Below are 120,045 nucleotides of genomic sequence, written 5' to 3' on the forward strand. Positions count from 1 at the left end.
TAATTGTAGATGCACAACATTATCAATGTGTATCATTTGACACACTGAGTAAATTTACTCAAATGATTTCAGAAAAAAATTTCATATTTATTTACAATATTGATGTGCTGTGTCAAAATATTATTCTAAGTTTTGCCATAATCAAAAAGGATTCATAGAGACATGTCAATCAAGTTCAAGGTTGACCTTGCATAAGACTACTATAAATAGTCTGAGTGTAGTATTGAAGTACAATAGTAAAAAATGTTCATGTTTGTAAACATTCATTGTAGTATTCAAGTGTGTAAAAAATTCAACAATATTTACATTGTTTTGAAAAAAAAATTCAGGTCAACAGTTCAAGTAGTTTACATCTCATTGTTTACATTGCTGTGCATGCTCAGTAGTAAAACAAAATATGTACACACAAAATAAACACATCTGGTATTTGTCATATTACAAGTTGACAATAAAATACAATGAGTAAATAGATGATCTGTTATTGATCATAAGCATAATAGGTCAATAGCAATTGAAGTGTCATGATGACCCAAGAGAAAAATGTAACAATAAAGTGTCATGACCTATTTGAAAAATGTGTAGAATGTTAAGTTGACTTAGTTGACTACTACTACTTGGTTCTAAATGATTTGTACTGGTTATTTACTCTATTAGAATGTCCTGGCTGATGTGTTTAATGTCATTATTTTCACTTGCTTCATTTTCATGTATTATGTATCTGGATAAAAAGTCAGCTATTACATTTTCATGTCCTGGAATGCTTTGTAAATCAAATTTGTAATCTGAGAGAATGAGTGTTCATCTGTTTATCCTGTCATTTTTTAGATCTTTTCTTTTTAGTGCCAGTTAATGGTTTATGATCACACTTAATGCTAAAAAATCTTCCTAACAAGTAATTCTTGAGTTTTACAACTGACCATACAATGGCTAATAATTCTTTTTCAATCACTGAGTATTTTCTTTCTGTTTCAGATAATGTTCTACTGATGTGTACTATTGGCTTAAAAAATGACTCCCTTTGCTGTAGTAGGCATGCCCCAATACCAGTGTTGGAGGCATCAGTGTATAGTGATAGTGTTGTTGTTGGGTCAATACTGGCTAATTCTAGTTTCTCATTAAATTTATCTTTTAAGTTGCTTAATGCTAGTCTACTTTTTTCATCCATACAAATTGTGTTTCCATGCTTCTTTTTAGTAAATTCAACAAGGGGTTCAATTATCTGTGCATACTTAGGAATGAACTTTCTATAAAAGTTGCAAAGTCCTAATAATGATCTCATGTCTTTCTTAGTCCTAGGTTCTTTTATGTGTTTAATCTTTGTTAGGTTTGTTTCAGTGGGTGTAATTTTGTCATTAGTAATGCAATATCCTAAGAATTGGATTTCAGGCTTGGCTAGGTTTAATTTCTTGGGGGCTAATGTCATGTTGTGTGTTCTTAGTCTTGAGAATATTTGCTCTAGTACATGAATGTGTTCCTGTTGTGAGTTAGTGAAAACACAAATGTCATCTACATAAGACAATACATTATTTATGCCTTCTAATAATTTTGACATGCATTTCTGAAATGTGGCAGTACTATTTATTAAGCCGAATGGCATGACATTCCAGACGTAGATACCTTCAAGGCCTGGCATAGTGCATTTGAATGCAGTATATTCCTTAGAGTCAGAGTCCATTTTAATCTGCCAAAAAACCTCTGTTTAAGTCCATTGTTGTGAATAGGGATGATTTACTTAAAGTTGTAATTATACTGTCAGTGTCTGGTAGGGGTTCTGGGTCTATGATTGTGCATTTGTTTATTTCTCTAAAATCACAGCAGATTCTTACGCCACTGTCTTTCTTTTTTACAATGACCATGGGTGATGCATATTTACATGTTTCAGATCTCTCTATCTTCCCATCTTTAATTAAGTTGGTCATTTCTGTCCTAACTAAGTCCTCGTATGCTTTAGGAATATTATAGGCTTTTGTTTTAGTTGGTAGTGCTTTGTTGAGTTTTATTGTATGTTCTATCAGATTGGTACATCCTAGCTTTTGTGTAATTACATCACTATATTTAACTGTCAAATTCTGTAACATATCATTTTCAATATTTGGACTACTGTTGTGTGTGGTGTTTATAGTGCTCACTGTATGTTCTTGTATGTTGTGTTTGGTTTCTACATCAGGTTCAATTATATCTGTGTCAGTTATTTGTCTCTTATCCAATTTAACAAGTTTATCAATATTGAGTTTGCATTCTCTACCATCTTTATCAATGATGTACACTTTGTTATTAATTCTCTCTATAACTTTAAATGGTCCCTCATTCTTATCCTTACTGTGTTTATTTTCTATCTTAACAAAAACTTGGTCACCTACATTTAGTGTTCTTAGTTTTCTATTTCTGTTTTTTATTTTCCTATGCCTTTCTAGATTTTTGTCCATGTTTATCTCTGCTAGTTTTATTCCTTGTCTAAGCTGTTGTTTGGTCTGAATTATCCAAGGATGGTACTGTTCTATGTTCTCTAAGTCTAACATGTTGTCGGCCCATAACTCTAACGGTCCTTTAGGTTTTCTGTTAAATACAAGCTCATAGGGGCTGAATTTGGTGGTTTCATGGATGCTAGTGTTGTACGCAAATATAGCATAACTAAGGGTCTGGTCCCAGGTACTCATTGAGTCTCTTTCTAGCTTATATATCATCTGTTTTACAGTTCTGTTCCATTTCTCTATGAACCCGATTTCCCTGTTGTGAGTAGATAGTGCTATGGACTAGGCGGATGTTAGTCATTTCTGCAAAGGCCTGGTTAAGGTGGGACTTAAAATTTGATGCATTGTCTGACAGTAACTTATTAGGGAATCCAAATTTAAGAAAAAGTGTTTTTAAACAATTACATATGTCAATGGCTTTTATATCTTTTAGAGGAAATGCTTCTGCCCATCTAGTGGACATGTCAATGACACCCAAAATATATTTATTCCCTTTACTGCTGGTAGTTAGGGGTCCCATTATGTCCATGGCTATTTTGTCCCAAAAATAGTGAGATTTATCTGATTTTTCTAGTGGGGCTCTAGTCACTGTTTTTTGTTTGGCACATTCTGTGCAACTGTTTACATAGTTCTTAATGTCTTTTCCCATCTTTGGCCAAAAAAAAATTGTTGGCTATTTTAGCATATGTCTTTTTCTTCCCTAAGTGTCCTGCTGTGGGATCATCATGTGCCATGTTTAATATTTTAGCTCTTAAAGTTTCAGGGATCAGGATTTGAAGTCTGGTACAGTTTTCTTTCCTGTTATATCTAATGGCTAAGTTGTTAATTTCTATATGGTGGTTGTTTAAATTTATCTTGTTATAATCTTTGCTTAAGAGGTCTTGTATTGTGGTGTCATTTTTCTGCATTGCTATTAGTTCCTCCCTAGTTATACCTATTTCATTAAGTAATACTGTGGGGCATTCTATTTCTGGTGTTATTTTTTTATGTGATCTGGCTTCAACTAATAATGCCTCATGTTTGAATAGGGAATACTTTTGTCTATCTTCCGCCCATTGCATAACTTCTTCTAGTGTTGGATCTTTTACACCTTCTACATTGCCTATTATTAGATCTTGTGCTGGGGTGTCCATGACTATTCTAGTTCTCCTGTAATCCAGGGGGATTCTATTAGAACTTTAGCGGTCTTACAAATATCAAATTTTTGTATGTTTGCATAGGTCACTTTTACTGTATTTTCTAGATACTGTCCTGGTTCAACTAAAGAGGCTTTAACTATGATTGCCGTGGCTCCACTGTCACGAATTGATCCCACTTCCTTAAAATTGACATAGGATGGAAAGACCTTTATTTTAGACTTGTTTGATTGCATATAAGCTACATTTTCCTCTCTATGGGTGTTGGTGTTATTGCCACTGTTGTTTCTATTTCCGCTATTGTAGTTGTTTGGGTGGTTGTTTGTGTGGTAGTTAAATTGTTCCCTTCTAGATTGTCTGTTGTTGCTATTATAGTTATTGTGTTGGTAGCTGTTTGTAAAATTTCTTCTTTCATTGGGACTTGCACTCTGGTGTGGTCTATTATTGTAATTATTGTTGTGATTGTAGCTGTTTGGATTGTAGAAATTAGTGTAGCTTCTGTACCTATAATTGTTACTCTAGTTTCTAGGAGCTTTACATTGGTTTTTCACGTGACCTCTTCTCCCACAATTAAAACAAGTCTTGGTGTTAGACCATTTGTATTTATTATTGCTGTTGTTGTTGGATGTTGTTGCTGTGGCTGCAAGTTGGTGTAGGTCTCTTTTGTCAATGGTGTGTCCAGGGTGACTGTCTTTAAATAAATTTAAGTTGGTTATCAGTTCAGTCTCTGTCTTGATCTTTTTTCTTTAAGGAAAGTGAATACCAAATCTGTCACGTTGTTGAGAACATTGTCAATAAGTAGCATGTCTAGGATTTGTGTCGGGTCCTTGATGTCACATTTTGCTAGCTCTAACCATTTTATCATATTCGTCCTCATATCAAATATTATTCTATTAAAGTCCCCATCTTTCTTTAATTTAGTGTCCCTAAACAGCTTGCGATAGAAGTCCGAATTTTTCCCGAAGTGCTCTAGTAATCTAGTCTTTACTGCCGCAGTCTTTCTTTTGGTCTACTGTTAATGTGGAAATGATGTTGAGGGGTTCTCCCGACAAATTTGCTAGTAGGTGTTTGGCCATGTCCTCATTGTTAAGATTGTAAGTGGAGGCAATATGCTCAAATTGGACCAAATAGTTTTCAGGTGTTTCATCTTTGGAATTAAATTTATGAAATTTAGAAATGAATGGCTTTGTTGTAGACTGCTGGGTTATAATGTTGGGATTTGTTTTGGCAGCTTCTAGTTTAGCTAACTCTACTTTGTCTTTGTTTATCTTTTTCCTCCCTTTCTTTCTTTTCAGCCTTTTTCTAATTCTTTTTTTATAAATTCCTTTTTCTCACCCCCTTCTAGTTCCATGACTTTCACTAGCTCTAAAATTTTGTCATAGGAAGACATGTTTAATGCTTTGTGTGCTCAAAATAGTTAATTAAGTGAGAAAAAATGTACTGTGTTACACTTATCAATACAATGTATGTCAATTATTTTACATGTGTGTATTATACAATAATAAAAAAATTCAATCAATGGTTATAATGTAATGAAAGAATTTAATGAGAATTGTCAAACAAATGTCTAGATCTAGATCAAGATTTACTCATGAGTTACTCAATTCAGTATTATAAAGTATTCAAATTCAATACTCATAAATATCAACATATGTTATACATGTCTGCTGTTGTGCCAGAGTAAAATAGTAAAAAAGAAAGAAAATATATGCACAGTATTTAGTGAAAAGGACAAACACAGAAACAATATAGAGAACAACACAGTCTGCTTTAAAGAAATTAATAAAAAGTAGAAGTGCGACAGGAGAAATACAGATATATGGATACAGGATTTTAAACAAACAACAATATAGATACAGATTAAGTACACTGACAGAAATACAAACAAGACTCAACAGCTAAATAAATATTTTCCCACTATATTCTATGACCTCCGTACCAACAAGGAGAGCCTCAAACGCACTGGGCCTTATAGAGGTTAAAGAACAAATAGGATAGACCCTAGAAGAACTTATCAAACAAGAAAGTTAACAAAGAAAAAAATGTGAGTAATTCTGTTAAATAATATCTCCTGACTATATCTAATAGTCACCAATACTTATACTTATATATCACTCAATATATTTATACAAAACTCATTTCAACTTACAAGGGCTTCTTATTGTAGATCTTCCATCTTCAAATAGTCAATAGTAATCCGATTGTTGAGTAATCCAGCGAAATAGTAACACTAATAATCCGTTGAAATAATAAGGTAGTATCCAATAGTCCAGCCACAAAATAAACCAATGAAATGAGGTAATATATCCAATGAGTTCAATAATCCAGTTCTATGCCATAAGATGGCTCGAATGCTCAAATTTACAATTAATACAAGTTCTGTCAAGTACTCCAAAATAATCCACAGTGGTTAGGAAGTTCACAAAAAGGTAATCCAAGATAATCACTTAATAGGGGCTTCTGTTAGTTCAAATTAATATAATCCAGTTCTTGGAAAGATAGAACTTGTACAGGTACTTGTATATTAGGCTATGTATTACTCCTAAGTAGCCCAAATAAATAACATCAAATCAGGATATCCATCAGTATGCTGAAAAAAAATATTGACCATAAGTAGAAGAGTGTCTCAACTGAGAGCAATCTTTCTACAAGACCTGAATGGTAGAGACCATGTTAATGTCTTCTGAGTGTGCCAATGATGAATAATGGTGAGCACTCGATGATGAAGCGGTGTATCTGTCATCAAACGATGTCTTGAGTGGTGTAGATCTTTCTTTCAAACAGGTAGATTTTGGAACAGGGTTGTCTTCTGCTCTTGTTTACACACAGGGTTGATGAATCTCAGCATGCAGATGTGGAATAGCTTTGGCTAAGCTATTTAGGTTACTTGAATGATTTGGTCTGCATGTAATGGCGTGACTGGTGTAGCCCCATTTTCTAAAAGATCAATAGCAAATATTCTTTTTTTATGCTTTGTTTAAGCCTGCTTAGCATACTTTATAAAAGTGCATAATTTGACTATAGTAAGTATTGCTTATAATATTAGCTTTTTCTTGCATCAAAGTAAATCAGAAATATTATTTTAAAATCAATTGTTGATTTAACATAATCATCAATTTAGTGGCTCAGAAAAGAAAAAATGTCTGAAAAAATGATTATAATTTTTAGAATAGTTGCGAATAAAAATGTAATAAGAATGCCTTTTAAAACTTGCAATCTATAGGGCAGATGATGTAAATGTCATCTGTTTCTGTGGCCTACAGTTATAAAGGTATCATGATATGGCCAGCACAATGATAAAACTTCTTTACTCTCCCCAACTAATGTCATTAAAATTGCACAGACTTGAGGCACTCTATGATCCTGAAATTCAAAAACAATCTTGACCAAGATTTGAACCCGAAAACTCTAGCTCAAAATAGCTGCACTTAACCACTTAGCAAGTCCTCCCCCCCCCCTTTAAAAAAATCAAATGTTCCATTATGAATCAGCACATCATCATTTGCAGAGAGAATTGCTGCCAATCTTTTGCCTATACAGGATATAGCTAGCTTAAGTACAATAGAGATAACTTTATTCAAGAATTTTTAACTTTGGCTGAATGTGCATTGTGACAAGCTAATTCAGGAACTGGCTTATACTGTAACATTTATTTAAATATTTTAGACTAAAATTACAACTATTATACATTAAAATAAAATGTTATTTCATTCACTATGCCATTATGTTATGGAGTGTTTACCCTGGCCCAGCATCCTCCTCCTTTTGCAGCATTACATGTACTGTAATCTTCAGGGGCCCAAAGACTTTTTCCAGTGATGTAAGCCTCCAGAGAATCATATGTCCTTGGATAATGGCAGCTGTGAACAGAATCACTTTTGCATTACACTTTCCAAAATGTACAAACTATTTTAATATATTAATATATGCCTTTATTCTAAAAACAACCTCATAATAATATACTTATTCTTTTAAAAGTTTCATAGAATTTATTACATGCTAGATATCCTTATATGTTCACCTAGATGTCTACAAGCTAGCAGAGCTGTTTGTTAGAAAGTTGATTAGATCTTTCCAAACTCAGAAAGCCACTTTCTAAACTTAATGAATAGTGAACAATAGATAAGTTACATCTAAAATAAAAATGCCAACAAAAGAGCTATTCAGGCTTTAGATGGGAACCCACAGGCACAAGGCACAGAGGAAGACCAAAAAGAACAGGACAACACAATCTTCATATCTTCTAGGTTACAGGCATTACTTCAAAAAAGAATATAATTATGTCTTATGCATTTCATGATCAATCTAGTCATGCACCTTAATAAGTAACTTCAACTCTACTAAGTCATTGGTTTTCCTGGCTGATTGAGGCATCCCATTCCCCTCTCCAATTTTCAGTAGGGAAAATTGAAAATAATTATGTGGTGTTGTCTTTTTATCTTTTTCTATCTCACCATCACTAGCTTTGGGAAGTAAAAAACGTAACCAACATACCCAATAGCATAAACAGATTTAGCTCATTTTTTTAAATCTTTTAAGATGTCATGAGCAATATCCCATCCTCCATCATGTGCTATAATTAAAATATTTTTAAAAGCCATTTAAATCCCAAGCCCGCGTGAAAAAGGAGGAGGGTTTGGCGTGGGGCTAGCGACCCCATCTTGTAAAACCACTATTGCTACAGAAACGGCAAACTCGACACACCAGGTGGGAGGAGGCTTCAGACATTGCCAGTGACAGATCTTTATGGAGACAGCTTGCCGCCCAATGCGCCGAACGGCGCGGGAGGACCTAAGTCTAAAGTAAGTTTAAATCTAATGCATTTCTCAAAGTCTGCAAATAGAGATATAACAAAGATGTCTGGTAAATGTTGTATGCAGGCCTTCTAACAGAACTAATAATTTCAAAAACAAAAATGATTTGGAAAATGTGACCCTAAATATACAATCTGTTGAATTTCAATAATCAATTTATTTATGAACCATCTGGTTTATTATATATTCAAAAAATATTTTGATAAGTTAAGTTATAGATGATTGTCCTTATGATCACTTGAGAAAAAATGTCAATATACATTAAAAGTCAGAATACTTTTTATATCATTTCTACAATGATTCACTATAGAATAAGTGATGCCTTGTGATGACAAGAAACTAATCTTTAACTCTTTGACAACTATCAGATACATCCAATATGATCTGGTAAAAACAAAGATCTTCACTTTTTCCAAAAATATACAAGTATTATTAGACAGTATGTCTTATAAAGATAGTATAGTATAAAATGTAGACAATTACCTTTATAATAAGTCCCAAGATAAGTTAGGAATGCAGTATTTCCCGTGGCTGTGCAGCCCCAGCTGAGACCTACATATTTATATAATCAACACTATAGCCTCTCTCATTCCATATCTGATGAAGATAAATTAAAATTAGTTGTTAGATTTATACAAAGTCCCTGTGGGGCTGAGGGGCATACACCAGTTAGTTACCTTTCAAGGGGGCTGGATTTAGAATTCCAGTAAGCACCATACATTTTCATAAATTTTCAATTTAGATTTGGCTTGAGCTATGTTGCAGAAAGGGTTAAGTAAGGGTTGGAAACAGCATGGAAATCTTCTCCCAAATACTGCCTCTCCCCACATGTTCCCCAAAGAGCTTAAACTGAGCACTGAGCAAGCTTTATGTTATGATAAACCAAAGAAAAATAATAAATAAATAAACATCTAAATTTCATTCAACAGAAAAGTAAAATTTAGACAGTCAACTGTTAATTAAGGCTAGTAGAAACTAGAACAAATATATTCGTTTTGTAGAGTTCATTTTCAAGAATGTTTTTTTTTTTTATGTTGCTATCTTGACTAAGGCTAACTCATTTGACACAGAGGGCATTTCAAACCCAAGCAAAGGGGCATAGCACTTGTAATACATATTAACATAAACTTTTTCATATAGAGTTAAATATAAATATCTTTATATTATGAACTAAACTGTGTATGTAATAGAGACCAACAAAAAAAAAAAAACAGTCTAGAGAAAACCAATACATAAGACCATAGAAAGTGTAGGGGCAGCTACGGAAACTTACCCCAAAGTAGTCTATTGTTAAATTATGCCTTCTTTTAGCTCCAGTAATCCATCCCTTCTTTGTCTACTCAATCAATCATATACACTCTGGACTATCGTTTAGTGGTCTCCATGATCCTAGGTTAGACCCCTGCCTGCTGCCACCCCACATCTTCTTGTGGGACGTTCAATCTAGAATGTAGTTGTTTTCAACTCTGAAGGAACATCTGAAACATGTAAAACATTTTTACAATAATCAGAATGGGTCACCACAATTTAGATCCTGCACACATAATAATTCCAGACTCATCATAGATAATCAGTAAGTCAAAGTTAATAAGTAAATACTGTTTGCATCAGTTTAATTTAACTGAAAAAACAACAACACATTATTACATTATAATAAATATGTCATAGAAAAAAGCAGTTTTAAAATCATAATCAAGAAATTACTATTTTTCTCAAATTTACCTTAATTATAAATAGTCTAAGATTTCATTCCCCTGAATCTCTGGATAGTTGACAAAGTAGTTTTGAAGTTGCCTAGGAAAACATTTTTTTTAGGAATTAGTTTCAAAAAGATCAAACTCATGCCTGTAATAAACTTCCTCAGTTACCAGTACTATAAAAAAAAATCCTGTTTGGTACCATGGGGTCAGTTTAAGCTTTATTAGTCTCATTGTAATTTTTTCATTTATGTTTTGAATTCTCTTAATTAAATAACATTAAATCTCTAAAATCAGTGGCCTGACTTTTAAACTTATCTGTTTGTTTCTAGTGTAACAGTGTAAGCTTACTTTATCAACTCTATGCAGTCTCATTTATTCTATTTTACATGTTGTTTTTTTTTATTTGCTTAGTTGTTGCTTTGATGTATTTTTTTTCTGCCTTTTTATTATGTTTTTCTTTTAATAGGCCTACATAGTAACATAGATCTCTATGGTAGATTCTTATAACTGAACACCGACTTTCGGGAACTAGGTCAATTTTATATTTTATTTTTTTATTTGGTGAAAGTTTAACTTAAAAAAAAACTGAAAGCAGATTCTTATTCTGCAACTAAAGGACTATAAAAATAGCTGTGTTCCTTTGTATTACCACCCATAGTCAAGATTTTATTTTAAAATAAATTAGGTCACTTCATGCTCCTATTTTGAACGCAGTTTTTGGGCTTTCTCCTTTAGTTGAACAGTGAGCACCGGTGTTGAACACCACAAATTAGATGTAATTGCTAATAAATTATATTGGTGTTACTTTAAAATTATTTAGATTGTAGTAAAAGAAGTAGATTCAATTTTGCAATATGTATTTATAGTCTATTTCCTCATATGCTCTCTCTCTTTATATATATATATATATATATATATATATATATATATATATATATATATCGTATATAGTTTATTTATTTAAATACCTATATAATCTTTGTGTAGAAACAGACAGAAATAAATTTATATAGATTATAGAGCTATAAATTAATTATATTAATTTAATAAACATGATATTTTCTACTAGGCTACTTGTATTTTCTCTCTGTCTTTCTTTTAACTCCCATCCAAGGACCCTCTTCTTGTTTCATAATTTGGATGTTCGTTTTGTGAAACCTTAACATCCCCTCCCTCCCATAGATGCTTATAATTCTTTTCATGACTCTCTCCCCCTTCCCTCCACTGCCTGTTGGATAGTTTGTGACACTACTCGCTGAGTGTATACCTCTCCTCACCGCCAGATTATCTTGCGTGATCACATGCAGTGGGCATGGTCTCTGGCTTCATATTAGCAGCCCACACTTTTTCTTTCATTCATAAGTTATATATTCTAGATATCTCTATCTAGGTCATGTTTATTCATTGAAAAAATCATAGATTTATTAATTCCAATAATATTTCTTAATACGATTTCGCTGTGTTCAAAAAGGAGAATGAGCTGAATTCATTATTATTTGTTTGGACACCCCCTTTATTAATTTTATTTAACAGCTAACGGTATAAATGTGATTGGAATGTCTTTCTAAAGATGTTTGGAAGCTTATTTTGATATGCCCATCAGCCTACGATCAAACAGGCTCATGATATAGCCTTCATCCCTTATATGGGTATGAATTGCCGGGGGAGGTTAAAACAACAGCTTAACATACATGGTTACCGAGAATCTAAATAACTGCCATCTGCTTTGGAAAAACAGAACAAAATTACCGGAACTTATCTAAAATTGGACATGCGCAGTCCCGAAACGTCATTTTTTAGCTCCAAACATAAAAACAAATGAATTACAAACAAAAAAAAGCGACCTGTTCAAAAAGGAGAATTCGATGGGGTGTTCAAACTATAAGAGCCTCCTCTCTATAGACTATAGATCTATATTTTGAACTTTCAAATTACAGCAGTTTTTTGTTTAGAAACCATAATGATATTATGCACATTACCAAATAAGTTAATTTAATTAGGTTTGGACAAAGATGTACATTAGATTTATACAGATCTAGAGTCTAGTAATCTTTAATTCATAACATGTTATGATGACTGGTAATCTGATTATAGACGAAGACGTCTAATTATAATTTATAATTATGACATGTCACATGGTGTAAAATAAAAATAATTAAAAATGATAAGATTCAACTTGGCAGAATTTAAGTCATTGCATGACTAGATGCATGACGCGTAGGACATAATATTCTTCTTTTTTTTTCAAAGTAACGTCTGTATTTATAAGATAAGAAGATTCAACAATCTAATTCTAATATATCTAGATATCTGTCTAGTCGTCTAGATCTAGATCTACTTACGGTAAAATCCGCGGCGTCCTTGTCCTATCTACCTTTTGTTGGCAGTGGCCAGGGAATGGTTGAGTGTGGTGACTTTATTATATATAGGCTAATCTTATCTTTTAAATTACAGACACGTCTTCAAGAAGACATGCTAATTACGTCAAATGCGTTTAATGTGTCAATCTTGTCATGCATGTTAATAAGTGGCTTAAACTCTAAGTTGGTTTTCCTGGCTGATCCAGACAACCCATTCCAGACTCTAATGGCACTAGGGAAGAACTTGTACTTGTAATCAAGGGCGGATTGGATGTCAAAATCGGTCCAGGCATTTCTAAACAGTACATTTCGTAAATTGTATATCATTTGATGGGTCTCCAATTATATGCCTATCTGTTCTCAAAATCATTGTTGTTTTTTTTTTAATGACGTATCGGTAAATATATGCATGCTCTATAATACTCTACATCTTTAAAAGAAATATAGGACTTATGTTGCTTTTGAATCGTCCTAAAGAATGAAGCCTACTAATAGCACTGTCTACGTATGTAGGTATATTACATTATTTTTTAACATGTGTGAGATTAAATGAGTATTACACTGTAGTCTGTAAAATATGTATTTAACTTGACGCTCATATAGCCCCTTATATAAGAGAATATTATAAAACCTTTAAAAATTTTATGCGTGCCATAGTGGCATCCATGAGACCATTTACGCCAGGCATGTCAAACTCATTAAGTATGGGCCACATAAAAAAACTTACTATGACCTGAGGGGCCGCAGCCAAAAATCAGTTGCAAAACAGCCTACTAGTTTTATGTAAATTATAAACAATAGAAAGGAAGTGGAGATGGATTGGTCAGACCCTTAGAAAAGATACCAGCAACAGCGCTAGGCAGGCCTTAGAGTGGAACCACAGGGAACAAGACGCAGAGGAAGACCAAAAAGAACATGGCGCATCAGTGTACTTGAAGAAGTAGTGAAGACCGGGAAGAGTTGGGAAACCATCAAAAAACTAGCAAGAGACCGTGGAGAGTGGCGTGTTTTTGTCGAGGCCCTATGTTCCATGAGGAACTCAAAGTAGTGATGATGATGATGATAATAAACAATACAATAGAATACATTATTTAATAGCATACCTGTCCCTATATAGTTAGCTAAATTTGTAGTAGCTTACTATTTGGTAATTATACATTATTATGATTACGCGTTATTTTCTTTGTCCTGATGCTTAACATTCTTTCTGGGATACAAGTTTATAAATGTCTGATTGAAGCTTGTTTGCCACTGACACTTTCATCACTGATGACAAATTTTATTTTGATCAGATAATCTCGAACGGGAAGGTGTTTTTGTAGCTTTCATTATGGAAAAGAACTGCTCACAGAGATCAGTGCTTCCAAACATAGCAAGAATTCGGGCTGCAAATTTCCGCAATTTAACTTTCTATACAGGTAAATAACTGTAAAAATTTTGGCACAGCCACTTCTATCTACTTCGCTTTCAACAAAGATCCAGACTGCTTTTTCATCAGCTCTAGTTGCACATTATAGCAGCATTTTCAGAAGCAAATAAAAATGGAGATACAAACAACGAAAATTCTTGCTCGTATGAAACGAAGTCAAGAAAACGGTCATTGAAAAGCATCTACTAATGATTCCGGGTGTAGGACATATTTACCAAATGTTGTAGCCGTATTTAATCTTTCTAGTTCCTGACACGTTGAGACGTGAACAAGATTTTCTATTCATATTTGATTTATCCATAGTCGTAATTTTTGCTTGAAAGCACTTGACATGATCTCACGCAGTAGGGACAATTTTGTCTTTACTTTAAAGTTTCAAATTCAAGTCTTGCAGGTGACCATTGAGATCAACTATAAATGCAAAAATCCTGAATCCATTCGTCAGTTTGGAAATGTTCAACATGTTCATAAACAATACATTTTCTTCACGCAGTGCAAAAAATCTCAGCTTTAACGACACATTCCTTCATAAACTCACATTCACTAATGATTTGCTATGGCTTGCAATTAAGTTTGACAAAATGTAGGTTGCTTTCACTGCAGACTCATTCTCGTTGTTCAGCTTAACAAATACTTGTTTCAATTCAAGTAACTTGTTATCTCTTATTTTCCAGCGTAATAGTCTAATATTATTTTGATAATTTTTGAGCTGGCCAAGCTGGCCGCATGCAAAGTGTTGCCGAACGCCGTGTTTGATATGCATGCTTTAGGCCCCTTTGAGTACCGGCCCACCGGGCATTTCCCCAAATGTCCATATAGCCAGTCCGCCCCTGCTTGTAATAATATAACATTATTATTGTTATAAAGGAGGCTGTTAGATTTATATGTGTATCTGTGTATGCTGTGTGTTTGTTTTCTTGTAGTCTCCCTTATTCTACTGTTCAGTGTTTTCACGTTCGAACAGATCGAGACAGCTGGGGGTCACTTACAAAGGCCGCGGCATACACATTTGAGACCAAAAGAAAATCTGCTGCCGAGGACAGACGCAGACGGCGAAAAGAAAATCTAATTCGACCACCTGAGGACAATGGTTATTCTTGCCCTGTGTGTGGCAGGGTATGTAGGTCACAGCTAGGGGTGCGCATCCATGGGGAATACTGCATTCCTCACTTATCTTCGAGGACAAGCCTTATTAGTGTGTTGACGTGTTTTTCTCAAGTATGTTAGGCCTATAATTGTGTATTACAGTCTCCTGTTAGTGTGTTGTTTTTTTCATCTTCTTGTTTTCATGTCAATAAAATTGAGTTGCATCTTAAACATCAGTGTTGAAATTAAATATTAGACTTAATTGATAGCCTAATATATTAGAGGCAATACAGTATTTTAGATAAATAGATAACTAATTACTAGCCGCAACAGGTCGATAGGATACCTCTAAAAGTCGCCTGCTGACAATGGTTGGAGGCGGCTTCAGAACGAGACAGTCGGAGGTTCACTTACAAAGGCCTCGGGATACACATTTGAGACCATAAGAAAATCTGCTGCTGAGGACTGTTGTAGACAGCGAAAAGAAAATCTAAATCGACCAGCGGCGGACAATGTTTATGCCTGCGCTAGATGTGGCAAAACATGTAGGTCGCAGCTGAGGAGGCGTAGCTACGGGAAATACTGCATTCCTCATTAATCTTCAGGATAGAAGACTCAAAAGTAAAGTAGCAATTATACATAAAACATTTTTTATCCATAATCTTCAAATACAAAATTTAATAAAATACTCAAAAAGAAACAAAGATAAAGGCATATTCTTCGTTCCGTATGCTAGGACAAATGCTCCTTCTTCCCTAGTGCTATTAGTGCTTGGAATGGGTAGCCTGAGCTAGCCAGGAAAAACCAGTACGTGGCTTGGAAGAGTTTAGGTCATTGTTTAATATGCATGACTAAATGCATGACGCGTGGGACGTAATCATCTTCTTTTTTTGAAGTAACGTCTGTATAATATATTTGGACTCGAAGACGAGCCTTATTATTATTGTTATAAAATAACTCAGTCCTCGGCAGTAGCCTAGATTTCTTTTTTTTTTTTGTCTCAATAGTGTATCTCGCAGCCTTTGTAACAAGTCTCGAAGTCTCGTTCTGAAGTCGCTTCTGCCAGGTGTTTTCTATGTCAGTTAAAGCTTGCTGGCTCTAAGCTGATCTTAAAATGGTTTCATGGGATTGGAGAAGGGGGGGTGGTGAACATATGTTAGGCCGACCTTTCTGCTCACCAAAAAAAAAAAGGATTGCCTTAAGCGTATGGCCGATTGACTGCAGAGGAAGACACAAGGGGATCATTAAAAACGCTATGAAATTACACTCAAGATTTCTATCCAAGAATGTGGAACTAATATCGGACTGGGAAAACGTAGCTTAAAATCGATTTCTTGTAGTCGGAATTGCCTTGCTGTGAAAGAAGGACAACAGCTGCAACAAGAAACGTAGAATAGAGCTAATTTAATAAGGTATATGCTTCCGTAGGCCATGACTAATTTAATGATCCAGATAAACTCGTCTTTTGCATCCATCTTAGTGAAGGCTACATTCAAAATGAGAATATACTTAAACTTTGCGAACACATTGAGATTTTATGTGTGTGAACTAAGAGGGATTCGTGCTCAGTACCAGTACATGAGATGATGTTTTATAGACATCTTTGATCACGAATGAGAAGCATTTTGTTAACCGGTACATGATGATGTTTTGTAGACATCTTTGATCATGAATGAGAAGCATTTTGTTAACCACAATAGATGAACAATGGTAATGCTGTGCTGAAAGTGGCAAAATATATAGGTCATAGCTGGTGCTGCGAAGCAACAGGAAATACTGTATTCCTCATCAATCTTCGGACTCGAAGACAAGCCTTATTACTATAGATCCTTAGTTTGATTCTTTCCCTTTAACAGGATGTTCTTCATTACGGAGAACTCATGATCCAACTCTACTAATAACATAATGAAACAGATTTGTTGTTTTCTTCTCCGAAATGTTAACATGGACATTAAGCTGAATGTACTTTTGAGTGTATTTTAAGTTTGGCTTAGTCAAATTGTAATTAAAAATATTATTGTATTTATTGTTCTTTTAATGGCTGTAAACTGTTTTAAGTTCATTACGACATCTTTCAATTTGTAGTCACTCACCATTGCCAAAAGGCATTACCATTCTCAATCTAGTCCATGCATTGGCTCATATAAAGGCTAAAAGCTATAGTGTGATATTCAGTTTTTTCAAAAAATAAAAATATTGTGTTGAATAAAAAGTTGCATTTTACAAATTTATGTGCAGAAATAAAAAAAAAAACATTTAGGAAAGAGTACCAAATCAGTTCTAGTAAAGAAATGGATTGCAAAAAGTGATCACTTATTCCAAGGAAGAGGTAATGAAAAACTGAAATAAAATTTTAAATTATCTTTAAATAGGAGAATCAAAGAAGAGCGAGTCCATGTTATGACTTTCATATATAGATTTATGGATTTCAAATTAACACTTTTCTTTAGAGTAAACTATTCTGGTATTCGATATATGTCCAAGCTTGTGCAAGTTGTGCCAGACTAAAGAAATGTTTGCTTTACATGTTTCAGATGTACCTTCAGGATAACATAATTCCACGTACAAACCTCCTGCAAGATGACGGGGATGTCATTGGGCAGACTGCCAGAGTATGAACTCTGGACCATTGAGAATTCTGATCGACAGTCCAGAAAATGGATATTCAGTTTGACAACAATTGACAACCTCAGCACAACTACTGTAACAATAACATTAAAGATGCAAATACGAACAACATTCACACACAAAACACAGACACACTCACAACCAGCGCTTTATGAATTAGACTTCTATGAACTTCTCGATGATGATAGATGATCTTGTAACACTCTGACCGACAGTGAGATGAAGGAGTTTTAAAATCTTTCTGTTTTAGTTCTAATGGAAAGGAGACAACCACTTCATTCAGATCTTATGTAACAGTGGTTTAATGGGTGAAGGTTATCTTTAAGAATAGTGAGTGTTTTGGAAAGGCATGTTTCATGGAAAAGCTCTTCTTGAGATGGTAGCAAACCGCTACATTACAACCAGGCAGCTATCCAATGTTTATGATGAAAGTTAATATAATTAAAATTGAGGCTTCCATAGAGTGGTTTCAAGAAAAAAAATATAAATGTTTTCTGGAACTTAAAAAAAAAAAAGAGTCAAGATAGGCTTACAGATGATCATGGTTTATAAGTGCGGAAACAAACAATTTAATTTAAGAATCTATATTTATGAACAAACTAAAACACAACAGATATGTAAGCATAAATAAATAAAAATGTTAGTTTAAAAACATCAACAGTGTAACAATTTCTTTTTATTTTTTTTACATTTGTAAAATAATATAGAAAATACAATAGACTTACATATAATAACCCACATACTGGACCAAACACAGTGGGGTTTCCTACATTTTGTGACTTTACCATCACAAATGTTGTAAAAATGTTTTACATGTTTCGGATGTTCCTTCAGAGTTGAAGATAATTACTTCCTAGTCCAAACCTCCTGTAGGACGACGGGGGATGGGAGCGGGCAGGGTTTGAACCCGGGACCATCGATAAATCTGAACGACAGTCCAGCGTGCAAACCGCACGACCAGGCAGCCATCCACAAAAGAGATACAAGACACTGATGGCAATCAAATCATTAAATAGAAACAATCTGATATAAACTTTTCACATGTAAATTATGAGTGAGTCAGGTGTGAATGTACTTTATTATTATACATGTCTATTGTATTTTAAAAAAAGTTTTTCATCCCTGCAGAAGTAAATCTTAATATTGTATAATAATAAGGCAAATTATAAGTAATTGTTTGCTAGACTATTAGTTATTAGACTCTCATTGTGGTTTAAAAAAAAAAAAAAAAAAAAAAAAAAAGATAATTTACAATTGTGTTCTGAAGGAAAAAATTCAATAATGTTATGAAGTTATGGAGGAAATTGATAACATTTTGAAGGAAATGATTTGAAATTTTGGACACTGTCCAACATACATCTTTTTTTTTTCTGTAAAGTTACTTCAGATATGGGTTTAAACATGTGCAGTTTTTCCTCAATGGTGAAGCAGTAATAGATTTAGAAAACACATCATCAGTATCAGATACAGATAAGCAGAAACATGATGCCATTAAAAAATTACACATTTTTATGAACTCAAATGTATAATCATTTTACAAAACAATTTACATTGTATGTTTTATAAATATTTCATCTAATAAATTTAAATGAGTTTAAAAATGTCCTCTAAGATTATGCAGACATCTTGTTTTCACATAAGAAAGACTGCAATCTAAATGGAAACAAACTGTTACCAAAAAATGAAAATCACTGATTACAATATACTGGTATACATGTTTATAAATAGATATCACATCCACCTTGATCCACTCTGGCAGCTACAAAAACTCCACTAGTAAAATTTATTTCCACAAAAATATAAGACCTGTAAAATAAAAGAATGTTTATTGTATTAATATCAAAAATAAAGTTAAGTAACTAAATATATTTAAAAAATCATTTTCTAGTGTGTGAAATGGACAGCTTACATGGCTAATCATGAAATCAGAAAGACTAATTTAACACACTGCAATGACTTAGTAAGGAAATTTAAGTTGTTTTAGTGAGTAACTTTTTATGTTAGAGATCTTTTAAATACAGAATGCTTAACTGTATATATTATATATCATCTGTTCCTTGACTTTTGTCATGGGGTTCACCTAACCAAATCCCTAAACTTAACCCAGTCATCATGCAGATAGAATATTATTTGATGTATATGCCTATAAACTAGGGGTGCACCGGATAGTTGCTCCGGCTCTGGCTTCTGCTGAATATTCTGCACTTTTTCACTATCCGGCTCCGGTTGGATATCACTACCGGATAGTAAAAGCTACACCTGTATTTCTATGAATATTGTTATGCGCCTCCGTGCTAAGTGTTTTCCAGATACGCCAAACGGAGGTAACACTTAAATATCGAAACAACACAGGCGAAAGGCAAACAATATAAAGGTAGTCGATGCTGATAAACGATGTCCAACAAGAAGTTTAAACTAAATCTCCATGTTAATAAAAATAAACCAATACTCATAAAGTGGACATGATTCAATAATGTCAGTTCTGAAATACATTAACTTTTTTGTTTCAAATAAAAAAATCTGTTTTTAAAACTAAAAACTATGAATATGCACCAAATATTTTTTTAGTACAAAGACAAGGCGTGTTAATCTAAATAGAAATAAGACTTTACATTATAAATTTGCATTACATACATAGCAACGATGTCATGCACATTTTAAAAGCTTGTCTTGACTTTTGAGTGGTCTAGTAAACATGTAATATTCCTTAACTACGCCACGCTGATAATCTGTCTAGATGTGCGGGTATATCTCCAGAGGTAGAGATGAGCAACCCCCACCTCTTTTTGTTTGTATAGTCCATAACATTGAGTTCACAGATAGGCAGCTTACCACATCAAGCCAGATGTCAACGTGTTGACACTTTCCAGAGGTCACATCTTATGAGGGAACTGAGTTTGTTTACTTGGAGAAGAATTTTTATTAGGGGCGGGACTACAAGCCAAATCTTTATAAGGTTAATCTGGTATGAGTTTGTTTATTATGAGATAGGTTGTCAATCAAGGGTCTGGACCACATGCCACACCTTTTATACTTTTGGGCGGGACAATAAGTTTGTTTACTTTAAGTCTCAATTAGGAGGCTGGACTACAAGCCAAACAGACACTGACCAGGGGTATCTTTTAAGGGAGGGCTCAAGAGACTCAACATGCTCAACTTCTTATTTGTTTAATCCATGACAATGTATTGATAGACATTGACCATTCTTAAGCCAGAATGGATTAACGCAGATTGTTGAGAAATATTGACACTGTCTAGAGGTAACTAGATGATGAGACTAAGTTTGTTTACTTGGAGAGAAATGTCATTTAGGGCGCTGAACAAACGTTCGTTGCACAATAAAATAAAACAAATATGTTTTTGTTTTTTTGGTTTTCCTAATTCTCTTAGATCTATATAACAGTAGATCTAAACATAGATATCAATAAAAGGCCTACAGACTACAATTAAATCTATGTTTCGCAACATTTAACGCTCTGGCTATGAGTAGGTATAATAGATGTTCCTGCTGTTAATAAAATATCGTTTGCCGCAAATGGATTAATAAATATATGACCTACAACGCTTCAGATTCCAACTATTAACTAACAGCTATCAGTATTATGCCCTTGAATCCAGAAGCAGTCTTTGGACTTAAAATTACAAGTCTGATGACCAGTTGTTGGTCAGAAATTCTTGAACACATACATCCAACCACCATACAAGCCAGATGAGAGATTTACATTAGTAACTAGTTAAATATTTACTAACATATTTTACATTGACCCTCCAACACACAGCCTTTATAGTTGGTGGCCTTGTACATACATACAGACACGCTCATGCTACACAGATTAATTTTTGTTTATACTGTTAATCTTTTATAAATCAATCAGTAACAGAGTTTAAAACAATAAGGTATATAAAAGGAGAAAAAAACAAACAAATATAGGTATGTTATTAACAGTTTCGTAAAATGCTCAGCAATACAAGCTATTTACAAGACACTTAGGTATTCGGCTCCGGCCGGATATAAAAAAGTACTATCCAGTGCACCCCTACTATAAACAAATTTTATATTGTTTAATGCTACATATCCAATATTTGACTAATATGCCTATAAACCTCATTGAAAAAATAATCATTTATACATACAGAATATTATGAGTAGGACTAAAATCTAGGCTATATCAAGTTGAATTTCACAATTATTATTTAAATTATACAAAATGGATCTTTTAAATATTTTGACATGAATCCAAATCAAACAATTTTCAAAATAGGATTTTCAGAAGGCCTTGGTTCCTTTGTTGGAAAATAAAGATAGTTGCTATTTGTGATAAACACATGACACACAGATTAATAAGTGGTTACAAAATCTTGACATTTATCTTGACATATAAATTAATCATCATTTGATAGAAATTTTTTTTCCTTGGCATGATACCCTGCCTCATAGTGGTGCCCGGGTGGAAACGATCGTAGGAGGAAACGAGGTTAAAGGGTAGCAAAACAAGACTCCCGTGGGGGTGCCTAAGGGGGTGCGAGAGCATCCTCTTGCATTGCGCAGAGTTGTAAAAAACCTCCCACAACCTTGTCACAATCCAGGCGCTGTTCCTCAAGGGGCTGTTACATAAATGGCGTGTCCCGCATGGTTAGCCTGGTATAGAAAAGGAAAATGGGGGGGGGGGGGTGTCTTAGTGTACGCGGCCTCTTGCGGTGAGTCTGACCCACCCGCCAGACAGAACAGTGTACACTGTTCTCATTCAGGCCAGTGAGAGAGAGCTCTTGTTCACTTTTGCTGGCCTAGAGTTCCAAATAGCCGAAGGCTCAACTCTAACTGACAGTTTCAAGAAGAAGAATAAAAAATTTTTTCTGATAGTTAGTGGCTATTACATTCAAGTTTTTATTTAGAACGCACAAACACATGCCTCCATTTTTTAACTTGAATTTTTTGTCTCACTAACTCTACCAATAGTTTAACATTAACTTCAATCAGTGATGGGAACAGACTTTGAAAACATTTTAGGAAATTTTGTCCACCAGCGTTTTTTTAACTGGCCTGTTGCAGCGACTTTAAAAAGATGTCGCTGAATTTTTTAAAATAATGTAGAATTAATTATATTTATTATATTCTTTAAATAATGTATCATTCATTATCACTAAAATCTAGGACTAAACCTAGATTTTCTAGACACTAGTAATTCCTAGTAAAGATTTATCTACTATAAATCACTCATTAGATGATATTTTCTTGATCAAGAATCTAGATTAGAACTCTAGATAAATCTAGACTTGTAAGTCTGGTGTGAGTCTGGTGTGAATGTACACTCTGGTTTCTTATAGTTATAATGTTTTTTGTTTGGTGTAATGCACAAATTGTAAGACAAATTTCCTTACGGATAATAAAGATTATTATTATTATTATTATTATTAGTCTCATTAGATCTAGATCTATCTATATCTAGATCTACTTAAATCTAATCAGACATTATATATCACTGTGCAAGAGTTAATTAAAAAGCTAGAAACTTTTAGTTTAACTAAAACAAATTAATTAAGGCCAAAGTTTAACTAGAAAAAAATAGTTTAGTTATAATCATATTTTTTTTTTAGTTACAAACTAAAATGTTTAATTAAAATTTGTAAAATTTTCAACATGTAGTAGCAGTTGAAAAGCACATCCCAGTTTTCTGGTCTTGTGATATCAACAACATTTGATTATCAAAGAGTGATGCAGTTAACAACTATTTTGTCAGTCTGCATTTGAAGAGGGTAAAGTAGAAGTTACCCGTGAGTCAATATCTGCACTTGAAACTAGCAGTAGTATTAAATGTTGCTAAACATTTGTTTACCAAAAGCTTTTATGCAATATTATGAATAGAGTTGTTCCGAGTTTTTTCTAAAATCATGTTCTGGTGTTTAATGTCTGTTTATAGTGGGAATCTGATTAGCAAGTTAGGTAAATATTTAGTAGTTTTAGTCAATTCATTTTCTGCAAACAATAATTTATTAACTGCAGGAACATCAAGTACAACCTTTTTATAGCTTAAACCTTTGATGAAGCAGAGACATATAATAGATTCTAGTCTTAAGACTTATTATTGAGATCTATGTCTAAATTGACAAATTATAGATCTAAAAGCATTAGCATAATGAACTCTAGAAAAAAAAAACATCCTAATCCATACCCTCCCTGACCAAAAAGTAAATAGACTGTAGGCGTAGTGTACCGTACATGTGTAGTCAATGATACTACAAGACTACCCTGTTTTTTTTTTTCATTGCACGTTATGCAATTGTGTTTGCTTAATGTTGATTGGTCAAACAAGAAAATAACACACTGGCCCATGTTTAGTCAAGCATGTTCGTAGATCTATCTTTACACTGAAATTTGTACACACCCTTCCTGCCCAAAAAGTAAACAGACAGTGATTTTGACAACCTGATCAGATAGACATAGACACATGTAGGTCTAGTGTACTGCAGTGTGCGGCCCACAGTGACAAGACCACCCCATGTTTTTTTCTATGCACACTTTTAACGGTTATGCAATAGTGTTTTTGAGTGGTCAGACAAGAAAATAACACTCCAAAATTTTGTTTCTATATCTTTCGTTACTAGATCTAAATCTGAAATTCTAAATCTGTTATTTAATGAGATTTTAAACTTTACCGGTATAATAATAAGTTAATATAATTTTTTTTGTAAAAGTACCAGGTAAAGGTTTTAATTCAAGGCAAATATACAAGCACACATATTTATTTAGACATCTTTTTTTAAAAATTTTATTGTGCATTAACGTTTATGTAAGAAACATCTTCCTCAATACTGATTTTATTATGCTCTACAATGTTAAAAGAATTAGTTCAAGCCGCAGGCATAGAGTCAAATGATTATAGATAAGTCTAGATCCCCCCCCCCCCCCCCCCCCCCCCCAAAGTTATGAAAAGGTTTGTATGGTATGATTAATCTTTAGTTTAGTTTAACTACATTTTGAAATTCATGATAAACTTTTAGTTTAACTACTTTTTGTTAGTTGAAACTTAGTTTTAGTTTAACTTTTTAAATTTAGTTTAGTTCCCATCACTAAGTACTGACCTTTCAAATTAAAGCTTTTGAAGTGTAAGTATGATTGGAGCCCAAGTCCTTAACCTTTAACATTTCTTCTTTTCTTTTACTTGAGTGTTCTTCAGAATAATGTCTGGAGTAGATGCCAAGTTCCTAGACAAGAAATAACCCAAAATTTTATTGCATGCCTTAATCCAGAAATACTGTTGTACAGTAGAGAGAATTACAGCTTTAAAGTAACTGACTTGTGTTGACAAAACTAAAAAAACTAACCTTTTCTTAAAAAAAAAAAATCAAACAAATTAGTTGATTTGTCCCAACAAAATGACTTCAAAAAAAGAAAAATGACTTACTACAAACAAACAAACTAAAGCTCCAGTTTTGTTTCACCTCTGTATCCTACTGTTTATGACTCCATCATCACCTAAATAAGAACAAATTTGTGTTAGAGATCAAGTCAAATTAATTTTGGATATATGGACTTAGTAACAACTTAATTTTTTTTTTTCAAATAATTCTTAAAAAAAAACAACATATGTACATGGAAATATAGTTGTTCATTACTGATTTAAACTGTATTCATAACACATTTTCAAATTAGTGCAAGCTGTTCCATGCACCCATGGCATTTGTTTTGTGCAGTCTGTTATTTAAGATCTCAAAAACTAAGACCACAATTAAAGAACTCATTCAAGATTCTATACTCTGTGTTTGACATGCTCTGTCAATGACCACATTCCCCGCCCAGCCCTGCCCCCACTCCAATATACAGTAAACATATGTAAAACACATTTCCTCACAGATTAAAACATTATTATTATTATGGTAAGAATAGTTTAATCATGAGAAGGAAAAAATTAATCTCTTTCTGTTTGCAACACTAATTCCTAATATCTACAGTACAAACATTACTGCTTATTGTACCTGGTTTGAAGTGACTGATGAGCTTCTTCCTAAATAAAATGAAAAGACTGTTGAAGGAACTTGAAATCAGCTCCTTTCAAGATGTCTGCTGCCTCATTCACCATCTTCAGCAGGAAAAACATAACTATGAATAATAACAAAATATTATTTTATGAGCTTTTACCACATACAGAAATAAAAAAAAAGATGATTAATAGATAAATAACTCCCTATTCCAACTGTGTACTTACATCTTTGGACTGTGTCTGGGAAATAGCAGCACTTAAAAACTGGATTAAATGTGACCATTTATCAGCAGCAATCAATAGAACTATTGACCTTGATTTGTTCTCCTAATCTAAAATCAACAAAGACAAAACAAAAGATTAGAAAATGACTTCATTGAAAGTGCATACTAATCAATAGACAGTATTTCAATGAAAGTGTGAATCTTTAATAATAAGAGATTATTAGAGCTACTTCACAAAGGATTTAGGTTTGTGGATAGAAAATAAAAATCATTTTGTAACTTGACCTACTTTACAACTAGTTTTAATTTCACTAACATGTAAACATTCATCCACTTACTTATCAATCTGTTGGAAGCAGGAAGGAATGACCAACACAATAGCAGGGACTTCACTTTCTATTCCATCTAAAATTTTGATATGAAACACACAGAAGATGATATAGTATTAACAGTTTAGGCCAAGATTTCACTTAGGCTGTTATATTTATAAGAAGACTATATTGATACTTAATCGCTAATGAATTAGATTTATACTGAAAAAAATTACAAATATTACCTTCCATCTTTCAGCATCAGAATTTTCCAAAATCTTGACAAAGTCCCCTTTTGCTAATGACACCTGAATGTATAAGAAACAAAAAACTTTACTATTAATCCCAACAAATACAACCACATTAAGAAGACTTAGCTACCACTAATCATTAATTAAACCTGCTCTGGTATCATGGGATCTAAGTGACAGCAAACCTTTTTGGAACATTTTTTTTTATATTACAATTAAAATATTTCATTCCACACAATTCCTTATGAGGCTTTCCAAATTTAAATATTGTCTGGTTATTTATTATTTAGGTCTTTGGATGAACTTTATTTCAAGCATTTTAAAACTGTGACTATGATATGATGTTGGTACACATGGACCAGGGACAAGTCCTAACACAAGATATATGGATAAGCTCCCAACTATTTCATGAACAAACAGGAACAAGACAATTATTGCACCTAACTTTGTCTGATAATTTAAAATCAAGGAAACTCAATTTGGAATGATGAAAAAGAACAAGATCTTTGATAACAACAGTTGTATGTTTAAATGAGAATAATATTTTTATTTTTGTTTCAAAAACAGACTGACTTTTAATTGGGAATGAAGAAATAAGGACAACCTGCACCCATTAAACCCCTGTTACATAAGATCTGAACGAAGTGGTCATCTCATTTCCATTAGGACTAAAACAGAAAGATTTAAAAATTCCTTTATCCCACTTTCGGTCGGAGTGTTACAAGATCAGCTGTCGTCATCGAGAAGTACATAGAAGTCAAATTTATAAAGCGCTGTGTTTCGTGTGTGAATGTTGTTCGAATTTTTCATCTATAATGTTATTGTACAGTAGTTACGCTGATGTTGTCAACTGTAAACTGTAGTCAAACTGAATTTCTATTTGATTGGATCAATAAAATTATCTAATCTTATCTTATAATAAAATATGTCACTACAAAGAAAAAAATTTGTTTAACAGACATGAAAATAAATCTTTGAACAGTGGCTAAATCATTGTGTCTTTTAGGGAATGTTCTTGTAGAACTTCAAAGAATGTACAAAAGATAAATGACAAAGACATAATTGGCCCTAGCTTTGATCACTCTTGTGCCATTTAACAGTTTAAGTGCATCAAAGGTCATAAGACTTCAAACAAGTCCTTTGTAGCTGTAGAATTTTCATTGTACAAGATCAGGTTGATATTAGCAACTATCTGGTTAACCATTGAAAAAATCGTCTAAACAATTCAATGATGATAACTGGCTTTAGTTTATAGACACAGCTATACAGAACAATTATAGATGCAACTTTAACAATTTGGTTCTCCTACAGAATAATAAAGATTCATACAAGGAAACTGAATGAAAAAGTCCCATGGCAAACTCACATGTTTGTGCTGATATTGGACAAGAGCTCTAGCCTTCAAATGCCATTCTGGCAGTTCTTGGCGGTGATGAACTGGGTGAATATCTCAACTTCGCTCTGTGAGAAGATCTAACTAGCCCTGATAGTCCAACAATTGTTTATTAACTGAAATAAAAATTATTAGCAAAAGAATTATTTTCCTATTTGTGCATCAGCATCTGACACTTTCTTTCTTTATATTTATTAAACCTTCTCTAGTGCTGTAAAAAACCTGTACAATTTTGCTAAAGAGTAATCTTAACATGAAATATGTTGCTCTGAATATAAAAAAAAGTAATTAAAAAAAGGACATAATCTTGAACTACAAAATGAAAAAAAATAATTGTGTTTTGTTTATGATATATAATCTAAATCTAAATAAAGCTGAATGATAAATAATCTTACTCTGAAATGTTTTAACATGACATCAGGATCTTGAGTCTTGACTTGAGCTCTGACTGTTGAACTGTCCATCCAAAGCAAGAATGAAAGCATGTCTTCTTCCAGGTGGCAAACATCATGGTAGAGCTTTGAGAACATTAGAATAGAAAGGTCTAATCATTACGGTACTTCTATCAGAACATCATGGTAGAACATTCAGAACATTAGAGTAGAAATGTCTAATCATTAAGGTACTTCTATCAGAACATCATGGTACAACATTCAGAGCATTAGAATAGAAATGCCTAATCATTAAGGTATTTCTATCAGAACATCATGGTACAACATTCAGAACATTAGAATAGAAATGCCTAATCATTAAGGTACTTCTATCAGAACATCATGGTAGAACTTACAGAACATAAGAATAGAAATGTCTTATCATTATACTACATCTATAAGAACATCATGGTCAAAATATCAGAGCATCTTGGTACAATTAAGATGCAATTATTGTAGACATAGACCTGGTTTCATGCATGTCTTACTGATTGTACTGAGATGTTTGATTTAATATTAAAATTGGCATGCAATTTTGGTTTTCTGCCTGTATTAAACTGTCATCTGGTTGTCCACTTCTACAGCTATTGACACTTTGGTTAACTACTCAAACTTTAGTGTCAGTTTCATTTACTTCTTGTAATAATGTTTCACTTGGTCTACTGCTTCTAATTAGATTTCACTTTAGTTTTCTGCATTTTCCAATGACCAGTTTTGAGCCCAGCTCATTTTCATAATATTGCATTTTAAATGTTTCTTTTACCATATTTTTTTTCTATTTCTCTGGTTCTATATAAGATGAAAGTCTTGAAATACTTATTTTTATTTTTAATCTATGTTTGCTGGGTGAAAATTTACTACACAATTATTTACTGAGAATCAATAACTTTTGATTCTAGCTAGCAATTTCTAATACACAAAATTTCACAAAGGAAAAGGAATAATATTTACCTGATGATAGTTAGCAGTATTTTCACTATGAATGCCTAAACATTCATTGACTGTTTGAATCCAAGACCAACTCTTATGCTTCGCTGAGACACAGTCCTAATTAGAACAGAAAGAAATTGTAAACAAATTTTCTTTTTAAACACATTTTGACAAAGTAGCAAATATTATTTATTTGTAGGAGCTGGTCTTGAAAGTTTTCCTCTAAGAACAATGGTATACTGACTTTCTTCTGCCTATAATCACTGGTATATAGATTTGTTATCCTAGAATGTATCTTGCACTAGACCTATTGTAAACCCTTTGCTTATTTAATTCTATACATAAAATTTTTTTATAATTTAATAAATATTTATACTTACTTTATGAATTTTGGACTGAGCTGGGACATCTTGTCCTCTGTAAACACTGTCAAATACTAGTGGTCTTTGACTTAGATACAAAGCTCTGGCTTCAATATCTGACTCAACATTCTAGCGCAGAGTGAAAAAAAAAATGGATTTATGGCATAAAACAGGTAAGTTGAAACAAAAAGGATTTACTTCAGTTTCTGCAGACTTTAGTGTTCTGACACTGAAAGTGTGTAGTATGTAATTTTTTTTCCTAATAACTTTCAAAAATCCCAGAAAATGTTCATTTTTTTAAACTCTTTAAATATTATCCTGCCTCTCTATTTTAATGAGTATGATGAATAGAAGGTACTTATTTAAATAATGAAGTTGGTATCTAACCATGGATAATAAGTTATCATTAGCTAGTGATATTTCAACATAGATGGCTATTTTTAGTATTCTGACAGTAAGCAAACAGTATTGTAAATAAGGCAACTTGTACTATTGTGGTTTAGAGAGTAATCTTATAATAAGTGTGACAAAGATATGCAAGATAAAAATGTTATAAGTTGCAAGAAATATTGTTGTGGAGAAAGCTTGTCTGTCTACATCCTTTAACATCTCAATAGATGATCTTTTCCCTTTGCAACTACTCATGTGCCTTAAGAGGCCAGTCCTAAATCCTAGATACACATCTGCAGTCACAGGCTTGGTATTTTTGATCACTAAACATTGCATCATATTCAACTGTGATCCAGGTCATTTCTGTTATGCTTGCTTTCCATGAGGGTCTATCCTGTGCTTTTGCTTTTTTTCTCCATGCTATTGGTGTTGATTTTGAAAAGCTTCATATAGAGCAGAGTGAAAAAACAACACCATGGATTTATGGAATAAAACTGTTAAGTTGAAAAAGTGTTCTATGAGATGAACCTTTGTCTTTATGACTGAAGGAGGCCAAGAATCATTTAAAAATGGAATAGAGAAGCTCTACTGCCCTCTATTTGATATGGACTAACCTCTCCATTACTGAGGAAAAATCTGCACATAAAATGTGTGATTGCTGGGCTTTCCAACATCAGCACTCATCTCTCTTTCATGCTGACCAGATACTGATGTATCTTGTATTATTATAACATCACTGTTGATATCATGATGTAGGTAACTTTCAATATAATTACATCAATAGCTGATAATGTTATATTTTAGTAACATTAATAGCTGAAGTTATAAAATGTAGCTAAAATTATTGAATGATGTAAGTTGCTGATGATGTTGAGGTATCAAGAGCTTACTTACTTAGACATAGGTCCTCCGGCGCCGTTCGGCGCATTGAGCGGCAAGCTGTCTCCATAATGATCTGTCACTGGTAATGTCTGAAGCCTCCTCCCACCTGGTGTCCACTGTTCTGAGGTCCTCCATGAAGGTGTGTCGCCAGGTAATACGAGGACGTCCGTGTTTGCGCTTTCCTTGTTTTGGCTTCCATGTTATCGCAACTCTTGGTGTGCGTAATTCATTTTGACGTAGAACATGTCCCGCAAACCTCATGCGACGTTCAGTCACAACCTCACTAAGTGTTCGACTCCCAGTTCGGCATAGGATTTCCAAGAGATAATGATATTATAACATTTATAAAGTTACTTGATAAAATTGGTCTTCCAAATATCTTTACAATCCTCAGACAATGACGTCTGAGCTGGCTTGGTCCTGCAGGACAATCATATACCAAGTGTTATTTTTATGGACAATTCACGACCAGTTCCAGATGTACACACTATGTAAAGAAATGGTAACCAAGAAAGGTATGGACAGCGAAAAAGATTTGCCTCAGTTCTGAAAAAAAAGCATGCCAAATGTCACCTTAACCTGGGACACATGAGGAAAGGAACATCTTTCTACAGCCACATTAATGAAAAAGTGTTATGTGAAATGAACTATTAAAAGAGGTCCACTAGTAGATCCAAATGTGTTGAGTCAACAAAAATGCTAGCTGTGGCATTCATACTCTCTCGCCTTGACTACTGCAACGGCGTGCTAGAAGGTATACCTGATGACAAAATAGCCAAGATGCAATGTATTCAGAACAATGCCGCTGTGGCATTCACACTCTCTCGCCTTGACTACTGCAACGCCGTGCTAGCAGGTATACTTGATGACAAAAGATGCAACGTATTCAGAACAACGCCACATGAATAGTACTTAGAAAAACAAGACAAGATTCTGCTACTACGCTCTTTTGTTAATTGGAGGCGCAGTAGCTGAGTGGTAAAGCACTTAGCTATCTGAACCAGGGGTCCCGGGTTCAAATCCTGTCAAAGACTCGAATTTCTAATTTTGGGATCTTTGGGCTTAGTGGTTGGTTGTTGTGCTGGCCTCATGACACCCTATTTAACCATGGGCCAGAGAAACAGATGAACTTTACATCATCAGCCCCATGGTCTGAAAGGGGAACTTTTTTTATAATATTATTATCTTTACGCACAATATGATCGGTGAAGTACAAACTTTGATGTCAAAATGTAAATATATTAATAACATTACTCTATTTGAGTAAGGGCCTAAGAGTTTGGCCTGAACTGTGTGAAATTTGAACCAATCACTTGGCAGCCTCATCCAGGGGCTTCTTGTCCCAGCATTCAAATCTTTTTTTCCCAATTTATTGTTTTCAGAGCGTTAGTCTCCCCTTAAGTCATTATTTAGTTGAAGCTAACAAACTTAAGTTTATACCAAAAAGTAAAGCATTAAATGTATGTTAAGTTCCCCTTGCAGACCTTGCGGTCTATGTGGTAGATGTTGTTTCTGTGGCCCATGGTTAATGAGGGTGTCATGTGGCCAACACAATGATCAACCACCTTTACAATTCCCTAACTAAAGTCAGGTACCCATTAGAACTCTTTGAATCCTGAATTATTTTCCACGTTTAGATGGAATTAATTTTTTTTTGCCATTCGGGGTGAAAAGAATGCTTTGATTAGACTTTTATAAATTTTTTGTTTATAATATAGCACAAAGCAATTATAATAAAACAAAAAATTATTTGTATATTAATGTTTGAAAATTAAAAATAAACATTTACAGACTGCAAAAAAAGCCTCTAGGATCTAGATCTAGAGCAATATAATAAAAAATAAATATTTACCAACAAGTTTCAGATGTATTTTATTGCCGGCATGGAAGAGGTAAAGATACTGACGACAGTCTGGTGCAAAGTCTTTCACATCCCAGGATCTTAAAATGGTATGGCGATCCTTAAAATACAAATAAAAACTCCATGAGTCACAAACATCACAATTTTTGTTTATCTTTTAGCTCACTTGGTTACCTAAACTAGTCTATATCAATATACTTTTTATAAAGCTTTTATCAAGTCTGACTGACTTTTTGATAAAAATTGTGTACATGTTATTCTCCCACTTCCCATACTCAGATCAAGTTGAAACATAGCACTATTATTCATTGTCCTTAACAAAACATAATTAACCAAAGAGTTAAATGATTATTGGCTACATGTAATTTTAATTGGGGAAAAGTAAAGGCGGTTGGTCATTGTGCTGGCCACATGACACCCTCACTTACAATAGGCCACAGAAACAGATGACCTTTATATCATCTGTCCTATAGACCACAAGGTCTGAAAGGGGAACTTTCCTTTTTTATGTGTTGTTACAAACTGACAGGAGAAAGGATGAAAGGCGGAACACTGGCGCCTCAAAACCAGTTTAGCTTCGTGTTGATGGAGCACGTCAGCCTAAATAACGCAACCCATCTAGGAGAAGGAAAACTCTCCAAACCTCCACTCTGTGGCAATACTCCCCCGTGTGGGTATCGGGGCTTGGAAATGACCAAGAGAAATAAATAACCCCACTGCCTTTCCGACACCAGACAGAGGTCCTTGTCTCACTACATTCTAATACTAGATATAAATCCATCATGAAGTGTTTTTTTTCTGGATCTGGTGAATGTGATATCGTGAAGGGGCCTGGATCCAGGATGTGACGATTCCACAGGGCATACCCAGGGCACAGTCCACTTTAAGCTTTCTACTGCAGAAAAGTTCCATTTGGAGAGCTCTATGGATGGCGGAGAATGGACCATTGGCCAACCCCACCTTGTCCCATGGATATTCCGTTTACAGTCTTCAGACCTAGATGTTTCCTTTTATGTCAGTATTGGAGAAAATTGCCAAGACCGAAAACTCCCTTAAAATGCGGGGACTATATATATATTTATAGATTTTTAAAAAGCCTGAGGAAACAGCCAGCCTACACTAAATGCCAACGAATTTAACGAAAAATCCATACGAGCTCAGACGTCGCCTCGTAAAAGGTCTGCGCATGGCAGTTTCTTCCAGGACTGCCTGTGATAAGTGAGCTACTGGAAATAAAAAACAGACTAGCAGCAAACACCTAAACCTTTTGCAACTCAACATCTTAGGCCTACAAAACAAGACAACAGAACTCCAACACATACTCAAGAAGCATGATATACACATAGCGCTATTGCAAGAAACACTACTGCCCAAGAAAAAAATAAACATCACAGGCTACACACAGTACAGATGCCTTTGCACCAAATGTCAGGGAATTATGACCCTCATAAGAAACAACACACAAGCCACAGTAAAACAAATACAGAACAATACAGACAGCGACACGCAGGAAATACTTCTTTGGAGAGGAGGAACAACATCAAAAACTACTATTGCCCACCATCATCAACAGCAGAAATAGACATACAACTACCACACTACACAAGGACAATAATAGCTGGCAACATCAATGCACACACACCTTCCATAGGCTACCCACACTACAACAAGCGTGGCAAAGAAATATAGGATGTAACAAATGCCTCTAACCTACAACTTCTGCAAAACAAAACTTCAACTCCAACTTTCCTCCACAGAGCACACAACACAACTAGCAGACCTGACCTAACTTTTATCTCTACAGAAATTACCAACTCTTCTAAAATTACAGTACTTGAAGACATAGGTAGTGACCACAGGCCTATACTCCTCAATATTGGAATGCCAGGTAGATACCAATCCAACAAAACAACTAGATGGAACTATAAAAAAGCTAACTGGGCAGCTTTTTCACAAGAAACAGACACAAGACTATCAAGCATAATTGAGACAGACGTCAATTCAACCTACACAACTATAGTCTCCAACATCTTACAAGCAGCAAAAAAACACATCCCTCAAGGCCAAGTTAAGAAATACAAACCTTTTTGGACACCTGAATTAGATAAATTAGTAAAAGAAAGAAACATAACCAGGAAGACTATAGAAAAATACCCTACTAGAGAGAACAAGACAACGTACAACAAATTGACAGGGCTTATAAGATACAAAATTAAAACAGAAAAAAAGAAAAAGTGGACCACAACATGCGAACAACTAGATCTAAACAAGGATGGTCGAAAGGCCTGGACCCTTCTGCACCGGTTAACAGGAAAGAAACAAATAACAAACCCCCAACCTATAAAAGGCACTGACGACATAATAACAGAAAACCTTAAAAAGGCTGAAACCTTCAATAAATATTTTGCCAGCATTAACAAGTCAAAGCCAAGAAAACAACTGGACCAGGCCTTCAGTAATATCTTAAAGAAAGAAGAAAAAGCTCCAACAGTCAACTGTCAGATCTTTGACACTCCCTTCACTCTACATGAGCTCAATACTGCCCTCAAGCCTCAAGTCAAGAAAATCCCCTGGAAACGATAAAATAACAAATGAAATGATTCAGGGACTAGGACCACAGGCCCAAAACTGTATACTTAACTTTATCAACCAAACATGGAAAACTGGAGACATACCACAGGAATGGAGAACCGCAAACATAATACCCATTTTAAAGAAAAATAAACCACCTGGAGACTCAAAAAGTTATAGACTAATTTCTCTAACATCCAACATTGGTAAAATGGCAGAAAAAATGATCAATAACCGACTTTATTGGTGGCTAGAAAGTACTTGCTCACTCCACAATGCACAAACTGGCTTTAGGAAAGCAAGTAGAACAGAAGACCACCTCTTTCGTTTTATCCAGGACGCAGAAGAAGGGTTTCATGAAAACAAGCACACTACAGCAGTATTTATAGATTTGCAGCAAGCCTATGATAGAGCGTGGAGAAAAGGTCTATTTTTGAAGATGAAAAAAATGGGCATCCATGGAATCCATGTACAGCTGGATCAGGGCATTCTTAAAAAACAGAACCATCCAAACCCAATTCGAAGGTGCCATCTCTAGTAAAAAAAGTTTGGAAGAAGGACTACACAAGGTTCAGCCCTTAGCTGCACTCTCTTTCTAATCTTCATGAATGACCTCCCGGACCTCATTTCGGTCAATAAGGCACTTTATGCAGACGACCTTTTAATTTGGACTACAGAGAAATATCCAGTGCTGACTAGATCCAAACTAAATAGAGCCCTCACAACTATCTCCACATATTCAAAATTATGGAAAATGGAAATAAACAAAGAAAAGTCAGTTTATTCAATCTTTAGCCACAGCAACAAAACAGCAAAAAGAAACTACATCCTAAAAATAGACTTTCAGCCAATAAATAAAGAAGAAAATCCAACATATCTTGGTGTAAAACTAGACCAAAGACTGTCTCTAAAACACTTTATGGCAGATTTAAAAGAAAAGGCATCACTAAGATTAAACATAATAAAACACCTAGAAGGAACATCCTGGGGAGCTGAAAAGAAAACCTTAAGACAGTTATACACTGGATATGTCAGATCTGTAATGGATAACTGTCTCTCCATACAAGTAGCTGCCAACAAAACCTATCAATCATCAATAGATACAATCCAAAACCAAGCCTTGCGGCTAATTAGTGGAGGTATGAGAACTACTCCCACAGCAGCCTGAGAAATAGACTCCAATATTGAACCTCTTAAGTTAAGGCGCAACAGAGCAGCATTAGAAGCTATTGAGAGATACAGAAGGTTGGAGGAAATATAGGAAAAACAACCAAAAAAGCAAAAGACTCTGAATTAACTTACTGATAAACTAGCCCTAAAACACCACCTACCCAATAACAGAGAAAAAATTACCAGGTTTTCAAACATTACGCCCGGACTAAACTACAAACAACCAACCATCAAAACACATTTACTAAATAACACCTTAACAAAAGAATCAAACCCACTGGAGCTCAAAGTAGGCACGCTTGAAACAATCGAAAGCTATCAAAAAACAGCTTTCCATATTTATACAGACGGATCGGCTTTCAAAGCTACCATCAGTGCTGGTCTTGGTGCCTTCCTGGTCTTCCCTAAAAATAAACACACCCTGTGGCGATTACTGCTCAAACTTCCAAGGCGAAATTGAGGCAATTACCATAGCACTTCAGACAGTGGAAAACAAATTATATGAAGGAGTGCAACCACCATCAGATATTGTTGTCTTTACAGACTCCCAATCTACTCTGCAAGCACTTAACAGCAGAACCTCAAAAAGCCCAAGAGAGTTGACAACACTCATTGTGATAATCCACCAGATGATATCAAAATTAAATATCAATATCACACTACAGTGGATCCCTGGACACATTGACATCATGGGAAATGAAAAGGCAGATAAGCTATCAAAGGCAGGTTCATCTATAGAACAACCAGATAGACCTGTTACCTCACCCTAAGGTCAATGTTAGTCAACAATCACAAAGAGGAGTGGCTCAACCAATGGGCATCAGGAAACACAGGCAGAGCCATGTACAGAGAAATGACTACGCCTAACAAACTGGACAGTATTAACTTCCTCCCCCGCAAAGAACAATCTACAATCTTCCAACTAAGAACAGGACACACACCACTATTAAATTACCACCTGAACAAAATAAACTCCAAACAACTACCCCTTTGCAGACACTGCGCCCACCCCTTTGAAACCGTAAACCATATCCTCTTTGAATGCCCCTCCCTAATCCACCTTAGGCAGACCCTACTTCCACTACAGCCCAACATAACCAACACCCTGTATGGCAGTGCTGAACAACTGAAGAAAACGGCACACTTTTTTTCCTTGGCACTGTCTACCAAAGAGCTCACAGCAATAAAGCTGGCTAGAAGAAGAAGAATGTGAAAAGTGAAATAGAACTAACAGTATTGAGATATGTGCCTGTAAATGTGCAGCTATTTTATAAGCTTTGTTTATTTTTTATTTTGCTTGTTACATTTCTTTCTTATTAGAGGCTCAATGTATTGAGAAATTATATTGTGATCTTATATTTCTGTATTACAACATTGTTTCTTTATAAAATCAACTTGTCAGGATGTAACCTTATAAAACAAGAGCTTTAATTCATTCTTCTTCAAGCCACATTTATGTTGCTGACTTTTAGGCTCTTTAGCTGCCCACTTTTCCTCATTTAGACCTTGTGATCTATAAGACAGATGATGTATAGGTCATCTGTTTCTGTGGCCCACAGTTAATGAGGGTATCATGTGGCCAGCACAATGACCAATGGCCTTTACATTTCCCCAACTATTTCCAGGTGCCCATTACAGTTTTGTGGACTCAGGAGCGCCCTTAAAATCCTGAAATTAAAAACCCAGTCATCACTCGGATTCAAACTCGAGACCCCTCAGTTTGAAAGCCAAGTGCTTTACCACTTAGTCAGCACAACCTGTCCCATAGAAAAAAATGTGCTGTTTACTTTTTAGCTGTTCTACACTGCCATACAGTCTTGGTTATTTTGTGGTAATTGGTTCTGTCTGCGATGAATTAACTTCTGTGAAATTTCCTTTATTAATTCACTTTTTGTGTTTATTATATTTCTAAGTAAAAAGGGAAAATGGTGTCAGATCATGTCTCAGTGGTTCAAGTGTAGTTACATAAATAATTTAGTGTTCTTGCTACAAGTCTGGAGCATAAAATTGAAAAAATTTCAGAAACTCAATAAAGTCTCATACAAACTAGAAAATCTTGATGAATTTTATTTTTATTTAATGTACATAATCTAGCTCAGGCTTTAGAACAGCCACAAAAACAGTGTTTCTTGTTTTAAGCACCAAAGAGTTCTTCTTCATCATTCTCATTGTTATGTTGGAGTGTTCATATGACTAGACCAATACATGAGATGAACTGTGCAGTGGTTTCCAAATCAGGGAGCTCTCCATATAGTTTTCTTTCTATTGGGGCGATTTGGGGCCAATGTCTTATACGGGCCTCTTGGTAGAGAGAGCAGTTTTGGAGGACGTGGTCGGCATTTTCTGGTGATACTCCACATGGGCAGATTTCACTGGTTCCAATTTTGAGCTTCCGGAACATGTGTTGTCGCATTCTGTTGAGTCCGGTCCTGAGTTGAAAGATTATATGTTGGTCTTGTCGGGATAGCTTATAGTAATTGTCATCTTTCTTGTGATTTGGATGAGAGCTCGTCCATTTCTCATTTATTTTGTCTACAATTAATTTCTTCATTTCTTCTGGATAGAGTGCAGAGTTTACTTGTGAGTTTGTTCTCCCACTCTTGACGAGTGTGTCAGCCTTCTCATTTCCTGCTAGTTGTATGTGAGCTGGTATGGATTGCATAACAGTTTTTTTGCTATGTTGGAGTTCAGCAACCAAAGAGTTGTTTTTTTAATATTTGGCATGTTCAATAGAAGTGGAAGAAAGAGAGAAAGAAAAATATTATGGGCTAATAGCTTGAACAAATTTGCTTCTTTAATTTTTTGTTATTTTTTTGTTGCCAGTTTCAACATGACGCTAAATGCTGAAACAATGAACAATACATACATATAGCAAATGTGAAGCACTAGGGTCCACATTTTTATAAGAGAAATTAGTGAATTATATAAACACAATAAGGGACTGTAACAAGCAGGGCAATAACCAGTAACCCCAGAAACAGTCTTTATATATGTAATATGTATGCATCATTCAGTTTTGAAGTGAGACTGCAATTTGTGTTTTCAGTTAACCAGGAGATTGCAAGCTTCATTCAAAGACCAATGTCTGAGTACCACTCATGGAATCAAAGTTTTAGACAGTCTTACTTACATGAGGTTAAGCGAAGAAACATGAAGTTAATCTTAAAAAGAAATTTAAAACAAAAATCTAACATAAAATGGAAAAAAATCTTACAGTCTGTGCTTTGTCTTGTGTTAAACGAACAGCCAAAAGAAGAAAGCAAAAGCTTCATCAGCTTGACACCACATCAGGTCCACATCTTTTAGTGCTGATCGCTTGATGTACATGACTCTATCAGACCTCTATTAGAAGACTTGCTTACTGGTTTCCAACTCACGGGGACACAGCAGAATTACATCTCTATTCTTGAAAAAAAAAAAGATATATAAGGTTAAGCATTCTGATAGCTGAATTAAACATTTTTAAGTTTCTTGGGTTAAATTTTTTCTTTACAACTAATCAAGTTTTCAGTCCAATTTCTTTTGAAATATAGACAAATGGTCAACATCTTAACAAACTATATTTATTACGACTGTTTCTTATTGCCTTAAACTCAGATTACTCTGCTAAGTCATTGGTTTCCCTTGCTGATTTAGGCAACCCATATAAGGTAGGCATTAGAGTTTAGTGGACTCTAAGCCTTTTTCCAATTAATATCGAGAGAAGATTCTCCCGACAGAATAATAATTGTTTTGCCATTTCTTCACTAAACATTGTGTAGGTTGATGCTATGTGTTCAAATTGATCCAAGTAATTTTCAAGAGTTTCCTCTTTGATGTTAAAGTTATGGAATTTGGAGATGTTTGTTGGGTCGATATATTAGGGTTTACTTTGACTGCTTCTACTTTTGCTAATTCTATCCATTCCTCACTTTCTTTTTGTTTGGTTTCTAATTGTTTTTGTTTGAGTTCTAAGTCTTTTAATTCTTTTTGATGAGCTCGTTGAGCTGCTCTTTCATCTCTTTCTCTTATTCCCCAATATATGTTTCTAGTTTATCCCTCTCTTTCTTTTCAGCTTTTTCTAATTCTAATTCTAATTCAATAAATTGTGAGAAATTAGTGGAGGGATCAACAAAGGCTATGGCACCTTACCCGAAAATAAAGGCAGCTATCCAGAGAGATGAAAGGGGCAGTCCCCCAGAAGGTTGTGCGCAGGGCTAAATACTTTGTCATATAAAAAACAAATACTGTCCTAAAAGCTTCTACTCACAAGAAAACCTGGACAGATCTCAAAGGAAAACAGCCTTGGCCTGGAAAAGACATGATTTTTGTTTTGCAACATGGAACGTGCAAAGCCTTTATAGAGTAGGTGCGCTAGCCCAACTTACTGAAGTGTTAAAGAAATAAAGGATACCTCTTGTAGCCATACAGGAAACCAGGTGGAAAAACATTCTCAGAACTAAGGAGTATACTATATTTTATAGTGGTGGAAGAATTAACTTAGGTACAGGTTTTGCTGTAAAAAGAAAATGGCAGGTAATGTCATTGGACTTAAACCTGTAAGTGATAGACTCTGCTCACTACGTTTGAGAGGAAAATTCTTCAACATATTATTCATCAATGTCCATACCCCTACTGAAGATGCAGATGATAACACAAAAGAAGCCTTCTATGATGGACTGGAAAGAATTTATGATGAAGCACCAAAGCATAACATCAAAATAAATCCTAGGAGATTTTAATGCAAAAATTGGAAAAGAACCAGCATACAGGCCAACAATTGGCAAAGAAAGCTTACATGAATAGTCCAACAATAATGGCATAAGATTAGTGAATTTTGCATCAGGAAAAGGAATGTCTATCTGCAACACTAAATTTTAACATGAGAGTATTCACAAGGTAACCTGGATCTCACTCGATTTAACACCCAGAATCAAATAGATCATATACTCATAGATAAGAGACATGGATCGGATATGCTAGATCAGAAGTGTGCAAATTACGGCCCACAGGCCACATGAGACCCGCCTAACTGTTTTATGCGACCTGCGCATACCTACAGAAATTAGGTGAGCTCATAGATTATACATATAAAGAATGCAAATATATAAAAAATAACTAATTTTAAATATCTATATAAATTATTGAAATTTCTGATTCTTATCAGTTATGATGAAGAGGTGAAAGAAATAGTCTCTACACATCATTCTAAAAAGCCTAAACTAAACCTAGCGTAAATTCTTATTTGCAATATTTTAAAGATCCAGTCAAAGATTGAAACTCGGGAGAAGTACTTGAAGATTTGGAAATAAAACATTCCAATGATCGGTACCACAGTAGTGTCTGCTGGCTTAACATGGACAAGATATTGAGTAGAATATTGGATCTCAAGGAAGAAATTGTTACGTTCCTTGAAGGACATTGACTATGACTTTGCTACTAATATTTCTAATGAAGAGTGGAAGACTCAAACTTTTTTTTCTTCGGAGGTATTGCACAAAACTTTCCCATTTTTCCAGGCAAGCAAGTGAAAACAGATTTTGACATTTTCCTTTGCTGAAAGGTAAAACTATTTCTAGTAAAACGGTTGAATTATTTGAATTATTTGATTGTGGAATGGGCTGAATACTTTGAGGGGACAATGGAGAATATGAACTGCCACATTGGAGGACCAGATCCCTTAGTGAACCAACACTCATTGAAACATCAGAAATAATTAGGACCACAAAGAATCACAAAGCACCAGGAGAGGACCAAATTACAGCACAACTAATTAAATATGGAGGAGAACACTTAGATTCCCAAATACACAGACTAATATCAAGAATTTGGGAAGAAGAAGTAATACCAACAGAATGGGAAACAGCTCTTATAATCCCAATACACAAAAAAAGGATCCAAGCTAAAGTGCTGCAATTACAGAGGAATCTCTCTACTAAATGTGACTTATAAATAAGATCCTGTCTAGGCTTATAACTAAGAGGCTAGGAAAATACTCAGAAGAAATCTTAGGTGACTAGTAATCTGATTTCAGATCAGATAGATCCACAACTGTGGGTCCACAACCAACAGGGACGATATACAGGTAACCTCTACAATACCTTGCTTATGCCGATGACATTGCCTTATTGGGTAAAGAAACGTCTGACATTGCTAGTTTTTTCACACAACTAGAAGAAGCATCTCGACCAGCAGGACTTGAGGTCAATGACAGTAAACTTGAGTAAACCCAAGTACCCAAATATCACGTCATATAATTTAGATTATTTTAGATTAGATCTAGATCTAGTTGCCTTCCAATCTCCCCTTTCACTAGATCTATTCTAACATATATTCAATACTGGATCTACTCATGATCTAGCATCAATTTTTTAATTCATTTTCACTACTAAAAAAAATTGGTCTCAAATTTGTCAAATGTTAATGAGACAAATTCAACAAATTTATACAAATTGCTACCCAAATTGCTACTAGAAACTCTAGACCTAGATTAGTCTAGTTAACTCTAGTTCTAGATTTTTTCTAGATCTAGACTCTACTGTAGTACTGTCTCTACTGTAACTATCTAGATTCTAGTTTGTCTAGATTACTCGTCTCTAGAATACTCTAGATCTAGTATAGTCTAGTCGTCTAGGTCTAGATCTTGAATCTTCATCTAGTCTATCTCTATAGTCTATCTATAATTTATTTCGTAGAGTTATTTATTATATAGTAATATACTTATTATATATAGATCTAGATCTACTCTATAACTCTACTACTAACTAGATCTAGTTACTAGTAGTACTAGTACTACTAGTAGTAGTAGTAGGGGTAGTACTAACTAGTAATACTAGATCTAGTAGTAAGTAGTACTTACTAGTACCTAGATCTAGATCTAGAATCTAGATCTAGTACTAGATCTAGACTAGACTACTAAGTTTAAGTGACTAGTCTACTACTTCACTACTTACTACTAGAATTACTTACCCCAATCATTATTTATATCCATATTCTACAGCTGAAACATTAATATTCCCATTAGAATCTTATTCATAAGCCTAAATATGTTTCATTTTGAAGGCTTTCAAAAAATCCATTCCAACATGCTGTAGAGATGAGATAATCATAAGCCATGATAAGCACCTAAAAATAGCTTCACTATCGCTCTTCTAGGTCAGAGTTAGTAAAGGTATAAATCGTTATTTAAAAACTAGCAGTGCGTGCGTAAACGAAACAACCCAAAATCGGCGACTAATCGGCGCCATCGACATAGCGGTCACGCTCTAGTTGTCTACCTACAGTGAAGTCCAGAAGGGCGTCGGCGCCATTATCCCATTGGTGGTTAGAAAGGCTTTTATCTAACTACCAGTCCTGGACGTAGGGCTCTTCACCTCTGTCCTGTCTGAGGCAGGGGCGTAGCTAGGAATTTTTCATCGATTGGGGGCCCGGGGGGGCTTGGCCTCTTTGGGGGCCCCTGCAGTTGCTTAATATTAAACTTTCAATGTAAAAAACACTCATTAGGGGGCCCCCCTCAAGTGGGGACCCGGGGGGATTTGGAAATGCTCCCCCCTCCTCCCCCCACTTTAGCTACGCCACTGGTCTGAGGGCTCCCAACGGTAGACGGCCATATCGATTGACTGGGCCAGACCGGACCTAGACGTGTACACAGCGAACCGTCCCCGTTCCTGGGCCCCACTCGCTACAAGTGGCCGAGAACAGTGCTAACTTGGGGAGCTTGTCTCATATTCCTATACTGTAACCGCCACTGTTCCGTGCAAGGACCGCCACTCCAGCTAACGAGACACTGATGACGGCCCCCTTGTGGAACGGCGTAACGGACTTTTTGGACATTCGCAACTATAAATTTCAATATTGTAAAAGGAAAGTTTCCCTTTCAGACCTTGCGATCTATGGGGCAGATGATGTTAAGGTCATCTGTTTCTATGGCCAACTTTTAACGAGCAGGGTGTCATGTGGCCAGCACAACGACCAACCGCCTTTACTTTCCCAAATTAAGTCAGGTCACCATTAGATTTGGGTGGACCGAAATTCAAAATCCCAGTCTTCACAAAGCCGAGCGCTTAACCAATATGCCACCGCGCCCCCCTCCCCAGTACAAATTTGTTAATTTTTTTTTTTATTGATTCATGTATTTTCTTCGCCAAAGAATAATTGTGCTAAAGTTTCAACTTGATCCAAGAATGGGAATGGGAGAAATGACGTGTTCAAACTTTTTACCAGACAGACAAGATTTGGTATACGCTTTGTAAAAAAAACAGGTCTATTGTGTAAGTGATGTGGATTTTTTTTTAAAGTTTCGGACACTTCTTTCGAAATGAAGATCATTCATTCCAGGCCAAACCTCATGCGTGACGTCGGGGGATGACGTCATTGACGACGAGCATTGAAGTGCATATCGCTCGAACAGGCGGCCACCAGGGGCGTAGCTAGGAATTTTTCATCGTTGGGGGGCCCAGGGCTTGACCTCTTTTGAGGCCTCCGCATTTTGCGTAATATTTTTTTTTATATAAAAAAAACACACTAATTTGGTTGCCCTCCAAATTGGGGGGGGGTCGTGGGAATTTTCAAATACTCCCCCTCCCCTTCCCCAATTGTTTTTACAAAGCTTATATCAACTCTGTCTGTCTGGTCAAAAAGTTTTTTTTTTTTTTTCTAAAAGTATTTTTTTTTTAAATTTTCTTGTTCATATATTAATTTTTAAGCGATGGGAATTTCAAGTCACTGTCCACTGAAAGAAAACCTAGATAAAAGTCAGCGCTATTGTGTTTCTAGTGCAGTGTTTCCCAAACTTTTTCCTTAAAGGAACACTTCGCACGTTCTGAGTATTTAGCGAAACTTTTCGCTTATTTTTTTTTTTTCACTTGGTGGCCTTAATATGGATTGTGTATGTGTATGTGTTTATATTGTTACGATCTTCTCTATCAGGCCTTTTGAAAACACTGCCAACAACACAACACATCTAAAACAACTTGACTACAAAAGCTTCAATAAACAAAGTGGCGGTTTAATGACAAATGACAACAACAGCCAATAAACACAATTGGCTACACTAACTGAAATGCTTTTCTTCACAACAGAACTGCCTAACTAATCCCTACAAGTCTCTCTAGCTCGCACAGCTACATCTTAGAGGACTCTCAAGGTACTGCAGTCTTTCTCTTGCTGTCTTGGACTCAACTGTCTTTCTTTACACACGAGTCTCTCCCCCGTAAAGGCTATCTGTCACATGACCTCAGCACAGGTCATACTTGCGTGCACTAGCCCTTGACCTGTGTGATTGGCATGAGTAATGTATGTCAGTAGGCCGCACACACATTAACCCTTTCAGTCCGCCACTAAAGTTACTACAATATGGTGACGGTGGGAAGAGTTTAGCGGTTGTCCCTAATTAACATGCGTAACTAGATTAACACATGTATTTGATAAGGACGTAATTATATTTTTGAGAAACGTCTGTAATTCATAAGATAAAATAAAAAGTATTCTTATAGCAACCCAATTCATTATAGTAGAAGTAAATAAGAGATTGTTACGTAAGACTTTGGTCCTTTTTTATAAGATGTCCGGCTAGATTAGGGTCACTTTATACATGCAAGCCCAAGGAGCACAGAAAGAAGGACAAAGCCTTCAAAAGGAGGACAATGAAAATAAAACTTAAAAAAAAAAGTTTTGCAACTTAGTTAATGAAACGTGTCATTCAATCTTAAATTGCTAAACAACTCATAGGTAGCCTGCCCATTTCAGACCTTGCTATTGATAGGGAGGGGTAGATGATGTTAAAGCTCATCTATTTCAATGGCCGACTGTTTCAACGAGGGTTTTATATGACCAATACAACGGTCAACCGCCTTTACCTTCCCCAACTAATGTTAAGCACCCATTAGAGTTGGTTGGACTCAGCAGGGGCGTCCTAGGAATCCACGTTGGATGGCTGCCTGGTCGTGCGGTTTGCGCGCTGGACTGTCGTTCAGATTTATCAATGGTCCAGGGTTCAAACCCTGCCCGCTCCCATTCCCCGTCGTCCTGCGGGAGGTTTGGACTAGGAAGTAATTATCTTCAACTTTGAAGGAACATCCGAAACATGTAAAACATTTTACAAACATTTTACAAAACATTTTTACAAACAATGCAATTTTTCTGTTCTCTAAATGATTTGTGTAGTTCTGGTCACACACATGATTATATTTCACACCTATCTCCCATTCAATTCATCATTTGAGAGTGAGTTTATGTGATTAAAGCAGAAGATGTAAAGCAGTGGTTCCCAAACTTTTTTGTCTCGTAGACCCCTTGCCATTTTTTTCTGGTTTTCGGTAGATCCATTGCTTAACTTGCAATTGTTTTGCAAATTCATAAACATTTTTTAAAAATAATTTCTAAATGTTGTTAGTTGAAGAGTGAAAATTGTAAAACTACATATGAAGTCATATAGAACTATTCCTGGCTGCCTGGTCGTGCGGTTTGCGCGCTGGACTGTCGTTCAAGATCTATCGATGGTCCAGGGTTCAAACCCTGCCCACTCCCATCCCCCGTCTTCCTGCGGTAGGTTTGGACTAGGAAGTAATTATCTTCAACTCTCAAGAAACATCCGAAACATATAAAACAAACATTTATATTGAAATTTAAACCAATTAAAATAACAATTTATATGTATTGCTGGAATCACTAAACACACTGGAAATGTTTTTTTAAGGCTTATCCTCCGTTGCTATGAATATAATGTTTCATATAGGAATTTGTTGTTCTATGAAGTAGTCCTTCCAACATTATATATTAATTAGTTAATTTTCTTTAAATATCATTGAAAAAGGTTTCGCAAAGAGCAGTTTCTTATGTATTTCTTGATTTTCACGTGTGGCACAAATATTGAATCTGCGGAACTGTTTTCATTAACCTTGGTTTGCTACCCACCTAGCAGACGGAAAACAGAACTCAAACCTTTGCTGCCTTGCACCTATACCCAAACGTGGGAAAGGTTTTGTGGGTCACCCTGTGGAAAAATAAGGAGACGGCGTAGGCGACCATTAGGCAGTTTGTAGCACACAGCGCTACACTATATCAAACCTCTTAATGTTGATCCCAAGCTGTATAGGCCTACCAGTGGTTTGGACTTCTTTGGTGTGAGGAAATGTTTCAATCAGGTTTTTCGTAATAGTGGCTAGCCCTAATCACACTGCACACGTGCGTCGGTATGACTTCCCCCTCCCCTGCATTTTGATAAAATAATTGATGGTATTACCGCAATTGGTGGGAGGGGGGGGGGTTCTTGTAGTCTCCTTTGTTCAAATGTTCAGTGTGTTCACATGTTATTAGTGTGTTGGCAGTCTTCTGTTAGTTTTTTTTTTTCTCTTCCTGTTCATGTTAATAAAATGGAATTGTATCTTAAACATTTTTGGTTGTAATGGGGTTGTTCCGAATCTCGATCTACTTTTCAAAGAGTCACGCTGTGGCGTGTTTACAGAGGCTAGGCCTTGTTATTTCCATTACTTTTCAACTGCTAATATCATAAGATATAACATGCTAAAGTCAACTGAATAAATGTATGAATAGTTCAATTATTTTAAGCGTATTAAAGAAGGAACAACTGCTGCTACAATTAGTTGTTTTTTTTTTGGTATATCTCAATGTCACTTTACCATTGAGATGTAGGCAGTATAAGCCAACTAGCCTCTGTCAAAAGTACTTATGCAACAAACGATAGCTTATTTGGTCTAAACCCAGTTAATCTATTTGAATGGAAGTTCTTTTTTTTTTTATTTTATGTATTTTATATTTTTTGTGAAATCTATATTCAATAAATCCAGAAATACGATGTTTACAAACGATCTTGCAAGTTTAAAAAAAAGGCTGGTTGTAAGCTACACACACACACAAAACACACACACACACACACACATATATATATATATATATATATATATATATATATATATATATATATATATATATATATATATATATATATATATATATATATATATATTCGCGCGCGTGTGTGTGTTTTTCCGGTCCTATACCCTTTTTTTATAAACCAGCTATTAGTTCAACTTATGTATTTCATATACCGATAGTTCCTGATATATTATGCATATCAATGACATAATAAGAATTATTAAAATGTGTGTTGTATAGGCCTACATGTATTAGGCCCTATTATGTTTTTTTTTTAAGAAATTCAGTAAGTTACTTTATACGAAATGTTACAGCAAAGTTTAAAAAATGCGTAGACGAAATAGATCTCAAGACATTGTAGGCCTACTTGGCAAGTAACAATGAAAGGATGGGGTAAGACAAATTTGGCCTGTGTTGTAGTCGATCTATAATTATCCTTGACCTTCAGATGTGCTATTTATTCGCTAGACAATCAACCCTATTATGCACAAGGAGACGGCAGTCTTTTCATCATTACAGCAACTAGTCGACATATCGAGACACCGACTACACGATAGACTAGGCCTATCTGACCAATCCAACACAAACTAACGGTCAACTCTCCACCGTTTAGCGATCTAGCCTGTTTATTTTAAGGCAGAAAGGGATGGGTGTGGGTGAAAGTGTTACTGTTTTTTTTTTCTAGGTTTGATCACCTGAATGCTCTGAGCATATAGCTTTAGTAATGTCAGTGTATGACCTATATGACCTATAGACCAACGCTTCCGAACCATCTGTCAATTGTTTAACTATCTTTTTAAGTGAAATTATAAAAAGATGTATATCTTAGATTTTCCTATTATTAAAATATTAACAAATTATAGTTTGGCGCTAATTAATTAATTAAAAATTAAAACCAATAAATATTGTCATAAAACGCTTCATATTCCCACTATAAACAAACAAAAACTAAGTACGGGGTGAGATGTAAACACAACCACGACGTGACTAGGAAGAAACACCCCATTAGATCATAAGTGATACTATGGTCTATCATCATTATCATCTTTCCTTTGCGTTCCTCATGGAACCTAGGGCCTCAGTAAAAGCACACCACATCCACGGTCTCTTGCTAGTTTTTTAATGGCTTCCCAGCTCTTCCCGGTCCTCTCGGCTTCATCTAGTACACTGCGTCGCCACGTCTTTTTTGGTCTCCCTCTACGTCTTATGCCTTGGGGGTTCCACTCTTAAAGCCTGTCTAGCTCTGTTGTTGGTATCTTTTGTAAGGGTGTGACCAATCCATCTCCACTTTATTTCTAAGATCTGCATATCTTAATTTCTCTGTCAACCAATCTCACACAGGTGTTTTTTTAAATTTTGTCGTACAGGTATATTTTTAAGATATTTCTCAGACATCTGTTGATGAAGATCTGTAATTTTTTTTTGTTGATGCTTCAGTTGTTCCCCAAACATGGTCTATAGACTATACTACTCTATACCATATATACGCATTTTGTGTTTTCCAAACACTGTCAAAGCCTGTTACCGTTTGTTCAGAAGAGTGGTCATTCCGACGTGACAACTAGCTATTGATCTGCACTGTCCACAGGTTGTGACGTTGCAGGTCAGTGTTGAGGCTTTTTATAACGAATGGCCTCGGTCATTCTCGAAGTTGAGAGAAGTAAAAAAGTATATAACAAGTTCTAGGACACAGGGCAGGTTGACTTCACTTGCTGTTCTATCCATGAGCGATGTTCTGTTGTCACTGATAAATAAATAAAATACTGTAGACATTAATTATAACAATAATACTAACAGAGACTTTGTGTTAATACAAGTAGACATAGAAGACTTTCCTTTTTTTTTATTTCGTAATATCCTTTCCAGTACTTTCTCACAAAAACATTCACAACAAACATTGACGTAATATAAACATATTAGCACAAGCGAAAAACAGCAAACGTTTAGAAATAGATTCACTGGTTTCTGAATTATTTCATTAGAAGACCAAAAGAAAAAAAAGTATTACACACAATATAGATGGCTGCTCGGTCATGTTCTATGCGCGCCACACTGTCGTCTAGACTAGCGGTTCTCAACCTTTTAAGCTCGGTGGCCCTTTTTTACAATTCCTCACTTTGCCGCGACCCCTCCCCCCTTACACACACACACAGCAATAGAAGAGTAGACAATAACAATCCATATTTTCGATGGTCTTAGGCGACCCCTGGCAAGTCGTCAATCGACCCCCAAAGGGGTCGCCGTCCACAGGTTCAGAACCCCTGGTCTAGACGATCTTGGTCTCGAATCCTGAGACCACCAATCCCCCAGCCGTCACGCGTGAGACCGTGACCTCCGTGACTCCATATCGAAGGTGCGGGGAGACAGAATTCCAGTAGTGAAGTTTCAACTTGATCAGAAAATAGGTGCTGGAGTAATAACGTGTTCAGATTTTTTTCCAGACGGACAGAGTCAATATAAGTTTTGTAAAAGCCTCTCCACTAGTACAGTATGTCAGGAGAGAGGGGTGTAAGATGTGAGACTGTGTGCAAGTTGTTTATTATTGTGAGACATGAGAATTGTGTTGTTAACATTTTTTTATTCAGGGGAGACTATGTGTGTTGGGCCAGAAGTTCGAGTGCTAAGCTGGTCTTTGTTAGGAGCGGGATTCTGTTTGTTTATAAAGAAGTGGTTCTCAAACTGTGGTCCGCATACGACCGTGGGGAGGTCCGAAAAAAAAAAAAAAAGAAAATAATTTACAATTGAAATAATTTCTTCGCTGATAGCCAGTTAATTCGATCGGATAATTCGAATAATAATCGACTCGCCCATCTCTATTGTTTATTGTCTTTTACGAACTATTTTATGACGACCTAGGCAACAGATTTGAAGACACTCTTCACCTGATATACCCTATTGGACTCTACTGAACTCTTTAGTGCGTAGACAAACTCTAGATCCCAATAACAGATTGTAGTGTAACTGAGTTGATTTTCTGCGTGCGTCCAGCGTGTCTGAAGGTCATGGCCATTGTGTATGTGTGTATAGACTGCATCAGTGGTATGCTAGACGTGCTGGTGTCATTCACTGTTTACTGTAGTCTAATTTTGTCGAATAAAGCCATGTTATTGGTATTCTAGTCGTTATCATTTCATTACACAGATCAATCCATACTAATGCAGGAGCAGCTAATTGAGATATCAACGCACACACACAATAAAAACACACACACAAAAAGAGGAACTTACAACCAATGTTTGAACAATGATATGAGAGATTCTGGTTTCAAAAATAATTCCAATTTTATACCCTGCATTATGGATCATTGTACAAAGTTGTTGGCTGATTTCCCGTCTTTTATTTGGATACATTGCCGCCAAGAATCTCATGACATTAAAAAAAAAAAAGGACTTGAAATTTGCGGTTGCTATTTATAAAAACATTGACCCGGACACAAATACACTCCTAAAATCTCGTGACAGTTGTCCAAGTATTTATTTTAAAACTTACTTTTAACAAAAGTTACAATTTCATAAATCAATCATTCCCCTTTACTTTTTTTTCTACATTTTAAAAATTATCTACTATGTAGTTCTGTAGCTTTGTCACTTTGAGATTCGAGGTCAAATTTTGACTATTCAAAGGAGTCCCCGGATCAAAAAAGTTTGAGAACCTCTGTTATAGAGTATGAAAGGGATATTATTTTTTCTCTTTTATTTAGTTTGGTTCTTGTTACTGGTAATGATTAGGTCTGTTGACAAATTGTTATACTTTAAAATATTATTACATAAATTGCAATATTAGCCTAGGCGCCCGAGTACTATATGTGTATGGGTGTATTTACTATTTTGTTATCGGTTTTAATGAGATAGGCCTACTTGTATATGTGAATCGGCTGATCTGTAACTAAATCTAAGTTTGTACTCCATTGGGGAGTGTTGATATAGTCGTCGTTCACATTCAAGCAATCTAGAATGGTCAACCCATGTACCATCTCTTTCACATTTATATGTACTAACCGCTATCAGAATCCTACTCTTTATCCAGTGTGTTGTTGCATTCACCCACACAAAGCCATTTGTCTACACAATACACTCAGCCCATCCGCATCTTTACACACGCTTTAAGGACCAGCACCCGAATTGCTCTTTCTTTTTAAAAGATGAAACGAAGTTAAAATAAAAACATTTGTAATACATGAAATGTCATTTGGCTTGGTTAATAACAAAACATGGATTGATATACATGGCTCCTTCTGTCTCGTAAGACAATGGATGCGCCCAGATGAGTCACTGGCTTTGGTTACGTCTTAAGACGTGGCAGAATCTGGAGTGGCTGATCAAGCCAATTCTGGATCGGCAGAGTTTGCCACAGTTCGAGCATTTATATTCATCTGTCCTAGGGCTCACTGACAGGGCAGCTTTCTTTTTCTTTCTCTTGACCGATGCAGCTTCATTTCTTGTGCATTCAGCAAAGTTCGTACCAGCACGTACACTCTGTTTCCATGCTGTCCGGTCTTGGGCTATCTCTTTCCACATACTTTGGTCGATGCCCATGGCTCTCATGTCTCGCTTGCAGACATCTCTGTAAGTTAGTCTTGGGCTATCTCTTCCCACATACTTTGGTCGATGCCCATGGCTCTCATGTCTCGCTTGCAGACATCTCTGTAAGTTAGTCTTGGGCTATCTCCTCCCACATACTTTGGTCGATGCCCATGGCTCTCATGTCTCGCTTGCAGACATCTCTGTAAGTTAGTCTTGGGCTATCTCCTCCCACATACTTTGGTCGATGCCCGTGGCTCTCATGTCTCGCTTGCAGACATCTCTGTAAGTTAGTCTTGGGCTATCTCTTCCCACATACTTTGGTCGATGCCCGTGGCTCTCATGTCTCGCTTGCAGACATCTCTGTAAGTTAGTCTTGGGCTATCTCTTCCCACATACTTTGGTCGATGCCCGTGGCTCTCATGTCTCGCTTGCAGACATCTCTGTAAGTTAGTCTTGGGCTATCTCTTCCCACATACTTTGGTCGATGCCCCATGGCTCTCATGTCTCGCTTGCAGACATCTCTGTAAGTTAGTCTTGGGCTATCTCTTCCCACATACTTTGGTCGATGCCCATGGCTCTCATGTCTCGCTTGCAGACATCTCTGTAAGTTAGTCTTGGGCTATCTCTTCCCACATACTTTGGTCGATGCCCATGGCTCTCATGTCTCGCTTGCAGACATCTCTGTGAGTTAGTCTTGGGCTATCTCTTCCCACATACTTTGGTCGATGCCCATGGCTCTCATGTCTCGCTTGCAGACATCTCTGTAAGTTAGTCTTGGGCTATCTCTTCCCACATACTTTGGTCGATGCCCGTGGCTCTCATGTCTCACTTGCAGACATCTCTGTAAGTTAGTCTTGGGCTATCTCTTCCCACATACTTTGGTCGATGACCATGGCTCTCATGTCTCGCTTGCAGACATCTCTGTAAGTTAGTCTTGGGCGGCCCTTGGGTCTGGCTCCCTCTGCTAGCTCAGCGTACAGGATGTCTTTAGGGATTTTTCCATCTGGCATGCGAGTGGATCTGGCGTGGATTGATAACTATACAAAAATATTACGTTTTTTTTTCTTCACTTGAAAAAGAAAATGACTTGCTCCACCTCCCCCATTTTGTCAAGAGCTCGCACCCCCTATCGCGAGCTCCGAATTTACGGCTGTGCTACACAAACTCACAAATATGTATATATATATATTTTAAACTAAAATTACACATTGAGTCACTATCTCTTCTGTAGAGGTCTAGTAGCAAGGTAATGTAGGTGTTATCCCCTGGAGTTACACATGAACAGGGCTAACGTAACACTAACGATTAACATGGCCAGGGGAAATGTCCCTTTAATGGGTGTGTGTGTGTGGACAATGAAAACTCTGGTTGGACCGTTATAATTTTTAAAAATATCATAATCTTACAATTAAACATTGCTTTTGAAGTTTTATTTTTAATACATGTTGTGGGAAATTACCGCAAGTATTCAAGAGTTGTATACATAAGAAACCATAAACATAATCTTTTGAGGAAATATAATTTACAGTGAAATCACTGATTTAATTACAAAATAATATTTGGACCGTTAAATTGAAGCATTTAACAAATAACCCTTATATTTTAATGTTTCCAGTGATATATAAATAAAATATAAATACAATTTTTAAGTAAATAATTTTATGTTAAGTCAAATTTTCGAGAAATTCTGGCTGTCATCCAATGTTCTGTAAAGAGAAAGTAGCAATGTTAAATTAGTCTAGTTCTTGAAATATTGATAGTAAAATTACGTTTATTTTATAGTTAAGTTGTTTTCAGTTCATTTACATCGGTTATAAACTGAACAGCTTGCCAGTAGAGATCACAATAAAATAAGAAGACGTGTATTTCTATTGTAGACTGTGTGACTTAGAAGTAGTCATACACACCGCTTAGTTAAGCAGCTCGAGGTCATTCTTAATATGCACCAGGAAATTGTTTTTTCGAAGGATTTAAATTTTGAGTCGAATAGAATGGACCTCACTTACCAATCGTAAACAAACAACATTTAGCCACGTGATAATATTGATAAAATATTGAAAAAAACTGTCAGCCTGTGTGTATTACGTAATTTGTATAGAAGAGATAGAGAATCACGTGGCTAAATATTGTTTGTTTACGATTGGCGAATAAGGTCCATTCCTTTAACTGAGCGCCCTAAGTTAGTTTGGAAACATTCTTATACACATGTATTCCCTTTGCCCATTCCATTATTCTATAAATGAGATTGGTCCCTAGTGCACTAAGCATGTTATAACATTAAAAACGCGCAAATTTTTTTTGTGAAGGTCTTTATAGAATAGTAATAGACAACCTAAACAGTAGTAAGGGACGAGTCGATTATTTTTGAAGTTATCCTATTGTATAAACTGGCTTTTAGAGAAGAATTTATTTTAATTGTATAGTTTTCATCTTTGTGTGGAACTTCCTTCGTCACGTGGAACTTTGAGATCCCCGGATACAGTATGAAAAACACTGAGTTAAGTGCTATGTGAAATAACAATGCTTGACTAGTCACCTTTTTTCAAGTTTAATGTACAACTACACAGCTAGTTTCTAAATGCTAGCCACGCAAGCGAAACTCGTGCACTAAAATCCTAGCCTATAGCACATAATAATAAAAACACGACCCAAAATACACGTGTCGACATGGCGACTTGAAACATTTGCCCGTATAGGATCATCACACACATGCGCATAAACACAAACACACACACACAGATACGAACAAATGAAATTATTTCTTATGAACAAAATCATGTTTTGGTTCTATGATGAACTAAGAGAGGCAGAACAAAAATTGATAATTGAAGAGACCAAGCACTACACGTGCCCTAGACTGTTGGACCGCTGGGATACCACACATGATCTGTCGACCATCTTTCTACATTCCTCTCTATCTTTTGCCTTGGCTAGAATCTCTTTCAATTACAGGCCCGTCCATTCATTTACGTTGTCTTCCCAGAGTCCCATCGCTTTCTCTATCTGCCTTTTTCTTTTTTTTCTGGTACTGTTTAATAAAGGAAGGTCTTTGCAAGAAATGGGACCTTGTGATATGGCCATAAAGTTTAGTTTGAGGTTTTTTTTTTACAGTTGTTAGCAGGTTGTCTTGAGTCCAATCGCCGTTGTGATCCTAATTCTTATCGGTTCTTTTGTGATGCTGTCTTTGTGTGAGATGCCTAGGATCCTTGTATATTCAATATTTACCATCTCAATTTCATTGCTAGAATCTTCCTCTCTAGTTCCGCAGTCAGCGTCCAAGATTCACACACATAAGAATGTGGCAGTGACCAGGGAGCGTGTCGGTCTGAATTTTTTTGTTGAGGGCTATGCCTTTGTCTTTTAAAGTTGTTTCGCGTTTTTCAGATGCAGCTGCCACATTTCTTCACATCCCCACATTAACATTCTTATCTTCACAATTTCATTTCCACATTCTTATATTCACATTCTCATATTAACATTCTTATCTCCATTTTTTCATCTCTATATTCTTATCTTTGCTTTCTAGTCTTCACTCTACATTCGATGTTTTAGTTTTTAATACATGTAATAAAATGTGATTGAAAAGTTATTAGCTTTTAATTTAATGTATTAACTGAACAAAATAAATAAGTATTTTAAAACATCATTAATAATGCAATGCAACGCGCACTAGGCTATATTCAAACTCTTTCAGCATCCATTGGGATTCGCGTACGCTACCACACTTTGGAAAAACTGTGTTAGAAGAGACAATTTGCTGGCTGAGTCTAGATGAAACATTGAGGAATGTGGGAGGAATGTGTATGACCATTTCAAAAAGTGTAACAATTACAAAGTTGTTGTTTTTTTTTAGGGAGAAGTCGTTGACCTTAATACCCTGTAGACTACACACGTTATTGTCACGTGATTTAACTTTTATTACACTGTGCTAAACGAGGGAAATAGGGAAGATGATGACATTGACCTAATTCGTGTTGGGGTGGGAAATTATAACATAACAAGAAAAAGAGAAAAAATCACTTTCAAAAAATAAAGCTTATATTTAGAATAATTGTATCAATTGTTTTGTATTAGTCATGTAATCCAATTTGTAATAGATCTAGATATTTCTAAACTAATAATAATAATAATTCTAAGCGATTAGAAATATATGTGAGAATTAACGTGTGCAGGCTTTTTACCAGACAGACAGAGTGAGTTGATATAAGCTTTAAAAAAAAAAAAGTTGACCTTCCATCTTTTAACAAAGACATCGAAGTGGCTATACATTTTTTTTTCAAATAAATTTACTAATATCTAAATCTGCAAGGCAATAAAATATATGTTTGAGTAAATATCTATCAGCATTTAAGAAGGCCTTTTGTGTGTCTATGACATTCGACAAATATAATATAATAATACAATAGATCTATAATTTTCATTTGGGGAAAGTTCTATTTTTAGAGTTTGACCCAAGTTTCTTAAATTTTGTTAACAGAGTATGACGTAGATAAATCAAAAGAGACTCGATCGGATAGGGAATTATCTAATTGGGAACAAGAAAAGGCGATAAAAATGGCATGTGTTAAATGAAAAGGGCTTTTGTTTGACTTATTGTTATAAAACTTTTTTTGCTGTTGACGTGCTTGGTGATGGTCTTGGCTACCACACTGACAGCGTGCTTGGCCAACTCACCAGGAAGGAGGAGACGGGCCGCAGTCTGGATCTCAGAGATGTGATGGTGATGTGTTTGTTGTCGTGCGCCAAAGAGGTCATTGAGTTCATGAGGAGATGTCATTTTTTATTGCTTCACTCTTACGGTGTCTGTTTAGCTTTGACACGGCCTAGTCCATAACTATATGACAGTCACTGGTACAGTTATATTTGTAAGGTGGTCCTTTCGAAGTAAGCCTATTTAAGAACGGAGGCCCCTTTGATTGAAGAACTATTCAAAATAGTGGTGACAACCACAGGTTGGTAGACGTCATTTATTTGTAGGCAGCATGAGTGAAAGAGGTACTTGCAAGACGATTATCAACTTCTTAATGCATTGGTTCAGCAGTTACCTTCACATTTGTATTTAGCTTATTTATGGGCGACATGTAGTTCTTTAATGCTAAAAAGGAATACAAGACCTAGCTACCCCACCTAAATGTCTTTGAATTACTTCCTAAAACATGGGGTCTATTTTATTTTTAGAATGCACATTTCTTAAATGAAACGAAAAAAAAGACATCACAACTAAATTCAATCATTTCTAGTTTATTAGCTTACAGGCCTATTAGTTTATAACAAGTCAAGTTCAATACCTAGAAACCCATCATTTATTAATGGGTAGCATTATTCAGATTGTCTTTAGAATAATCATAAAAGATTTTAAAACCATATACACGCAATACGTAATAACCATTTGCAGCACTAATTGACAACAATAACAGCTGAATCATAGTCCTACAAATAACAAGAAATAAAATGGCTGCCACTAGAATGATTGTAGGAATCAGGAGAACACAAAAGAGTTCTACTGTCAATGTACAAGTGTTTGAATGTAAAACAAAAATGGATAAGTAACAATTATGAATAATAATGTAATATAATATCATATACAAAACTGTTTGTTTTTTTTGCTTTAATGTACTAATCACACAGCAACTTTAAAACTTAGTCAACAAGAAAGGCTTTAGCAAAAAAAAACAAAAAAAGCCAAAGAGTGCTACCAAATATAATTTGTAAAAAATAAGTATTAAGCAGATGTTTACTCAGCTTGTTTGGTTTCTTCTGACTTATAAAATGAGAAGCAAGACAAACTAAATGTAAATAAAACAAACCAAAAAGCAAACATTAAAAAAAAATTAATTTGAGGTCCACAGAGGACATTTTTGCCCCCCCCCCTTTTTCCCCTAAAATTTTAACAACAGTAGTAGACATGGCAAAAAAAAACAACAATTGTTTCATGATTTTCCTATGATTAATGTTTTGTATATTTGAGAATGCAAAAGTCAAACAAAAGCATAAATAACATGAACTCTTTTCAATAAGAGGTAAAATCAAGGTGATAGTCCTGCCAGCGAAACCAATGTTTTGATGAAGCGCAAGTTTTATCCAGCAAAACTTGAGTTTGTCTAATGAATGGAATAGTGACAAAACTATGTGGCCAAATTAAACAATTATAATCTGGACATGTAATACAAATGTCACTGGTAAACTTTAAGACAAACGAAGCAATGTGTGTGTTAAAATAAATAAAAGAATCTATACAAAGAAATAAACACTTACAAATGTATGGAAGAAGAGTAATAAGACACAGAAAAACTGAAATAAAAAATTCATTAGTAAAAATCAATAAGATATTGTAATATACAATATTTAACTTTTTTTTTTTTCAGGTTATGTAGTAATAAATGTTTCTATGACAAAATTTTTTTTTTCAGATTGAGAATAGTTCAATTTAGAGATGATGACAATGAAAATAGATCTATTAAAAAAAAAAAAACAAATTTAAGTCTCAACAAAAATTTTTTTTTTGTAGGACCGAATGCTGTATTTCTAATAACTAGAGGACCCCCCCCCCCTGAAAAGAAAACTTAAATCTATTTTTTTCTTTCTGTTCTATCAACATTTTAAAAAGCCTACAAGTTTGTTTTTTTTTTGGCCTATGAAAAGTTGGACAGGAAATAAAATCATGCATTGCTTAAGAAAAATGTGGACAAAACTCTCAAGGAATGATTTAGATCAGCGCTGCCCAACCTTTTCCAGCCTGAAGGCTGAATTTCTAATACAGGTCATGGGCCACATTTAAAAAGAAAATGATATTTGCCTCTGCAGTTTGATTATGCACTATGAGCAGAAGTTTCAAAAGCCAAACAGCACTGCACCATGGGCCAGATATAGCCTGCAGGCCCTATGCTGGGTATCACTATTTTGGATTTTGGATGCATACATGCTTTTAGGAATGCAAAAATAGACTTGAAAAAATGTGCATCTATTTTTATTCTTGTCTCAGAATGACAATAGTGGTTACCATGTTATAAGATACATAAAAAAACAACTTTTTAAAAAACGTGATATGTTAATTTTAAATTATTTTTGAAATTTTAAAGATTTGATAAAATATTGTCACTAAATAAATAAACTTGAGCTAAACAAATAAATGTATCATTAACAAAGATGAAAATGAGGAGAAAAGAAGCAAAGAAAACTGCCAATGAAATCATTGTTTGTAGTTATTTAAGAAGACTTTTCCCCTCTTGAAAACATGCACTGGCTGAAAATCCTTTTCATATTGGCTGTTAGCAATAGTCATCAATAAATACTATTTTCCTGTGCTTTAGCTTATTACCAATATGCAATAGTTCCTTGTACATTGGCTAAGCCAATATAGCTACACTAAGTGCAGCAATCGGCCACGCAAACCTTGAATGCAATCAGGTTTTGAAAATGAGTCATCTTAAAGTTCAAAGGAAATTAAAGGAAATGCTCATTTTTTTTTAAAGAGACAAAAGTTCCTAGTGGCTGGCTAATCAAACAGAGCTCCCAATAAGCAAACAATGCCCAAGTGGACTTATTAGATATTTGAAATACAAACTACTGCACCTGGTTAAAATTCATACTGATGAATTCACTCAGTTTAATTTTTATTGTGTGTTTTGAGATCAAACACACACACATAAAAAGTTGACTATTTTCAATAAAAAGAAAACAACCATAAAAAACAAACAAACAAGCAGATCTATAATCACAATTGAAACTTGTAACCAACTTTTGAAGAAGCCTATCACTAACTTCATCTTTTAACATACAGTATTTATGATTAACAGGTTACCTTTGTAGAGAGTTTAAGAAAGTAGGCCTCAATTTTGATAGACATTTATGTTTTTAAAATACAATAATAACAAACTGTCTGTTTGTTATGTCAGCATTGAAATAAAGGTCATTCCAACTGCTACATATGCATGTGAGAAGTGGAAGTCATCTGTCAAAATTGAGAAAAGACTAAATGTGGCTCATCAGAGATGGCTGAGACGGATTTTGGGAGTCAGTTACACAGATCGGGTCTCAAACAAGGAAATCCTATGCCGAACTGGGAGTCAAACACTTATTGAGGTTGTGACTGAGCGTCACATGAGGTTTGCGGGACATGTTCTACGTCAAAATGAATTACGCACACCAAGAGTTGCGATAACATGGAAGCCAAAACGTGGAAAGCGCAAAGAGGGACGTCCTCGTATTACTTGGCGACATACCTTCATGGAGAACCTCAGAACAGTGGACACCAGGTGGGAGGAGGCTTCAGACATTGCCAGTGACAGATCTTTATGGAGACAGCTTGCCGCCCAATGCGCCGAACGGCGCGGGAGGACCTAAGTCTAAGTAAGTAAGTAAAGAACTCTCTCAAGTCTAATCAATAAAGGTTAGGCTTCAGTGATACTTTGTTGACACTCTTTCAAGTCCAATGGCTACTTGACATCTGAAGGGACATAGCAGCTAGAAGCAGAAACTTTTGAATTCACTCAAGAACCTGAAGCTACAACAAATGGCTTTTATTTCTCCAAGGAAAATCTGATGCCCATTTGAACTAAGTTTAATACTGATAGATAAAAATATGTATAATTGTCTTTTTATTTATAATAGAAGAGGGAAAAAAAATCAAGATTTTACTAACATTCTACAAGATTGGCTAACATCTCATTCTACCAAGAAGCAATTATTTCATACAATTTGACTATTAGTTTTTGATAATCTTCTTAGCATTTCAAACTGTGCTCAGGCCTAGATGTACATGTGGATGGTAACTTCTTCGCTGTGTCTTGAGTATTCTAACAACTAATTTCAACTAACCAAATGAACACAGAGGCAATGCCAACAATATAATGAGACAATCAAGTGTGTAGGCGGTTCAAACATTTAATCTAATAATGAAGGGAATCTGTCTGTCATCGCTGTCACTAACCAAATAATTAAGTCCAAAACTTCTTGATAAACAAAACTTGACTGTCTCCAAAGACACTAGCATTATGAACTGTTTTCATTTCATATCGAACTCTTTTGTTTTTACTATGACATTATTGTCATTATATAAAAACTTACTCAAAATACACAAAACAAAAACAAAACTTAACTTTTATCTGCCTAATTTGATATTGTAAACTAGTGAAGCCTAACAAATTCCTTTGACATATCACTACAGAAGTAGTGAATCCAGCACTAAATGTTAAGACACAACAAAGAGGTTAGCAATAAAATACTCATAAGGGGAGAATGTCCTAAAATTTGTGCTGATGTCAGAAATAGATGATTCTAAATCAAAGGAAAATATAACATTCCATAGCTTAAATGTAAACAAGAAAAGGAAGATAATCCAAAAGTAAAGAAAGAGAAAAAAAAGTGAACAAAGAGAGAAAATAAATATCTTTGTTTAGAAGTATCAGTCAATGCCTTTAGACAATAGAAGGAAGTTAGTGTATAAAAAAAGTTTGGTCTCATTGGAGAGTCTGGTACAAAAACTTTTAAAACAAAGTGCAATGAGAGACAAAAACACTCATGCAATTTCAGACAGCCAGGCACACCACTGTTGAATGTATAATTTGTGACATCTTGCCAATGTTATAAGACTTGATACAACTAACAATTTGTGTTATTTAAAACAAAATGACTAGTATTAAAATGTTGTTTATGGTATAATCTATTTCTGCTGTTGGAGCTGATCTCTGAAGATTTGGTATTAATAATTACCAGACATATCAAGAAATTATTTCAGAAGTGAAGCCATTTAATAAATGACATATTGAATAGGATTCCCTAAGATGAAAGAAGTAATAAAACTACATAGTGGTGAAAGTGACTACAGAGATGGCCTACTTATAGATAGGTCAATCACAATGAATTGAAGCTAGACTGGGTTTAGCATAAGGAAATAAGTCATTAGTGCAAAAGTTAGTTCACTTTAAAAATAATTTAAAATATATAGCAAGCATCATACACTTAGATGCCCTTCTTCACAGGCCCACTTAGTTTTATTTCCAAATGTTCCCACAAACATCTGATGATTCTATCATTGGCTCTATCCCCATATGAAGTGCCACCATTCAAAATGATCATATCCCCACAGATGTAGTGGATCCAGTACTAATTATAAAACTGATCTACAATGATTTTGGTAACTCACTGAAGTTTAAATATTATTGACTCCCCTGATAAAACTAAAAAAAAAGGGAGGGGGTTGAGGGGGATTTTGGAAGGTAAATTTCATATGCACAAGATTCACATAGACTTGTTCAAATTGATTATTTATACTAGAAACAAAAAAAAATAGGTCTATGTCATAAGTGTACATTATCTAAGAAGCAAAAATCAGAGAAATGGAAAAATGTGTGAAAATCACTAATATTTGTAGCATAATTTAACTAAATACATTTCAAAATTAGAATCTAAAGGTACTAATGTCCTTTGATCAAATCTCATTTAGATCAAAATAATTAACAATGCAATTTTTAAAAAACATCTATTAACCAGTAAGTAGTTAGTTCAATTGAAACAGCTGGTAGTTTTAGACAGGATGAGTTCACAGAACTGTTAGAATGGACATAAAACAACAAAAATAAAAAATTAAAAAAAATACTGCTCATCCTCCTCCAGACAATACATCAATGGCCCAGGGTTAGCTTTGAAAAATTATTCTAGACTTGTATAAACCATTGACAAATCTGATATAAAATGACAATTTTTCATTCATTGATTTAGTGTATGCTTTTATTTAGTTTAGATCAAGTTTCTATTGGCAGAAAATGCACAAATTTGCCATCATTTTAATATGATTTTCCCTAATAGCAATGCATTTTACTTTTTCTATATGTGACAAGCATAATAAAATCAGGATATGGTGAGGTGATGCTTACATAAACATTTAAAGTTTTACTATTAGTATAAGATAATTAGAATCATGCCACACAAAAAATTACATATTCGCATCAATGCAAAGAAGATGAGCATACGTAAGGAAAATCAAAACTCTTTAGTCTTGATGTATCAGTGGCAATGATAGACAGTTTGTGTATGGTAGCCAAACTAACTGAATAGTTTATTCTAAGTGTAAAAATATACAATTAAAGTTTATTCTAAGTGGGAAGCGTGGTCCAGAGGCTAAGTACGCTTGAACTTGGCTTGGCTACCTATGAAGGGGGCTCGAGGTTCGACACTTGACTCAGGCATAGTTGTGTTTACTGAGCGCCTAAAGGCAGCACGGAAAACCTTCTCACAGATACCCCCTCACTGGTCCATGAATGAGATTGGACCATAGCATTATAAGCATGCTATAGGCATGAAAGTAGCACTATATTAAAGCAATAATTTATTTATTTATTTAAGTGTAAAGATATAAAATTAAGACATTTTCACAGAAATTCTGTTTCTCCTGACTTGCTATAGTGGCGACATGTCAATTGTTGAGTTTTTTTAAAATTGAGATTGTTACATGACTTCAATTCAGATTTAAACTGAATGCATTCCATGACTCATGACCATGAAGGTCCTCATTTCTAAAGATGGTGCACAATGATAAATGAATCTGTTTATGTGCAATTGATGGTGGTCTCAGACCAAGAGCAGTGAAAACATTGGTTACATCCTCCAAGTAATGCAATTCAAAGATGCTGTCTTTGTGTTTTAAGATGTTTTTGTTATAGTGAAATTTTGAATCCATGACGTCACAGGACTAGTTTACTGCTTGATTTAAACAAATGGCAAAAAAGCGTAAATGGTAGTCTATCCAACTTGATGGATGTCCAAACAAAACATTGTAAATGGTTGTCTAACCATTTGTATCGATGTCCGAATGATGTTTATCTAGCACAGTTCACTGAACACACTAATTGTAAGTGATAAAACTGATGACTTCTGTCTGGAGGAAATACAACTAAGAGAAAAACAACTACCAGTGTGTACTAGTTTCTAGAGATCTGGTTTTGTGTATAGTTGATGAGACAGTCATGTCAGAGCATTCATCAGAACTTGAACTAGTTTCTGTATCACATTTCTATAATGAAATAAAAATATAGTTAGTAAGTGAAGCAGAATTAGAGTTACTTAGAGCTAATAGTGAATAATAAAAAAATATTTGAAATTATTTATACTTTTTATATACAGCTATTTGACTGCAGAATTACTTAAATTTTCCCAAGTTTACAGAGACAGCAGCTCATACATTATAGACCTCCCCCACCCCGCTGCTGATGGGGCAGATAATGAAAAAAAAAACTACACTTGAATTGACTGGCAGAAGAGACAGATGTGATTAAATATCCACTGTTGAATCTGCATAACATTTTCTCGAATCAACTGTATCTTTTGACCCACACATAATTCAGTTCTGCAAGAGTCTCTGTCTGCAGCTGCACATATTGGGCAAGATTCTACCATATTTGACAAGTGTGTCAACAAAAAAGCTTGCTTAGGCATTCATACTTTTCTGGCTTAACTAATAAAATGCAATGCAAGCATGTAAAACTGATAAGCTGCAATGAATTCAGAAACAAAACAACATGAGATTCTGTACACTTGATTGGCTTTCTGTGAGTACAAGATCTACTACAGGGTGGCCATACTTTGTCATTTTTGCATTTAGAACAAAGATATGCTCTTGAACCTTAGTGAACTGATCACTCCATGTGACCCTCTAAGAGCCTTGCTTTGGGCTAAACAATTCTAGTTTTGCCAAGTTTCTTCCTCAAAAGTTGAGGTTTTTTTTTTCAGTACATGCAAGCATTGACCTTAGACAAGCAACATGCTTCATTACACTCAAAAAGAAAATTTTGACTTGTCTGCTCAAACCTTTTAAAAAATTGGTTTGTCATTTTAACTTTTTTCTTTAAGCCATGTTATCACAGCACCTTGAGCCTACATTATGTGTGTTAACAGCGCTATAGAAATTGAAGATTTTTTTTTCAAATGATTTTGTTCTACTAGATGTGCGTCTTTCATGCAATAGATAAACCTTGGAGGCGTGAGGCCCCTAAAACCACAAGGCCCTTGGCAGTTACCCACACCTTGAACCATGCTGGGGCAGATGACATAAAGGTCGCCTTGTTTCTATGACAGATGGTTAACAAGTGTGTTAAGTGGCCAGCACAATGACCAACTGTCTTCTGTTTAGAAGCCAAACACTCACTCTGCCACCATGCCCCCCCCCCCCCCCATCTATACTTTAGCCCTCTTAATTTTCTTTTCTATAACCTGAGGCAGTGTTTGCTTTTAAACTCTCTAATTAGCTGCATGAATGTTTTCCTTCTTTTCCCCCACATTTCTTCTATTTTCTTTTGAGCAGTACGCTACAACAGACATAGCTGTACATCTTTTTAAGGAAAGTTTTCATGAAAGAGAAGTAGAGATGGCACAAGTTAGTATACCCCAACCTTTCACATTTTAACATGTGTTTTTACTTGAGGAAAAATATGCAATATATGTTCCAGGCCATTTCAGTGTAGCCTCTTGATGTTCAGAGATAATGCCTCTTTCTATTTTATTTAGTTTTTCAAATTTATTTATCAACAACTGGTTGGAGTGGAAATTAGGGCTGCCTAGTCATGTGGTATGCGCCCTGGACAGTTATTCCAATAATCCCTGGTTCAAACTTTGCCCGGTGCCATCCCCCATCGTCCTGCAGGAGGTTTGGAAAATAATCTTCAAATTTGAAGGTACATCCGAAACAAACAAAACTAATAGTTCCTACTTACTTCAAATATTCTGTCAGGGGAGTTGACTTTATTCTTCATCTTCCTGACAGTCTTCTGCCTGTCGGACAACCCATCAGGTATATTTGTAAACTTTGTCAACTCTGCTTGTAAATTTTCTGCACTACCCGTAGACAACAAGCCATTATCACCACTGCCATCTTGATGACCAGAGCGTTTGCTAGTCATGTCCTCCTCAGACAACACACCTTCAGAACTGAGAGTTGAGAGAGACTGACGACAGGGAGGGTGGCTACTTGATTCATCATCCTCACTAATGTCTCCTACTTCTTCTGAGCATGAATCTTCAGAGTGCTGTGGGGACAGTTCAAAATGGTGTGATCAAAACATACAGTTGTCATTTAGTTTGAAGTTATAATTACTGTGGATGAACTTATTTTTTTAACATTTGTCTTTAAACCTAATCTAAATTTTTCTTTAAACCTAATCTAAATTTGTCTTTAAACATAAAATCTCATCAGTTTTCTTCACAGATTTTATCTAAAGAGAAGAACTGACTCTCGTGTGGAGATTTTGATCTCCCATCGAGCGCCTCCCCAGGTGGCGGATAGGGGAATGCCCTCTAGATATGGTGGGTACCGGGGAAATAAAATACCCGGGGTGGACCAAAATCAAACCTGCTGCCTTGCAGGAAGTGGAGGGATCCACAAAGGCTAGGGCACCTTACCCGAAAATAAAGTCAGCTATCCAGAGAGCTGAAAGGGGCAGCCCCCCAGATGGTTATGCACAGGGCTAACAACTCTGTCATATAAAAAATACTGTTACGAAAGCTAATACACACAAGAAAACCTGGACAGATCTCAACGGAAAACGACCTAGGCCTGGAAAAGGACATGATTTTTGTTTTGCGACATGGAATGTGCTAAGCCTTTATAGAGCAGGTGCGCTAGCCCAACTTACTGAAGTGTTAAAGAAATATAGGATACCCCTTGTAGCCCTAAAGGAAATCAGGTGGAAAGACTCGGACATTCTCAGAACCAAGGAGTATACTATATTTTATAGTGGTGGAAGCACTAACAACTTAGGTACAGGTTTTGCTGTTAAAAAGGAAATGGTAGGTAATGTCATTGGATTTAAACCTGTAAGTGATAGACTCTGCTCACTACGTTTGAGAAGAAAATTCTTCAACATATCATTTATCAATGTTCATGCCCCTACTGAAGATGCAGATGATAACACAAAAGAAGCCTTCTAGGATGGACTGGAAAGAATTTATGATGAAGCACCAAAGCATGACATCAAAATAGTCCTAGGAGATTTCAATGCAAAAATTGGAAAGGAACCAGCATTCAGACCAATAATTGGCAAAGAAAGCTTACATGAAGAGACCAACAATAATGGCATAAGATTAGTGGATTTTGCATCAGGAAAAGGAATGTCTATCAGCAGCACAAAATTCCAACATAAGAATATTCACAAGGTAATCTGGATCTCACCTGATGGCAACAGCCAGAATCAAATAGATCATATACTCATAGATAAGAGACATGGATCAGACATACTAGATGTAAGAAGTTTCAGAGGAGCTAATGCTGACTCAGACCACCAACTAGTAAAAGCTAAACTTAGACAAAGAATAAGTACCATACACAATTACCAAAGAAAGAGAGCACAGCAATATGATAGTCAAAAACTCACAAAGGATCCACTTGTTGCAGAAACTTATAGAATGGCACTCCAAACGCAACTGACAACATTAGAAAAGGACTGCGAAAATAACATTAATGAGCATTGGGAAATAATGAAGCATGCTATCAAAAGAACAGCAGAAGAGGTAATTGGACTTAAACAAAAGAACGAGAAAATAGGGTGGTATGATGATGAATGCAGACAAACTATAGAAGAGAAGAACAATGCCCGAATGATAATGCTACAGAGAGAAACCAGAAACACTAGACAGCAATACAATGAAGCAAGAAGAAGGGCCAGAAAAGTTGTAAGAAAGAAAAAACGGAAATGGGAAAAGTCCAAGATTACTCAAATAGAGGAACTAGCAAAGGAGGGAGACATGAGAGGAATGTATATGAAAATTAAAGATGAAAAGAATGGATTTCAAGCTAGATCACACATGTGTGAGAACAAAGATGGTCAGCTTATTACAGAAAACAGCAGGGTCATTGAGAGATGGGCTGAATACTTTGAGGAGATCCTAAATACCACTGAAGATGGAGACAATGGAGAATATGAACTGCAACATGGGGGACCAGATCCCTTAGTGAACCCTCCAACACTCATTGAAACATCAGAAATAATTAGGACCATGAAGAATCACAAAGCACCAGGAGAGGACCAAATCACAGCAGAACTAATTAAATGTTTGTAAAATGTTTTACATGTTTCGGATGTTCCTTCAGAGTTGAAGATAATTACTTATATATAAATATTAAATATGGAGGGAAAGACTTAGATTCCCAAATACACAGACTAATATCAAGAATTTGGGAAGAAGAAGTAATACCAACAGAATGGGAAACGGCTCTTATAACCCCAATACACAAAAAAGGATCCAAGTTAAAGTGCTGTAATTACAGAGGAATCTCTCTACTAAATGTGACTTATAAGATACTGTCTAGGCTTATAACTAAGAGACTTGGAAAATATTCAGAAGAAATCTTAGGTGAGAAACCTAAGAAAATACCAAGAAAATAATATACAAAACCATAATAAGACCAGCAGCAATGTATGGAAGTGAGACCTGGACATTGACAAAGACATCTGAAAATTTACTTAACACTTGGGAAAGAAAAATTCTTAGGAAAATCTATGGTGCCATACAGGATGAAACAGGGTGGAGGACAGCACTAACCATGAGTTATATCAATTATATGAAGACCCACCAATAGTGAACGAAATAAAAAAGAACAGACTACGTTGGGCAGGTCACCTTGAAAGAATGTCAGATAACAGAGGGGGGGAAAATCGTATACAGGCATAAACCAAAAGGCAGGCGACCCAAAGGCAGACCCTGAATGCGATGGATAGATGATGTGGAAGCAGATCTGAAGCAGCTTGTGGTTAGGGCGTGGAGACGAAAGGCCCAGGAGAGATCTGAATGGAAGGATGTGTTAAAGCAGGCCAGAGCCCTCCATGGGCTGTAGCGCCACTGGGATAGATGGATGGAAGAACTGACTACTAAGTAAGTATGGCTTCTTAGCAGTGTGGTCTGTGCTTTGGTTGTCATTACAATGGCCCTGGGTTCAAACCTGTCATCCTGCAGGATGTTTGAACTAGGAGGTAATATGCTAAATTTCTGAAGAAAATATATATAAAACAAAACTAACCCAAGACTTATAATTTATCTAAACTATATTAAAGATTTTAAAAATATTTCATCAAATAATTTCCTGGCTCAGAAAGTGGTCAAAACATTTTCTAAGTTGGCCCAGATTGTTAACAATTTGTCTATTGCAATCCCAAGCTAGAGCTTATAAAAATAATGAATGATGATAACTAGAACAAAGTATTATGTGAATGAAATCTTACTTCACAGAAACTATCTGATATAAACTTTTCACAGGTAAATTATAAGTGAGTCTGGTGTGAATGTACATTTTGGTTTTCTATAGTTATAATGTTTTGTTTGAAGTAATGCACAAATTGTAAGACAAGTGTCTTTACAGATAACAAAGATTTTTATTATTATTTCATATCCACTGTACATTGAACACTAAAACATTTGGCAAGAAAATATAGAATGTTTCATTTCTGACAATTTTTCTCACATAGCCAAATAATTGTGAGGTGGAAGGAAGCATCATCTTTAGGGTTTAATCCACAAAAGTGAAGGGGGGCAAGAGATCCTTTTTAATACCACCAGTTTGGAACCAACACATATGAGAAAAGGCTCGACCCTTCAAAAGTCTTCAGAACAGGCAGCAGATCAACTCCAGCAGTAGCTCTAAATTCTGACAATCACAGCCCTTAAACCAGGCAAGCATGCAAGAACCATGTAAGCCACAGCTCATTGCTATCCCCAAACAACCAACTAGCATATCACCAGTTAGCCTGCAGAGGCCAGAGACTGTAAGATGTTTCACAATGTTAGCTCTTTTCAAAACATTCAAGAGGGTAAACTCCCTCAAGTTACCAGAAGGCACCAACTGGAGTTTGGCAGGCAATGTCCCCCATAGAGGAAGAAAGTAAATTTGCATACATTGCAAATACAATAATTATTCAAAGGAAGTATTTGAAAAGTCATGGCAATGGATTTAATATTTAACAAATTAATCTTGATTTCATATTTTCATAACTCATGAGGAGCATTTTCACCTTCAGTTTTTTTTTATTTCAAGTGTTGTTGTTTTTTACAAACCAGATGAAATAAGAAAAATGATACAAACATACAAATCTATCATCTGTGATTTTATAAGTATTCCACTAACAAACCATATAGGCTGAAGATAAAAATTCATACGAGGCTGTATAACCTTACAGACTTGAGTCTGTTTAATCTGACCGCACCAGGAAATGATTATTTTGGTGCTAATAACTGGCTGGTCCAATTACACGGTGACTGGTTATTTCATCCCTCTCACTTTTGGTCAGATCATTCCCAATTAAAAATGTTTTTAGTCATTGTATAATTGTGTTGTTAAGGGTTTGCCTTTAAGCACTCATTTCATATAATATATAAATATTCTTATTTAGAATTTTTTTTTATGTTTTGAACATGTTATTATAGTGTTTATAGTTCCCCCTATATATCGTAATGCAGGGTTTGTATTTAGTTATATAGTTTCTGTTTGTTGTAGGGATGTCAATATTATCCTGTGCATATTGCGTGATGTAATGACAAAAGGCCAAGGCGTGGTGGAAGTGGGGAAAATCTTTTTAGAAATAGAAGTACAATTTGAATAATTATGATCATGCCACTCTGCTCTCATAAATTATCATCAAAGGCCAAGGTGTGGTGGAAGTAGTGTAAATCTTTTGAGAGATGAGAATAGTTAGAATACTTATGACCATACCGCAGATAAAGAATCACCTGACTGCCATCTTTCACTTTATCTTTCATTGTCAAACTTTTTTTCTTAAATATGTGCGTGTCATTTCAAACCCTATTATATAACATTTTATTTATTCTAATAAACGCTGACTTCAAGACATATGCAACACTGGCCGAGAAATTAGGAACAATGTACAGCAATAGGAATCAAAAGATCTTCTTCTGTACCTACTATCAATAGCCTATCTTATTGATTTCAATTAACAAGCAAAAACAATTTTTATATTGACATTATACTTTATTCTTATTTATTAATGTGTAATTATTATATTTATTATTATTATACTTATAATTATTATATTATAATGTGTAATAATAAAAATAAATATATGAAATATTGTTAATTTCATACTTTTTACAATTATAATTTGATGGATTAGAGAATGAAATGAATAGCGGATGAAATGACCATGGGATGAAGTGACCATTGGATGAAGTGACCTGGAACCAATTAAATGATTATTCTATGTGATACAAGAACACTTTGGCACTTCAGTCCTGATTAGTGGACTGGTGTTTAACCTTCGGTTCAATGAAATTTATATGGTTATGTCTTTTATTATCAAGATGGGGATTATCACCGCTGACACTGTGTGGAATAAATAATTGAGTCATGATCAAACTACAACTTTGGAAGACTCCCACTGACACAGTGTGGATCAAAGTAACAGGGAAGTCAGGATTTTACTAAGATCAGTGTAGATAAGACCTACATAACTACACAACAAAAATGGTCATTTAACATTGATACAATATTTTACTATACTAACCTTTGTATTTCTAAACTTCTTCGGAGCATTGGTCTTCTCTGGTGACTCATTTCTTTTTTCTATTCCACTTTGGAAACAGTTGGTCTCTAAATTTCCTAGCGTATTGTATCCTCTAATGTTTTCATAACTCCTTTCTCCATCAAATCAGATTCAAGAATCCTTCTGGAGGGGCTTCTATTCTTCTGTCCCCCCAGTTTCAGGTCGGGATGAGAGGTCAATATCCGGAGAGGATTTTTCACTCATAGTTTCAAAGTTCTGTTTTGGGCTGGACAGAGGGGATAGGTCACATGTGCACTCCACATCTGCACTGACCTGGGATGAGCGTTTCTGCTACAAGTAGCATCACTGCAGCCACCATCACAGCCAAAGCAGACATCATTAATGTTATTGTCTTGATAGGATGAAGAGTTCTGTTTTGATGCTGGTTTTGATGCTGGTGTTTACTTACAGGTGAGTGTTTTGAGATTGGCAAGTGCCTGGTGGCAGAAGTGGATGAGTTTCTGCTACAACACTCCTGACGTTTCTTAATGTTGTTTTCCATATGAGTTAACCTTGTCTCTTGGCCATCAGCTTCATCTTCACTTCGATACTCCCTGATTGCAGTGGCAGGTCCCAAAAATTTAAATGTCCCAGGATAGGGTGCATGGTCAGTAGGATGAAGCCCTGCAGGGTTAAGTTTGTCTGATGTTTGGGTGTCCAGTGATGCTTCGTATGTAGATTGAGATTTGAGCAGAGGTAATGTCTTTCATAGACTCTCTGCTGTTATTCCGACGATGACGAGACTTCCTTGTACGCAATTTCGTAGGAGACGGTGGTACCAGCTCAGAGCTAGTTGTCATGCTCCCTTCTGTATTTTACATAGAGTCTGGCCTAAAGTCAGAAGAGAAATAAAAAGTCTTTATTTTTATTATCTCATCTCCATCTCTTGTTATTCATCTTTTAAAAACCACATATATATTCTGAAATTAATTTCTTTTTTTCTTTTTCTAAATACCATTTTCATATAGGTCCAATGGCAGCTCATTTATCTGTACATAACTCAGCCTGTGCATCTTAATACCATTTGGTGAAGATATTCTTTATGATTGCTAGTTAATATTTACTTAACAGTGTTATAGATTACAAGTCTTTCCAGTTCCTCAATTAATGACCCTTACTTTGACATTAGGTCTACCTTGTCATTTCCATCTGTAAGACTGTGCCTTGTCATTTCCCTTTTTGCCTATAAGTCTGTCTCTTTATTTCATTCTATACCTAAATTCTATCTTTTCATTTCTCTTTATGCTTTATGTCTACATGGCCAAGGATCCCTTGCAGTATGATAGTGGAGTGTGAGCTATAGATTGTGGATATAAAGATACACTCACACAACAAGAAAATTTACTTACGTCGTGACTTCAGACCCTGACCTACGTGTACATTTTTTACCAAGTCGATCTAACTTTTCTTGAGCTTTTATGATTGGTCGAACGATACTCTTTCTATGTTTATTGTACAAAGTCAGTTGTTGTTCTCGTCTGATAAAAAAAATATTTCATGATTAAAATTGAATGTTTGCCATGATACAAAATAATCATACAGAAAATATCAACATCATGCATAAGTAACAAGAGATAGTCTCAAAAAAAAAAAAAAATGAATGAAGAGCTGAAAATGATCCAAAATTATTTTATATAACTTTAAATCAATCTTGTTGGGTTCAAAATTCATTTTTAGCATTGAACTTACCAATACTGGGCCTGATTTAAATAAGATATGCACTTCAAGGACCCAAAATCATGTAGTCATTTTTTTTTTTCATATTTTAACCCAATAGCTTCTATTTCCAGTTAGAAAAAAAAAACCTTTCAAGGCCCTAATCAAAGAGGGATAACCCTGAATCCTAAAAAATAAATATTTTGAAAAAGTAATCAAACTTAAGATCTAATACTAAATAAACAAACAACTTTAAAAAATAGAACAATATGTCTAGTTTAAAAAAAAATATACTTATAATACCTTTAGAATATAAAAAAGCTTCAAAAATACTCATTTTCTCTAGGGGGAGCTACCACCTTCTACCAAACGCGTCCCCAGGTGGCGGATAGGGGAAAGACCCTTAGATATAAGGGTTAGCTGTGAATAGTAAATAAACAGCTGAGGACCAACTGGTTTGCAGTCATGGAGGATGAGGTGAAGTATTCCAGTGGCTAGAATATTTACTAAAAACATCTGAGAAATCCAGGGAAATGATTGCAATAAGCGAGTATAGGGCGCTCTAACTCTAAACCCGGGTAGATGAAACCCGTTAGCTAGGGATAGCAGTTCATTTAGGAGAGAAAACTCAGAAAATAAACACCTGCTACCTTGCAGATGATCTTGGATGATCAAAGGCTATGGGAGCACACCCAGAAAGAAAAGCAGGCTGAAGTCGGAGTCAATGGGCCTCCTGGCGCATAACACATTGACACGCAACTTCATCTATGTTGGAGTTCAGTAACGATTCTAATAGATGTGGCGTCCTGCCTGTGGAATCCCGCCGCGCAGGTAGGGGGCCGGGCTCTCCCCCTCGAAGGAGCCCACACAAGCGAGCTGGTGGTTCTTCTATCTCTGCCTGTGGAGCCAGGAGCAGGGACAAGAAAGTAAATACTACTGGCCAACACTCCAAGACCAAAAGTCTAAAAATCTTACAAATGGAACGCAGAGGGCATCCAAAAGAAAAAACAAGCTCTAAAAATATTTCTGCATGAGAAAGAAATTGATGTAGCTTGCATCCAAGAAACTCATTTGAACAGTAATCTTCGTTTCTCCATTAGAGGCTACACCTGCATCAGACAAGATAGAGAAATCAGACCCAAATTAAAAATGATATTCCTACCACAGACATAACTATGCCCAACTCCTCAGAATCAGAAATAATGGGAACTAAGCTAATTCTCCCAGATGGAAATATTAATCTATTTAACTGCTACTTCCCACCAGACAAGGAAATCGAGATTGACCACATACAAATACCTGACCAAGAAGACTGTCTAATCTTAGGAGATATGAATAGTCACTCTCAGAGCTTGGGATACCCAGACCTAAATGCCAGGGGAGAAGAAATTGAAGAATGGCAAGCAGAGAACAGACTTATCTTGCTTAATAAACCTGAGGATAAACCAACCTTTTTCTCAAGAGCCTGGCTAACATCAACCACTCCAGATCTAGCCTTTGCAACTGACAACTTATCCAAAAAGTGCACAAGAGAAGTTGCAGACCAGCTAGCCACCAGTGACCACAGACCCATATTGATCAGTATCGATACCTCCTTCAAAATATCAGAAAACTCCACCATCCCCAGATGCAACTACAAAAAAGCCAACTGGCACCTATTCTCAAAGCTCACAGACCTATACACAACTTCAATAAACTGCAAATCAAATCAGGTTAATAAGTCATTCTCAGCTTTCTCCAAAGCAATCCTCCTAGCAGCTAAGGAATCAATTCCTAGAGGAGCAAGAAAAGATTATATCCCCAACTGGTCTGATCACCTTCAACAACTCCACAATGACACTATTGAAGCCAGAAACAGTAGAAAATAACCCTTGTATAGAAAATAACATAAATCTAAAAGCAGCTAACGCAGTTTTCAGGAAAAATTACCTTTCTGCCTTGAGGAAAAGTTGGCATGAAAAAAGAGAACAACAAAACGTATATAGAGATGGTCACAAACTCTGGCGTATAGCCAAATGTCTCAACCAGGAAGAAAACAGAACAACTCCTATAGTAATAGAAAAGGACAACAAACCCCTGAAAGGCCAAGAAGCAGCAAATGAATTCATTAAGTTTTTCCAAACTCAGAAATCCCAGATAAAATTAAAGAAAACAATCCAGCTTACTCCTTGGGAATGACCACTAATCTTAAAATGAAGGAACTAGATGAATCCCTAAAAGTCCTCAAACCAAAACAAGCCCGGGCCCAGACAAAATATCAAATGACATGCTTCTTAACTTGGGTCCTCAAGCCAAAAGAAAACTGCTACAAATATTCAATGCTAGCTGGAAATCTGGCAGAATTCCAAACATCTGAAAAAAGCCATTATGATCCCTATACTAAAGCAAAGCAAACCAAGAAATAAACTGGATAGCTACCATCCCATCAGCCTCACTAGCTGTAATTGCAAACTGATGGAAAGAGTGATAAATAGAAGGCTGACATGGATCCTTGAGTCAAATAATCTACTCACTGAAGCCCAGGCTGGCTTAGAAAAGGCAGATCAACAGAAGATCAAATTGCCTTCATCACACAAGAAATAGAAGACGGCTTTCAAGAAAAGAAACCAACAACAATTGTGTGGGTTGACTTAGAAAAAGCATTTGACAAAGTCTGAGAACAAGGTCTCTTGCTCAAGCTAATCCAGCATCACATATCCCACAGAATGTACAACTGGATAAAGGAATATCTAAATAATAGAAAAGCCTTAGTTTGCATGCAAGGACAAAGAAGCCACACAGTGGGTATAAAAAATGGCGTCCCCCAAGGAGGAGTCCTATCCCCAACACTTTTCCTAGTATTCATAAACGATCTAAATCAAAACCTACCAAGAAAAGTTAAAAGCAGCATGTATGCAGAAGACCTTGCCATAATTAGCACAGAAGAATATGTAGGAACATCGAAATTTCGATTACAAGATGCTCTTGATAAACTCAATAATTGGTCCAAAGACTGGGGCATGTCCATCAACACAAAAAAGACCACATATACCATATTCTCACTGTCAACAAAACAATAAACAATAAAATTAACATTAGATAAGGAAGCTTTAGAAAAAAATGACAGCCCTACTTATCTTGGAGTCACCTATGACCCAAGACTAACCTGGAAAAACCAAATAGATAAAACACAGAGTAAAGGCATCCAGAGACTATCCCTCTTAAAAAAAATGAGCTGGCACAGATTGGGGAGCTAATCACAACATCCTGAAAAAGACCTATACCAGTTATGTAAGACCTGTACTAGAATATGGTGCCACAGCATGGGGCTCAGCAGCCCAAACCAACCTAAGAAAAATAGACAAGGTTCAAAATATTGGTCAAAGGATAATGACAGGAGCAATCAAAACAACACCCATAAGAGCTATGGAGGAAACTGCTGCCCTGATCTCTCTAAATGAAAGAAGAGAAATAAAAATCCTTTCCCAATTCACTAAATTGGAAACCTTGAAGAAGCACCCACTCAGAACAAAAATCCACAAAACTGGCACAAAAAAACGTCTCAAAAGAACCAATTTCATACAGGAATCTCTAAGCCTAAAAAAGAAACACCAACTTGGGTATCTAGGAGTTGGTTTTCCGTGCTGCCTTTAGATGCTCAGTAAACGCAACTCTGCCCGAGTCGGGTGTCGAACCTCGAGCCCCCTTCTAGGTAGCCGAGACAAGCCAAGTTCAAGCGCGATGCTTGCATCGAGACTAGGAGAAATCTATTTAAAAAAGTTTAAAGCAAGTAGGCCTATATTGAAAAAGGGGATTTTAGAAACGTTCTACAACAGTTTACGACAACAATGACAGGAGAAAACGTTTCAGATTGCAGAAGGAGCTAATGGGTTAATTATAATAACAGTTTATCTTAGCATAAATTCGAATACAAAACAGAAAGTGTTTTACAAATTATATATTTTACATGTAAGGAATATTCTACCTTAAAAATAAGATAAATATTCAGCTAAATTTTTTTTCCAATGTGCAATATTTATATTCCAATATTTGGGAAACACTTATTTAGATACATCTACAATAGAATATACTGTGCTTATGCTGTGGTTCATACAAAACATCTATATCAATAGTAAAATAGTAAGGCTTTCCAAAGTGGTAGTATACGCAACATTAAAGTTACTTTACTTGTATCTAAATGTGTATCCATTGAAAAAGAACATTTACAACAAAAATTAACATAAATATAATATAAATAAATATAACTATTATATAATCTTAGTAAAATTTAATTGTACAATATAAAGTAATTTTATTAATACTACCATAAGAAAGTTTAAAAAAAAAAAAGGGACCAGATATGTGACTGCTCCTTGTCAGCAATTGGTGGGAGAGAATTAGACAAAAGCCGATAGCCCAAGACATCACAAAGCCAAAGTGGAGCTGGATAGGACACACCCTGCGAAAACCAGCTACCGATGTTGCAAGGTACGAACTTGATTGGAATCCGCAAGGAAAGAGGAAAGTGGGCAGACCCACGCAAACCTGGAAGAGGTCAGTCATCAGTGAAGCTGAGGGTACTTGAATGACAGGCGAAGGAAGCTGCTCAGAACCGAGTTTAGTGGAGAGTTTGGTGGTGATTGTGGCCCTATGCTACCCTGGGAGTGCACAGGAATAAGTCAAGTCCTTGTCAGCGGGTCCTTTTGTGATATGGCCCACAGGTTGAGAAAAGCACCCCTAAAACATTGTAAAGCATGACTAACATTAACACCAAAGAACATGTCCTTACTTGATGAGCTCCCGTTCCCTCTTTTCCAGTTGCAGCATACAAGCTGTTAATTCTATATACAAATTGTTCAACTTGCTTTCATAATGCTCTCTGACATCCTGTGCATGTCTAAACAAAATAATTAACATATTGAAACATAACAGTTAACACTTCATAGCAACAAATAATGGAAATATCCAAATTTACTATATGTTTAGTCAAAGTCTATATAGATACAAGTCAGGACATGAGATAATTAAAAATATTATTGTCAAGTCTATTATGTCTTACTTAAAAATAAAACAAAGTACTTAAAAGTCAAATGAAAAAAAAAAATTCAGTTGCATAAATAAATGATCTTAATTTCATGAGAAAGAAAAAAAACCCAAATCTTCTCCATACAAAATACCTTAATTCTTCTTTTCTTCTTTTTATAAGCTCTTCTTCTAGCTGCGGTAAGTTGGAACCTTCAGCTTTCATTTTTTGGAAATTTTCACGAATCTCTTTCCTCCAAATTTCCTAAGCAAAAAAAAGGTTTAAATATTTTCTTAACATTTTTTAATATATATAGTAGAAAAAAAAATGTATCATGAAAAAATATTTAGATAGGAATTGGTTCACTTTAAGAACTAATGACATTAGAAGATAAGCCAGAGCTGGAACAGAAAGGAGTTAAATTTGCTTTATTTCTGCATCAGGTCAAATTATTTCAACGTCATTCTTGGTCAGAATAAGAAGTTTGAATAGAGTCTGAAAGATGGTCACCATTACTACCATATAGCAGCAGGGATACTTGCAGTGTAAAAGCTTTTCTCTCTCAGAGTGTAAAAGAAGGCTAGAAAATAAGAGCTGTCTCTTTTTTTTGTATGAAGAAAGCTTAGAAGCTTTGCATTGGTTGAAAAAAAGTTTTTTTTAATCATTCAAAGCACAAGTTCACTTCTGGCTCTAGCACTGCTATCACACAGCTACATTAAGTACAAAGCCAACTTCTGATGACAAACCAAGATGCTGATACTAGAGTAATATCAATTCTTTGTACCCACCTAGGAGAAGGAAACTTCTGAATTAAAAGCTCTGCTGCCTTGCAGCTATACCGAATCATGGGAAAGGTTTTGAGAGTTGACCCTGAGAAAAAATCTGGAGACCGCAACCCTTAGGCAATTTGCAGAGCCTGCAACACCACTGATACCAAACTGTATCAGCAATTGCCACTCCTTTGGATACATCAGCTGCATGGAGAAAGCATGTGTACTGTTAAACGTTAAATGCCATAAAAAGACAAATTTTCTAGCAGAATATGACAAGTCAGGAGGCCATCTGCTCTTTATTCAAATAATAATGTATATATATATGCATAATGCACAAAGGCAGGTTTTTCATCTGTATATTTTAATTGGGAAAATGAGAACACCTCAGACAATTTCTTAAGAGTTTCTTGTTGATAATGACAGAACCAGGCTGCCTGGTCGTGTGGTTTGTGCGCTGGACTGTCGTTCGGATTTATCGATGGTCGAGGGTTCAAATCTTGCCCGCTCCCATCCCCCGTCGTCCTGCGGGAGGTTTGGACTAGGAAGTAAACTATCTTCAACTCTGAAGGAACATCCGAAACATGTAAAACATTTTACAACAAAACATTTTACAACATAGTGTCAATCAGTAAAGGACTTACTTGAGATTCAGAAAAGTCCTCCAGACTGAACCGAAGTAATTCAGCAGAGGCAATCTCAATGTGCATGAGAATTAGTCTAAATGATGGTCTATTTCTGGGCATTGCACTCCTGAAAAAAAGAAAAAGATATTTTCCATTAAAATTATTCTTTGGTGATGACCCTTTTTTTTTAAAGGAGTAGGTTGATGATTTATTTTTAAAATTTCATGTATATAGAGAGTGTGGTAACCTATGCATACAAATTTTTGCCAGTAAATACAAAGAAAAACATTTGAACAGTTTACATTAAGATATAAAATGTTGATTAGATTAAAAACCTGAATAATAGTTATAGATTAATGTAAGCAATAAATTAATGTAAAATATACAAAAATGCAATGAAGATGATAACCAGTTCCCACTTCATAAACTTTCCTCAAGATCTTACTGTGTGTAATGTTATTCCTTGATTTATTGTTTGTTTTAAGTGGATCCTGTTAATTTTTTAACATAATTATACCATAAAAGATTATTAAAGTACCCAGAGATCCAATCAACAGATCAACATAGCTTTATCTTTTTGGTATAAGGGGCAACTACTATAGTCAAGGCTGTGAATTTTTTGCCTAATGTGTTTCAAATAATAAAGTCTGCTCTTGTGTAAATGTAAATATTTTATAGTAACCTTTATTTCAATATATGTGGACTTAACTAAAACCTTTGACACTGTGAACAGAGAAAGTTTCTTGAAGATCATGTCAAATTATTATAAATGCACCAAAAAAAATCATTAAACTATGGTGATGCTCTTTTGTTATATATATGTGTGGATTGTTCTTTCAGAATTGAAGATTACTACATCCTAGCCCAAATCTCCTGCAGGATAGTGGGGGATGGCAGCCGGCAGGGCTCAAACCTGGTCCATTGATAGGACAGTTCAGAGCCCATGACCAAACAGTCCTCTCAATGGCATGAAAGCATGTGTTCAGGAGAGAAATTCATCAAATATTGATTTGCAAAACAGTATCCAATGGTTGCATATTGTTACGTTTTCATATTGGATGAGACTCTTTAGACATGTAAACGACAAATCACAGTTTATAAATACTTTAATCTTTATTAACACTGAAAACACTTTCTTGTTCATAGTCCTCCATTTCGGTTCTTCTTTTTCTTTCAACACGCAATCGCACCATTTCACATTCACACTAAGATGCGCACGTAACACCCCCCCTGTTTAACAAGTTCGATGCACATCGAACGTCCAAAATACAAATCACTGAATATATTATCAGACTATTCCAAGTTAAAACAAATCGGTAACATATAAAACCATAATGTAATAACTACACAAAATCAAACACAATGTCATGTTAATACCAATACAATTCCAACATGGAATAACAATTATATTCATCACAATAATAACTGTTATTATGAGCAATTGAAACCACTTCTGTTAACATATATCTATAAGTAATCATATTTCTATTAATACTACTCCCCACTCATAATCGTATGCCTGTACAAAACACCATCATTCCAGTCGCAATCAAATAGTTAACAAACAAAGTCTATCTTGCTCCATGCATATTGTAACAACAATATTCAATTCATTACACATATATTTATTCATTGTAGAATAGAACAATAATTAATGTCCATCATTCCCACCTTTTCTAATCCTATCTATATAATTCTAACATTATTGACATGCCATCCTTTCCGCTTCCCTCCTTTGCAATGATGTCCCATTGTGATCCTACTACCTAATGATCTAGCTGTACTGTTTTCTAGGCTGCTAATATCCCTCTCTTTTCTCGTATACGCCTCTTCACTATTGTACCTTGAATCCTTAATTCTAATTAATTGTTGACACTGTCTTCTAATATGCCCCCTTCTCCCACAATTAAAGCATAAGATGTATGGACTTGTATGTCTATATGTGGGTTTAAATCGCTTTCCCTGTACCACTGATTGCCTTACTTTACTTTGATTTGGACCCATTCCTATTGCATTGCTTTCTACCTTATCTGTTAATTCTTTCTTCTCGTGCTCTCTGCTACCCATGCCATCTGATGTATGGGATCTTATGTCTTCTTCCACATCCCCATTTCTACATCGAGTAGACTTTATCTCATAATATTTCTTCCAATTCTCAATCTCCCTTACTGAACATATTTTCACCCCATGAATATTCCCAATAATTAAATCTATCTCACCCTGCTCTACAACACAAGCTTCCACTGTCCCCTTAAAATACGGTGTGTCTATACTAACTTTAGCAATCGGTAATTGTACAATATTCCCATTAAACATAACACACTTCCTAGATTCGCCTGTATATTCATGGTCTTCCACTAAATTCTTATTCACTCCAATAATAGTGCTTCCTGTATCCCTGATGGTCTTGGCTGCCTTGTTCCCTACGAATGTCTGAAAAATCTCCAATGTTCCAGTATCAGATGACAATGATAAGCCTTGCTCTATTCTACCTTTCTCCCAGTCCTTTCTTTCCTGTCTGTTTCCTTGATATCTTCCGTTGCGGTTATCATTTTGTCTTTCATATGTACCACTTCTATACTGTCTATCCTGTGTCTCCCTTGTTCTGTGAGAGTTATTCTGTGTCTCACATGTTCTGTTAAAGGCAACTATTTCTTCTATATCAATGCCTCTAGATAATTTCTTCTCGGGATGTGCCACTTTATAAGCCCTTATCAGTCTTACTATGTCTTCTATGGATTTCGGTTTCCTCTCCAACAGAAATATTTTTAATTCCTCCTGACACTCGTACATCACTTTGTCCAGCATGAGAAATGTCTTAAGACTGTCAAAGGTTTTTTCTACCTCAGCGGTTTCTATCCAGTTATCGAAATGGCTGCTCATTTTGTCCAAGAAGGTCTGCGGGTCATCCTCTGGTTCTATCTCACAATTAACAAACTGTTGGCGATAGAAAGCTTCTGTTTTTCCGAAAGTTCGAAGTAGTTGTTCTTTCACAATGCTGTAGTTACTCTGGTTCATACATATTTTTGAAGGCACCTCCGCTGTAAATGATCTCGACAATAAGAATGTCCATTTGTCTTCAGGGTACTCCAATTCTCTCATTTCTATTTCGAACTTCTTCAAAAAAATGTCTATGTCCATTTTGTCTTCGTTGAATATCAAACCTTTATATTTTGCCAGTTTATTCCCTGTAGATTCACTCTTTCTTTTATCATTCTCTTTTCCTTGGTCTGTTTTTAACTTTTTCTCTGCTGTCTCTTTTTCAAACGCTAATCTTTCTCTTTCAATGGCGACTAATTCATTTTTCTTTTCCCTTTCAATTGCTACTATCTCCTTATCCTTTTCTCTTTCTCTTTTGTCCTCCTTATCTAATCTCTCCTTTTCTTTGTCTCTTTCTCTTTTGTCCTCCTTATCTAATCTCTCCTTTTCTTTGTCTCTTTCCATCGCTAATCTCTCCTTTTCTATGGCTAATCTCTCCCTCTCCATCAACCTTTCTTGTACGTATTTTCTTAGTTCTGCCCCTTCAAGCTCCAACAACCTTCCCTCTTCCTTCAACGCTGCTACCTCAGCCCTGTCCGCCATAGTTGATTACTAATAATATCGAATCGAATGTTCTCCTGTCTCTAGATCTAGACTATACTATCTCTACTGTCTGCTGACAGGAGATCCACTGTGTATAGAGGGATACGTGGGTTTTTACCTTTGCGTTGGGCGCCACTTGTTACGTTTTCATATTTGATGAGACTCTTTAGTCATGTAAACGACAAATCACAGTTTATAAATACTTTAATCTTTATTAACACTGAAAACACTTTCTTGTTCATAGTCCTCCATTTCGGTTCTTCTTTTTCTTTCAACACGCAATCGCACCATTTCACATTCACACTAAGATGCGCACGTAACACATATATACTTAAGGAAAGTAATGTATGGAATCAATATAAGATTTAAATCCTATGATGGTTGTTTCAACTCCAGACATCACAAAGTAGCTAATGATTGTTATGAAGGTTTAATTTACTCAAGAGAAATTATCTAATACAAGATTGTATTAATTTAAAGTCTCGTATTAGTATTATTACTCAAAGCTTAAAAATAGAATAAAATCTGCTAAATTTTAGAAACAATATTAAAAAATCCCAATCAATATAGTAAAAAAAAAAAGTTTGTTGTACTCCTTTTCAGACCTTGTGATCTAAAGAGCAGATGATGTAAGTATCATCTAATTCTGTGGCCAACAGTTGACAAGGGTGTCAGGTGGCCAGCACAACCAACCACATTTACTTTCCCCAACTAATGTCAAGTAGGCTGTTATGAAAATTATATTCTGAGATTTGAAGCCAAGACCTCTTGGTTCAGAAGCCAAGCACATTAAATCTCAGCTACTACACCGCTCAATTATAAAATTTCTAATAAATCTAATGAAAATTGCAATTTAAAAAATTAATCTACTATCATATTATCATCCAGACCAAGATCTTGGAGTATCCTGTCTAGTCTCTACTGTAGATTTTTCTACTAGATCTAGAATCATTTAGATTACATTTCTACAACTAGACCAGACTTGAGACTAGTAATATTTAATATGATTATGGGTATGAGGCTAGTAGTAGTACTACTACTCACTCACAGTACTAGATCTAGTAAGTAGTACTACTTAGTTATTAGTAGTACTACTAGATCTACTTAGTATTTAGTTTATTTAGAGTAACTTACATCTATCGAACACCTTCGTTTTAAGGTGCTTATCGAACACCCCATTGTATTTTTAAAAATTCTCCTTTATTTTGATGATTAGAAACTAGTCCATTCCTAATGTGCATCGTCCATTTCTTTATAGTTTAGTTATATTTAGTTTCATTTTCACCCGAGGATAATTTTTTTACTTATATTCAAAGTGCATTGGTAATATTGGTATAAAAATTTCACTTTTTTTGACCTCTTGGGAAAAGTGAAGTGAGTCTCGGGTTAAGGGTATTTTTTAATGCCCATGATGTTCAGCTCAACAAAACCTATATAATACGCTTCTAATTAGGCTGAGAAATATTTGCAACAATTTTCATTAAAGTGTCCTTTGCTACCTAAACATGAAAATTGAGGTTTAAAAAGGGGGTGTTCGATAATAGCAGTTTTTATATAAGCAATCTCAGCTTCGTAAGATATCGAACGCCATTTTAATGTTAAAAATAAACATCAAAGGGATATAACCTAAAGAACACAAAATATTTAAATTATATATTTTTTAATTGTTATTTTTAAAAATAATGTAATGCAAAGTACATATATAAATTAGCCATGTGTTACAATTTGTATCAGCTATTTGTAATTTACCGTAAATGTGCTATATTTTTCTAAGTAAATAGATTTACATCGATATGCACTAATTGTACCCATTTTAAAAGCTTGATTTTATGACACATATAGTTTGATGCTATTATCATCGTTTTGCTACCATAGGTGTAAGGAATATAGAATATATTATGAACAATGAATTTAGAATATATCCAGTTGTGTTTTTTTTTAGATGCCCCATTCTATTAACTTCTGAATTATGTTTTATAAACCAATACCTAGCGCATGTGCTTGATGTGAAGAGATATTAATAAAACGAAAGGGCTCAGGGGGAGGTATAGAATGTAGTTATGGTATTTTGAAATAAAAATGTCTTTGGTAGGTACAAAAAAAAAAAAGGGGGGGGGGGGGAGAAACAGTCCAGACACTGTATCAAGAGATCATCAATAATTGATCGACCATTAAAATGTGACGTCAGCCTCAAATACATAGTCAGTTGTGCTTCTCGATCTAGACGTGTGGCGCAGGGTCTAAAAAAATTATATATTATATATAAAGTACCATATACCATAAAGTATGATAAAGCTCATAATGCGCTACAAAGACACTCCTTTGAAACATCACAAATACTCAAAATAATAACAATAACACATTTAACCACTCTCTTATTCTGCCTACACCCCCTTACCCGCGCTTTCTTCTTACGCAATTCCACTCTCCAACATTCACTCTTTTTCAGTGCAAAGTAACAACGTAAATTTCAAGACTCAATCCAAACGCAGCCCCAGATTAACACACAACAAAAAAAAATGGTCAGTGACAGCCCAACACACAGGTGTAAACCAGGCCACCAACGCAGCCCCAAAACATTGTTCAAGTTGTAGTAAGAACAATGTTGAGGGGAAAGGGGGAGGAGCCATCATTCGAGTACCTAAGGTCAAGCCGCTAATTAGGTCACAAACACTAGGCGTGATAGATATATAGATATGTTGTTTGTGTGTGTGTGACAAATACTAAGCGTGCTCTAAAATACGGTGTGTTTTTTTGGTCAACCAGGTGGTTTAGGGAGGGCGGATCTATCTACATCTATAGGTAACACAGCTCGCAAGCTACCAAAGCTTTTCAGCAACCCCCCCCCTTCCCCGCCCAGATCGAAAAATATCTAGCACTGACTTTTGGGCTGTTACATACACTGAGTGTGCTAGATCGGCGGCTAGTTACGTAGGACTGCGTACCGTATGTTTTGTTTTTAGGTGAACCAAGTAAACTGTTGTGTCCTGCAATGACTTGGGGAGGATTATCTATTGGCTACCAAAGCTTATTAGGCTCTCCCTCAAATAGATAATATCTGGATTTAATTTATTAATGGCCTTATGACTCAAAATAGCTTAGACCTAAATAAGTACTACGATAATGCGTTACTGGGCTTAGCACCGTCAGTTTCTAAGCAGAGCTGATCAGTGATAGATTATAGATTCCTTCGATGTGGACCATGTGGAAATGACTAAAATCTGTATGTCTTGACATGGCGTAAAAAGAAAATGATATAAATAAAAAAAAATATAGATTATAACACTTTTGAAACACCATACTTGACCATACTTTTCACAAAATTTTAAGATTATAACACTTTTAAACACCATACTTCTCATGTGTTCGATAAGTTCTTAATATGTTCGATAAGATAAGATAAAGGTAAAAAAAGTGTTTGATAATTTAAGCTTTTGAAATCATCGACCTGACTCACTTTAACATCAAATATAAGTTTAACTTTGAGTAGTAATAGAATAAAACATATATATCTACTTTTTAAGAAAAATGGATGAGGAGTTCATAGATATAATCAGTTTTTTTCTAGGTCTAATTTTTACGGAGATACACAAATTCAAACATAAAAAATGTCGGCGAATGAGCTTAACTTGTTCGATAAACGTAAGTTACTGTAGATCTATAAATCTAGATCTAGAATCTAGTTACTACTAGAGACTAGAGTCTAAGAGTGTTACTAATAGTACTACTACACACTGAGTACTACTCGGAGTACTAGTAGTAGTACTAGGCCTAGCTCAAGATCAAGAGACTCAAGACGTCAAGAGTTAGTCTAGAACTAAGAAATAAAGAATACTAGATCTAGATCTAGAGTCAGACTAGATCTAGATCTAGTAGAGACTAGAGAGATGTCTAGAACTTATAACTTATACTACTTATAGAAGATCATCATGATAGATCTACCAATCTACCAGATTCATTTAAAGTATTTTTAACTATTTATAAAAATTTTAGGTTACCGAAATCGTCAGTTAGAATCTGTACTAATTTCAATTGCAAGAGAATCAACAGAATCATCTAAGATCTAGATCTAGATCTAGACTTGATATATGGGAATTTGAAATCTATCAATTTTCCCTCAATTTCTACGACAAACATTGAGTGTTGCCATTTCCGTGATTTCAAAACAAATGAGTTGACTGTACGTAAGCTTAAAAAAGTTTTTTTTGAAAAGCCACGAAATCAAATAAACTAAATTATCAGTTACCAAGGATATTTTTCAGTTTTCTGTAGTTCTATTCTTCTTACATAGATTCTAGATTTATGGAGCAACTAGATCTAAATCTTCCCCACCCCCATTTTTTTCCCCGGGGAAAGGCTTCAAAGACCAGCTTAGGCGTCAACTTTCCTTGGCTGACAGATGAGAGCACCTGGTTGCATGCGGCCTCAGAACGAGACAGCTGGAGGTCACTTACGAAGGCCGCGGGATACACATTTTAAAACCAAAAGAAAATCTGCTGTCGAGAACAGACGGCGAAAAGAAAATCTAAATCGACCACCTGCGGACAATGGTTATGCTTGCCCTGGATGTGGCAAAATATGTAGGTCACAGCTGGGACTGCGCATCCACGTGAAATACTGCATTCCTCACTGATCTTCGGACTCGAAGACTAGCCTTATTATTATTAGCAGGATGTCCAAAGAGTGGCCTTTTTTCGTTGTGCAGCCAGCTTTGCTTTGGACGACAATTTCTTTGTGCTCTCTTCACTGCCTCTCGACTTTCGACCCATAAAAAATGTTTTGGATCTGCCTTTGAGCTGCTTACAAAATTAGTGCTGAATGTAAAGTAAGGATCCTGTTTTGAAAATTTCGATTTCAGCAATGCCCATTGTCCTTTTCTTTTTAAAGCTACATTATAGGCAGCATTACTTAGGGAATTTAGGTGCCCTTACTACCAAGGCATCAGCATGCCTACTTTTCAATGTTTACCTGCAAGTGTTTTATATGCTTGTGAGTCTTGGATGCTGACTGCAGAGCTAGAGAGGAGGATCCTAGCAATGGAATTGAGCTGCTACAGAAGGATCCTAGGTATCACATTTTAAACCACATCACAAAGATATTAGAGGCAGGGCTACTGCAGCGATTAGACCCCATGATGACCTACTATCATAAAAAAACTTGAGCTAAAAATCTATGGCCATATTACAAAGTCTTCGAGGCTCGCTAAGACCTTCCTTCAGGGAACGGTACCAGGAAAAAGAAGAGGCAGACAGAAAGCGATGGAAAGATAAAGTACATAAAAGAATGGATGGCCCTGCAATTGAAAGAGGTTCTAACTAAGGTAAAAGACTAGTGGAATGGAGAAAGATGATGAATAAATCTTGCGTGGTGCCCCAATGGTCCAACAGACTAAGGGATAGGTAAAGAGTTTTTTCAGCAGCAGGTATCAAAACTCTCATGTTTCAAATTAAATCTCTTTTTACATGTTTTACAACTAAGAAATGAAAATGAAGATTTATCATTCCTTTTTGTAAAATAAATCTAAAAAATTACTTGATATTTGTCTGCATTTAAAGATTCCTTGCTTTGTGGTTCAAATATTTAATTGGTAAAATGAGAATATTACTTTCTCATTATGATGTAGGTATGAAATTTCAAAACATAAGTCCACCCAGGTCTAAGAGCTATTTGATCTTGATTATTCACACTGCACTGTCAACATAACCTACCCTGACATTCATTAACTATTAACCAGTTATTAATTTCTTAACCTCAAGAGAAGCATGTTATTATTTTTTTTAAAGCTAAATGATCAAGTTTTGTTTTATCTCAAGATTAGCTTTAATAAAGTCAGTCTGAGGGAACTTAAATTGTGTCTAAGCAGGTATGATTGACAGTTTCATAATGGTGGATTTATTCAAGTCTGGTCATCTATTTAAGAAAAATGAAACAACATAATGAGTTTAATATTTTGTATTTTATTCTCTATACCCATAACTGTTACATATGATCCCTTACAATACATCAAACATGTCCACGTTTTCTATGCTACTAACATTTGAGAAACAAATGACATCACTATTTTGAAAGTCATTGTTAGTCCCATTTTATTTCAGAGATTAAATTTACATTGACTCTGCACCAGGTGTTTTTAGCAATGAACTTGTAAACATGTTTCTTGAATCTTAGCCACATTAAAATCAAATTAAGCATTATGCTCAGTCATTAAATAAAACATTATGTAGCACTGTCAGATGTTGATTACAATTAAGAACATACACAATAAAAAAAAGAGCAAAGTAAAAATGAAATGCTCTAAATGTGGTTAGTTTAAAAAATCTATAAACTTCTATTATGACTGGGATACTTTTTAAATTTCTTGATTTCTAGCACTCCATAAAACACTCCATAAAACACTCTAAGTGCAAGGTGGAGTACAATGGAAGTCAATGAAGGATGAGAAATTTTTACCAACAGCATAGAACCAATGTCTAGCATACCCCACCAACAAGAGACAATGTTGATATAGATATCACAAAACAACATCAACATGACATCAATAAAGTAGTACAAATATTTTGAACTTTCATTCACTTTTGATTTCATTTTTCACAACAGACAAGTTCAATTTTTTTTTGTGGCAAAAACAAAATGGTTAAATGTCTCCACCAGATAAAAAAAAAATTGATAAACCTTCAACAGCCTAAAAAATATAAGTAAAAAATAAAGGCTAGGGCTTAATGAAACTGTACATAAGTAAGTTTTGAAGTACTAATACAATACTTTAGGGGGACCATCACCAGTTGAAACAAATATCAAACCCATTTAATCTTACATTCTGATTACTATAAGCAAATAGTATTTGAAAGATATTAATAGAACTGCTTTAAAAAAATTATTGACACAGTGCAGCATAGAAATCAATAACAAAAGACTAAAGCAAAGGCAGACAATGGATTGATGCACTGAACTAGCAGTAAACAGCTTGTTTATCAATGTTTTTGATTTATTTTAAAATTTTAGTTTGAATTCCAAAACTCTGCCTTAAAAGTCTAGCTGTGTCTACCATGCTAATATCATTTCCTCTGAGTGTCTATAAATCTTTGCAGAAGTAACATCAAATGGGTTCGAGTATAAATATAACTATTACCGAGGAAAAAAATTCTGATCAACAGATTAAACTTGTGCTAATTTAAAACAAAAATTGGTTCAAATACATAAAAATCACACAAAAAATGATTAAGTTGTAATTTCACGCCAACAATAATAAAAAAAAAAAATTTTTTTTAAACTTTTATCACAGCCCTTGAGCTGAAACTAAAATATTCAAACAGCAGATCATTTCCAGAAAGAAATCAAACAATTATATAAATTAAATGCAGTTGCCAAAGATCAAGTGGAATATTTCGTGGAATATTTCATGATACAAATGATTTTAATAAAAAAAGACATTAGTTCTTAGTACATGTATGTAAATACATAAAATAACACAATAAACACAACTCTGCCTAAGTCGGATGTTGAACCTCGAGCCTCCTTGATAGGTAGCCAAGCCAAGCCAAGTTCAAGAGCCCTTAACCTCTCGACCACGCTTCCCACTTTAAAAGTTTCCTTTAGGAAAAAATATAGATTCATTTCATTTTCAACATGCATTTACCAAAAAAAAAAAGGTTTTTAAAGAGTAAACAAAAAAAATATTTTTTTTCTATATTAATTTTTCATAGGGTGATTATTTTGGATAGTGACCTCAAGACAATTAATTTAAATGTTTTATATATTTTAAGTGTTAGATATTAAGTTTTGTGAAAATATGAATAACTATCATTAAAATACTTTTAGTTCAATTTGGATCATTAAATACTACCTAGATATAATCTAGATCTAGTTCTAAAGAGACTTGTCCCCAGTTGAGAAAAATGGGATGATATATTCCATTCCTATAAAAAATTATTTAAAAGAAACCTTGCACCTGTACTCCTTAACTCTTTCTCTTCTAACTGACGATACCAGCATTGATTCCACCAGAATGTGGTAAATAATTACGGAGAGAAAGAGTTAATCCTTAACAAATAACTCAGTCAAATTAATTATTTCCCCCCTTTTTCTCTGTATAACTTTGATTTAGAGGTTAAGCCTACAAACCAGTTTTGCATTACTCTCTTTTTTTTAATTTTTTTATTTTAAAGAATAGAGGACTCCCATTAAAATAAAGAAATCTTTAATTTAGCTCTTGATGTGATCATTATAGATCTGTGACAGGAAGAAAAGACGATCAGGTTCCAACACTTACTGTGCAGTCCATTTTCTTGAGCCACTCCAATCTGACCAAATGTAATAGACTCTTCTGGCCATGATGAATTGAATATAGGTTTCTCCAAATGAACATCTGAAGAACAGAATGAGTTAAAAAGAAATGAGTTGTTAAGGTATGATATAAGGAAATCACAAAAAAGAAAACAGTAAACAAATATCATTCCAAAAGTTCTATTGCTTGTGCAATTAACAAATCTACACAACAGGATCACAACTATGCAGCTTCTACATACAACATGTGCTAAATATTTTTTGCTTACAACATTGAATGATTAAGGATCAAGTTAAACATCCACTCTCCAAACAAAATACATGTAGAAAGTAAACAAATGTATCACACTACAAAAGCAAAAGATAAAGGAGAACTCATGTGAGTTTTTAATATTTCTATAATAAGAGAGAGAGAGAGACACCAGAGTCATAAGCTAATAACATTGACTAAGGTACATGTAACATATCTAATGGAAGTGAATCACAGGGTCTTAAAGTTGGACTTAAATTTATATGAAAAGTGTGTACAAACTATCTGCCTTAGTCTTATCATCTATAAGACCATCCCACTTTTAAATGTAAATAACACATTCTTCATTTATCCCATATCCACATGACGGAGGGGAGCATTCGGGCACCAATGTTAACTTTTTCACATCTTCATGTTATCTGTTTCAATCCTATACTATTTTCAAGTACTCAATAAAACACAAGTCAGTCCAAGATGTTATCCTCCTTCCCATCTTCTTTTGTCTTTCTCACTTTCTTCCATCAGAACCTGTGTCTTAGAGCAGAGCTTCCATCAGAACTGTGTCTTAGAGCAGAGCTTCCATCAGAACTGTGTCTTAGAGCAGAGCTTCCATCAGAACTGTGTCTTAGAGCAGAGCTTCCATCAGAACTGTGTCTTAGAGCAGAGCTTCCATCAGAACCTGTGTCTTAGAGCAGAGCTTCCATTAGAACTGTGTCTTAGAGCAGAGCTTCCATCAGAACTGTTGTCTTATAGCAGAGCTTCCATCAGAACTGTGTCTTAGAGCAGAGCTTCCATCAGAACCTGTGTCTTAGAGCAGAGCTTCCATCAGAACCTGTGTCTTAGAGCAGAGCTTCCATCAGAACTGTGTCTTAGAGCAGAGCTTACACAGATTGGAGATTGAATACAAAAAAATCACAACTATTTCAAAACATACTCAAATAAAAGACTCTCAAGATAAAGTAGTCAATCAATAAGAAAAATGTAAAATGATTGGTTTAATCTACAGTTTGACAATGTATATATGTATTGTGTCGCTTGTTTCTCATTGCAGGATACAGTGATTTTGATAACATCAAGGTGGGTAGTTCAAGAAACCAGCTTAAAAGTTTTAACTCCATGGCTAAAAACTTTACACCATTGTGTCATTAGTACACACTGAAAACCTAAACCATGGGAATGTATTGTACACTAAAAACCAAGATATTCTCCTCTAAAACCATGGGCACATATTTTACACTAAAATCATAACTATATTTTTGCCTAAACTATTTATATTAGACTAAAAAAACAAAGATATTCTCACCTAAACCATGGGCATGTGGCTTGTAGGCAAATGGAAAAATACTTTTTTCTTTTGAAAATCTACAGCAGACATCCACAGGGAAGGCTGTTAATAAATTGAATACAAATGTTACAGCCTTTTTTTCTACACAAAATCTTAAATATTATTAAATTATTATTAAATATTAAATATTAAAAAAAAAAGAATAAAAGTTAACTGCAGGTCTCTGAAGGTTAAATGTTAACTGTAGGTCTCTTGTCATTTACTGTGGAGAACTGTGGGTAATTGTAATTGACTGAGTAAAGTAATTGTTAGGTCAAGGTTGTTTGAACTTCAACCATGTGGATAGCCTTGTAGAAATGTCAAAAATGACTAACAGCCTAAGAAATGGTATGAAACAGTGATCCTTCACTTTTATTTTTCAGCCGGGGGGGGGGGGGGGGGGGAGGGAGGGAGGATTTACATTTCTTACAGAGGCTGATTAGCCTAAAAAATGGCATAAAACAATGATGAAGTACATTTCTGAGTCTTGTTTAATGCTGATATTCTACATTATGGGAGAAGTTTAAAGTGACCAGATAAAACCATGCCACTAGCGAGATATATTGATAGAGACACAACAAACTAGGCTTGTACTTACAGGAATGTCCTTGAGCTAGCCTAAACGATGCAGATGCCAAGAAAAAAACTCCTGCAACATATGGCTGCCTGTGAAAACACAAAATGAAGTTTACAGCCAAGTTAGCTCTAAAAAAAAGTTCTAATTACAACAGCCTATAATTAATTATTTTTATCAGATTGACTTACTTTTTGTGTGTGACATAAATCTTCAAACCTGAGTGGTCTTCATCTTCAGCATCTGTTCAATTAATAAGAAAGACATTTTGGTTTTTGTTTTCAGTTATTTAACTAAGAAACAGAGAGTTGATAAAATCTCTTTACACCAAACAAAACAGTATAACTATACAAAATAAAAAGTATAGACAATACATGTTACAAAGTTTTCTATAGTGAAGTATATGGTTACATTCTCTTTCCTCACCAGTAAATATCCTAGCATAGTGAACTTGCAGTACTAATGTTTAGTAATGTTTTTAATGAATGTTCTGTTGCCAAATCTCAAACCAACATCTAAGATAATACAAAGAACATTAAGTAGCCAAAAAAAGTTTCAGTTGAATGTATTTCTCTCAATACCAATAACTAATAATTAAAATAACAATGAGTTTATTAATGTACCTTTAGGCAAGATAGTTGGAGGAGCATTTTTAGCCCGAGCAAATAAAATCACAGGATGACTATTCTTGCACATTGCAGGACAGTTCCTAAAAGAAACATTTTAAAAAATCTTAATGAATAATGAACAGATATAACAGAACACCATTTCACCACCGTATCACAACCAATACACCACTACACCAACACACTACAATGACTATCCTTGCATTACCTATCATGCACAAATGAAAATATTTACCAAACTGGCTACTGAGAATAGGCTTCACCTTCACATCCATACAACAGCATGTGATGAGCTCTGTTGGCGTCAGCTACAGCTTCAAACTTATCTGAAATAAAAAGCACCAAACTCATAACAGTAACTACAGAGTTCCCAGAGTTAAAATAGGTCTTCAAAACTAATTTGAGGTATCAGCAAAAAAAAGGCCTATGACATAATGTACATAAGATCCTATATTAAGTATATACTTGTTTCAATTTTCGCTAAGAAAGATGTTTCCATTATACTTAAAAAAATAAGCCAGCAGTAGGTTTTGTCTGGACAAACAGCAACTTCAGGGCAAGCGATGATTTAAGCTCTTTACTATACAGAATACCAATAAATGTTTGTAAAAGAAGTTTTATCTTCTTGTTGAAGAAATGGGAATGATGGGGAGAAGGCTGGCTTCAGAGCAAAGATAAAAACTTAGGCACCCAAAAGTTAATGCAAAACAAGGAAAAAAGAAACATATACTTTGAACTCTATTTCAACAACAAATCAGACTTTATGCCTTCATCAATAAAGAAAGTCAATTGCTTTCATCATGATTTTTTTTTAAATAACATTTTCTGTACTTAATAACCTTTCAGTCACTTGTTTGCTGTATTGCTTAACATACAATTTAGCCTATACTGTATTATATTAAATTAGTGAAATCTTCTAAAGAATAGAAAGAGGCTATGTTTATCATAAAAAAAATGTGGATTATACACTCACAAATATATGATTCCAAATCCTGTGCATGGTAAGCTGTGCATAAATAAGAATCCGGCTGAAAACACAATAAAGATTTTGTAGAAATATTTGTTTATTTATAAAGGCAGAAACTAAAAGTATGAAAATAGAAACTAAATTTGTTAAGATATTCAACTATTTCTCTTTTGTTGACAACTCCTAACTCAGTTGTGAAATTACACATTTTGATTTCCTTATTCAATTTCTTAGTACTTTAGAGAAATATGACTAAATTGATCCAAAAGGTTATTAAAATAGAATCCTTGTAAGCATCTTCACTCTCTTCTTATGTCCCATGAACAATTACAAAGAGTTTACCTTTCTAGGGCTTGCTCCCAGCATCAATATCTTTAATATCTGTGTGTCTTCAAAGTCAGCTACAGATAAAAAAGAATCAGAAATAGTGAACAACATTTTAAAATTTGCTTTGTTCATGTACAACACAAGCCAACAAACAATATAGTGAAAACATTACAAGACTATGCAATCTTATTGGAAATATTGTGTTTAAAGCTTTTGAGAAAAAATTTACCATTGGCTTCACCTGGATGATTCATGCCAGCATGATTATGGGATCCTATAGCTGCTTCTTCAAGGGCTGGATTGGGTGGAAGAGTAACGCTGACATCTATGGGAAAGTTTTTTCCAGTCAGCTGTGTAAGTTCATTGAAAGCACATTCTCCTGATGGGTCAGCCACAGAACTGTGTAGAACATGATGTAATAATTGCACATCTCATCATTGCCTGTTGACCTGCATCAGAAACTATCATCAGTAAGTGAACAACGCTAAATTGGTTTAATTGAAATAAATTAATCTTTCTTATGTTTAAAGTTAATATTAGAGATGAAGTTTTTCAACAAATATATTTTTCTTTACTTTTTTTTTTTAGTCAATTTTGTTTCTTTCTCCAATTATTTATTACGTGTCCATATTACAGATGAATATTTTATTTAAAAAAAAAAATATGTTGCTGTTGACAGAATTTGTAAACAGAAATCACATTTCAGCAATTTTGACTACTTTTAGTTACTTTCAATTTTAGAGTTAAAAGCTAAACCTTCAAGAAACTCACCCAACACCAACAGGATGATCCATCGAGCTTGAGTTATAAGTGCATCTAACAGCCTGGAACATAAGTTACATTTCAAATTTAGACAAAAAATACCATAAGAGCTTTAATAATAATTCAGAAAAAGAAAAGCTGACATTACAGTTGGTAAATATTTATATCAGACTTACAAAAGCATCTCCTGGTTTGACTTCAATTACTTCCTTCACTGGATAGAAGGCCTTTAGATTTGTTTCATATCATAAACATGTGGCACTTTAAGTGTAAGTTTGTATAAGATCATATAATGTTAGAATAATTGAATATCAAATATGGTAACTTTAAGACTTACTTGTGGCCATTGTGGATTTCCTTTACCGATTTCATGATACGTTCCATTGTATTGATAACCAGTTATGACTGTACCTGAAGAACATTACAATTAATAACAATTAGAAGAGATATGATAAAATCTTAGACATTACAAAGAGATATTTTAAGACAGTGTTTTGTCTCCTACCTAGACCATGTGCATGTGTTCTAAAAGCAAAGGGGATGATACTCTTGTCCATCATGAATGTACAGCTGATGTCTACTGGATACACTGAAGGACAAAGAAAAATAACTTCTTTACATTTTATGAAGGGCAAAGACAAATAAGTTCTTTCGATTTTATGAGAGGAAATTTGATTGACCAGTCAGATTTTAATCAGGCTATCATCAAAATATTATTAGAAGACCATGTTGAATTCTGTATGTTTTCTTGTACAATTTTATTTAACTTTAAACACATGAAAATCAATGTAATCTGAAGTAATTAGGTGAAAGTTATGCAATTCATCTGTGATTAGTTGTATGAGAAAAATCATAATAACCAAAAATACGACTACACTGTTCCTTATTAAAACCACATTTGAATAAAATTAAAAGAAACTTTTGATTCTTAAAATCTATAAATATAAGTAATCCATCCTTAAAAAAAACATAACAATTAATAAAAATTATAATCTTTATTTTTTTTTTCCAGATTATTTTTGTTATGATTAGAAATGAGTTTGGCAATGTTCATAGCAATCTATTGGCCATCATCATACATAAAGGTTTAACATAATTTACACACACACACTATCTTCTAATACAATTCAAAGTAGTAAACTAGTTGTTAAGCAGACAATGTACTATTTATAAAAAATTATGAAAACTTACAATTAGTATGTAGAGGAATGGGGAAGTCCCCAGAATCTAATAAAAATATACCAGCAACATACTGAGGCCTAGTGAAGATGACAAATACAAGGTGTCAAAACATGCAGTTTTTTTTTTGTTTTTCCAGGGGGGGGGGGTGAGGAGGGGCAAATCTATCAATAATAATCTAATACAAGAGAATTATTTTAAGATGAACTACTTACTTTTGGTGGGTTGTGTAAAGTTTAAGTCCAGAGTGATCTGCAGGTTCTGAGTCTGAAATATATTGGTAGTTACTAAAGAAAATAAATTGAAGTGTTACATAAAACATTTTGGAATAACATCACTGAATGAAATATTGTTTAAGACAAACATAATGAAATAAAATGTTAGCAGAAGGAGAAATAATAATTTAGTTGACAAAATGACATCTAATCAATTTCTATGACTAAGTTCATATAAGAAAAAAAATCTGAATTTGAGTTTTCAAATCATTTCAATGATGCATTCTAATAAAGAAAAGTTCCCCTTTCAGACCTTGTGGTCTATAGAGCAGATGACATAAAGGTCATCTGTTTCTTTGGCCAATGGTTAATGGGCAGCACAACGACCAACTGCCTTTACTTTCCCCAACTAAAGTCAGATACCCATTAGAGTTGGGTGGACTCAGGGGTGCCCTAAAAATCCCGAAATTAAAAATCACAGTCTTCACTGAAATTCGAACCCAGGACGCCAGGTTTGGAAGCCAAGCACTTAACAACTCAGCCACCGCACCCCCATAATGCATTCTAATACATTGTCTAAATTTTTTGTCAATAATTCCATAGAATACAATTTTATAGGTTCATCTACATTTATATGGGAAGCGTGGTCGAGAGGCCAAGTGCGCTTGAACTTGGCTTGGCTTGGCTACCTAGAAGGGGGCTCGAGGTTCGACACCCGAATCGGGTAGAGTTGTGTTTACTGAGCGCCTAAAGGCAGCACGGAAAACCAACTCCTAGATACCCCCTCCCCCCCACTGGTCCACAAATGAGATTGGACCAAAGCGCTCTGAGCATGCTATAAGCATGAAAGTAGCGCTATATAAAAAGCTATAAATATATATTAGTAAATAAAACTAACCTTCAAAAATCTTTGCGTAGTGTACCTGGAGTACAATAGTCTTAATTGATGTTTTCCTGCGACCCTGAGACCTACACCTTTAAAGAAAGAACATGACATTCTTGATAACATTTTAATTCCTACATTTTGTGTGTGTGCATTTTGACAAGTAAAGGTGGAGACAGGAGAAATCTGATCTTCAATGACTTTTTTTACTGACTTTAAAGTCTAGATTTTTTTTTTAGCAATAGTAAGGAATAGGTGAAAAGGAACCTTTTGTAAAGGTGATACAAGCAACATGATGGATTATTAATAGAAAGAATTGCAGAGTAAGTTCTCCCTACTTAAATGTTCCCAATGAAACACTCAGTGTATCTTGTTGAGGTGTTCTATTTCTTTTGTCAATGTTAACCCAGATGTTCTTAATGCATTACTGCCAAACTATTTTGTTCACTGCACTGCATATGTTAATGAACCTCCTTTCAATGTTTTACCACTAAGTTGGTCAGGTGTTCCTAAGAACACAACTCAGAACTTTATCACAGATCATGCAGCTTATATCTTGGAAATTACATTTGCTACCTTGAGCCCTTACTTGTGTTAAAATACTTTATGGAGAGCAGGTGGGCATGTAAAGTTTCAGTAATCTTCTCATTTCAACAATAGTATGCCTAACTCAAATTCTTTACAGATAAATCCCTCTGACCTGTCATCATGTGATGATGATAATATAAAAGGACTACCGAGAGCTTATATCTGAGTTTCAGCATGCTTGTAATGTTCTTAGCCTAACATAGTTCTTGACAGGTCATTAACCTATTGTTAAACCTTTCCAGCTGGTTTTCACCAATTGCATTTATGCTTAGTACATGCCTCAGTGGCAGCGAGAGATAAACAAAAGAATGCATGTCTTGAATGCCACATTAAAAGTGTCTGTCTCAGGTATTTGTGCAAGACTCTGGAAATAAAATGGCAAGGCGCAGTCACCAACACATAAGTGCCAAGAAGAAAAAATACTAAAATGGTTTATCAAAGATCTCAGAATATTATGTAATCATTTTAAATTGTCAGCTTGATGAAGAGAAATATAGCGTTTTTACAAAAATTATTTTGAAATATATTTTATGCAGGTTTTTAAAAAATGGACCATTACCAGGCTCTTTTAAGTCCATTTACTGTCAAAAACATAAGCAAAGATACTATCTGAAAATCAATTTCAGGTACATAGAAAAAGATATCTAGGTTATAGTATTAAATTTTTAAAAAGTGTTACATATTGATGGGGTGAGAGGATATTAACATTTAATAACAAGTTCAGAAATGCAATTCCACCATCAATTAACAAGTGAATTGCTCAAACAGAAGTCTTCACTCATCAGTGAATTTTGAAAAAACAAAATTGTTTCTTTCTAGTCAGTTTGTTAAGCTTAAAACATGTCAACTGTTTATTTGTTACCTTTAGGCATAACTGTTGGAGGAGCATTCTTAGCCCAGGCAAACATTATTGTAGGCTGACCATTTTTACACATTGGTGGACAGTTCCTGAAAGAGAAAAAGTATAATTCTAATACAGCAAAAGCTGGAGGCCATTCTTATTTATTTTTAGCTACAAACTAGAAGGTCAAGCACTTTGTCACAAATAAAATATATTAATTATCTAGAATCATTTTATTACTATTTGAATTTTATTTAAAAAAAAAAACAACTTTACCATTAAAAAATTAAAGCTTCTTACTTACCAGAAGCTGTCTGTAGAAAAAGGTTCACCATCACATCCATACAGCAACATGTGGTGTGCAGTGGCAGCATTGGCCAGATCTTGAAATTTATCTGATTAGCAAGATAATTGAATACCATTAAATATATTACATGATTTTTTTTTTTAAATTAACTATTCAGTGTATGTCATATACACCACTGTAACTATAGTTTAGTCAACAAGACTTGGAGATGACTTACAAATATAAAGCTCCTCTTCTAGAACTGGATAGGTTGTACATAGATAGGTGTCAGGCTACAGGACAAGAGAAACAACATCATCTCACAAACACATTAATTGACTAGATTACTGACACACTTGTATTAATAATTTTTCATGGCTAGGTAGGACTTCATTGTTTATTTATTAAATACATTTATGTTTAAGCAAGTTTAATAAAAATATTAATTAATATAACCCAATACTTTTATGATGAGAAATGTTCAGATGCTACTGTAATAAGTCTTTTAATTTAAACTTCAATATCTTGATTAAGAAAAAAATGTTTTCCAAAGTTAGCCCATGTTTTAAAAATTTGGTTTTGGATAAAGAATTGTTTAGAAATAACACAGGACTGAATATAAAAAATACCAGCAACCATCACAATATTTTCTTAGTACATCTAAAACTTGAATGTCAGCTTGTGGGATAAGCTTTTTTCTTTATATTTCATAAACACTTACTGTATTAGGCTTAGCACCAGGCATCAATATGTCTTGAGTTTTTGTGTCTTGGTACAAGTTCTCTGGAAAGTGACAGTGTATTCAATATATCACTTGTAATACAAATAAATGATGATTCTAATTGCTCAAGAAAAAAATCTATTTACTACAAAACAAAATTAAGGTTTAACAATGCAAAACAATTAATTGAATTGCTTCTATATGCTACAAAACTAACCATTGGCTTTATCTGGATGATTCATGCCAGAATGGTGGTGAGATCCTATGGCTGCTTCTTCAAGTGCTGGATTTGGTGGAAGTGGAACTCTGACATCTTTGGGAAAGTTATCTCCTGTCAGTTGTAGAAGTTCATTAGTGCCTTCTTCTTCTTCTTCTAGCCAGCTTTATTGCTGCTGAGCTGTGAGCTCTTTTGCAGGTGCCACATTGCCATGAAGGATTAGCCACAGAGCTGTTCGTGTCGAACATAATATAAAAATTGCACATCTCATCATTTCCTGTAGACCTGCAAAAGGATATATTTATTGTCAATAAGAATTTTAAATATTGGGTTTATTTAGTTTGCTTCTAATTATGGTATACAAACTACAATTTCAATAGTACATTATTAATTTACAAGAGGATCAGAAAAAATAAGGTCATGTGGCACATTTTTTTAATGAGTGAAGGAACTTAATGGACTGTCAATCATTAGATTCATACAAATGCTACAGTCAAGTCCCTTACTAAGTTGTATATTTTCCGAGGGCTAATTCTTTAAAGTTTTTCCTACATAAAAATGTAGTTCCTTTCAGACCTTGTGGTCTATAGGACAGATGATGTAAAGGTCATCTGTTTCTGTGGCCTTTGGTTAACGATGGTGTTATGTGGCAAGTATAATGAAAACCGCCTTTATTTTTCCCCAACTAACAACAGGTATCCATTAAAGCTGGTTGGACTCAGAGGTGCCCAAAGATCATAACATTAAATATTCTAAATCTTCACCAGGAGTCAAACCTGGGATTCCCTGGTGCGGAAGTCAAGCACTTTATCACTCAGCCACCCTGCTGCCCCCTCTTTACTTGTAAACCTTAAATTAATGATGATGACTGGAAAGAATCCTTTCATGACTTGTTAAACACAGTATAATACATTTAAAAAGAATGAATTATAAAATAATTATTGAACTAATGGTTAAATTATTATCAGCACACATATTTAGAAAATAAATACAAATGAGGTGAAAATACAATACAAGTCAATACACTAACCCAACACCAACAGCATGATCCATTGAACTTGAGTTATAAGTACATCTAGCAGCCTACATAGGAAGTGAAAACAAAAAAGAAATTAGCAAATAAATATCACACATTTGTTTACCTATGAAAGAATGTGATGTCTTGGGAATAGCAATCATATTTTTTTAATGATCATTCAATGTAAAAAAAAAACATTAAAATGTGCAGTGCCTTAAAGTGTATACTCTCTAAAGAGATGGAATAGGTTGCCTAAAACAGACATGAAAACCAATCACTTAGTATACAAGAAATAAACAACTAGTTAAACATATGAATATAACAATATAGTTTGTTTTTTAAAACATAAAATATCAGTACGTTCTAGACATTGCTTTAAAAGTGAACTTTTCTTATAAAAGGATATAATAGACAGTGCTCGATATTGTCTTTAAAATATTGCTTAGTCTTTACATATAATTTCTTAATGTTAATATAATATGGTCAAGCTAACTCACTTGTGGCCATTGTGGATTTCCTTTGCCAATCTTATGATAAGAACCATTGTGTTGGTAACCAGTGATGACTCGACCTGGAACAATAGTTAGGGTGGAAGAGAACTGAAAGGCACAAGGCTGTTACCTAGATCTAGTTTGAAGACCCTAATCCATTTTCTAGTTAGTGTGTGAGACATGAGGAAGTGAAGGAAGTGAAATAGTTTATCTTGAAGAGGAGAAAAGAGAGAAATTCTAACTCTTACCTAATCCATGAGCATGTGTTCTGTAGGCAAAGGGAAAGATACTCTTGTCCATTCTGAATGTACAGCTTATATCTACAGGGTACACTGAAATTTAAAAAAAAATGTATGTCCTTGGGTGTTTATAATGTTTTAAAAAAAAAGATTCAACTATTATTAAATTTCATTAAACAAAAAAAAAAGCTTTTCTTTGGAATAATATCTACTGAAAATAGTCTATAGAATTTAAGAATTCTTATAATTTACATGTGGTGGGATGGTGAAGCCAGCAGCCAACAAAAATATACCAGCAACATACTGGGGCTGTCACCTGATGCACATACCTTGCCGTGGTGTGACAGCTTGAGTGCCTCAATGACCCTCAGAGCTATACCGGCGGGAGCTCATCACTCCTGGCAGGTACTACCAAGCCGGACAGGTCTGTTAGGAAAGAGGCCAGACAAAAGGTGCATCCCCCTCCCCGGGACACAGGGGTTGTGCGATAGGCTAACAACCTGTCCATGGAAAAAATAGTGTTATAGAAACCAGAACAAAAACACAAACACTAAACATTGTCAGAGGCGAACGTAGAGCTCCACAAAGGAGACTTATGAAGCTATGCAGGGAAAGTTGAACGAATCCTGTGAGGCCGACCACTCTACTTAAACCAATGAAAAAGAAACACATGGAATGTCCGTACTTTACTAGAACCAGGTAGATGTGCACAAATTGCCAAGGAAATGGCCAACTACAAACTACAGATCCTGGGAATGAGTGAAGTTCGATGGAACACATTCGGTGAAACAAGACTGCAATCAGGAGAAACCCTTCTCTTCTCTGGAAAGGAAAAAGAAGATGACTTACATGAAAATGGTGTAGCACTACTACTAAACAAGGACGCTTTCAAAATAAGTTTCAGAATGAATAATTAGAGCCAAATTTTAGTCTAAGTTCAAAAATGTTCACATCATTATGTGCTATGCTCCCACCAACCTTGCAAGTGATACTGACAAAAATACATTCTATGACCAACTGCAAAGTATAGTTGACAAAATACCTACAAGAGATGTTTTGATCGTCATGGGAGACTTGAATGCCAAAGTGGGAAGTGACAACAGAGAGAGAGAGAAAAGTATGGGCACCCATGGACTTGGCACCATAAATGAAAATGGAGAAATGTTTGCAGACTTCTGCACATTTAATGAATTAGTGATAGGAGGCAGCATTTTCCCCCACAAAAAATGCCACAAAGTGACATGGGTTTCACCAGACAATAAAACAGAGAATCAAATCGACCATGTTACCATACGGCGGAACTGGAGAAGCACATTACTAGATGTACGAAACAGAAGAGGAGCAGATATTGGCTCAGACCACCACCTAGTTGTTGCCAAACTAAAAATGAAGCTGGCCAGCAATAAAACAGAAAGAAACAAAAGGAAAAGATTTGACCTAGACAAGCTCCACAACACCCAGATTAAAAAGGAATTCCAACTATCCCTTCAAAATAGATTTGCTGTGCTACAACTAGATGAGGCCAAACAAAGCAATAAATCTTGGCAAAATTTCAAAGAAATTATTACTGAAACAAGCAATGAAGTACTAAGCCTTAACCCTAAGAAGAAAAAACAGTGGATTAGTGACGAGACATGGAAATTAATGGAAGAAAGGAAATGCGCTAAACAGGCAAAAACAAGAAACCACAAGCAACAATCAAAACAAGACTACCAAGCAGTTTCACAGAAAGTCACCAAAATGCTTAGACAAGACAAACGATCATTTTACAATAATCTGGCAGAACAGGCAGAAGAAGCAGCAGGTAAAGGAGATATAAAACAACTATACAAAATCACCAAACTTCTCAGTACCAAAAAGGCTAATTGCAATGTTCCAGTCCGAGACAAATACGGAAAACTACTTTCTTCAATAAATGAACAACTTGAAAGATGGAAAGAATATTTTCAAGAAGTGCTCAATAGACCTAAACCACGAAATCCACCAGATCTAAATGCAGGACCAACACTAGACATAAACATGGAAGAAATAACAAAAGAAGAAATAAGGAATGCAATCAAACAAATGAAGACAGGTAAAGCTGCTGGAATTGACAACATACCACCCGAAGTCCTAAAAGAAGGAGGAAGTGAAATAGTTGACCAAATGCACAAACTATTCAACAAAATTTGGTTAACAGAAACACCTCCGGGTGAGTGGAAAAGGGCTTGCTAATAAAAATACCAAAGAGTGGAGATCTATCACAATGTGAGAAATGGCGAGGTATCACTTTGCTGTCAGTACCAAGCAAGATTTTTAGCAGAATCCTACTAAACAGAATAAAGGGAGCATGTGATGAACACCTAAGGGAAGAACAGGCCGGATTCAGAAAAGGGAGATCTTGTGCTGACCAAATAGCTACACTCAGGATAATTGTAGAACAATGTGTTGAATGGCAATCTCCTCTCTATGCAACTTTTGTCGACTTTGAAAAAGCTTTTGATAGTGTCGACAGAGAATCTATTTGGACTGTAATGAGACATTATGGGATCCCCAATAAAATAATAACCATAATCAAGAACCTTTATGATGGTTTCACCTGCCAAGTAACCCACTGTGGCAAGCTGTCAGAGGAATTTCCAGTCACAACAGGAGTCAAACAGGGAGAAATCCAATGGACTCTCACACAAAAGCTGGAAGATCTGGAATTCGCTGATGACATAGCCCTATTATCACACAGACTACAGGATATGCAAGAAAAGGTCACAGCTTTAAGCGAAGTAGGAAAAAGAGTAGGCCTCAAAATAAACCATCAAAAAACTAAAGTGCTTAAAGTAAACAATAAACAAATCGGAGACATAGTATTGGATTCTCAGACAATAGACCAAGTAGAAAATTTTATATACCTTGGGAGTGTAGTCAGTATATCAGGTGGAACAGATGAAGACATTAAATGCCGTATAAATCTAGCACGTCAGACATTTACACAGCTAAAACCAACCTGGAAATCTTACATCTCAAACAAGACTAAACTAAGAATCTTTAACTCTAATGTCAAGGCTGTCCTACTGTATGGTTCTGAAACATGGAGAACAACTGAAGCCACAACAAAAAAAATACAGACCTTCATCAACAGATGCCTGAGAAATATCCTAAAAATACACTGGTATGACAAAGTAGAAAACACCAAACTGTGGGAGATGAGTGGACAAAAAAATATAGAAGTGCAGATCTTAGAGAGGAAGGTTTAGATGGATTGGTCACACCCTTAGAAAAGATACCAGCAACAGAGCTAGGCAGGGCTTAGAGTGGAACCCCCAGGGAACAAGACGCAGAGGAAGACCAAAAAGAACATGGCGACGCAGTGTACTTGAAGAAGCAGAGAAGACCGGGAAGAGCAGGGAAACCACCAAAAAGCTAGCAAGAGACCGTGGAGAGTGGCGTGTTTTTGTCGAGGCCCTATGTTCCATGAGGAACTCAAAGGAGTGATGATGATGATGAATATACTGGGGCCTAGAAGTGAAGGTTGTAAGTAAGCATTGAAGAGTATATAATAAGATAAATAGAAAAAAATCCTTGATTAAATTAACTAGATTTAGAACAATTTGAAGATAGAACTTTAAAAAGCAAAATATTAATTATGCTAAGAGCCTTCAAATGCTAAAAGCGTTTAAAAATATAAAACAAGCTGTTGAAAGACTTCTGAAGATTCCAGCTCCCATGGTATCAACGAGGCGGCTCGGAAACATTTATTTTGTGGAAAGTGGATTTGCAAGCAACAGGTGAATATGGTCCCCATTGAGTTCAAACAAGCCACCACACTATTCCACAAAGAGGCTGCCATAAGAGAGAGCTAAGGGCAGGAAATTGCGCTAAACAAAAACAATAGGTAGAAATATTTCTAATCGCACAGACTTATTGTTAGTCTAGATTTATTACAAATTTAATTACATGACCGATCCAAACTAATTGATACAATTACACTTAATATAAACTTGTTTTTTTTTTAAAGTATTTTTACGTATTTTTCTTGTGTAATATTGTTTGTTACTTTACTTCTGAATTGTCTCCTAGTAACTTTACTCTTGGTATTACTCCAGTAATTGTAAACATTCATTTGTTAGAAACTAAACAGCTCTATTTTAGACCTGATAAACTTATAATGCTAAGATTAAATAGAATTTCAGTTGTATGTTCCTATTGGATTTCTAAAAATTTCTTTCAATAATTTTTAAGCTCTAATGATTTGTTTGATTTCTAAATTAATTCCATAATATTAGTATAATATTATAATTCCAAGGTATTTTGAGCTTTGAGATATTGGTTTTGAATAATAAGGATAAGCAGTTTTCATTTGTTTTGGTTATCTCTATTAATAATAATAATAATAATAAATACTCTCCGCAAGAGGTTCTCGAGTCTACTGAACATCTGCTGTACTGGGATAGGCCTATTCTGACCTACAAAATGGTAGATTTCAATCGCCCGGATCTGCTGTTCATCGATAAAAAAGAAAAAAACCGCTACCATTATCGATATCGCCGTACCACTGTCTCATAATTTAAGAAAAACTGAGATAGAAAAACAAAGAAAATATGGGAACCTAGGCTTGGAGATTAAGCGTCTATGGAAATTGTCCAAAATAACAATATACCCCATTGTTATATCAACCGAGGGGATAATAACAACTGACCTCACAGACACCTTCAAGGCCCTTAACATTCCTAGGAACATCTTCGTTGCCTGTCAGAGGGCGGTACTGTTGCAGACCTGCCACATCACCCGAAAATTCCTCAGTGGAAACTGTTAAAGGGACTACGATGAATTTTGTTTCTCTTTAGCGAAACTCGACCCTGGCAGCGCCAGAGAATGACTACTCGTTCATTTCTAACATAATAATAATAATAATAATCTTTATTGTCCGTATGGAAATTGGTCTTACAATTTGTGCATTACACCAAACAAAAACATTATAACTATAAGAAAGAAACCAAAGTGTACATTCACACCAGACTCACTCATAATTTACATGTGACAAAGTTTATACCAGATTGTTCTTATTTAATGATTTGATTGCCAGGGGAACAAAAGAGAGTTTGTGTCTGTTAGTCTTTGCTATCGGTGTCTTGTATCTCTTTTGTGATGGTAAAATCACAAAATCCTGACACAAAGGGTGATTCTTTATTTCGAGGATCTTTTATAGATGGCTTTTTTATAGATGTTTGTCTCAAACAACTGCCCAAATGGGGTTTGTTTTTTGCCAATGATTTTACCAGCAGCATTTAGGATTCTATAAAGTTTATTTTTATTTTTAATGCTCAGATTGCCATATCAGGCAGTGATATTGAAACTTAAAATATTGCAGATATGAGCGTGATAAAACATAGCCAAGGCCTTTTTGCTAACATTAAACGAGGACAGTTTTCTTAGTAATCATAATCTTTGCTGCCCTTTTTTGCTGATATAATCAGTATTTGCAGTAAAATTTAGTTTATTGTCTAGGATAGTACCAAGGTATTTAAAGGTTTGCACAATTTCAATAGTCTCTCCAGCTACAGAAACTATGCAGTCTTTTGAAATAACATTGTTTACCCTAACCCTCTGAGATCTCTGGGTCAAAAATTCATTAGTCCATAGTATTATGTATGGACTAATCTTCAACGCTTTCATCTTTTCAATCTCTCCCTAGATATAGCTTTTGTTTTTTAAACGGCAGTAGGTAGGAAACTACACATATTGAAATTTCATACTTCTGATGTGTTGTGTAAAATTTTAGTCAATTTTGTACAAGGTTCAAGCTGTACACGTTTTACAAGATGAAAGTTCATCACATCACAATAATGTTGTTTACGATGCCAAGTACCATCTCACTGTCCATCTTCAAGAGCATCAAGAAGCATCACAACTTCATGACATTTTCCTATTATGGATACAAACAGTAAAAATCCATTAACAACTTATTACAACGTTTAAACAGTGATACTTGAGGCATCCCTAAATTTCCAACCCATCAATAGATTCAAGCTTATTTCTTCCTTCGCTTACCATTTCCTCAGGAATCTAAAATTTACAAATGATCGATGTGATGATACACACAAAGAAAATATAATACTTCTGCTCATACTTACTTTCCAATAAGCTTTCAATATATATTATCTCCCTTTAAAACTATAACTCTTCAAATTATTTCCCTTTCTCATCAACACAGTCTTATGAGTGCCATACTATAGCATACAAATAAATATAATAACATATACAACTTATTTACAATCTAAAAGAACTCAACATGTTCATGCACTATACAATTAAACCATTGCTAGTATATATATATCTATATATACTTATAAGTAAACCATCAAGAATTTACTTTCTCCAACTATATTCTGCTTCTCCATTTCTTCTTTGGTAAGGTCTATATGACCTACAATTGTCCCTTGTACCCTGGTACTCATCAGAGTTACATCTTCTCTGAGGGTTCCCTCTATGATACTGTCTATCATAGGCATTACTATCAAAATGTCTATCATACTCATAATGGTCAGATCTTCTATCTGAATAGTCACAACTTCTGCATTGCCTGGCAATATGTCCCTTTCTTTGACATTTAAAACAAATAATGTTTCTTCTCACTTTACCATAAGAATTTCTTTGTCTCATTTTGTATTCATGTCTTCTATTCCAGCTATCTATCTCTCCTTGAGTCAGTTCCTTTAGTCCATGTATATTGCCTAAAAGCAAATCATGAGACAATCCTGGTATTGCTAAACCTTTACAATAACCAGTATAAAATGGTGTTTCTAAGAAAACTTTACAGGCTTGATAGCGCTTGATACTGCCATCTATCAACCTTACTTTTTTCTCATAGCCTAATAAACAATCTGGTTTAACTAAGTTACTCCTAATTCCAACTGTACTGCATCCCGAATCTTTGACAAACCTCATAGGTTTCCCATTGATAAAACCAGAGTGTACTCTCACTCTGTTGGTTTCATCTTCTGCAAAATTTATTTCTTCTACACCCCAACAATAGTTCATCTCTTCTACTTCTTCATTATCACTACTTTCTCTACTGTCCCTTTCATTGGTGAAATACACTCTACTTTTGTTATTTCTGTTTCTGTTCTCTTTAAACTCAACTTTCCTACTCTGCTTTCTGTATCTCGTCGGGGTCGCCAAAATAATGTTGTGGGCTAATCTAATCTGACTTCGACTATGTATCAATAATTACTTAACATTAGCCACAGAACATTATTTTAATTTCCTAAACATTTTTTGTTTATTTTAAGTTCACATGGCACTAAGAAGCTGCAACACATATCAATGCATCAGTAAAGCAGAAAAAAAAATCCCACACATTCTGGTCTTCATGCACCAGTTTATCAAGTAGCAATCAAATCAAAGGTGTAGAAAATAAAAATATTAATACAAGTTATTACTGTTATATTATATAAGGGTCTTTAGTTAGATGATGACCTGGAAGTAAAGAAAATGTTGCCTTAATGGTTTCAATAAAAACATGTAGATAGCTAACTATAGAACTAAGGAATAGTCTTATGTATTGTTACTATTCCTGGCTAGCTTAGACCACTGAGCTATGAATGTTTTTGTGGCAAAACCAAAGCTGTAAATATCAAGTTGTCACTCTAAATTAGTTAAGTCTGATAAAAAGAATTAGCGTATTGTTAAAGGGTTTAACATGTATAAATAAATGGATGGATTGTAAGACCTCAGTCAGTCTTCCCTTGTTCAATTCATACAAAATGTGGTTTGATAGAGCACATTGGCATTAATAATTAATTAAATAATTCATCAACACAAATATTTATTTTAAATTTTCCTTACCTTTGGGCATGACAGTTGGAGGAGCATTCTTAGCCCAGGCAAACATTATTGAGGACTGACCATTTTTACACATTAGTGGACAGTTCCTGTTGAGTAGAGTAGAATAGAAACTTAACATCCACCAAACTTTTCTTTCTAAAGATTATTTCTTTTATATTTAAAACTTTTACATTATTCAAATAAGTCAGACTAAAAAAATAATAGTTGCTCTTAAAGTATGGAGAGCTCATTTCACAGATGAATTTTACATAAGCATTGCAATGGTTTGAAATGAATACAAAAGATTTGCAAGACCATCAAATAGCCCTTTAAATTGACTTTTTGATGTTTAGTTTTTATGAATAGTTTATGGAAGTCTCAAGGAAAAAAAAAAGTGCCATTTAATAATGTCCACCACTTAGAAAGCCAACTATGTTCCAGTAGGGGGATTTATATCTATAAAAGAGAAATATTTCTTTAAAGACAAATAAAGGTAGACTAACTAGGAGAGAAAAAGACATCTTAAGATCATGTCCATTTTTGTAAAAACATTGTTGAAAACAAAGTTCTGTTAATTAATTGTACATTTTTGTTTGTATTATTATTTGTATTAAAGAGTGTTGGTATTTTTGTAAGAGTGTTTTAAATATCTAGAAAATTGCTCAAAATATTAAGAAGTCAATAAGCCTTTCAGTAAGTCTCTTTTACTGAGCTATGCCATTGAAAGAATCCTCTTAATGTCTCCAATGTATTCTGCTTCTTGAGAAGAAGACTCAACTCCAAGGTCTTTGTGTGCAAATAAATTACATCAAGTTCATCTTTTCTTAAAGGAGAAAGCTTCATTCTTTTATAAATTGCCTTTATATAGTGCTTGGAAAGCATGCTTAGTGCACTACTGTCAAATTTCTTGTATGGACAAAAGGGGGGGGGGGGGGGAGAGAAGGTATTATGGAAGTTTTCATGCTGCCTTTAGGCAGTCAGCAAACACAAAGCTCAGTTGGGATTCAAGCAGACACTGCTAAGATATTAATCAATAAAATCCAACTGACCATTGTTTTGTTCTGGGGGATTTACTCCTGGATGGTTGTGAGATCCTATGGCTGCTTCTTCAAGAGCTGGATTGGGTGGAAGTGGAACACTAACATCTTTGGGAAAGTTATCTCCTGTCAGTGGTGTAAGTTCATTGAATTTACAATCTCCTGATGAGTCAGCTACAGAACTATTTGTGTAGAACATGATGTAATAATTGCACATCTCATCATTGCCTGTTGACCTGCATCAGAAACTATCATCAGTAAGTGAACATCTCATTTCCTATTGACCTGTACAAGATTATAAGGAAAAAATGTTTTGAAAATCAACAATAATACAATTGAGAAGAAAAAAAGTGTTTACTTAAGGTTTAAAACTGAAAGAGTTTTATCCTCATTATTTCTTTTCTTTACCAGATGTTTTGAGACTATCAGATATGGAATCAATTTAGACTGGTTGAAAAATGGAATAGTAAAATAGAGAAATTTGTGGAGTTCCCACTAAGACTAAAACTGTTCAAAGGGTATGGATTTATATTTGTAAACATGTGATAACTTTATTTTTAAAGAAGTATCATTGTGGGCCAATAGAATGTAGACAAATGAAACTCCTCTTTAAATACATGAGGCTTAGATGTAAAAATTGATCTAAAAAGGAAAACTTTTTAAACAAAAATTTTTTGTTAAATAACCTAAAAAACTGCTATTGCAAAAAAAAAAAAAGCAGCAAATTAATATGTGGATTCATTTTTTTTGTTTTTAGTATCCAATTTTTTTTAGTGGTTTTTGTTGAATATTTAAAAAAAAAAAAGCAACTTTGTATTTTAAGATTTATGACTAGAAAGTAATTCAACCTCATGTACTAGATAAAGAAGTAAGAGTAGCTTCTTCAGCCATAATGATCTTTCTTAGAACCAAAGCTATTCAATAATGATAATAATAATAATTTTATTTATAAAGCGCTGTTAACAAACAAAATGTAGGCTCAAGGCGCTGTAATAACATTACAAACACAAACATGACAGCTAAAATGACAGTTAATCTAAAAAAGTTTTAAACAGATAGGTCTTAATGTTCTTCTTAAAAGTGGTGTAGCATGTTGTCTGTCTGAGATCAATGGGGAGTGAGTTCCAAACCTTTGGTCCGTGAACTGAAAAAGCCAGCAGACCGTAGCTTTTGAGGGAGAAACGTGGCACTATTAAAAGCGTTGAGTTTATTGAGCGCAGGGCTCTCTGGGGGACATATGGAGTAATCAGTTCGCTAAGGTACAACGGCATCTCGTTGTTATATATACACTGATGACAAAGTGTGGCGACCTTGTAATCGATTCTCGCTTTCACAGGAAGCCAATGGAGCGTGCGCAAGAGCGTAGTAGTAGAATCTTGTCTAGTTTTTTTAAGGACTATTCTAGTGGCGTTGTTCTGTATACAATGCAGCTTGGCTATTTTGTCATCAGGTATACCTGCTAGCACGGTGTTGCAGTAGTCAAGGCGGGAGAGTATGAATGCCACAGCTAGCGTTTTTGTTGACTCCGTTGTTAAATATGGTCGGATCTGGCCTAATCTGTGCAGCTGCAGATAAAGACCTTTGCAGAGCTGACTTATGTGTGGGTCGAAAGATAGTGTTGAGTCGAAGAAAACTCCAAGATTCCGCACTACATGGACAAAAGGAACATGGCAGTTCATGATAAAGAGAGAATCTGTGCTTTCAACTTTTGAGACATTGTTCCTAGTGCCAATCTTAATTATTTCTGTCTTGTCTTCATTCATCTAGAGTTTATTTTCAACCATCCAATCGCTCACCCTTGCAATGGTACCACTGATTTTCTCTGCCAGATGCGACACCTCTGATGGTACTGATGAATCATATAACTGTGAGTCATCGGCAAAGAAATGGTATAAGATGCCGGTTGGCTGTATGACACCGCTGTAAGTTTACACTTGCAGACTTTTGTAAGTTTACACTTGCAGAAAATAAATCAAACTAATGCTGGTGTCACTAGTAGTGTCAATATTAGAACTAACTCACTTGTGGCCATTGGGGATTCCCTTTGCCTATTCATGATAAGTCCCATTGTATCGATAGCCTGTGATAACTTTGCCTAAGTTTAAAAATAAAAATATTTAAGTTTAAATATTTTTTATTTTGGAGTTTATTTGTTTTAGGTTAAAAAAAAAGATAATTTAAAAATTATGTTTTACCTAGTCCATGTGTAATAGACTAAAACAACATGAGCTTCAATAAACACAATGTTTTTATTCGTCCATCTTTATGCTCTTTACTCCAGCCACTTGTTCTCTATACTCTGACTTCCTTTTACACACAGTTCCTGACACACTGCTGTTCACTCAAGCTTGTACACTCAAGGTCCACTGGTCATTTCATACACAGGCACACACACTGCACTACCAGCCACGCAAAACACATACACTTACTATCACAATGAGCATGTGTTCTATATGCAAAGGGGAATATACTTTTCTCTTTTTGGAAAGTATAGCTGATATCTACAGGATATGCTACAATATGCTATAATATACAAAGAATAGCAAACAGTTTACATTTCTCAACAATTCCAAAAGACCAGACATTAGGGCTCTTACATTTTATGGTCAATAAATAATTTTGAAAATTATGATTACTTCCCTTACATTTAATCATAGACATATCTCTCTTACAGTGCTATCACATACTTCTCTAACACTTAATCATATATCTCTCTTACAGTGCTATCACATACTTCTCTTACACTTAATCATATATCTCTCTTACAGTGCTATCACATACTTCTCTAACACTTAATCATATATCTCTCTTACAGTGCTATCACATACTTCTCTAACACTTAATCATATATCTCTCTTACAGTGCTATCACATACTTCTCTTACACTTAATCATATATCTCAATTACAGTTTCATCACATAGATCTGTTACACTTTATCATATATCTCTCTTACAGTGCTATCACATACTTCTCTTACACTTAATCATATATCTCTCTTACAGAGCTATCACATACTTCTCTTACATGGTTCTCTTATAATGTGCATGTCTGTTGAACTGTTACATTGTTACCATGAAATGTCAATACTTACATGACACTTGGGGTGGAATTTGAAACCAGTAACTAGCCAAAAGAAATATTCCAGCCACAAACTGAGGCCTAGAAGTTGGAGCAGAAAGAACGGTTGTAATAAGAGTGTTGACACTTCAATAGAAATGATTACACAAATTAAAATACAAGAGTAAGGGTTTAAAAACTTACTTCTGAAATGTGGTGTATATCTTAAGACCTGAATGATCAGTAGGCTCAGAATCTACATAAAATATTAAGAGTCAAAGTCACAACACTACAGGCTATATTAAGTAGATAGAAGGTAATTATAATAATAAGTCCAAAGATTAAGGAAGAATGCAGTATTTCATGAGACAGAAAGAAAGTGACATTCAAACACAATACAAAGTAGTTGAGTAGTAACATCAATAAACAATGTTTTAGTTATGTGAAATTTTAGCATTTGTAGCCATTGTGTAGTTATATAATATGAATATTTATCTAGTACTCCCAATTCCAAACAAGCTGCAGCATTTTCAAGCCACAAGAGATTGAGGGAAAATCCTGAGAGGACTCTATAAAACTTAAGAACCAACTATGGTATTCTTTACAACAGTTTAAGTTATATTAGCATGACAGGTGCTGGACTTGGTTGATACAAGCTATTTAGGATGTAGTAACAAATTTGTACAAGTGCTTCTTCTTCCTAGTGCCATTAGAGAATGGAATGGGCTGCTTGAATCAGCCAGGAAAACCAATGACTTGGCAGAGTTTAAGCCATTGATTAACATGCATGACTAAATTTACACATAAAATGCATTGGATTCTTCAACTTCAACTTGTTTCTTCAACTGAATTGAGATAAGCATTTCTCAGAATAACACTTGCAAATTCAAAAGAGACAGTGAGCTATAAGATCTGTTTAGATCTCCTGTCTTAGAATGAGTCAGGCATGCATATTACAGTTAATATATTAACATTGTCAACACAAAGGAAAAGTGTGACTGACTTACAAATATAATATTCCTCATCTTCAACAGGATAAGCTGTACATAAGTAGGCATCAGGCTATAGGAAAAAAAAATTAAACAAATTTAAACTATGCAAACAATATTGGAATGTGAAGGTCACACATGGCTTTTATTATTATTATTATTATAAAAAATTATTTTGTTTTTGCAAGAAAATAAATCAATATAGAATAACAATCATCATGTTTTATTTATTATTATCTATATATAGTTATAACCCTGCCATGCACACCACCATTCAAGTAGTGCAGTAGGTGTGCACTGTTAGAGACTAGACTGAGAAGGAATGTTGACATTGAAAAGAAGAGAACCAAGTCCCCGCCCCCCTCCCTCCCCAAGTCTAGGGCTGATGAACAACCTATGCTCAAGACATATTGTTATTATGTGTTTGTGATGTCCTGTGAATTAACATGTGAGCAGGTCAGGAGGCGCAAGAGAGACCTTTTCTCTCTGCTCAACATTAAATTTTATAACAGTAGGCAGATGTTAGCGCTACTGGGTGGGCTCAATCTGTGCACCTCGGTCTGCGACCAAGGGGCTAGAGTCGCCTAAGTAACCAGACAACTAGACTACACTAACTAAATTTAAAATGAAAGCAAGAACAAAAACTTTACTTGAAATACTAAAAATAAAACGATACTTTATTTACATGAAAAATAAATCAATAATAAAATATAATATATATTATATATACACTAACCACTACAACTGAACCCAGAAATTAACTAAAACCCTCTAAATCTACGCCACTACCAAACACCAACAAACTAACCAAACCAACTATCTACAAACTGATAAAACCAACTATCTAACTAAATCACTACAACTACTGTGTACTATACTAGACCTAGATACTAGATCTACTAGACACAAACACACTACAATAAACTAGTCTAGATCTACAATATTCTACTACTACAACCAACCCATAACACTAACACTAAAACAAGAACACCTTAGTTAGGCTTAGTACCTTAGCCTTACTATTAATAATAGTATTACTTCACTAAGACTAAGAACAAACTAAAGTTACAGTATAAGCCACTAAGCCGACTAAATCCTTTTTTTTTTCCTGACAATCCATTCAGATCAGATCTAGTCAATTCTAGTCTAGCTAGATCAGATAATTAGATCGATCTTATATTATAAGAATATTAGACTGTCTAGTCTATATAGAGTCTAGATCTAGAATCTAGGTCTACCATCTAGATCTAACAGTGAGTAGGCCTAGTCTAACCTGTTTCTAAGAAAAAGAAAAGGATTTTTAAAAATACGTTTAAATCATAGCATGATAGTAAAGTCTACTATAGAATGAGATCTAGATCTAGATTTATATAATCTAGATCTACGTATAGATTATAGTCTATATTAAGTATATAGATCTAGATAATCCCGCCCTCCCCTAGGCATTCGAGGACACATCAGTTTACCTGGTTGACCTAAAAACAAAACATGCGCTGATCAAACTTACTCTAAGTATCTTTAATCTATGTAGTCTATTATCTCTATAGTCTATATATAACACAGTCTGACAAAAGAAAAAGGCCCCAAAGTCAGTACTGAATATTTTTTCAGGGGAAGGGGCTAAAAAGCTATGATAGCTTGTGAACTGTGTTACCTATACATCTAGATTCTGGATAAATTCCGCCTTCTCCAAGCCACCTAGTTGACCAAAAAAAAAAAAAAAAACGTATCTTAGAGCACGCTCAGTGTCTGTTGCACACACATACAAAAAGCATCAACGTACTAGCATGCTTAGTGTGTGACCTAATTAACGGCTTGACCGATCAATAATTGGCTCCTCCCCCTTTTCTCTCATCATTGTTGTCAATAAAACTAGAGCAATGTTTTGGGGCTGTGTAGATGGCCTGGTATACACCTGTGTGTTGTGCTATTAATGAACTTTTTCTAATGTGTGTTGGTCTGATGGCTGTGATTGGATTGAGTCTTGAGATTTGTTACTTGATAGTATCTTCCCCTCACCCAAAGAAATTTTAAAATACCATATCTACATTCTATATCTCCCCCTTTCTATTTATTTTAAACTAATTTAAAAAGAGAGAACTATAGTATTTGGATATAATTACTATTATATTGATTATAAAATAAATACTAGATTCATTATTAATTTATTAACATATAAAAAACGAGACCTATTGTTATAGCGATAAAAACGATTGGTCTTTTTTAAACCTCTATGCGTCATGCATTTATTCTGCAACCCATTCCATGCTCTAATATCACTAGGGAAGCTGGAGCATTTGTAGAAATTTGTCCTAGGAATGTGCCTCTATTGTATCTAGATATTATCTACTGTAAGGTGTAGTGATTTGAAGTAATGAGCAATGATGCTTTGAATATGATCACCTAAAATTTTGGCCGCAAATAATAGACATTAACAACTACACGTGCTTCTAGAGTCTGCCTAACTTGAAAGCCTAGGAAGATTTGATTGGTTAGTCTGTGAAACACGCCTTCCGATTTAGCAAAAACATCACAAGGTGTTCTGTGCATTTTAACCGTGACCTCCGTGTATGTCGAAGGCGCCGTTTTAACGCGGAATACGGCAACTTTTTACTCCGCCCCACTGTGTAGTCAACTGTGCTGGTAGGAGGTGCTAACAAAGGGGAAATGCGTGGTCTTTTTTTCAGGACGCAAAGTTGTTTTTTTTAATGCGTATTTTATTTTTTAAATCAGTTATAATTATACAGTTTAAGAATAAATAATTATCTTATAGTCAATATTAGAGCGGTATTATTAATAGCTTATATTAGAATAGTCACAAGTAGATCTGAAATTTACAAAAATCCTACACACACGTAACTGGTGCACGCTAGATCCATTTTTCAAAAAAAGGGCGGGGTAAGACACATTTGACCTGTGTAAAAGTGTTGGCCTCCTACAGTCGTACAACGACTAAGGTTAATCTCGCAGAACACTTTTTCGTGTATATAACTGTAGAGCCCTATTGTGAAGAGACACTCCCGTCCACATTTTACGCATTAACAGGTGGCCTATTTCGCTTTATTGGTCTATCTAGATGAGCTGGACATTTTTCGTATGGCACGCTTTTCTTCCAGAGCTGAGGCCCGTGATTTTTCACTGTCCATACATTTCTTGGTCACCATCTCTCTCCGCGTAGTGTGTTCTAGGGCTTTGTCTTCCCAGTATCAATGTTCACTGTTTTGAGGTCCCGTTTTATCTTATCTTATATAATAATACAGACGTTACTTCAAAAAAGATGATTACGTCATACACGTCATGCATTTAGTCATGCATATTAACCAATGACCTAAATTCTGCCAAGTCACTGGTTTTCCTGACTAGGTCAGGCAACCGTTTTATTACACCCAGATCTAGATTTTTCATTGACAGATGTGTTAT

At 35.0% G+C, this 120,045-nt stretch overlaps 2 protein-coding genes, 1 long non-coding RNA gene and 1 pseudogene across 7 annotated transcripts; all 4 read right to left on the reverse strand.

The window, feature by feature from the left end:
- Nucleotides 1–18,280: 18,280 nt before the first annotated feature.
- Nucleotides 18,281–43,503, reverse strand: LOC129925832 (uncharacterized). Of its 5 annotated transcripts, none has more exons than XR_008777523.1 (14): nt 43,328–43,503; nt 39,594–39,784; nt 32,630–32,738; nt 29,524–29,634; nt 29,165–29,260; nt 28,178–28,300; nt 27,756–27,898; nt 26,384–26,446; nt 26,166–26,232; nt 25,829–25,935; nt 25,599–25,702; nt 25,028–25,098; nt 24,705–24,827; nt 18,281–19,430 (listed from the first exon to the last, which is right to left on the reverse strand). It is a non-coding gene; the product is annotated as an uncharacterized LOC129925832 (long non-coding RNA). The 5 variants fall into 5 exon arrangements; XR_008777522.1 differs by having other exon boundaries at nt 25,599–25,722; XR_008777526.1 differs by lacking the exon at nt 39,594–39,784 and having other exon boundaries at nt 25,599–25,722.
- Nucleotides 43,504–57,997: 14,494 nt separating this feature from the next.
- LOC129925749 (mitogen-activated protein kinase kinase kinase 13-B-like) lies at nt 57,998–88,288 on the reverse strand (annotated as a pseudogene).
- A 6,117-nt stretch (nt 88,289–94,405) lies between these two features.
- Nucleotides 94,406–102,131, reverse strand: LOC129925828 (peptidyl-glycine alpha-amidating monooxygenase B-like). Its single transcript, XM_056026790.1, has 18 exons — nt 101,994–102,131; nt 101,777–101,838; nt 101,294–101,348; nt 101,074–101,164; nt 100,791–100,876; nt 99,356–99,432; nt 98,458–98,509; nt 97,569–97,652; nt 97,401–97,474; nt 97,073–97,125; nt 96,531–96,750; nt 96,317–96,375; nt 95,981–96,035; nt 95,243–95,333; nt 95,005–95,090; nt 94,808–94,896; nt 94,573–94,624; nt 94,406–94,473 (listed from the first exon to the last, which is right to left on the reverse strand). The coding sequence occupies exons 1-11, from the start codon at nt 102,016–102,018 to the stop codon at nt 96,648–96,650; spliced, it is 762 nt and encodes a 253-aa protein (XP_055882765.1). The 5' UTR covers nt 102,019–102,131; the 3' UTR covers nt 94,406–94,473; nt 94,573–94,624; nt 94,808–94,896; nt 95,005–95,090; nt 95,243–95,333; nt 95,981–96,035; nt 96,317–96,375; nt 96,531–96,647.
- A 12,603-nt stretch (nt 102,132–114,734) lies between these two features.
- Nucleotides 114,735–118,133, reverse strand: LOC129925831 (uncharacterized). The gene is made up of 5 exons (XM_056026799.1): nt 118,092–118,133; nt 116,644–116,698; nt 115,841–115,892; nt 115,671–115,738; nt 114,735–115,101 (listed from the first exon to the last, which is right to left on the reverse strand). The coding sequence occupies exons 2-5, from the start codon at nt 116,692–116,694 to the stop codon at nt 114,949–114,951; spliced, it is 324 nt and encodes a 107-aa protein (XP_055882774.1). The 5' UTR covers nt 116,695–116,698; nt 118,092–118,133; the 3' UTR covers nt 114,735–114,948.
- Between the last annotated feature and the right edge of the window lie 1,912 nt (nt 118,134–120,045).

The sequence above is a fragment of the Biomphalaria glabrata genome, chromosome 4 (genome assembly GCF_947242115.1).
Source record: "Biomphalaria glabrata chromosome 4, xgBioGlab47.1, whole genome shotgun sequence".
Classification (NCBI taxonomy): Eukaryota; Metazoa; Mollusca; class Gastropoda; family Planorbidae; genus Biomphalaria; species Biomphalaria glabrata.

Bases quoted from the DNA above. Each gene is read 5' to 3' on its own strand.
- LOC129925828 (XM_056026790.1), bottom strand. From the start codon at position 102,018: ATGAATCATCCAGATAAAGCCAATG. The intron at 101,165-101,293 runs GTAAGTCATCTC...CTTGCTAATCAG, and splicing joins AGAAGAGGAGCTTTATATTT to ATAAATTTCAAGATCTGGCC. The intron at 96,751-97,072 runs GTGAGTTTCTTG...TTTCTGATGCAG, and splicing joins GATCATCCTGTTGGTGTTGG to GTCAACAGGCAATGATGAGA.
- LOC129925831 (XM_056026799.1), bottom strand. From the start codon at position 116,694: ATGCCTACTTATGTACAGCTTATCCTGTTGAAGATGAGGAATATTATA. The intron at 115,893-116,643 runs GTAAGTCAGTCA...TATTTTATGTAG, and splicing joins AGATGAGGAATATTATATTT to ATTCTGAGCCTACTGATCAT. The intron at 115,102-115,670 runs GTAAGTATTGAC...TGTATATTATAG, and splicing joins AATTCCACCCCAAGTGTCAT to CATATTGTAGCATATCCTGT.